Source organism: Oncorhynchus nerka, linkage group LG6 (assembly GCF_034236695.1).
Source record: "Oncorhynchus nerka isolate Pitt River linkage group LG6, Oner_Uvic_2.0, whole genome shotgun sequence".
Lineage (NCBI taxonomy): Eukaryota > Metazoa > Chordata > Actinopteri > Salmoniformes > Salmonidae > Oncorhynchus > Oncorhynchus nerka.
The window spans coordinates 56,851,070-56,992,117 of record NC_088401.1 but is presented as its reverse complement, the minus strand read 5'-3'; the positions used below and the strand labels follow the sequence as shown (position 1 = coordinate 56,992,117).

General features: G+C 44.2%; 10 protein-coding genes and 1 pseudogene across 24 annotated transcripts in view; 8 read left to right on the top strand and 3 right to left on the bottom strand.

Annotated features, from left to right (window-relative positions):
* LOC115130709 (uncharacterized) overlaps window positions 1-3,495 on the bottom strand; it is a 7,048-nt gene extending 3,553 nt beyond the window's left edge. The window contains exons 1-3 of the mRNA XM_029662103.2: window positions 1,859-3,495; window positions 1,566-1,708; window positions 1-345 (exon numbers count right to left, since the gene is read on the bottom strand). The exon at window positions 1-345 is cut by the window's left edge and continues 121 nt beyond it. Of these exons, the coding sequence (XP_029517963.1) occupies window positions 1-345; window positions 1,566-1,708; window positions 1,859-2,767 (1,397 nt within the window). The 5' untranslated portion in view covers window positions 2,768-3,495. The remainder of the gene's footprint in view (window positions 346-1,565; window positions 1,709-1,858) is intronic.
* Window positions 3,496-4,732: 1,237 nt separating this feature from the next.
* rad9a (RAD9 checkpoint clamp component A) lies at window positions 4,733-9,183 on the top strand. Of its 4 annotated transcripts, XM_029662102.2 has the most exons (13): window positions 4,734-4,825; window positions 5,382-5,480; window positions 6,267-6,337; window positions 6,494-6,567; window positions 6,656-6,704; window positions 7,021-7,135; window positions 7,266-7,365; window positions 7,459-7,565; window positions 7,720-7,826; window positions 7,951-8,015; window positions 8,107-8,211; window positions 8,305-8,536; window positions 8,636-9,183. In XM_029662102.2, the coding sequence occupies exons 2-13, from the start codon at window positions 5,447-5,449 to the stop codon at window positions 8,756-8,758; spliced, it is 1,182 nt and encodes a 393-aa protein (XP_029517962.1). In that variant the 5' UTR covers window positions 4,734-4,825; window positions 5,382-5,446; the 3' UTR covers window positions 8,759-9,183. The 4 variants fall into 4 exon arrangements, with proteins under 4 accessions (XP_029517960.1, XP_029517962.1, XP_029517958.1 ...); XM_029662100.2 differs by having other exon boundaries at window positions 4,733-4,825; window positions 7,266-7,565; XM_029662101.2 differs by lacking the exons at window positions 4,734-4,825; window positions 5,382-5,480 and having other exon boundaries at window positions 5,532-6,337.
* tbc1d10c (TBC1 domain family, member 10C) lies at window positions 9,182-19,455 on the bottom strand. Of its 5 annotated transcripts, XM_065019710.1 has the most exons (11): window positions 19,350-19,454; window positions 19,114-19,156; window positions 16,946-17,097; window positions 16,237-16,336; window positions 16,032-16,139; window positions 15,787-15,893; window positions 15,519-15,633; window positions 15,347-15,412; window positions 14,988-15,177; window positions 14,636-14,793; window positions 9,182-12,947 (listed from the first exon to the last, which is right to left on the bottom strand). In XM_065019710.1, the coding sequence occupies exons 3-11, from the start codon at window positions 17,089-17,091 to the stop codon at window positions 9,309-9,311; spliced, it is 4,629 nt and encodes a 1,542-aa protein (XP_064875782.1). In that variant the 5' UTR covers window positions 17,092-17,097; window positions 19,114-19,156; window positions 19,350-19,454; the 3' UTR covers window positions 9,182-9,308. The 5 variants fall into 5 exon arrangements, with proteins under 5 accessions (XP_064875782.1, XP_064875781.1, XP_064875784.1 ...); XM_065019709.1 differs by having other exon boundaries at window positions 19,114-19,455; XM_065019712.1 differs by having other exon boundaries at window positions 9,182-12,920; window positions 19,114-19,455.
* A 13,593-nt stretch (window positions 19,456-33,048) lies between these two features.
* Window positions 33,049-35,708, top strand: LOC115131164 (NADH dehydrogenase [ubiquinone] iron-sulfur protein 8, mitochondrial-like). The gene is made up of 2 exons (XM_029662760.2): window positions 33,049-34,335; window positions 35,237-35,708. The coding sequence occupies exons 1-2, from the start codon at window positions 34,234-34,236 to the stop codon at window positions 35,387-35,389; spliced, it is 255 nt and encodes an 84-aa protein (XP_029518620.1). The 5' UTR covers window positions 33,049-34,233; the 3' UTR covers window positions 35,390-35,708.
* A 281-nt stretch (window positions 35,709-35,989) lies between these two features.
* Window positions 35,990-40,506, top strand: ran (RAN, member RAS oncogene family). Of its 2 annotated transcripts, none has more exons than XM_029662093.2 (7): window positions 35,990-36,069; window positions 36,973-37,036; window positions 37,166-37,250; window positions 37,682-37,807; window positions 39,424-39,611; window positions 39,787-39,957; window positions 40,123-40,506. In XM_029662093.2, exons 2-7 carry the CDS (start codon window positions 37,004-37,006, stop codon window positions 40,165-40,167), a joined length of 648 nt encoding a protein of 215 aa, XP_029517953.1. In that variant the 5' UTR covers window positions 35,990-36,069; window positions 36,973-37,003; the 3' UTR covers window positions 40,168-40,506. The 2 variants fall into 2 exon arrangements, with proteins under 2 accessions (XP_029517953.1, XP_029517954.1); XM_029662094.2 differs by lacking the exon at window positions 35,990-36,069 and adding an exon at window positions 36,599-36,623.
* Window positions 40,507-52,368: 11,862 nt separating this feature from the next.
* Window positions 52,369-78,751, top strand: stx3b (syntaxin 3b). 5 transcript variants are annotated; one of them, XM_029662092.2, is made up of 11 exons: window positions 52,374-52,771; window positions 68,116-68,190; window positions 68,267-68,366; window positions 68,477-68,551; window positions 68,657-68,727; window positions 68,856-68,964; window positions 69,056-69,129; window positions 69,200-69,334; window positions 70,669-70,779; window positions 77,847-77,937; window positions 78,061-78,751. In XM_029662092.2, exons 1-10 carry the CDS (start codon window positions 52,742-52,744, stop codon window positions 77,922-77,924), a joined length of 858 nt encoding a protein of 285 aa, XP_029517952.1. In that variant the 5' UTR covers window positions 52,374-52,741; the 3' UTR covers window positions 77,925-77,937; window positions 78,061-78,751. The 5 variants fall into 5 exon arrangements, with proteins under 5 accessions (XP_029517948.1, XP_029517952.1, XP_029517951.1 ...); XM_029662091.2 differs by lacking the exon at window positions 70,669-70,779 and adding an exon at window positions 70,229-70,339 and having other exon boundaries at window positions 52,376-52,771; XM_029662089.2 differs by lacking the exons at window positions 70,669-70,779; window positions 77,847-77,937; window positions 78,061-78,751 and adding exons at window positions 70,229-70,339; window positions 71,429-71,547; window positions 72,216-72,303 and having other exon boundaries at window positions 52,376-52,771.
* A 1,003-nt stretch (window positions 78,752-79,754) lies between these two features.
* LOC115130050 (lysine-specific demethylase 2A-like) lies at window positions 79,755-91,201 on the top strand. Its single transcript, XM_065019707.1, is given in 24 exon segments — window positions 79,755-79,775; window positions 80,577-80,615; window positions 82,987-83,125; window positions 83,316-83,394; window positions 83,551-83,597; window positions 83,705-83,883; window positions 84,065-84,171; window positions 84,256-84,349; window positions 84,558-84,711; window positions 84,802-84,917; window positions 85,102-85,228; window positions 85,303-85,613; window positions 86,152-86,229; window positions 86,371-86,622; window positions 86,702-86,842; window positions 87,067-87,156; window positions 87,302-87,544; window positions 87,672-87,704; window positions 87,810-88,743; window positions 88,746-88,872; window positions 88,996-89,159; window positions 89,263-89,409; window positions 89,650-89,865; window positions 89,990-91,201. Coding segments are annotated over 23 exon segments (3,996 nt in total). The 5' UTR covers window positions 79,755-79,775; window positions 80,577-80,579; the 3' UTR covers window positions 90,172-91,201.
* A 100-nt stretch (window positions 91,202-91,301) lies between these two features.
* Window positions 91,302-101,261, top strand: LOC115130701 (ankyrin repeat domain-containing protein 13D-like). Its single transcript, XM_029662084.2, has 16 exons — window positions 91,302-92,453; window positions 92,595-92,730; window positions 96,661-96,785; window positions 96,891-96,936; window positions 97,077-97,220; window positions 97,305-97,494; window positions 97,754-97,820; window positions 97,942-98,023; window positions 98,105-98,166; window positions 98,283-98,413; window positions 98,565-98,722; window positions 98,909-99,022; window positions 99,713-99,885; window positions 100,011-100,099; window positions 100,210-100,443; window positions 100,652-101,261. The coding sequence occupies exons 1-16, from the start codon at window positions 92,370-92,372 to the stop codon at window positions 100,713-100,715; spliced, it is 1,899 nt and encodes a 632-aa protein (XP_029517944.1). The 5' UTR covers window positions 91,302-92,369; the 3' UTR covers window positions 100,716-101,261.
* A 62-nt stretch (window positions 101,262-101,323) lies between these two features.
* Window positions 101,324-113,179, bottom strand: LOC115130702 (signal-transducing adaptor protein 1-like). Of its 3 annotated transcripts, XM_029662085.2 has the most exons (10): window positions 112,824-113,179; window positions 103,615-103,686; window positions 103,398-103,514; window positions 103,213-103,269; window positions 102,886-103,058; window positions 102,662-102,793; window positions 102,388-102,457; window positions 102,097-102,199; window positions 101,800-101,970; window positions 101,324-101,687 (listed from the first exon to the last, which is right to left on the bottom strand). In XM_029662085.2, the coding sequence occupies exons 1-10, from the start codon at window positions 112,923-112,925 to the stop codon at window positions 101,662-101,664; spliced, it is 1,023 nt and encodes a 340-aa protein (XP_029517945.1). In that variant the 5' UTR covers window positions 112,926-113,179; the 3' UTR covers window positions 101,324-101,661. The 3 variants fall into 3 exon arrangements, with proteins under 3 accessions (XP_029517945.1, XP_029517947.1, XP_029517946.1); XM_029662087.2 differs by lacking the exon at window positions 101,800-101,970; XM_029662086.2 differs by lacking the exon at window positions 103,615-103,686.
* Window positions 113,180-119,133: 5,954 nt separating this feature from the next.
* LOC115131163 (uncharacterized) lies at window positions 119,134-120,656 on the top strand. The gene is made up of 4 exons (XM_029662759.2): window positions 119,134-119,538; window positions 119,739-119,796; window positions 119,976-120,058; window positions 120,227-120,656. Exons 1-4 carry the CDS (start codon window positions 119,275-119,277, stop codon window positions 120,524-120,526), a joined length of 705 nt encoding a protein of 234 aa, XP_029518619.1. The 5' UTR covers window positions 119,134-119,274; the 3' UTR covers window positions 120,527-120,656.
* Window positions 120,657-135,809: 15,153 nt separating this feature from the next.
* The window catches only part of LOC115130700 (E3 ubiquitin-protein ligase RNF38-like), a 7,733-nt pseudogene continuing 2,494 nt past the window's right edge, over window positions 135,810-141,048 (top strand).

The following is a 141,048-nucleotide window of genomic DNA, read 5'->3' as shown; positions in this document are numbered from 1 at the left end:
TGTTCTTGGACAAGGCTTGGTTCTGTGATATTCATATTGACAGATGAAGAAACATCAGCGCTTCTATCATAACTTTGGTCCAATTCACTTTGTCTGAAGTCCCACTGACTGTTCACATTTCCTGATTGGCTGACACTGTCCAAGGTCATAGTTGATCGGCCGCTCTCATGATCTTGTGGCCGTCTCTGGCTGGTCTCTAATTGATTGGTGACCTCTTCAGCTGGTGTTTGATTGGCTAAGGTGTCTACTTGTGATGGATTTAGAAACCTGGCCCACTCCTGCCCTGTGAGGATCTCCTCCAACAAGCTAAAGGACCCAAGGCCGAACTCAAAGGAACTTGGGGATCTGTCATGACAAATAAGGAATACTAGATTAGATATATCAAACATGTACATACAGTATATAACTATCTAACAAAGCACCACTGTCTAAAACAGGAACTGAGAACTTCCTGTGTGTGTGTGAGTGAGAGAGAGAGCGCGAGCGAGAGTGAGAGCACGATAACAAGCAGGTAATTGACAGTAAATGTCAGTAACTAGGGTGTGTCCGACACCTCAAAGCTGTCAGTGCCCAGTATCACCCTGACTAATGTCTCAGCTATGACAACCTCCCTTTGCATATACCAATATTACACAGAACTTACTCAGATGTGAAAGCAAGGTGTTATTCCTAGTTAGATCGCATAGTCAGAAGAATCTCCTAGCCCTGTATTTGTATTTACTAAGGATCACTTCATGTGTACGTGTGTGTAGAGTGTGTGTCTTATCATGTGTATGTGTGCCTGTACGTGTGTAGTGTGTGTCTTATCATGTGTATGTGTGTCTGTGAATGTATGTGTAGAGTGTGTCTTATCATGTGTCTGTGTGTCTGTAACTGTACGTATGTGTACCGGTATGTGTGTGTAGAGTGTGTGTCTTATCATGTTTCTGTGTGTCTGTAACTGTACGTGTGTGTACCGGTATGTGTGTGTAGAGTGTGTGTCTTATCATGTGTCTGTGTGTCTGTAACTGTACGTATGTGTACCGGTATGTGTGTGTAGAGTGTGTGTCTTATCATGTTTCTGTGTGTCTGTAACTGTATGTGTGTGTAGAGTGTGTGTCTTATCATGTTTCTGTGTGTCTGTAACTGTATGTGTGTGTACCGGTATGTGTGTGTAGAGTGTGTGTCTTATCATGTTTCTGTGTGTCTGTAACTGTACGTGTGTGTAGAGTGTGTGTCTTATCATGTTTCTGTGTGTCTGTGCCTGTCCGAGTGTCTCTTCACAGTCCCTGCTGTTCTATAGTGTATAATTAAGGCAAAAAGGTTTTCATGACCTACTGACCCGACTAGGAAATACTCCATGCCGTATCTATAGGCAAAGTGGTACACATATTACATTTGAACCAATGCAAATCACAAGACAGTAGTTAAAATCTACTTCATTGGGAAATGAGTTAGCCATATGCACAGCCGCTGAACAACCACAAATATATCAGTTAAGCAAACCATGGCTGCTAACACATACAGTACCAACGCTGATCTGCTACACTGACAGCTGTTTGATTGTCTGTTTGTTTTGAACTGACCTGAACTGACCCGCTGTACCGCTGTCTTCAGATAAAGTGGGAGGGGCTTCCCCCTGGCCCTCTCTGATTGGTGACTGGGTGGTCGTATAGCCTTCTTTATTGGACATTTTAGTGACGTTATCATCTCTGGTTAACAGCTGAAACTGTTGAATGAAAAATATATTGAATGTTCGAGTGTAACGCTAGACAGTTAGCTAACAAAGGTTAGCAAATATGTTACTTGTATTTGCTAATGAAACAGTCTGCATCATCAAATAAATAAAATGAGTCAAAGTCAACTCTACTGTACTTACTTTAACTTGTTTTGCATCTTTCCTTTCTTCTCTCACTCCATCCTCCGCTTTCCTTTTCTTCCCTAAACTCTCCTGCCTGTCCCTCCATTTCTCCTTTATCCTCTGTGTCAATCTCTTCATCGACTTAGTTGACGAGGTGTTTTCTGCTACACATTGGCCAGGTGACTTAATCTTCATGACATCTCCATGTCCCGGAACCTCCGACCCCCCAAAGCCCAAAGTCCGCCACCTCACCATTTGAGTCCCCATGTCAAATGGAATAAAGTCAGAGTTTGACGTCATTAGAACCGACTGGTCATGGTTCTGAGCACCCTTGGTCTTGGAGCTTAGAGATGAGTTACTGAGAGGTGATGCGTCAATGTGGCCCTCGTTCCCGGTTTGAGTTCCTGTGAAGGTCATCACTGTTGGCAGAGCCCCCACTGACCCCCCTGGGTCACCTCTTACACTGCCAGCATCCTGTAAGGGGGCGAGGACAGGGGCACCCTGAGCAGCCGAAGGGGATGACACCATCTGTCCTCTGTCCAACTTGGGGAGACTGCCCGTGGGTTGCTTCCTCCCTTCCTCCCCTTTCCGATTGGATCCCCCAAAATTACAGTCCCACACAGGTATCCCAAACTCCTCCCTGGAGTCCAACCTCCACATCTCACTTTTCCTGGCCTTCTCACATCCCCCTTTTCCCTCAGCCGCTCTGACATCATCAGCCGGAGACAGCCCCAGAGCCCCATTGCCAATGGCGTTAGCCCAAGGTCTCCCCCCATCCTCCCCCTGGCCCTGGGCAGCTGTGGTGGGGCCGTGGGGGGCCTGGTCCTGCCTGCCGTGCTGGGTCTCTGAGCCAGGCTGGAGCCTCAGTCTCTGGAGCATGGACTGAAGCAGAGTCTGGGTGTCAACGGAGGAGCTTGGCTGAGACATTCAGGACAGAGAGCACTCTTACATCAGACCCCTTGGGTTAGACCAATGATGGTATATACAAACAAACATACAGTACATACATATGATATGCTGCATATGGATTATGGATTAGACAGACCAGCGGCTATTGAGATTGAGTTACAGAAAACAATCTGGAATATTTTTGTCCTGTGTTTGTCCTCAGTTTTAGTTCAGTTTCAGGCGTGTGCCCTGGCGTCTCTTGTCTTGTTAGGAAGCATGTTAGGATTGTTCTCTTTATCATTCCAGTTGTTCTCCATTGTCATACTTCACCAGTTTTTCCAGATGGATTGTTGACATATTCTTTCCCCTTATTTCCTCTCTCTGTTGCATGGTCACTCCAGTCCTCCTTGGGTTGTCAGAAAAGTTGCGACATCGCTCTGTAGACTCAGCGGTGTCAAAAAACAGCAACGCTAAAAACCCGCTCAAACTCTTCTCTCTCTTACACTCACTCTCTCTCTCTCTCTCTCTCTTCCTTTTCCTCTATCAAATTCTCTCACTCTCCAGTTTGTTTCTCTCTATCTCTAGAAGTCACGCGTGTCTATTTTCGTGGTGGAGAAGTTGCCCGTCTTTCGATCATGTCATCACTAGGAGGAGAAGCATGGGAATGACATTCAACAGGCCTTACAGACAGATAAATGCACCCAGACCAGTGAGACTGGTCTAACTACTCTACAGCACTTTCCTCCACAAGTGACAGTGACTCAATCTTTCTTTCTCTTTCTCTCTCTCATTCTGTCTCTCTGTCACATGTGTACACTGGCACATGCCCTCTTTCTCTGAACGGTGTGGTCAGGAGGTTTTTGGGGGGGCATTTTTGTCTCAGCAAAAGGAGTTGGCCTCAAATCAGGAAAGACATTGCTTCTACTGTTCCACACGAAGATATATCTGTGACACATTTACAAAATCCTTTTTGTTCTTCTAGCAGACATTTGATCATGTTGAAGCTGATTTTGAACATCTTTGAGATCTCTGCAAACAAGTGTTTTTATATGTTATTAATTCATCTACACTGAACAAAAATATAAATGCAACATGTAAAGTGTTGGTCCCACGTTTCATGAGCTGATATAAAAGATCCCAGAAATGTTCCATACGCAAAAAAAAATAGTATTTCTCTCAGATTTTTGGGCAGAAATGTTTTTACATCCCTGTTAGTGAGCATTTCTCCTTTGCCAAGATAATCCATCCACCTGATAGGTGTGGCATATCAAGAAGCTGGTTAAAGAGCATGATCATTGCACAGGTGCACCTTGTGCTGGGTATAACGAAAGGCCACTCTAAAATGTGTAGTTTTGTTACACAACACAATGCCACAGATGTCTCAAGTTTTGTAGGAGCGTACAATTGGTATTCTGAATGCAGGAATGTCACCCAGAGGTGTTGCCAGATAATTTTATGTTAATTTCTCTACCATAAGCCGCCTCCAACGTCATTTTAGAAAATATGGCAGCACACCCAAATGGACTCACAGACCACGTGTAACCACACCAGCCCAGGACCTCCACATCTGGCTTCCTCACCTGCGGGATCGTCTGAGACCAGCCACCCAGACAGCTGATGAAACTGAGAGGTATTTATGTCTGTAATCAAGCCCTTAAGTGGGGAAAAACGTCTTCTGAATTGCTGGGAAAGCTTGTGAGTGGGTGGGCCTATGCCCTCCCAGGCCCACCCATGGCTGCGCCCCTGACCAGTCATGTGAAATCCATAATTAGGGACTAATACCTTTTTTCAGTTGATTGATTTAATTATATGAACTGTAACTCAGTAAAAATCCTTGACATTTTTTGCGTTTATATTTTTGTTTAGTATAGTTACAACCCACAGTTGAAAGCTGTGGAGTGTGTGAATTGATAGAACCAGTTTCTCTAATGAAGGATTGACCGATTAGACTTGATACTCAGCATTGTTTGGAAGCTGTCTGAAGATCCAGACAGATCACGACATGGGCAGGCGCTGAATCACCAAGAACACGCCCATTCGTTTCTCTCATTGGTCGGTCAAAAAGACGCGCGTTATGGCGGCTTTGAAGTAAATAAAGTGAGTATTTACAACACTTTGCTGTGTATATTTATAGCTAGCTATGGAGGTTAGTGAATAGTATTAATGGCCAATATAATGCACAAGCCTTCTGAATACAGCCAATCAAGCAGGAATGATAGTTTCTGACTAAAATGCTGGCTAGCTAAACAGATGACACTTTACTCAACTAGCTAACTAACGTTAGCTGGTCTTGTTAGCTGGTTAGCTAACAAGCTTTCCAGACAGCAAGTACCCGTAGCTAGCTACATTGTGAACTGGTGTTAGTTATAACGTCGCTAGCAATCTTTGGTCAGTAAATCACTTTGCTAATTTGCCAGTAATATAACGTTACTCCTTTGGAATTAAATGTGTAGCTGGCTAGCTTCCTTCTGCAATCATGTTGACAAGTGCTACCCATTTCAAAAGTGACTGGAACAACTTTTGCTCACTGATCATTTGCTATCAAACAGAGAGTCACGTTGATATTTGTCTGCTTTCTGTGAGGGATGAGTAGCCAGGAAAACCATTGTAACTGTAGCTATATGTCTCTGACTGACACGCCCTTATTGTCCAGGCGCTATGAAAGTGTGATCTGTACACCTGCATTGTAACTCAAACAAGTACCGTCATCTCCCTGACATGGACTGTGTTGTGACAGGGGGCAACGTGAAAGGTACGTATCCCATCAGACATTGAAGAAGACATTTTATACCATCACCTACAATACCAGTCAAACGTTTGTACACACCTACTCATTCCAGGGTTTTGGACATTGTAGAATAATAGTGAAGGCATTTTAGATTATTTAAAGTAGCCACCCTTTGCCTTAATGACAGCTATGCACACTCATTGGCATTCTCTCAACCAGCTTCACCTGGAATGCTTTTCCAACAGTCTTGAAGGAGTTCCCACATATGTATTTATTCGTTATTTTACCAGGTAAGTTGACTGAGAACACATTCTCATTTGCAGCAACGACCTGGGGAACAGTTACAGGGGAGAGGAGGGGGATGAATGCTGAGGACTTCTTGGCTGCTATTGCTTCACTCTGCGGTCCAACTTATCCCAAACCATCTAAATTGGGTTGGGGTCAGGTGATTGTGGAGGCCAGGTCATCTGATGCAGCACTCCATCACTCTCCTTCTTGGTCAAATAGCCCATACACAAGCCTGGAGGTGTGTTTTTGGTCATTGTCCTGTTGAAAAACAAATGATAGTCCCAGTAAGCGCAAGCGTTGCAGGATGCTGTGGTAGCCATGCTGGTTAAGTGTACCTTGAATTCTAAATAAATCACTGGCTGATGTCTTCACTATTAGTTTACAATGTAGAAAATAGTAAAAATGAAGAAAAACCCTTGAATGAGTAGGTGTGTCCAAACTTTTGACTGGTACTGTAGCTAGCTAGCTACATGCCTTTTTATTGAATGAATTTGGGAGGATTTGTGTGTCTGTGTTTTACAGTGCTGGCCAAGGCCATCCACTCTCTGTCCAGGATAGGTGATGAGTTGTACCTGGAGCCACAGGAGAATGGGGTGAGTTACCGAGAAACACACACAAGCACACTTTAATATGCATACCAAAATACATTGACACTCATTCTCACTAAATTCTACAATATTGTTGCCAAGACATCATTGAGGCCCAGGGATTGGGTTGCAGTTGTAAAGTTACTCTTTCCTGTCTCACAGCTGGCTCTGCGTTCAGTGAACTCATCCCGCTCAGCCTACGCGTGCTTCCTTTTCTCCCCACTCTTCTTCAGCAGGTATGGGGCGTGTGTGTGTGTGTGTGTGAGAGAGAATGCGAAATAAAGAAAGGGTACACTACCTATGGCTGCTTCCATTCTTTTACAGGTACACCATTCCCTTAGGACATGCTTTTCGCTGCAAGATGGCTATCAAGGTACAGAAACACATTGCTTTGACCCCAGGGTTGGGCGCAATTTAAATTGAAGGCAGTCAATCCAGTTCATTCAATCATAAAAAAATGTGTTTATTTTTAATTACTTTCACAATAAACTGAAAAGTATAAGCTATTTATAAAAAAATTATATAATTTGAATCTTCAATTTTCATTCTAACCACTTCCTGAATTGACTGCCTTCAATTTGAATTGAGCCAACCCTGTTTGACACATTTCTGTTATCTACAGTTTAATACTCTTCTGTTATATCTGTAATGTCTACTTATTCTCGTCCCTCTCTGCCTCTCTCTCTCAGTGTGTGCAGGCCGTGTTCAGGTCCCTGTCGTCTCTGGAGAAGACAGTAGAGAAGTGTCACATTGAACTGGATGGAGAGAAGAGTCGTCTCACCTTCACCCTGCACTGCAAACATGGTACAGGCCGTTAAAGTGCCATAAAATAACCACAGAACAGTTTTATCTGGAGTTTTAACCACTTTAAACCTCACACCCTTAACTTTCCCCTAATCAAGGCATATCAAGTGTGTGTGTTTGCGTTCTGTAGGTCTGCTGAAGACACACAACCTGTCATTCCAGGACAGTGAGAGTCTGCAGGCCGTGTTTGATAAAGAGAGCTGTGCCAACATGCTTCGAGCCCAGCCCAGGTCAGCACATTCTCTCTCTCTCTTTCAGTGTTCCTCTCCTGTCATCTTACCTCCTATGCATCACTTTGATTTTTCCTTCTTTCTTTCCTCCAGGTTGCTGGTTGACACGGTGCTGCACTTCCCTCCCTCTCTGGAAGAGGTGAGTGTGTCAGTGAGTGGAGAACGAGTGTGCTTCAGGAACCATGTAGACGACGAGGCAGGTGAGGAGAAACCCGTTTTGTTTTTCTATACTATTGAAGGTTTGGCGGTGTAGTGTTTATTTGCTATTTTTCAATAAGTCAATAACCCTGTATAGCAAAATGATAGTAATATCTTTAATCCCCCCTTCTCATTTTCGCTCTCTCTCTCTCGTAGAGCAATCCAAAGCCATGCTGACTGAACTGTGTTTGAGTTCTGATGAGTTTGACCACTTTGCTGTCGGAGCTCAGACCAGCATCACATTCTGTCTAAAGGAGCTGAGGGTATGTAGGGTTCTGTTACTTGACAAATAGGTTATTACTGTTGTTATAATCTGACGTGGTATGTCATAAGTGATTTGAAGGCATCATAGCAGGCCACTTAATGAAGCGTTGCGTTGTCTTTCAGGGCTTGCTGGTGTTTGCAGAATCCACAGGTCTCCCAGTCTCAATGTATTTTGATGAGCCAGGCAGGTAAGGATACATATTCACCACCCACACATACCAATATGAAGGTATAAGGATATTTTGTTTCCCGTGTAGCATTCATTTCTGTTTTTGTCAGTCCTGTGGTGTTAAGTGTAACAGACAGTGTTCTGGAGGTGAACTTCGTGCTTGCCACTCTGTCTGATGACTCCAACCTCTGTAACCATAACAACAACACAAAACGGTAATTGAACATTAACTGTCAAACATTCAGAACAGTCATGCCTCTTTGTACAGGACCCTGTTCTTTACCCAGAATCCTCTCCGTTCTCCCCAGAGCTCGCTCGCCGCCACCTCCTGACGACTTTATGACTGACGACATTGACTCTTATCTCATCGCCATGGAGACCAGTGAATTAGCGGGTCCCTCCAATGCCCTTGCGCCCCGGTCCCCCTCGCCCAATCACACACTTACAACTCCGCCATCTGTAGCCATGCACAGGCTAGAGAGAGGAGAGGAAGAGGAGGAGGAAGATACCGAGGACACTGAAAGACCTCCAAATAAAAAGGTGAGCTTTGTTGTCAAAGGGCTTGCTGTTACTTACACAACTCCTGGGATCAATGTAAAACTAACCCCTCTCCCCCTCTCTTTCTTCATTCCCGCTCAGTTCCGCTCGCTCTTTTTCGGGTCAGTCTGTCCCTCTGATTCTCAACTGACCAATCAGACGATCAAGAGCCAGGAAGTGCTGGCCAGTGACAGCGAGGACGACACCCAAGCATCATTGCCGTGACCTGGGGTGGTGGAGTTGAAGCCACGTGTGTTTGTGTGTGTGTGTGTGTTTTGGAGAAACCCACTTATAGAATCCCTGCTAAGAGATATTTAAAAAGATGAAAAAAGGTTTGCATCTAATCTGAAGACTAATCACATTAGATGCAGAGTCTTACCCGTGGGATCATTTTTTTAGAATATGGATTTGAACAAATCCAGACCTTTCTAGTTCTAATGACCGTTGCAGCCTTGAGAAGAAAGTCTGCACTCAGTAGGTCCTCTGAGGGACAGTGATGGGACATTCAGACTTTTTATTGGACCATATCATCACACTGGGGGACTCTGGAATTATGAGGAAATGGACAAGTACTTCCTGTTTATGATGGCATGTCAATGATCAATGTACACAAGCTCTAGAATAAAAAAACACTTTTTTTTCTCCCCGGAGTTTGAAAATATAAATTGTTTTATTTACATTTTTTTTTTTCAAGTCTACACTTGGATGAGATGTTTTATGGGTCATTTTTGTTGTTTGTAAAAACTTTTAGAATGTCGATTTCTTTCCTTGCTTGTTAAAAGTATGTCTCCATAGATGGAGTTGAGTTTCTTTTGGAACCAAATGTCTGTGAGCCACTGTTTCCAGGGAGGGGAACACTGCTGTGTAGCACCTGAAAACTCTTCCCCCTTGTCTGAGGCTTCCTCCTCTCCCTCTTTCTCTCTTTCTCTAACTCCTTCTCCCTCTTCTTCTGTAACTTCTCCTCCTCTTTCTCCCTCCTCTCCTGCTCCCTCCGTCTCCTCCTCCTCTCTCTGGAGCTCAGGTTCTCCTCTTCCTCCCCCCTGACTGTGCTCCCCTCACCTGTCCCATCACTGAAGTCCTGGATCAGGATTTGGGGAATGGGGACTTTGTGCTCCCCTTTCTCCCTGTCCTGCCTTGGTTGCTCCCCTTTGAGCCTACGGAAGAGACCAAATAGCCTGGGGGTGTCGGTCGGCCCTTTGTCAGATTTAGGCCCAGTCTGAGATGGGACAGTGTCCGGGTTGCTCCCTGTCACCCGTTTGGGTGATTCTGGGCGCTTTGGTACCTGAATGGGAGATGTGGGTTGTGGTTGATTGGACTGAATGAAGCCTATATTTGATTGATTGGATTGTGTGAAGGTGGGTTGTGATTGGTTGGGCTTAGTGAAGAGATCCTCAGAGAGCCTGCGGGTGAGCCTCCGGGAGCTGGAGGATTTGCAGAGCCGGAAGTCTCCGGAAGGGGTTGCCCACGGTCCATCACAGGGCGTAGTCCTTTGGGACGAGACATCAATTTGTGTGGACACCGAGTTGCCAGAGTCAGCCTTTGAGTCTGCAGGAGGGGGAGACTCACTCTGACTTTGTGACTTTGGGTTGTCAGGTATGTGAGGGAATTCACCTGTCAGTGATTCCCCCTGATGTAATGGTGGAAGGATGTCAGTTGAGGCTTTCTTTTCTTTCTCTCCTTCACTCTCCCTGACTTTCTGGGTCTCCTGATCTGGACGGATGGTGACTGGACTCTGGAGTTTTTCAGGAAGCTTCTGTTCTGATGAGTTCCTCTCCTCCGCAGGCTCAGTAGTGGATGTCAACTCTGGAGAAACCTGGCTCTGATTGGCTGGTATTGTGCTAGAGGGCTCTGTGTACTGTACCGCCGTCTTTGCGGTCTCTGTGCGTCTCTGAATGTCATGTGGAGACTCCATGGTCGTCTCTGTCCCTGTGTTTGTGTCAGTGGCTTTCTCCGTGTGCGTCTCAATCCCTATGTATACAGCTACACGTATCTCTGATTCTTTGTCCGTCTGTGTTTCTGCCTCAATCTGTGACCCCAACTCTGCCTCTACTCTTGTGTCTGCCTCTATGTGCATCGCTGACTCATTTTCTTCCTGCGTCTCTGGTTCTGTATGTGCCTCTAACGCCGTTTCTCTCTCTGCCTCAGATTTTTCATCTGTGTGTGTCTCCGTCCCTTTGTGTGACTGGATCTCTGTACGAGCCTGTATCTCCTTGTCGGTGTGTGTCTCTGTGCCAGTGCCTTTGTCTCTCTCGGTCAGTGAGCCCGTGTCTGTTTCTGCCTCCAAGTTTACATCTGCCTCTTGTTGTGTGTCTGTCTCCGTGTCTGTATTCACATCTGTTTGAGTCGCTGTCTCTTTTGACCCCATGTCCGTCTCGGTCTCTACACTTTTATCTGTGTGTAGTCCTTTCTGTACCTCTGCCTCCATTTCCTCCTCTGTCTTGGCTTCTGCTCGTATCTGAATCTCTACATCTGTGTGGGTCTCTGTCACTCTTTCCTTCTCTGTCTTTGCTTCAATGTATGTCTTCAGGTCTGTATCTGGAGCAGTTTCCTCCTCTGTGTATGTCTTCAGGTCTGTGTCTGGAGCAGTTTCCTCCTCTGTGTATGTCTTCAGGTCTGTGTCTGGAGCAGTTTCCTCCTCTGTGTATGTCTTCAGGTCTGTGTCTGGAGCAGTTTCCTCCTCTGTGTATGTCTTCAGGTCTGTGTCTGGAGCAGTTTCCTCCTCTGTGTATGTCTTCAGGTCTGTGTCTGGAGCAGTTTCCTCCTCTGTGTATGTCTTCAGGTCTGTGTCTGGAGCAGTTTCCTCCTCTGTGTATGTCTTCAGGTCTGTGTCTGGAGCAGTTTCCTCCTCTGTGTATGTCTTCAGGTCTGTGTCTGGAGCAGTTTCCTCCTCTGTGTATGTCTTCAGGTCTGTGTCTGGAGCAGTTTCCTCCTCTGTGTATGTCTTCAGGTCTGTGTCTGGAGCAGTTTCCTCCTCTGTGTATGTCTTCAGGTCTGTGTCTGGAGCAGTTTCCTCCTCTGTGTATGTCTTCAGGTCTGTGTCTGGAGCAGTTTCCTCCTCTGTGTATGTCTTCAGGTCTGTGTCTGGAGCAGTTTCCTCCTCTGTGTATGTCTTCAGGTCTGTGTCTGGAGCAGTTTCCTCCTCTGTGTATGTCTTCAGGTCTGTGTCTGGAGCAGTTTCCTCCTCTGTGTATGTCTTCAGGTCTGTGTCTGGAGCAGTTTCCTCCTCTGTGTATGTCTTCAGGTCTGTGTCTGGAGCAGTTTCCTCCTCTGTGTATGTCTTCAGGTCTGTGTCTGGAGCAGTTTCCTCCTCTGTGTATGTCTTCAGGTCTGTGTCTGGAGCAGTTTCCTCCTCTGTGTATGTCTTCAGGTCTGTGTCTGGAGCAGTTTCCTCCTCTGTGTATGTCTTCAGGTCTGTGTCTGGAGCAGTTTCCTCCTCTGTGTATGTCTTCAGGTCTGTGTCTGGAGCAGTTTCCTCCTCTGTGTATGTCTTCAGGTCTGTGTCTGGAGCAGTTTCCTCCTCTGTGTATGTCTTCAGGTCTGTGTCTGGAGCAGTTTCCTCCTCTGTGTATGTCTTCAGGTCTGTGTGTGGAGCAGTTTCCTCCTCTGTCATTGCTGCTGCACATGTCTCTGTCTCCTTGCTTGTCTCTGCCTCATCCTTCGTCTCTGTCACTATATGCACTGTGATGAAATTTGCACTCGCTGTTGACTGTTTGTTCAGTACTTCCTGTGTTTGCATGGTGTCTTTACTGTGGTCAGTTTCCTGTGTCTGGCTGTCGCTATGCTGCTCAGAGACCGGTGTCTGGCTGAGACCCCCCTGCTCCTCTCCCTGGCCCTGTGAGGTGACGCTGTGGTCCGAGGTGAGCTGATGCTGCTGGGAAGGTTCTCTGTCTAAATCTGGGGTCAGCTGGGTTTTCTGCCTTCTGTCCTCCTGTTCTATGGGTTCTTTGTGTTCTAACGGTTCTCTCGTTTCCACTGGGGCCCTGTCCTCTGTAGCTGGACATGGAACACCCGGAGCCCTCACTGGACTACCATCCATCTCACTTCTTCTCCTCAGATTCCCTCCCTCGCTTCTCTCCTCCCACACCTCCTCTGAAACCTTCCTCACCCCTCTGCCTTCTCCCTCCCACTCCCCAATGTCTGTCCTACTCCCTCTTATCCACTTCTTGCGGAGGAGCGAGGGAGAGAGAGAGAGGAGGGAGGGCGAGCGAATCAGAGGGAGGGACAGGTTCCCTTTCTCCCTCTCCTTCCTGTTCCTCTCCTCCTCCCTCTCTCGAACCCTCGCCCACGCCATCCGATATCCGTGGCAACGACCCCGGGGATCAAAGGTGGAGGCGGGCCGTTCCATTCTCCACTTCTCCAGCTCTCTCTCCGTCTGCCTCTCCAGATCCTTACTCGACAGGGGAACAGAACAAACCTACAGTGGGGAGAACAAGTATTTGATACACTGCCGATTTTGCAGGTTTTCCTACTTACAAAGCATGTAGAAGTCTGTAATTTTTATCACAGGGACACTTCAACTGTGAGAGACGGAATCTAAAACAAAATCCAGAAAATCACATTGTATGATTTTTAAGTAATTCATTTGCATTTTATTGCATGACATAAGTATTTGATACATCAGAAAAGCAGACCTTAATATTTGGTACAGAAACCTTTGTTTGCAATTACAGAGATCATACGTTTCCTGTAGTTCTTGAACAGGTTTGCACACACTGCAGCAGGGATTTTGGCCCACTCCTCCATACAGACCTTCTCCAGATCCTTCAGGTTTCGGGGCTGTTGCTGGGCAATACGGACTTTCAGCTCCCTCCAAAGATTTTCTATTGGGTTCAGGTCTGGAGACTGGCTAGGCAACTCCAGGACCTTGAGATGCTTCTTACGGAGCCACTCATTAGTTGCCCTGGCTGTGTGTTTCGGGTCGTTGTCATGCTGGAAGACCCAGCCACGACCCATCTTCAATGCTCTTACTGAGGGAAGGAGGTTGTTGGCCAAGATCTCGCGATACATGGCCCCATCCATCGTCCCCTCAATACGGTGCAGTCGTCCTGTCCCCTTTGCAGAAAAGCATCTCCAAAGAATGATGTTTCCACCTCCATGCTTGACGGTTGGGATGGTGTTCTTGGGGTTGTACTCATCCTTCTTCTTCCTCCAAACACGGCGAGTGGAGTTTAAACCAAAAAGCTCTATTTTTGTCTCATCAGACCACATGTCTGGATCATCCAGATGGTCATTGGCAAACTTCAGACGGGCCTGGACATGCGCTGGCTTGAGCAGGGGGACCTTGCGTGCGCTGCAGGATTTTAATCCATGATGGCGTAGTGTGTTACTAATGGTTTTCTTTGAGACTGTGGTCCCAGCTCTCTTCAGGTCATTGACCATGTCCTGCCATGTAGTTATTGGCTGATCCCTCACCTTCCTCATGATCATTGATGCCCCACGAGGTGAGATCTTGCATGGAGCCCCAGACCGAGGGTGATTGACCGTCATCTTGAACTTCTTCCATTTTCTAATAATTGCGCCAACAGTTGTTGCCTTCTCACCAAGCTGCTTGCTTATTGTCCTGTAGCCCATCCCAGCCTTGTGCAGGTCTACAATTATAACCCTGATGTCCTTACACAGCTCTCTGGTCTTGGCCATTGTGAAGAGGTTGGAGTCTGTTTGATTGTGTGTGGACAGGTGTCTTTTATACAGGTAATGAGTGAAGAACAGGAGGGCTTCTTAAAGAAAAACGAACAGGTCTGTGAGAGCTGGAATTCTTACTGGTTGATAGGTGATCAAATACTTATGTCATGCAAAAAAATGCAAATTAATTACTTAAAAATCATACAATGTGATTTTCTGGATTTTTGTTTTAGATTCCATCTCTCACAATTGAAGTGTACCTAAGATTTTTTTAAATTACAGACCTATACATGCTTTGTAAGTAGGAAACACTGCCGATTTAGCAGGTTATCAAATACTTGTTCTCCCCACTGTAGGGGGTGAAAGGGAGATACGGGGGTGAAAGGGAGATACGAGGGGAGGTGGTAAAAGTGGGGGTTTATCTGCTATGACACAGGTGTGTGTATTTATATACATGGTAAGATGGTTCAAGTGTCTGACCTCTGCAATGAAGTTATCGTCCTCCTGCTGCACCTGCTCCCTCACACCCCTCAGCCTCTCCAGAGTCTCCATCTGGCCCTCGCACGCCTCCCTCTGCTCCACCCGGCCCAGAGCCCTGCGCACCAACACCACCGCCACCTGGAACAACACACGCACTCCTGATGGAGGGGGGATAAAAACAACACAAGGAGGGAAACAGAGGAATCAAATCTCCTCTTAGAGAGATTCTTTCAATCTTGTGTGGACGGAAGGGCCAAGAAATAAGAATAGGTAGATTAGATAGAGGATTGACAGAATGCATAAATATGACCATAGATGATGGATTGACGAAGTCCCTTATTCAGGTACAGACCGTAGCAGAAGAACAGGTCCCAGACCCTGAGCAGGGTGTTAAAGGGTAGGTGGCGTGTGAACAGGCACATCAACCAATCGGTGGCGAACATCAGAGGCTCCACGCCGTGTCTCTGCAGGTGCTTGTGAGCCGCGGGACACGTCCTCTTCAGCACCCTGGTCAGCATGGCTGCGTCAAAGAGAACCCCCTCCTAACGACAACATTAGAGGGACAAGTGTCCGGAGTGCTGCTATTCAGCTATGTTACAACATCCAAACCCTTTACTGATGACAAATATATGCACGTTACACTGTTGAGCACGCTGTATCACAAATTGATCATGTGTAGTAAAGTAACTGTATGTAGAGCCATCATCTTACCAGAAGGGGACTGTAGTAGCCAGGGAGGTACTGTTCACTGATCTGCACCAGACACCAGAATGCCTGCTATAGGAGGGGAAAGCAAAGGTATTAAGAGAGATGGAAGGTCCAGTCCTTTCAACGTGGTGATGAGGAAGGATCACTGGTGATAAGATGGTGATTGTAACAGTACCTCAGTAGGCATGTTCATCAGCAGTACAGCTGCTACAGGTCCCTGGGCCTGGCAGTAGCCCTCCTCAGGCTTCAGCTGAGTGAAGGCCTTCAGCACCCGGAACAGACCACGCTGTCTGCACACACAAACAGCACAACACTCTGGTGCATCGAACATTGACAGGGTAACACTCTAGATAATATGTATACAAAACTACAAGAAGGAGAGATGGAGAAAGATGTGTTTAGTATGTCATCATTGAACATGTAGTATTATGAGGCTCTGTTACCCATGGCCGTCTCTGGAGAGGAACATCTCATGGAAGGGGAACTGGCGGTCTAAGTCTCTCTCTATAACGTCCACCCAGCTCTGTAGTGCGGGTCTGGAGTCCAGAGTCTGATAGAGGGGGAGAGATTTACCTGATGACTAGGTTTTACTCTGCTATATTTGTAGATTTACAGTAAGTATATCATGCAAATGGAACAGTAAGGTTCTAATTGTTGGTTCTATCTGTAGAGGTGGTTGCTCTCTTACCTGATAGAGGTCCTTGTTGTGGCGCATTCTGTCTGTGGCGCCACACAGCAGTGGCCAACATTTAGCCCTGAGGGATGCTGGGATGCCTTTCTGACACTGCTCTTTGACCTGAGAGACGGGTGGAGGGTGTGTAACGGTCATGCCAGAGTAAACACCTGGGTCTGGTGTTCCAGAAAAGGTTACATTTAAAAGGCAGAGTACACACCTTGCTGGAATTTTTTTGTAAGACACGATCCCATTGGCTTATGATGTTGATCCACTTGGCCTCTCTCTGTCTAACGAGCTCAGGGGACGGGCCTTCACTCCTAACCAACATATCATCAGCAGAATACGGTGAACACTTTAAACAAAACTGTCATAACATTTCCAAGGCAGTATATTTCTCGGGTAGGTAACAAACTCCTCACTATGGCACGCTCTATTCTGTTTCTGTGGACAAAATTATCTGCACATTTCCTGAGATGAGTCAACTGCACCTTCAGTTCTTGTCACAGAGAACGAAAACACCATAAACACCCACAGGAAACAGGAAAACCACAAGGTGGCGGTGCGACTGTCTCCATGGCAACGGGTCAGGATGTTCAACGACACAGAGTGAGTGAGAGTGTGTAGGAGGTGATTGTTATATTGGTGTTCTGATTCTACCTGGGTCAAGACCCATTTGTACTTGCATCTACTGAAAAACAATTCTGTCTGATGCTGAATGGTCATCTTTCCTGCCATAACTGTGTTTTTTTGCATTCAGTTGCAAGCTATAGGATGTCTTTAGTGGATTTTATTCACCAGAAATGCATTCTCTCTGTTTGTTTCTCTTATCGTAACTAATCAATATTTTTTTTTCAACAGAGAGAGAGAATGGTAAAAAAAAAGAAGTTTTCAGTGCTGCTGAGCCAGAAGCTCTGTGTAGTACTGACCCAGCAGTGGATCCATTCCCCAGGATGAAGCCGAAGCGGTCTGTCTCTGTGGCTGGAGCTCCAACACTGACCTCTGACCCCCTGTCAGAACCAGAACTGTCCTCTCCGCTGGGGGGCGTTTGGGTCGGGGTGGACACACTCAGCATCTTACCCTACAGAACAAAGAGAGGAGAGACAATGGTCTCCGTTACAATATAGTGCACACGTGTGTGTATGTCTGTACTGTTTGTGTTCAGAATGAAAGCAAGTACAAGTGTGACACAGAATACTCATCCTGTATATTAGAAATTAGGATGCTTAAAACCTTTTACAATCTAGGCTACATACATGCATACATACATATAGTTGAAGTCGGAAGTTTACATACACCTTAGCCAAATACATTTGAACTCAGTTTTTCACAATTCTTGTTATTTAATCCTCATAAAAATGCCCCGTCTTTGGTCAGTTAGGATCACCACTTTATTTTAAGAATGTGAAATGTCAGAATAATAGTAGAGAGAATGATTTATGTCAGCTTTTATTTCTTCCATCACATTCCCAGAGGGTCAGAAGTTTACATACATTCAATTAGTATTTGGTAGCATTGACTTTAAATTGTTTAACTTGGGTCAAATGTTTCAGGTAGCCTTCCACAAGCTTCCCACAATAAGTTGGGTGAATTTTGGCCCATTCCTCCAGACAGAGCTGGTTTAACTGAGTCATGTTTGTAGGCCTCCTTGCTCGTACATGCTTTTTCAGTTCTGCCCACACATTTTCTATAGGATTGAGGTCAGGGCTTAGTGATGGCCACTCTAATACCTTTGTTGACCTTAAGCCATTTTGCCACAACTTTGGAAGTATGCTTGGGGTCATTGTCCATTTGGAAGACCCATTTGCGACCAAGCTTTGACTGATGTCTTGAGATGTTGCTTCAACATATCCACATCATTTACTGTCCTCATGATGCCATTTATTTTGTGAAGTGCACCAGTCCCTCCGACAGCAAAGCACCACCACAACATGATGCTGTCACCCCCGTGCTTCACGGTTGGGATGGTGTTCTTCGGCTTGCAAGCCTCCCCCTTTTTCCTCCAAACATAACGATGGTCATTATGGCCAAACAGTTCTATTTTTGTTTCATCAGACCAGAGGACATTACTCCAAAATGTACGATCTTTGTCCCCATGTACAGTTGCAAACCATAGTCTGGCTTTTTATGACGGTTTTGGAGCAGTGGCTTCTTCCTTGCTGAGTGGCCTTTCGGGTTATGTTGATATAGGACTCGTTTTACTGTGCATATAGATACTTTTGTACCTGTTTCCTCCAGCATCTTCACAAGGTCCTTCGCTGTTGTTCTGAGATTGATTTGCACTTTTCGCACCAAAGTACGTTCATCTCTAGGAGACAGAACGCGTCTCCTTCCTGAGCGGTATGACGGCTGCGTGGTCCCATGGTGTTTATACATGCATACTATTGTTTGTACAGATGAACGTGGTATCTTCAGGCATTTGGAAATTGCTCCCAAGGATGAACCAGACTTGTGGAGGTTTACAAAAAGAAATTCTGAGGTCTTGGCTTATTTCTTTTGATTTTCCCATGATGTCAAGCAAAGAGGCACTGAGTTTGAAGGTAGGCCTTGAAATACATCCACAGGTACACCTCCAATTGACTCAAATGATGTCGATTAGCCTATCAGAAGCTTCTAAAGCCATGACATAATGTTCTGGAATTTCCAAGCTGTTTAAAGGCAGTCAACTTAGTGTATTTAAACTTTTGACCCATTGGAATTGTGATACAGTGAATAATAAGTGAAATAATCTGTCTACAAACAATTGTTGGAAAACTTATTTGTGCCATCCACAAAGTAGATGTCCTAACTGACTTGCCAAACTGTAGTTTGTTATTAACAAGACATTTGTGAAGTGGTTGAAAAACGAGTTTAAATGACTCCAACCTAAGTGTATGTAAACTACCGACTTCAACTGTACATACATACATACATACATACATACATACATACATAGTGTAGTGCTACAGAATCTAGCCACAGCATCAGCAGATGAAGTTGTTTCATTTGAAGCAGAAGTGATACCCTATCTGCTCCCTGCCATGCCATCAACCGTGACTGTAACCACACCTGGTAGTTATAAAGTAGTAATGATGTAAAACGATGTAAAATCAAATACCTTTGAGTTCTCTCTCCTCTTTGATCACTGGATGGGATGCTTGCTGGAGAGAAGTGTTTGGTTAGAACGAGATTGGAGAGGACGCGAGAAACTTCCGCTATTAATGCTGTCACTTGCTCTCTCTATCACACACACATAGGAAGTCGTTACAATAATGCGCGTGTGCGAATTACGGTGTAATAGCATTTTATAGGAGGGTGATGTTGTGTAAGGAATAAGAAATGAAGTAAGTGAACCTTTGCCTATGCTGCTGTTTCCCACCAGTTCTCTATGTTCCTCTGGGAGCGACAGTGCCAGAGCATAGTAATAGGAAGCCGAGGATTTCCGAATGCTTCGGAGCTTTCACCAAAGTGTGCCAAAAAACTGTTCAATCTTCAGAGCTTTATCATTATCTGTTCAAAATGCACATGAGTGACATCTGCTGGCCAGCAATACATAGACGCATGTGATTATTAGATTAACATTTTTCCTCCGTTGTTTTCTTCAAACCCCCGTGGCGCAGCGGTAAATCGTTGGCTTTAGTAGCCTATAATCAGTTGGAATACCAGATTTGCATTTTACATCATTCTCCCTTCTTTTGCCTTCAAGTTGACTCTTTTTCAAAAACGATATCTAATGCATGATTTAGGGTGCTTAAACAGACGCGTATACTATACTAAATACAACGAATTATTTGAACAACAGTGCAGAAAGTGTGGTTTCACATAAAACTAAAACAAATGTACCTTCAATGGATTTCGACGTCCTACCCTCATGTCCCTGAATATGCCATTATTCCCTACTCAACCTGCTAAGCCAGGGGTTCCCAAACCTTTTCACTCAGGCCACACTTCCAGCATTGGGGAACATTCTGCACGCCACACTTTTTGTATGGTTACTTCTACACATTTTGTCATGGGGTGCAGAGAAAATGTTGCAGTTTTACAGCAAATTTTCTTGCAATTGTATATATTTTGCCATGTCTAATGTGATATAAGTGACTCAAACATTATAACAATCTTTGGGCTTAAAAACCTAGCTAAAATACATTACCAGCCATGGGCTAGTTGATCTGGACATTTCTGGCAAGTTATAAATAGCTCTAAGGTATGCAATGACTGACATGACAAGAGGAAAACGGATTATTCACTACCCAATTTCAAAATTGCGCCTTGTGCATTCTACTATTACAACTTTCAAGAGTAAGTTGAAAGCCGGACTGAGTTCCTAAAAAATAAAATGTTCTTTAAAAAAAATCATGGGCTGGCGTGGTTACACGTGGTCTGTGGTTTTGAGGCTAGTTGGGCATACTGCCAAATTGTCAAAAACTGTTGGAGGTGGCTCATGGTAGAGAAATTAATATTCATTCTCTGGCAACAGCTCTGGTGGACATTCCTGCAGTCAGCATGCCAATTGTGGTGTAACATTTTGTTGAGTGACATTTAAGAGTTACCTTTTATTGTCCCCACAACGAATTCAGTGGGATTTTGCGACACCCTGTTTGAAAAAGCACGTGATCAAACGAAGCTTTGGACGGGTGACAGAGATGATCTCGCGAATGAGAGAAAGATGGCGGAAGTGGATGCTGAGTTCGAATTAAGCAGCGCGTTGAGCAAATTTGGTGAAGATGAATGTTCTGATTGGACAACAGTAGTATCGAAAACTGGAACAAAAAGGAAATTGTCTAAAATTGGAGTGGAGGATACGTGTGTAAATGATAATGAATTTATTTTTGTTGGGATGCGTTTGTTGAGTAAGGATCCATATGTGGGAAACCCGTTTGAGGTGTCAAAAATGGTGAAGTATGCGCTTGGAAAAGTGTCTGTCACAGTGGCCAGGAGTGGTCTTATTTTGATTAATTGTATTTCTGAAGAGAAATACAAGATTGCAGTGGGCCTTAAAAGAATGCAGAGAACAAAAGTTTTGTGTTCTGAACTTCGGAGTAGAGTACCCGTCAAAGGAGTCATCACAGGGGTGACGACAGATGTTCAAGTTGAATTCCTGAAGATAATTCCTGGTGTGGTTGGTGCCCGGCATCTGACCCACTGGGTGAATGGAGTAAAAGAAGAAAGTCTGTCAGTCCTGTTGTTTTTTGATAAAGAGCAAATACCTACGCAGCTTGGTTATGTAAGATACGTTGTAAGAGCTTTCGTCCCCAGACCACTGCAGTGTAAGAATTGTAAAGGATTTTGCCATGTTTCAAGTGTGTGCAGACGAACAGAGTATATTGAAGAACAGTGGGTAGAAAGGATGACTGTGTTGCAATCGTGGTTTGGATCAGGATCCCGAGTTCCTGGAGTGCCCTGTAAGGGTGAAGGAAATTGAGGTGGCAAAAGTTTGAGCGGTAAATCGAATGACCTATGTGGAGGCGATTATAAGAACTGAGAAAACAAGTGATGCTAGTGAAGAGATGCTAGTGGATACACCCCAGCCTGTAGTAAAGGTTTGCTGCCAGACAAAAGTGTGTTAAAAAGATGGATTTTTGTTGCATTCATTGCCACAGTTATAAACTGTAGAGCACAAGTCTTAAAGAAGTCAAAGAAACGGGACATTATTGTGGCTGCGGCAGAAAAGTTTTTGATTTTACATCTGAAGACTTGCAAGGGGTACTGACACCGAAAGACCCGCCCTCCTAGTTTCCCCTTGAGCCTGTGTAGGGATCTGATCTGTTTTATTTATTTATTTTTAACTGAAAAGTTATCTGATTTAGTACATTTTTTGGTTGTTTTTTGGTAGTTCCGTTTTTTGGGGGGAATCCTGTTTCCATCACCGCATAGTAGATGGCGGGATGTACATTACATTGTGTGATTGCCAATATACCATAGAAGAAGAAGCAGCAGCTTTGCAAGTCACTTCTGATAAAGTGACATGTCTCAGCACAATGCTTCGCTGCTTACGAATTTGATGCATGCATGGCAACTCCGGTATCAAATGTAATGCCTTGACCACACCTACAGTGCTTTTGCACAAAATGGTAAGCAGAATCCTCTGGATATACAGTACCAGTCAAAAGTTTGGACACACCTACTCATTCAAGGGATTTTCTTTATTTTTACTATTTTCTACATTGTAGAATAATAATGAAGACATCAAAACTAGGAAAAAAAACATATGGAATCATGTAGTAACCCCCAAAAAAGTGTTAAATAAAAAAAATAAAAAAATATATTTGAGATTCTTCAAAGTAGCCACCCTTTGCCTTAATGACAGCATTGCACACTCTTGGCATTCTCTCAACCAGCATCACCTGGAATGCTTTCCCAACATTCTTGAAGGAGTTCCCACATATGCTGAGCACTTGTTGGCTGCTTTTCCTTCCCTCTGTGGTCCAATTCTTCACAAACCATCTCAATTGGGTTGAGGTCGGTGATTGTGGAGGCCAGGTTATCTGCTGCAGCACTCCATCACTTTCCTTCTTTGTCAAATAGCCTTTACACAGCCTGAAGGTGTGTTGGGTCATTGTCCTGTTGAATAACAAATGATAGAGGGACTAAGTGCAAATCAGATGGGATGGTGTAATGCTGCAGAATGCTGTGGTAGCCATGCTGGTTAAGTGTACCTTCAATTCTAAATAAATCACTGGCTGTGTCACCAGCAAAGCACCCCCACACCATCACACCTCCTCCTCCATTCTTCACTGTGGGAACCACACATGCGGAGATCATCCTTTAACCTACTGTGCGTCTCACAAAGACACATGCGGTTGAAACCAAAAATCTCAAATTTAGACTCATTCGACTAAAAGGACAAATATCCACCGATCTAATGTCCATTGCTCGTGTTTCTTGGCCCAAGCAAGTCTCTTCTTATTGGTGTCCTTTAGTAGTGGTTTCTTTGCAGCAATTCGACAATGAAGGCCTGATTCACGCAGTCTCCTCTGAACAGTTGATGTTGAGATGTGTCTGTTACTTGAACTCTGTGAAGCATTTATTTGGGGAACAATCTGAGGTGCAGCTAACTCTAATGAACTTATCCACTGCAGCAGAGGTAACTCTGGGAATTTCTAACCTGTGTTGGTCCTCATGAGAGCCAGTTTTATAATAGCGCTTGATGGTTTTTGTGATTGCACTTGAAGAAACTTTTGAAGTTCTTGAAATTATCCGCATTGACCGACCTTCATGTCTTAGTGTATTGATGGACTGTCATCAAAACGAACCAAGGCACTCTTCATATAATTAATTAAAATGCCTTTATATGTATGGCATGTTCAATGGAAACAAAGTTTAAAAACTCAGACGTGTTTCGGCTGCATGGTCTTCGTTAAGTAGTACAAAGAAATTATAATACAATGTCCTCTTTTGAGCAGCTTTTTCCAATCAGCCCTGATTTGAAGAGGGAGTGGTTACAGAATATAATGTATCTTCACTTATTTGAGCTGTTCTTGCCATAATATGAACTTTGTCTTTTAACAAATAGGGCTAACTTATGTATACCACCCCTACCTTGTCGCAACACACCTGATTGGCTCAAACGCATTAAGAATGAAAGAAATTCCACAATGTAACTTTTAGCAAGGTTAATTTAAATGCATTCCAGGTGAATACCTCATGAAGCTGGTTGAGAGAATGCCAAGAGTGTGCAAAGCTGTCATCAAGGCAAAGGGTGGCTAAATATAAAATATGTTTTTATTTGTTTAACACTTTTTTTGTTTCTACATGATTCCACATGTGTTATTTCTATGTGTTATTTTACATGTAAATCTAGGTGGGGCAAACCCCCCCAAAAATGGGATGCATGCCAGCAAATCCACTACATAACAAAACACTAAACAATACATGAATTGCACTATAACGGTGACAAACGGTGCCCACAAACTGTTAGGGCCTACATAAAGCTGTCCCAACACCTTACCAATGTTACACCTGCTATCAGCGGAGCCTTGTCTGGCAGCGAAAAAAGTTAATTCGGCCTCATCTACTGCCTTTTAAAAAAACATAGCTGATGTGGCTGACTTGCTTAAACAAATGTGGTTGCTACTGACAATTGAGATGTACAAACTATGGCATAAGAGGACAACAAGTGGATGAGAGGCAATCCGTAATTTCGATTAAGACATTAATGAGCGAGCGACGACTGACGTAGTCAATATAACTATTTGTTCAGCACTTTTGAAATGTACAGCGAAAGAATTCAGAACATGGGCCGATCTTACAGTGTACTCCCTGTACACCAAGTCAGAACCATAGGATAAGTAAAGGGGGCATATAAGCAGACAATGAAAGCTCTTACAATATTCAATGATTACATTTCTCTAAAACAGGTTATAGGCTACATGTGCACCACCAAGTTAGAACAGCAGGCAAAATTATGAGGTGAAAATAGACCAAATGATTAGGGTCAGGCACATTGAACACTATTTCGGTCTTTGTGTGTCAAAAAAGATACAAAAGAAATACCACTATTTGACTTGTTAAATAAGATTCTAATTTGACTGGTCAAATAACACAGTTCTATTATAGAATGTCGTGTGTGCTGAATTTGCACGTGCAAACCAAGTGTCACCACTACTATCAGTAGCACTGTCAAAGCTGTACAAAAAAAAGTCTGCAAACAAGCAAACACCGGCCACAAACGATGTGTTTACAATACAGCGTTGGTGAAAATAGACCAAATTATGAGAGTGAGGCACATGGGCTACTAACAGCTTACTACACAACATACACTTAGTATTACTTTCTTAGCTACAGTATACATATCTCCCTGGCATATTACATATGCAGCAGCATACAAGACATTTTTGGACTCACCTTGCTCACTTAAACAGGAAGGTGGCACAATGGTCCTGTGTTGGCATATTTTGTCATCAAACTTTGTCATCAAAGTCTCGCATTCTCTAGATTTATGGTGGGAACTCGAAAAAAACACACGGTCATTCACCGAGGTAAAGACAGTTTAAAGTTGGATATTCGAAGGATACTCGCGCTTTCAAACCTTAATAGCTTTCAAACCACTTGAGCCACAGACTCCAAATAAGTGTCATGATGTTGGAAAACTTCCCACAACATTGCACAGGTCTTATTTTCACGATTTGGACGTTAATTTGCTTTCCAAAGCTAATAAACATGTGGAAATGTGAGCAGTTTTTTGTGTTCCTAGTTTAATTAGTTAGGGAGCGTAAACAAAGTACACACTTATCTTACATTCAAATTTCAATAGCTCCTTGGTCATGTGACCTAGTGACTTCAAACAAGGTTCAGAATGTCCACTGACTACCTTTCTATATTGCACACCCTGTAGTTTGTCAATATTCATGTCACAAGATTTGACATAAATTTTTCAAAATGTAAAGACTAAATAGCTCCTTGGTCGTGAGACCTAGTGACATCAAACAAGGTTCAGAATGTCCACTGAGTGGGCTTACATATTGCACACCCTTTAGTTTGTCCATTTTCATCTCACACGTATTTACATGAATTTTTCCAAATGTAAAACTTCAATAGCACCTTGGTCATGTGACCTAATGACTTCAAACAAGGTTCAGAATGTCCACTGACTACCCTTCTATATTGCACACCCTTTAGTTTGTCCATTTTCATCTCACATGGTTTTACATTAATTTTTCAAAATTTTGAATTTCAATAGCTCCTTGGTCATGTGACTTCAAACAATGTTCAGAATGTCCACTCTGTGGGCCTACACATTTCACACCCTTTAGTTTATCCATTTTCATCTCACAAGATAAAAAATAAAAATGTGGAATTTCAATAGCTCCTTGGTCATGTGACCTAATGACTTCAAATAAGGTTCAGAATGTCCACTGACTATACCTTCATATCGCACACTCTGATGTTTGTCTACTTTCATCTCATGCTATTAGACTTAAATCTGTAAGCTTTGCAGGCCTTCATTTTACATGGGTGTTAAAAATGTCCACAAATGTTCCATCCTCACAATAACTATCTTTCACATGGACACTGAAAAGATCCACAAATGGCTGTATGTGGTATGGATCAAGGACAGGAGAGGTGTTCATACAGGGGTACTTAAAGGAAGGTGCACAGGTAGGCTTCATGAAAAACAATGTTTCATATGCTCTTTTTAATCACAGTAATAGGCAGTGATTTGTCAGTCACAGTGAGCTTGATAATGTGAAAGAATCCTTTTCATAGCATCACTTTCATATAAGACAAATCCTTCTATGTTGAGTATTAGAACGTAGTTTACGTAACCTGATAATGACTTGATATTTGAGTGCATTCACAACAAGCCACCTGCAGACAACTTACAAAATGCAATATTGCATTTGAGGGTTAGTTTTTCTGATGAAAATAGTTATTTGATGCATGGCCTACTATTTCTAACTGGGAAAATAAATTTGTATGTCTTTTGTGGGTAAAATACTTTTTCCAAAATTGATTTAGGTACATATTTGTGAAGAGGTATGAGGGTTGTGATATGGGTCATTTAATAGTAATATAATTTAAGGGATCAATACATTTCTATATTGCTTCCCCAGTATCTGCATGAACCATCAGGCCAAGTGTTTTTGGTTGACCCTGCTGGACAGAAAGAGAAGGAGGAATCGGAACACGCTGCATTCAAATTCAGGTCTTAGTTATTCCATTGTACTGGATCTAATACATATTATCATTTTACATACATTCATAAGTGTAATACTCTTTTATGACATACTGTGAAAAACACTCCTGGCTGCTGGCTCTGTCACTTTCAGACACGTGCAGAGCAGACTTGAACCACAGGGGTTCTCTGGAAAGAGATAGTAATCCAAAAGGCACAGACACACCCCTTGACTTTCAATTGGCACCGTTGACCTATACGTATTCTCTCCTGATTGGCTCTGTGGTGCACAGTCTGGCAGTCTGACTAAAGTCTGGCAGTCTGACAAATATTTCCTAAAACTTTGGATCCTATTCTTGGACAGTTAGAAGACACAATGCATCAATGCAACAACAAAAAATGTATTACTAATTACTGTCCATGAGTAACCTCAACCTTGTGGGTCTATGGGTGTTTGTGCCAATAAAGTGCCAACTCAATTCTACCACTGACTAGTCTCTCATGCCCCTATGAATGGGGACACAGGGCAATAGTTTTTAATCTAATCAGACCTTTTTTACTGTAGTACACCAACCCCTAATTGGGGCTCTTTTCTTGACACATAGTAGCAGTTTACCAGATAAGAAGTCAAGAAGATCAAAAAGTAGATTGTTGTAAGGGTGTATTACATCCTGTGATGGCCCCATTGTCATATCCATTCTGGATTCTGAGTGGTAAAATCATAGCTGAAAAATGTCTGTATGTATGTGTATACATTTTCCGCCAAGACAGAACTGCCAAAGGGGGTGGAGTTGCAATCTACTGCAGAGACAGCCTGCAGAGTTCTGTCATGCTATCCAGGTTTGTGCAAAAACAGTTAGAGCTTCGACTTTTAAAAATCCACCTTTCCAGAAATAAGTCTCTCACTGTTGCCGCTTGTTACAGACCCCCCTCAGCCCCCAGCTGTGCCCTGGACACCATATGTGAATTAATTGTCCCCCATTTATCTTCAGAGTTTGTACTGTTAGGTGACCTAAACTGGGATATGCTTAACACCCCTGCCGTCCTACAATCTCAGCTACATGCCCTCAATCTCACACAAATGATCATGGAACCTACCAGGTACAACCTCAAATCTGTAAACTCGGGCACCCTCATAGATATCATCCTGACCAACCTGTCCTCTAAATACACCTCTGCTGTCTTCAACCAGGATCTCAGCGATCACTGCCTCATTTCCTGCGTTTGTAATGGGTCCGCGGTCAAACGACCACACCTCATCAGAGTCAAACGCTCCCTAAAACACTTTAGCGAGCAGGCCTTTCTTATCAACCTGGCCCGGGTATCCTGGAAAGATATTGACCTCATTCCGTCAGTAGAGGATGCCTGGTTATTCTTTAAAAGTGCTTTCCTCACCATCTTAAATAAGCATGCCCATTTCAAAAAATGTAGAACCAGGAACAGATATAGCCCTTGGTTCACTCCAGACCTGACTGCCCTCAACCAACACAAAAACATCCGGTGGCGTACTGCATTAGCATCGAATAGCCCCCGCGATATGCAACTTTTCAGGGAAGTTAGGAACCAATATACACAGGCAGTTAGGAAAGCAAAGACTAGCTTTTTCAAACAGAATTTTGCATCCTGTAGCACAAACTCCCAAAAGTTCTGGGACAGTATAAAGTCCATGGAGCATAAGAGCACCTCCTCCCAGCTGCCCACTGCACTGAGGCTATGAAACACTGTCACCAACGATAAATCTACAATTATCGTGAATATCAATAAGCATTTTTCTACGGCTGGCCTTGCTTTCCTGGCTACCCCTACCTCGGTCAACAGCTCTGAACCCCTCACAGCAACTTGCCCAAGCCTCCACCATTTCTCCTTCACCCAAATCCAGGTAGCTGATGTTCTGAAAGAGCTGCAAAATCTGGACCCCTACAAATCAGCCAGGCTAGACAATCTGGACCCTCTCTTTCTAAAATTATCCGCCGCAATTGTTGCAACCCCTATTACTAGCCTGTTCAACCTCTCTTTCGTATCGTCTGAGATCCCCAAAGACTGGAAAGCTGCTCCGGTCATCCCCCTCTTCAAAGGGGGAGAAACTTTAGACCCAAATTGTTACAGACCTATATCTATCCTACCCTGCCTTTCTAAGGTCTTCGAAAGCCAAGTTAACAAAAAGATCACAGACCATTTCGAATCCCACCGTACCCTCTCCGCTATGCAATTCTCAGATAGAGTTCAGTGTGTCAAATGGGAGGGCCTGTTGTCCGGACCTCTGCCAGTCTCTATGGGGGTGCCACAGGGTTCAATTCTCGGGCCGACTCTTTTCTCTCTATACATCAATGATGTCGCTCTTGCGGCTGGTGATTCTCTGATCCACCTCTACGCAGACGACACCATTCTGTATACGTCTGGCCCTTCTTTGGACACTTTGTTAACTAACCTCCAGAAGAGCTTCAATGCCATTACAACTCTCCTTCCGTGGCCTCCAACTGCTCTTAAATGCAAGTAAAACTAAATGCATGTTCTTCAACCGATCACTGCCCGCATCTGCTCACCCGCCTAGCATCACTACTCTGGACGGTTCTGACTTAGAATATGTGGACAACTACAAATATCTAGGTGTCTTGGCTAGACTGTAAACTCTCCTTCTAGACTCATATTAAGCATCTCCAATCCAAAATGAAATCTAGATTCGGCTTCCTATTTCGCAACAAAGCATCCTTCACTCATGCTGCCAAACATACCCTCGTAAAACTGACTATCCTACCAATTCTTGACTTTGGCGATATAATTTACAAAATAGCCTCCAACACTCTACTCAGCAAATTGGATGCAGTCTATCACAGTGCCATCCGTTTCGTCACCAAAACCCATATACTACCCACCACTGCGACCTGTATGCTCTCGTTGGCTGGCCCCCGCTTCATATTCATCGCAAAACTCATTGGTCCAGGTCATCTGTAAGTCCTTGCTAGGTAAAGCCCCGCCTTATCTCAGCTCACTGGTCACCATAGCAGCACCCACCCGTAGAACGCGCTCCAGCAGGTATATTTCACTGGTCACTCCCAAAGCCAATTCCTCGTTTGGCCGCCTTTCCTTACAGTTCTCTGCTGCCAATGACTGGAACGAATAGCAAAAATCACTGAAGCTGGAGATCTCCCTCACTTTCTTTAAGCATCAGCTATCAGAGCAGCTCATTGCACCTGTACGTAGCCCATCTGTAAATAGCCGATCCAACTACCTCATCCCCATATTGTTATTTATATATATATTTTATTTTTCTTCTCCTTTGCACCATAGTATCTCTACTTGCACATTCATCTTCTGCAAATCTCACTCCAGTGTTTATTTGCGAAGTTGTAATTATTTCGCCACTACGGCCTATTTATTGCCTTACCTCCCTAATCTTACATGCTGACCAGACCGGAAACGTCGCGTGCGCAAGCGTCGCAAAATACATTTAGAAATCCATGTTATTCAATTATTGCACCCACACTGCTCGCTCTCGCCAACGAGCGTCTGAGATGCCAAGGGCTAAAATAGAACTTCTTCCTATTTCTGACGCATATCGCGCTGAAAGTCCTGCTTCTCCCATGTCCTCATTGGTTTATAGAACGAGGTACCCATGTGCCATCTCCTCATTGGTTATACCCACGTGGGTGATTGAAAGACCAACTGTTTTGCCGGTAGTCGTGGTAATACTATGAAAGTTTAGATGCCGATCACCATATAAATTCAACGATGAAAAAGCCTGGAAGGAGGAGAGATGACTAGAAACAATTCGGTTGGCCATTTTATGTGTAGATTATTTTGTCGGAGTAGAGGACCTTGTGCAGTTCAGGTAAAATAACAACTCAATGTTTATATCCCAGGACAAATTAGCTAGCAACTGCAAGGTAACTAGCTACATTGCCATACACGTTTAATGCTTTTCGACCAGTCCCCAAATTAATGTCATTGGTTCAGAGTTTGTTTTGATATTTTAACCTGCGTGTCGTGATCGCGTTTGGTGTAGGTGGACAAAATAAATGTATGCACTCTCGCAGCCCCCGTGTTACTTCATTTGCACACACTGACTTTTGTATTGTGTTATTGACTGTACTTTTGTTTATTCCATATGTAACTCTGTGTTGTTGTTTGTGTCACATTGCTATGCTTTATCTTGGCCAGGTCACAGTTGTAAATGAGAGCTTGTTCTCAACTGGCTTACCTGGTTGAATAAAGGTGAAATAAAAAAATACTGTATGTGGGAATGTCTTATGTCCGTCCTACATGTAGTGTTGGTACATGGAATATTCCTCCACTGCATATATCATGAATTGCTATTGCAAATAGAAGTATTATGTTCAACAACTGACATTTTCAGATATTATTTTGACAAACACACTTTGGTGCTTACAATTCATTCTCTATTGTCATAGATTTGCTGGGCACTGTCATCTGTGATCTTTGTGATATAACTTTCTTTAAGCACGCACTGATGAAACGGTCACTTCATATTTTTTTCTTAAGGTCTACAAACGCTCTACATTTATTCGCTCTGTAATAGGGTTGGATCCTATATGCTACTTTTATTAATGTCCTGTAAATGGTTCAGTGCCTATAATTTAGGCTGTGTGGATGGGGCATAAAGGAAATTACCTCTACTAATAAATTACTACTAGATTGTAGTGATATGGAAACGGCATACAAATTTGGCTTGTGTATTCATTTGCCTATAACTAATCAGAATTCCATAATGTTTACATAAAAAAAAGAGAATACTTCTAAATGAGAAGATCCTGCCATGAAAAAGACGACTGGGCGGACGGACATAAAGTAGAAAGGAGGGGAAATAACTCACACCATGCAGCAGGACCCCTTCAGCTGTGGGGTCTTTGTAATGCAGGTTTGATAGTTATATTTTCAATAATGAATGGTTAGCTGTTATGTGACAATTAGGTCAAAACTCTATTTTTTATTTGGCCAAGGAAGTTGCACAGAACTTCCCCAACATCCCCTCCCAAATTGATATGGAATCTTCAAAAACACATGGAGCAACTGAAAAGAAATGGCTGAGGATATACTAAATATGTCTGGTATGTAATGACATTTAATTCAAAGTAAATGTAAATTATTTATTTTTATGTAGTTGTGTTGGACAGCCATATGTTCAGTTCATGGTCTACAATTTCTGTTTAATTTGTCAATATTACATTTTTATTCATTGATTTATTGGCCACCATTACTGTGGTTACATGTTCAGTATATGTATTGACCAGCAGCCCCACTGCAGCCTACCTTACTAGCTCACTCTCCATCCCTGCTTTGGACAATTAATAGCATGACTCTCGTACTTTGCCCTTTTCCTTTATGTTTGATATTAACGACGAAAGGAGATAGTATCTGTCTCTCTCCTATCTGTCTCTCTCCTCACAAGGTTGAGGTTACTCATGGACAGTAATTAGTAATACATTTTTTGTTGTTGCATTGATGCATTGTGTCTTATAACTGTCCAAGAATAGGATCCGAAGTGTTAGGAAATATTTGTAAAATAAAATGATAATCTGTATTAGATCCAGTACAATGGAATAACTAAGACATGAATTTGAATGCAGCGTGTTCCGATTCCTCCTTCTCTTTCTGTCCAGCAGGGTCTTCACAAAAATGTACCTAAATCAATTTTGGAAAAAGGATTTTACTCACAAAAGACGTAGGATACGTTTTATCTATAAATTCTCTTCATTATTTCTCTTCATATGACAAAGAATAAAAATAATTTGCCAATAGATCGTAGACTTGATTCATGATGATGAATGCTAGCTAAGATTTTGAAAGTAAGATGTTGACATGATCAGTCCAATCAAAGCTACTGTACATATAACGTGATTTGATGTCATTTTATCTGTGGCCAATGACATTGAGCCTTATTTTGGAAGGGCACTTATAATATAACTCTATGGCAGGACTCAAAGGGCTGACATTTTCGGATGTCTGCTCTTACTCAGCACTAAGACTTGGCCTGTGAGGTAGTGTCCCCATGAGTGACAGAACGCTGAGCCAATCAGGAGCAATGCTTCTATTTTCTGCTGGCTCGCCCCACCACAACAGAAAGCACTGAGCTAGGCTGAAACACCTGCATTTTGGAGCTGACTTACTCAAGAAAACCAAAAAGAGACCATGTTCATATGCGGCTTTATTAATTAAATTATATACTTTTTTCTACATAGTTTGCAAACTGATATATGCGACACATATTAATGCCAGAATAACATGCAAAAAAAGTGCTCTGCCCTAATTGCCCTGAATGATGGGTTGCCAATGTTTATTTAATCGTGTTTATGTCTTCACTATTATTCTACAATGTAGAAAATAGTAAAAATAAAGAAAAACCCTTGAATTAGTAGGTGTGTCCAAACTTTTGACTGGTACTGTGTGTGCAACAAAAGTTCAACATTCACCTTTTGCTACCCTTTATGTCAAACCGTCTACGCATACAGTTTGATGCATATACCACACCGACAGGGTCATTTCATTTTGGTACACCAGCATTACATTCATTTCCAATGAAAAGCTGCGTTTGCCTTGCAGCGTTGCAGAGGCAGTTGCAGTGGATATGTTGGATTTATCGAACGTATGCGTCAAACTGTATAAGTAGACAGCTTGAAGGTGAATGTTGAACTTTTGTTGCATACAGAACCAGATGATGCTGCATAATATTTCGCGTAAAACAATGTCTGTGTGATCGAGTTGTGACTGCTGCCCCTCGAGTCTGCACAGCCCAGGCAGGTTGTCGGAGCAGGTGGGTTTATTTATATATATTTACAATGATTGATGCTGTTTGCAGTTATATATTACAAAGTAGTAATTTGTCTTGTTTATTTCGTTTTTTAATCTGTATTCCTGCATTTCCTGATATGAACTATCATTGCTCAGAAAATATAAGGATATACTGAGCGCCGCCTGTCGGATACTTGGGAAGTTATCTGTCCGGTTTGAACAGAGATATTCAAGTGCACAGCATGTCATTTTTATTGACCTGACCCGCTTCCCCTGTCATAGGCTACAGACCGCTCATATAGACAACCGTGCCTTATTATTCAACGTTTGTTTTCTTCTATAACCGTTTTCCTTAAGGTTTATTCATCAATTCATAGCCAGTTAATGTTATATCCACTGTGCGTGATTTACGAGGATCCGCACGCTTTTTCTTTCAACTTTGTTTACCAGTGACATTAACCATATTTAATGCGACAGTAGTAACCTATGCTGCAGGCCTGAATGTTCGTGCGGCTACAATTTTATGCCATTTATTTGTAAATTCAGTAGGATGTAAGGGCCAGATTGGGGACGGGAGATTAGGAAAGTGCAGGGTAAATCAGCTGCCTGGCAGTCTGTTCACTGCTTTACACACTCACAAATAGCGTCTGTGTTTAGGATGTGCTCACTGGAGGTCACATAGAAGGGGGTTTTCCTGCTGCTGGACATTTGCGGTCAGAATACAATATTTGGTCTATTTGACTCATTTATTTTTCAACAAATGCACTTTCTCTCTCTCTTTCACTCTCTCTCTCCCTCTCTCTCCCACCTTGGGGATGACTATGAGTTACCTTTTCCGCGAGCCCGCTACCATCAACTACCCGTTTGAGAAGGGTCATGTCTCCTTGTTTCTGTGGTGAACATGCTCTGCGCCGGTACCCCAACAAAGAGGAGCGTTGTATCGCCTGCAAGCTGTGTGAGGCTGTCTGCCATGCCCAGGTGACCATATACACACCTACTGTACCCTATACACATACTGCCTTCAATGCCCTGGTCACTATACACACTGGTACTACAAACTACTGTATATAGGCCTATATAAGCATTTCGCTACACTACAAGCATTTTGCTACACTCGCATTAACATCTGCTAACCATGTGTATGTGACAAATCAAATTTGATTTGATTTGAACAGGACAGGCCTCCTGGCAGAAGCCACAGTAGATGCACTTGGTCATGTCGATGTCGTAGCGGGAGGAGGGAATGTAAACTCTATGGGGCTCTATTGAGCTGTGCAGGAGGGTAGGAAATTACCTGGGGAGGGGGGGGGGGGGGGGGGGCTTATAGGGGTTACCTGGTTGGGGTAGCATTCCATAGTAAAAGTATATGAAGTTATCTATACCCTGGGTAATGTTGTGGACTGCAGGTACATACAATCAAGTATTACTGATATCGAATCAAATTTGATTTGTCACATACACATGGTTAGCAGATGTTAATGCGAGTGTAGCGAAATGCTTGTGCTTCTAGTTCCGACAATGCAGTAATAACCAACAAGTAATCTAGCTAACAATTCCAAAATTACTACCTTATAGACACAAGTGTAAGGGGATAAGAATATGTACATAAAGATATATGAGTGAGTGTTCTTGTGGCAACAGGTCACAAATCTTGCTGCTGTGATGGCACACTGTGATATTTCACCTAATAGATATGGGAGTTTATCGAAATTGGATTTGTTTTCAAATTCTTTATGGGTCTCTGTAATCTGAGGGAAATATCACTCTCTCTCAGTTTGTCAAATTCTAGAACAGAAAATTCAGCAGCCTATTCCAGAACTTCTGGATTATTCTAGGGCTAAGGGTTTTTGGACTTATTTCTCTCTTTCATGTCCCTCAGGGTCCAAACTTTGAGTTTGCCACAGAGACCTATGAGGAGTTTCTGTACAACAAAGAGAAGCTACTGAACAACAAAGAGAAGCTACTGAACAATGGAGATCAGTGGAAGTTGGAGATTGCTGCCAACATACAGGCAGACTACCTCTATAGATAGACCATCGTACTGGCAAACCAACCTAACTACATATACTATGCATACCGTAAACACTAAGACAATCTAATGTCAATGAATATTACACAAACAAAGCCTTAGATCATACTTTTAACATGGAGAGCCAGTAGGCCTATTGTCAGAGGGAAAAAAAAACACAAGCGTGAAAGTGCACACACAAATTGTACATTAATCATTATTTGATGACCGTGTAATACCTCATGCACATTTTGTCATTAACAAAAACTTTTAAGTATTATAACTGTAGATGAAATTCTAGGTTATGTATTTGTATGAAGAAAATAAATGTTTTTTGACGGCCTCTTTTTGTGTATCTTTTCATCCACTTTTGGAAGAAGTTTAAAAGTGATATCTTGGCACTGTAGATACTGTAGCTTGATTTGAACTAATGAAAAATGTATCAACCCCTACAAAAATATCCATTAATTATAATCGACATACTAATATTCATTTCCTGTTGCTGCAGGATTATTTTTCTGTTCTAGCATACTGGCTCAAATTAAGATCCTACATCTGTACCTGTATGATATCATCGGGAGTTGTAACAAAAAGCATTGTATTGCTGGCATTGGTCACATGACATGGGCGGAAACTGACTCAATTCCACGCTGAATCTCCCGCGAACGCAGCCATTTACTCTTTTTCTCTTCGTTTCAACGCTGGTGAGTCTGAACATTTTTCCTGATGTGATGCTTGTCTACATTCACACTTTAATCATTGTGAATAAAAATTGGTTTAATCGGAGACACTAAAGTACGTTGTTTGTGTACTTATACACTCAGTTTCGTTGTTATGTTAATAGTATACGAAGTTATTAGACAATTTTATTGATTTCCAAGCCCATGCTAGCGAACGTTAGCTACCATGTTAGTAGCTAACGTTAGCTTTGTGATAAGTGGTTCTGTTGGCGAAATGATAGCTAACTGGATTGCGAGACTTTCCTTAATTTGTTTCTGCAATTGAAACGAACTATTGTTATTGTCAATCCAAATAACATTTGTATAGTTGTTTGCTTTGAGACGGAGTTTGTTGTCTAACAAACTGACGTTAGTCTTTTAGCTAAACGGGGGACAGATTTTAGCGCTGCACAGACATTGATTGTTCCAGTCGAAACTAGAAAAGTGCGGCAGCCTCAGCCTGCTGAATCAATGGCGTACTCTTCAAATGCTAACTGTTAGCTAGCCATTCTCTGCGTTGAGGATGCATGCTGTGTTAGGTACAAATAAAACTATTTTATTTAGAAAGCATATATTCCTGCAATGAGGTTGTAATATTTCTGATTGTTTACGTTTAAATATCATGTTGTCAGATGTCTGAAAATATGCAATATATTTGGAAGAAGTTGATTAAAACCGCCCAAAAACAAGCGTTAGCTAGCGAGGTTACTTGTTGGTTAGCTAGCAGCTAGTTCCTGGGCGCGTGCTGTTGTCTCGATATGTCGAAAGTTAGGTTGTTGTAGTTTAGCGATCCCATCATAAGAAAATAGTTAGCAAACCAGTTGACCCATCTACACGGGTTATGTAACTAGTTAACGTAACCATTCCGGCGACTTGTCCTGTTTTTAGGAGAACAACATCCACGACACATTTATTAACAATGGCAGAAGGCGAGCCACAGGTCCAGTTCAAGGTGAGGGCTATTACTTATATCTCAGACGTCAACGGTTTTAGAGCGTGAAATTGGATTATATGTTTGGTCATGAGTAGTTAGCTGCTGTTTTCACCTATGTTTCAACTTCTATCCCTCTTCCCCTCTCAGCTTGTGTTGGTTGGCGATGGAGGAACGGGAAAGACTACTTTCGTCAAAAGACATTTGACGGGAGAGTTTGAGAAGAAATATGTTGGTAAGTCACTCCCATCTGCATGTAATTACTTAAACAACAACAAACCGTTTTTAAAGCGAGAACACAGCCACATGGGATGATAAATGGGTGTTAGACCTCTGCACACAGCCTGTAATAGTAGAATGCTTAATCAGAATTTGTCATTGGGAGGGGGCCGTGTTGGCAGATTCAACTGTCAGAATGCAGAGGCCTCCAATATGAGAGGATACATGGAGGCACCAGATGGCAATGTGCAGCAAAGGGTGTGACACTGAATGAAACAAACAGCCACCATTCTAGCATCTTCTAATCTCGCCAGTTTTACTAAACTGTCTTTCTCCTCTCACCATTTCTCCTTTGCACCCCACCTTTCTCTCCCTTATTCCTTGCTATCTCTCCCGTCTTTTCTCCTTTTGGGTTTCCCCTCTATTCTCCCCTTTCCTTCCTTCTAGCCACTCTGGGAGTGGAGGTGCACCCGCTGGTCTTCCACACTAACAGAGGGGCCATCAAATACAACGTGTGGGACACAGCCGGGCAGGAGAAATTTGGAGGGCTCCGAGACGGCTACTACATCCAAGGTATGGTATAAAACAGTACTTATTAGCTTATCCTAGAGTTTTTCATGACCAGGAGGAAGAACTCTAACTCTAGTTACTAAAAATATCTACCCGCTCAACAACAAATACTTGGATACAGAGCTTTGTATGGAAGGTCACTGGCCAGTTCTTACAACCAGGAACTAATGAATGACAAAAGTTCATCATGGGTAACCACTAGAGGTCGACCGAATATGATTTTTCGATACCGATTATTGGAGGAATAAAAAAAAAGCATATACCGACTAATCAGTCTTTTTAAATATTATTTATTATTATTTTTTTGTGTGTAATGATAGTGTTATATATGCCATGTAAAAAAGCTAAAGTTTAAGTTCCTCGCTCAGAACATATGAAAGCTGGTGGTTCCTTTTAACATAAGTCTTCAATATTCCCAGTTAAGAAGTTTTAGGTTGTAGTTATTGGACTATTTCTCTCTACCATTTGTATTTCATAGACTATTGGATGTTCTTATAGGCACTTAAGTATTGCCAGCCTAATCTTGGGAGTTAATGGACTTGAGCTGCTGGCAAACGCAGGAAAGTGCTGATTGAATGAATGCTAACGATCCTGCTGCCTACCACCGCTCAGACTGCTCTATCAAATCAGACTTAATTATAATAAACACAGAAATACAAGCCGTAAGTCATTAATATGGTCAAACCCGGAAATGTATAATAATAATTGTAAAAGTTTATTATTTTGGTGAAATACGGAACCGTTCCATATTTTATTGAACTGGTGGCAACCCAAAGTCTAAATATTTCTGTTACATTGCACATCCTTCAATGTTATGTCATAATTATGTAACAGTATAGCTTTAATCCGTACCCCCGCCCATACCCGGGCGCGAATCAGGGACCCTCTGCACACATCAACAGTCACCCTCGAAGCGTTGTTACCCATCGCTCCACAAATGCCGCGGCCCTTGCAGAGTAAGGGGAACCAAGGTCTCAAAGCGAGTGACGTCACCGAATGAAATGCGATTAGCGCGCACCACCGTTAACTAGCTAGCCATTTCACATACGTTACAATTATGTAAAATTCTGGCAAATTAATTAGTCTTTGTTAGGAAGAAATGGTCTTCACACAGTTCGAAACGAGCCAGGCGACACAAACTGCTGCATATACCCCGACTGCTTAGACTGAACACAAGAGAAGTGACACAATTTCAGGCACCGCATTGATTATATGCAACGCAGGACAAGCTAGTTAAACAAGTAATATCACCAACATGTGTAGTTTGATTGTTTTTCATATAAGCTTAATGCTAGCAAGCAACTTACCATGGCTCCTCGCTGCCTGCACTTGCGTCGCAGGTGGTCAGCCTGCCTCGCAGTCTCCTCGTGGACTGCAATATAATCGGCGTCCAAACATGCTGATTACCGATTTGAGAACTTGACATCGGCCCTAATTAATTGGCCATTCCGATTAATCGGTTGATCTCTAGTAACCACTTCCCCCTCTAACGATGCTGTGTTGAGAAGATCCATGTTGTGACTCTCCCTCTCTACATCCTTCTCTCGCTTTCTTTGACTCTTCACTCCATCCGCTTTTCTCTCCACTCCTACTTTGTACTCTCACTTTCCACTCTACAGCCCAGTGTGCGATCATCATGTTTGACGTCACGTCTCGAGTCACCTACAAGAACGTACCCAACTGGCATCGTGACCTGGTGCGTGTCTGTGAGAACATTCCCATAGTCCTCTGCGGCAACAAGGTGGACATCAAAGACCGTAAAGTCAAAGCCAAGAGCATCGTATTCCATCGCAAGAAGAACCTCCAGGTAATTATTACACACTTTATTACAGTAGACTGTTCTTATGCAGTGTCTTTCTGTGCAAACTGAAAGACTGGCCCTGATGGAAATAATGGGTAAACAAGCAACATTTGTGACTGTGTGCACCACAGCAAGGTGATGATAATCCTCTCTTCTCATTCTCTCACCCCTTCTCTCTCAGTACTATGACATCTCTGCTAAGAGTAATTACAACTTTGAGAAGCCCTTCCTGTGGCTAGCGCGGAAGCTGATTGGAGACCCCAACCTGGAGTTTGTGGCCATGCCCGCCCTCGCCCCCCCAGAGATCCTCATGGACCCCTCCCTCGCCGCGCAGTACGAGCACGACCTCAAAGTGAGTAGAACCATAGTGGCCCAGCACGGGTATATGGACTGCATAGAGACCAAACTAAAATGTTATCAGATGAAATTGGATCAGATTTGCTGTCAATGTCTTTTGTTATGTTGCTGATTGTAAATGGTGTATCGTCATAAGTTATTCACTTTCTCCGCCCTCCAGGTTGCATCAGAAACAGCGCTCCCAGATGAAGATGATGACCTTTAACCTGTTACCTATGACCCCCCCCCCCCCCTACCCCCGCGTGGCAGGAAGTTGTCTGAGTTTGGCCCCTTTACTGTAAAATCCCGTTGCAGATTTATTTTTGAACTCTATTTTTTTGTTTTGCTTGTGTTTTAAAACGGAAAGAAATACAAACATGGTGAAGTCGTGTGGTTCTCTAGTTTCACTGTAAGACACACCGCCCTAGTGTTGGCATGGCAATGTTACTCACCATCATCAAGCACCACCCTCTGCCCTTCCCCGGCACACACGCTGGGCTAAGGCCGACTGACCGGAAGCACTTGGGGGGGGGGTAAACTTTGAATAAAAACATTCTCAATATAACATGCAGTTCTGATTCATTATTTTGCTAAATGTTTTAACGTGTGGCTAGGGGGTAGACATTAGGCACAGTAGGCGCAAATCTTAAGTAGCTGATAAGAGGCCAGGGTTGGGGTCAATTTCATTTTAAAGTCCGTGAGTAAATTACTGCATGTTCCTTCATAAATGACTTACCAATTAGACTGGAGAATTAAGCGATTTGATGCAAGACCGGTCTAAATCCTTTTCTTTCACGGGGACCCCCTCGTGTTGGAAAAATGTTTATTTCCCTGGTCTTGTCTTAATCATCCGGTGAATGATAATAGCAAGGACTAGTAACCAACATTTTAAAATGGATATACACTTTTCATTATTTTGACCTCCCCACATAATTGGAAGAAGTGTAAACGGTGCCTAAACTGGGGCTGTGAAGATTATATGGAATTATGGGTAACTGGTCATTGTCATCCAAATAACAAGTTGTCATAAATGCCTTTTTAAATTTTTTTTAAAGTGCTTGTATTCATTAGGCGCCGTCTTTCCAAGATGCATTGCAACTACGACATACCTAATTAATACAGTGCATTCTGAAAGTATTCAGACCCATTGACTAATAGAATTTTGTTAAAGCCTAATTCTAAAATGAATAAAAGTTTTCCACTCAATCTAGACAATACCCCATAATGACAGAACAAAAACAGGTTTTTAGAAATGTTAAATGTATATCACATTTTAGTATTCAGACCCTTTACTCAGTAATTTGTTGAAGCAGCTATTACATCCTCAGGTCTTGGGTATGACGCTACAAGCTTGGCGCAATTTGGGGAGTTGATCCCATTCTCTTCAGGTCCTCTCAAGCTCTGTCAGGTTGGATAGGGAGTGTCGCTGCACAGCTATTTTTAGGTCTCCAGAGATGTTCGATTGGGTTCAAGTCCGGGCTCTGGCTGGGCCACGAACACTTGTTCCAATGCCACTCCTGCGTTGTCTTGGCTGTGTGCTTAGAGTCGTTGTCCTGTTGAAAGGTGAACTTTCGCCCCAGTCTGAGGTCCTGGCGACTCGAGCAGGTTTTCATCAAGGATCTTTCTACTTTGCTCTGTTCATCTTTCTCTTGATCCTGACTAGTCTCCCAGTGTGCCGCTGAAAAAAAATCCCCACAACATGATGCTGCCACCATGAGAATAAACCCTCAAAGCTACCCATGTCCCTTAATGTTGTGGTTGTTACTGAAAAGGAGCACATGGCTGAGCTCTAATCACCACTTCATAAAGTCAGGATTCCTATTTGACTGCCATGCCTCCTTGCCCATCCAGTATTTCCTCATCTCCCCAGTCTTCTAATATGACTATCCCCGATGCTCCTCCCTCTCCCCCCTACCCCTCTACAAAGGTTCTCCCTGCAGGTGGTCACTGAGTCCAAGGTGCTAAAGGAGCTCAAACTTGACACCAAAAAACATCTGGTTTAGATCCTTTATTCTTTAAGGTTGCTGTCCCTCATCGCCAAGCCTGTCTCTCCTCTCTGGGGAGGTTCCCATTGCTTAGAAGGCAGCCTCGGTGTGTCCTTTATTTTAAAGGGGAAGATCAAGCTGATCCTAACTGTTATAGGCCTATTTCTATTTTGCCCTGTTTATCAAAAGTGTTGGAAAACTTGTCAATAATTATCTGACTGACTTTCTTGATGTCTATAGTATTCTCTCGGGTATGCTATCTGGTTTCCACTCAGGTTATGGATGTGTCACTGCAACCTTAAAGGTGCTCAATGATGTCACCATCGCCCTTGATTCTAAGCAGTGTTGTGCTGCAATTTTTGACTTGGCCGAAGCTTTTGATACGGTAGAACATTCCATTCTTGTGAGCCGGCTAAGGAGTATTGGTGGCTGAGGGGTCTTTGGCCCTGTACAACACAGCTTTGGTGACATCCCAGTCTCAACCTATTATTGGGTATTATCAAGTTTTTAGGGAATGTGCAATTGGAATGCTGACTGCAGGAAGGTCCAGCAGAGCTGCTTTTTAAATTTAAACTTTATTTAATTAGACAAGTTAAGAACTAATTCTTATATACAATGACGGCCTACACCAGCCAGAACAAGGAAGACGCTGGGACAATTGTACGCTGCCCTATGGGAATCCCAATCACGGCCGGTTGTGATACAGCCTGGCACACTGTTGCCAGAGATTTTTATGTTTATTTCTCTACCATAAGCCGTTGTTTTAGAGAATTTGGCAGTATGTCCAACCGGCCTCACAACTGTAGACCACGCGTTACCACACCAGCCCAAGACCTCACCATCCAGCTTCTACACCTGCGAGATCACCTGAGACCAGCCACACGGACAGCTGATGAAACTGTGGGCTTGCACAAGCAAAGAACTGTCAGAAATGTCTCAGGGAAGCTCCTCTGTGTTCTCGCCGTACTCACCAGGGTCTTGACCTGACTGCAGTTCGGCGTCATAACTGACTTCAGTGGGCATATGCTCACCTTCGATGGCTACTGGCACACTGGAGAAGTGTGCTCTTCACGGATGAATCCTGGTTTCAGCTGTACCGGGCAGATGGCATTGTGTGGGTGAGCGGTTTGCTGATGTAAACGTTGTGAACAGAGTGCCCCATGGTGGCGGTGGGGGTATGGTATGGGCAGGCATAAACTATGGACAATGAAGACAATTGTATTTTATCGATGACAATTTGAATGCACAAAGATAAAGTGACATGATCCTGAGGTCCATTGTCGTGCCACCATCACCTCATGTTTCAACATGATAATGCATGACCCCATGTTGCAAGGATCTGTACGCAATTCCTGGAAGCTGAAAATGTCCCATTTCTTCCATGGCCTGCATACTCACCAGACATTTCACCCATTGAGCATTTTTGGGATGCTCTGGATCAGTGTGTAGGACAGCATGTTCCAGTTCCTGCAAATATCCTGCAACTTCGCAAAGCCACTGAAGAGGAGTGGGACAACATTCCACAGGCCACAATCCACGCTGCATGAGGCAAATGGTGGTCACACCAGATACTGACTGGTTTTCTGATCCACGCCCCTACCTTTATTTTAAGTTATCTGTGACCAACAGATGTATATCTGTATTCACAGTCATGTGATATCGATAGATTAGGGCCTAATGAATATATTTCAATTGACTGATTTCCTTATGTGAACTGTAACTAAAATCTATGAAATTGTTGCCTGTATGATAATGGCGCCGGAGGGGACGGCTGCCGTTTTACGGGCTCCTAACCAATTGTGCTATTTTGTGTGTATTTTCACATTGTTTTAACATATTTTGCACGTAATGTTGACGCTACCGTCTCTTATGACCAAAAAGAGCTCATGGATATCAGAACAGTGATTACTCATCTCGGACTGGACAAATATTTTATCTTTAATGAGTCTGACGCGAAGGATATAATGTTGCTCCCAGACAAGGCCCAAATCCCCGTCATTCGCATGAAGAAAATGCAGGGGGCAGAGATCAGGGTGCCTTGTGAGAATCACTAGAGAATAAACTGGATGAGATCCATTCGAGACTATTCAACTAACGGGATATTAAAAACTGTAATATCTTATGTTCTACTGTGTCGTGGCTGAACGACAACACGGATAATAAACAGTTAGCTGGATTTTCCGTGCATCGGCTGGACAGAACAGCTACACCCGGTAAGACGAGGGGTGGGGGTGTGTGTCTATTTGTCAATAACAGCTGGTATACGACGTCTAATATTAAGGTAGTCTCAAGGTATTGCGGTAGAGTAAATCATGATAAGCTGTAGACCACACTATCTATCAAGAGAGTTCTCATCTAGATTTTTCGTGGCCGTCTATTTACCACCACAAACCGACGCTGGCACTAAGATCGCACCCAACGAGCTATATAAGGCCATAAGCGTGCTTAGTCCGCTGTTCACCCACGACTGTGTGGACAAGCACGACTCCAACACCATCATTAAGTTTGCTGACGACACAATGGTGGTAGGCCTGATCACCGACAACGATGAGACAGCCTATAGGGAGGAGATCAGAGACCTGGCAGTGTGGTGCCAGGACGACAAACTCTCCCTCAACGTGAGCAAGACAAAGGAGATTATAATGGACTACAGGAAAAGGAGGGCCGAACACGCCCCCATTCACATCGACAGGGAAGTAGTGGATAGGGTTAAGGGTTTCAAGTTCCTTGGTGTCCACATCACCAACAAACTATCATGGTCCAAACACACCAAGAAAGTTGTGAAGAGGGCACGACAATGCCTTTTCCCCCTCAGGAGACGGAAAACATTTGGCATGGGTCCCGAGATCCTAAAATATTTCAACAGCTGCATCATTGAGAGCACCCTGACCGGTAATGGCATCCGACCGTATGGCGCTACAGAGGGTAGTGCGTACAGCCCAGTACATCACTGGGGCCAAGCTTCCTGCCATCTAGGACCTATATACTAGATGGTGTCAGAGAAAGGCCTAAAAAATTGGCAATGAGTCCAGTCACCCAAGTCATAGACTTTTCTCTCTGCTACCGCACGGCAAGCGGGAACCAGTGTCAATTCTAGGTCCAAAAGGCTACTTAACAGCTTCTACCCCCAAGCCATAAGACTGCTGAACAATTAATCAAATGGCCATCCGGACTATTTGCAATGACACCCCCCATTGTTTTTTCACTGCTGCTACTCTCTGTTTATTATCTATGCATAGTCACTTTACCCCTACGTACATGTACAAATTACCTTGACTAACATGTATCCCCGCACATTGACTCGGTACCAGTGCCCCTGTATATAGGCTTGTTATTGTTATTCTATTGTGTTATTTTTGTATATATTATTATTTTAATTTTTAAAACATTTTAAAAAAAACTTTAGTTTATTTAGTAAATGTTTTCTTAACTCTATTTTCTTAAAACTGCATTGTTGGTTAAGGGCTTATAAGTAAGCATTTCATGGTAAGGTTTCACACCACTCTCCTATTCTCGCTATACACCAAGTCACTTGGCTCTGTCATAACCTCACATGGTCTCTCCTATCATTGCTATGCAGACGACATCACGGTTGACAACTCCATTGTGTCCTCCTCCCAGAGCGCTAAGAACCTTGGCGTGATCCTGGACAACACCCTGTCGTTCTCAACTAACATCAAGGCGGTGGCCCGTTCTTGTAGGTTCATGCTCTACAACATCCGCAGAGTACGACCCTGCCTCACACAGGAAGCGGCGCAGGTCCTAATCCAGGCACTTGTCATCTCCCGTCTGGATTACTGCAACTCGCTGTTGGCTGGGCTCCCTGCCTGTGCCATTAAACCCCTACAACTCATCCAGAACGCCGCAGCCCGTCTGGTGTTCAACCTTCCCAAGTTCTCTCACGTCACCCCGCTCCTCCGCTCTCTCCACTGGCTTCCAGTTGAAGCTCGCATCCGCTACAAGACCATGGTGCTTGCCTACGGAGCTGTGAGGGGAACGGCACCTCAGTACCTCCAGGCTCTGATCAGGCCCTACACCCAAACAAGGGCACTGCGTTCATCCACCTCTGGCCTGCTCGCCTCCCTACCACTGAGGAAGTACAGTTCCCGCGCAGCCCAGTCAAAACTGTTCGCTGCTCTGGCCCCCCAATGGTGGAACAAACTCCCTCACGACGCCAGGACAGCGGAGTCAATCACCACCTTCCGGAGACACCTGAAACCCCACCTCTTTCAGGAATACCTAGGATAGGATAAAGTAATCCTTCTCACCCCCCTTAAAAGATTTAGATGCACTATTGTAAAGTGGCTGTTCCACTGGATGTCTTAAGGTGAACGCACCAATTTGTAAGTCGCTCTGGATAAGAGCGTCTGCTAAATGACTTAAATGTCAAATGTAAATGTTGTATTCAGCATTCGGCGCATGTGACAAATAACATTTGATTTGATGTTGCGTTTATATTTTTGTTCAGTGTAAATATATATATATTTCTTTCCCATGCAGTGCCACCACGGACCCCTAGGGACCCCTAGACCGTGGCCCCTCGGTTGAATATCCCTGATCTAAGAAATACTGTATACTGATGTACAAGTCCTAGTGGGAATATCTACCATCTGGTAAGATAAAGCTAAGGATAAAAGCAGGTGAACTAAAACATTTTACTAAGAATGTCAGTTAAGAACAAATTCTTATTTTCAATGATGACCTAGGAACAGTGGGTTAACTGCCTTGTTCAGGGGCAGAAAGACATATGTTTACCTTGTCAGCTCAGGGATTTGATCTAGCAACATTTTGGTTACTAGTCCAACGCTCTAACCACTAGGCTACCTGCCTGATTGTATTAAATGGTGCTACTCAAATATGTGAGGACATTTAGCACATCCAGTTTGCGGAGGATGGCTGCATTGCAGACTCCTGGCAGGTCTTTCTTGAGACACCCTGTATGACGTGCTAGTGCCACTACCAACACAGGCCTGAAGCTGTGTTGTCGCCACACAACTATATTAGGTTGCAGTTTGTCTCAAAGACCACCTAGTGTCAGCCTTGTTGCGTCTCAGAGTAATCAACATATGTAACTATCCCCACAAGGCTCTGAGTGTGGATATATGAACAAAAATATAAATGCAACATGTAACAATTTCAAAGATGTTACTGAGTTACAGTTCATATAAGGAAATCAGTCAATTGAAATATATTCATTAGGCCCTAATCTATGGCTTTCACGACTGGGAATACAGATATTAATCTGTTGGTCACAGAAATCTGATGCATGACCCTACAGAAAGGTAGGGGTGTGCATCAGATAACCAGTCAGTTTCTGGTGGGACCACCATTTGCTTCATGGAGCGTGACACATCTCCTTCGCATAGAGTTGATCAGGCTGTTGATTGTGGCCTGTAGAATGCTGTCCCGCTCTTCTTCTGCTGTGTGAAGTTGCTGGATATTGGCGGGAACTGGAACATGCTGTTGCACACATAGATCCAGAGCATTCCAAACATGCTCAAGGGTATGCAGGCCATGGAAGCACTAAGACATTTTCAGCTTCCATGAATTGTGTACAGATCCTGACGACATGGGGCTGTGCATTATCATGCTGAAAAATTAGATGATGGCGGCAGAAATGGCACGACAATGGGCCTCAGGATCTCGTCACGTTATCTCTGTGCATTCAAGTTGCCCATACCATAACCCCACTGCACTAGGGGCACGCTCTTTGCAACGTTGACATCAGCAAACCACTCGCCCACTCAACGCAATACATGAAGTCTGCCACCTGCACGGTACAGTTGATACCTGACTTAATCTGTGAAGAGCACACTTCTCCAGCGTGCCAGTGGCCATTGAAGGTGACTCTTTGCCCACTGAAGTCAGTTTTGAGGCCGAACTGCAGTCAGGTTAAGACCCTGGTGAGGACAATGAGCACACAGACGGTTTCTGACAGTTTGTGCCAAAATTCTTAGGTTGTGCAAACCCACCGATTCATCAGCTGTCTGGGTGACTCGTCTCAGACCATCCCGCAGGTGAAGAAGCTGAATATAGAGGGCCTGGGCTGGCGTGGTTATCAAGGTCTGCGATTGTGAGGACGGTTGAACGTACTGCCAAATTGGAGGCGGCTTATGATAGAGAAATTCAAATTAAATTCTCTGGCAACACCTCTGGTGGACATTCCTGCAGTCAGCATGCCAATTGCAAACTTTCTCAAAACTTGAGACATCTGTGGCATTGTGTTGTGTGACAACATTTGACAGTGGCCTGTTATTGTCCCCAGAAGAAGGTGCACCTGTGTAATGCTGTTTAATCAGCTTCTTGATATGCCACACCTGTCAGGTGGATGAATTTTCTTGGCAAAGAAAAAATGCTCACCTAACTGGGATGTAAATTATCTTGTGCACCAAATTTGAGAGAAATGTGCGTATGGAACATTTCTGGGACCTTTTATTTCAGCTCATGAAACATGGGACCAACACTTTAAATGTTACGTTTATATTTTTGTTCAGTATATATACACTGCTCAAAAAAATAAAGGGAACACTTAAACAACACAATGTAACTCCAAGTCAATCACACTTCTGTGATATCAAACTGTCCACTTAGGAAGCAACACTGATTGACAATAAATTTCACATGCTGTTGTGCAAATGGAATAGACAACAGGTGGAAATTATAGGCAATTAGCAAGACACCCCCAATAAAGGAGTGGTTCTGCAGGTGGTGACCACAGACCACTTCTCAGTTCCTATGCTTCCTGGCTGATGTTTTGGTTACTTTTGAATGCTGGTGGTGCTTTCACTCTAGTGTTAGCATGATACGGAGTCTACAACCAACACAAGTGGCTCAGGTAGTGCAGCTCATCCAGGATGGGACATCAATGCGAGCTGTGGCAAGAAGGTTTGCTGTGTCTGTCAGCGTAGTGTCCAGAGCATGGAGGCGCTACCAGGAGACAGGCCAGTACATCAGGAGATGTGGAGGAGGCCGTAGGAGGGCAACAACCCAGCAGCAGGACCGCTACCTCCACCTTTGTGCAAGGAGGAGCAGGAGGAGCACTGCCAGAGCCTTGCAAAATGACCTCCAGCAGGCCACAAATGTGCATGTGTCTGCTGAAACGGTCAGAAACAGACTCCATGAGGGTGGTATGAGGGCCCGACGTCCACAGGTGGGGGTTGTGCTTACAGCCCAACACCGTGCAGGACGTTTGGCATTTGCCAGAGAACACCAAGATTGGCAAATTCACCACTGGCGCCCTGTGCTCTTCACAGATGAAAGCAGGTTCACACTGAGCACATGTGACAGACGTGACAGTCTGGAGACGCCGTGGAGAACGTTCTGCTGCCTGCAACATCCTCCAGTATGACCGGTTTGGCGATGGGTCAGTCATTGTGTGGGGTGGCATTTCTTTGGGGGGCCACACAGCCCTCCATGTGCTCGCCAGAGGTAGCCTGACTGCCATTAGGTACCGAGATGAGATCCTCAGACCCCTTGTGAGACCATATGCTGGTGCGGTTGGCCCTGGGTTCCTCCTAATGCAAGACAATGCTAGACCTTATGTGGCTGGAGTGTGTCAGCAGTTCCTGCAAGAGGAAGGCATTGATGCTATGGACTGGCCCGTCCGTTCCCCAGACCTGAATCCAATTGAGCACATCTTGGACATCATGTCTCGCTCCATCCACCAACGCCATGTTGCACCACAGACTGTCCAGGAGTTGGCGGATTCTTTAGTCCAGGTCTGGGAAGAGATCCCTCAGGAGATCATCCGCCACCTCATCAGGAGCATGCCCAGGCGTTGTAGGGAGGTCATACTGGCACGTGGAGGCCACACACACTACTGAGCCTCATTTTGACTGGTTTTAAGGACATTACATCAAAGTTGGATCAGCCTGTAGTGTGGTTTTCCACTTTAATTTTGAGTGTGACTCCAAATCCAGACCTCCATGGGTTGATAAATGTAATTTCCATTGATAATTTTTGTGTGATTTTGTTGTCAGCACATTCAACTAGACATCAAAACTATGTAATAACACATATGGAATAATGTAGTAACTCAAAAAGTGTTAAACAAACCAAAATATATTTTATATTTGAGATTCTTCAAAGTAGCAACCCTTTGCCTTGATGACAGCTTTGCACACTCTTGGCATTCTCTCAACCAGCTTCATGGGATAGTCACCTGGAATGCATTTTAATTAACAGGTGTGCCTTGTTAAAAGTTCATTTGTGGAATTTCTTTCCTTCTTAATGTGTTTGAGCATTAGTTGTGTTGAGACAAGGTGGCGGGGGGTATACAGTAGATAGCCCCATTTGGTAAAATATTATGGCAAGAACAGCTCAAATAAGCAAAGAGAAATGACAGTCCATCATTACTTTAAGACAATGTCAGTCAATACGGAAAATGTCAATGAAACTTTGAAAGTTTCTTCAAGTGCAGTTGCAAAAACCATCAAGCACCATGATGAAGCTGGCTCTCATGAGGACCGCCACAGGAGAGGAAGACCCAGAGTTACCTCTTCTGCAGAAAATAAGTTCATTAGAGTTACCAACCTCAGAAATTGCAGCCCAAATAAATGCTTCAGAGTTCTAGAAACAGACACATCTCAACATCATGTGAATCAGGCCTTCATGTTCAAATTGCAGCAAAGAAACCACTACTAAAGGACACCAATAAGAAGAGACTTGCTTGGGCCAAGAAACACGGGAAATAGACATTAGACAGGTGTAAATCTGTCCTTTGGTCTGACAATTCCAAATTAGAGAGTTTTGGTTCCAACCACCGTGTTTTTGAGAGACGCAGAGTAGGTGAATGGATGATCTCCGCATGTATGATTCCCAACATGAAGCATGGGGCAGAAGGTGTGGGGATGCGTTGCTGGTGACACTGTCAGTGATTTATTTAGAAGGCACACTTAACCAGCATGGCTACCACAGCATTCTGCAGCGATACCGCCATCCTTTCTGGTTTGCACTTAGTGGGACTATCATTTGTCTTTCAACAGGACAATGACCCAACACACCTTCAGGCTTGTGTAAGGGCTATTTTACCAAGAAGGAGAGTGATAGAGTGCTGCATCAGATGACCTGGCCTCCACAATCACCCGACCCCATTCGCCTGCATGGCCTTCATCAGGGAGTACAAAGAAATTATAATACAATGTCCTCTTATGAACAGCTTTTTTCAATCAGCCCTGATATGGAGAGGGAGTGGTTACATAATGTCGTTTCTCTTTGCTTATTTGAGTTGTTCTTGCCATAATATGGACTTTGTCTTTTAACAAATAGGGCTAACTTATGTATTCCACCCCTACCTTGTCACAACGCAACGCATTAAGAATGAATGAAATTCCACAATTTAACTTTTAACCAGGCACACCTGGTAATTAAAATGCATTCCAGGTGAATAACTCATGAAGCTGGTTGAGAGAATGCCAAAAGTGTGCAAAGCTGTCACAAAGGCAAAGGGTGGATAAATATAAAATATATTTCTATTAGTTTAACACTTTTGGTTACTACATGATTCCATATTTATTATTTCATAGTCTGATGTCTTCACTATTATGCTACAATGTAGAAAATTGTCTAAATAAAGAAAAACCCTTGAATGAGTAAGTGTGTCCAAACTTTTGACTGGTACTGTATATAGTCTATGGCACGTGCCAAACTCATTCCACCGAGGGCCGAGTGTCTGCGGCGTTTCACTCCTCCCTTGTACGTGATGATGAATTATGGTCATGAATTAGAAAGGAACTTCCCTCACCTGGTTGTCTTCGTTTAAATGAAAAAAACAAAAACCAGAAGACACTCGGCCCTCCATGGAATGAGTTTGACACCCCTGGTCTATAGTGTGGACTCATGACAGTCAATGGTCAACATAAACGAATGTTCCACAGTTCCTCAAATTCACTTGAATAGGATTTGTGTTGATTGGCTATGCATGCGTGCGTGCGTGTCTGTCTATGACCGAGACTTGCTTATTTTTTTTGCCTACTCTCATTCGTAGGGGTGCCAAACAACAACAGCTGTCAAACTATCGGTCAAGGTTCGCCGTAATAAACCGTTTCCTATTAGAGCGAGAGATGACAGATGATCTGTGTGAGACTGTGAATGAATGTGTGAGAGAGGAGGGCGATGGAGAGGGGGATTTGTTAATGAATGTTAAATCCCTCTGGATTGGAGGGTAGGCAGAATAGGCTAGAAACATAGATCATGTGTATTTACCAAACAAATACACGCACATACCCGTGCGTAAATACGCGGAGACTGGTGCGCATTCTCATACTGGTCGGTTGTTTATTCGAGAATAATGTAGGCTTCATCATATTGACCCTGTCAACATGAATTCATGAACTTCACAGCGACTGTGCGTCCCCTTTAAATGGCATGGCAGGTCGGCCAACACACACAGGTATCACACTGGCCAGGGCGTGGCCCCGTATACGAGAAGGCGTTTACGCATGCGTGAGCGAGAAAGTGCGTTTTAGGATGATTACTGGGGGCGAGCGAGCGAAAGAGATTATGTGGGCTGTACACAACTGTTGTTTTAATCCGCAGAGCGAAGAGATTTAGCAAAAAAAAAAAACACGGGTTTCTCCCCTAGCAGCCATATTGTATGGACATTTGGTGGAAAAAGCAGAAGGAAAAAAAACACTTTCAAGAAGAACCTTGCCAAGACTTTGAGATAGTTGATTTTCAACTCACTGGCGGTGGGATTCCGTTCATTAGCCAGCAGTCCAGCTGGTTGACGAATTTCACAGATTGGGGATCGTATATTTTTTTTAAATTAGAGAATACTATATTTACTTTTAGCTTGTTTTATTAACAGTCGGCAAGATGAAGGACCGATTGGAACAACTCAAAGCTGTAAGTGGGGTCTGGGATATGTTACACAGAGGCACCTTTCACAGAGCTAGACAGATGTTATTACCTCCGGTGCAGCATGCAAATTACAAATGGTCTGCAAAAAAAAAAAAACGAGTGACTATAATTCGACACAACTATGTTTTACCTCATTATTGGTCTTATTTGGTAGTGTACAAACTAGTCAACATCCTATCCGAAGGCCTGTGGTCGACTGACGCTATTTGATTACACAATTAGTCGCCTTAATTTACAAATCAAGAGATTGCCTAAATGAGAGGCGATGCAAAGAGAATAGTGTAAGGTTGTATGAACTGGATCAATTTGGATATGTTTTTGCGGTGTGTCTCTTGGGGACATGTTTGTGTTCTCTGCGGCAGTCAGACAGTGGGGGTTGGGTTTGAGGACACGGTAACGGGACCACAGGTGTCATACAGTGTGTCCTTGCACGCTCAGGGGATTGGAACATGTGGGAGAAAGGTGCAACTGCATCCCGCAATTCGGGGCGTTCTTGCATGTGGGCATTCCTGCACCTACAGGAACCCCTCTTTATACGTCTATTGGCACATTTTTAAGCTATGACTCCAGTACATAGGCAGGGGCACTACAGAACAGTAGGTGGCAATGCACAATAACGTTGGATGCCAACTGCCCATAAACCCCACAGAAGAAGAGGTGAGGGTGACAATGGTAGCTAGCTATAGGTAGTACACACCAGTAGTGACCTTTGCCCCCGCCTGTCAGACACTATATTCCCGCAGTTCTGGTAACGATGGTGAGGGCAGGTATTTGGCGGGAGGGAGCGAAGGACACTGTGCTAGCTTAGCCAGCTAGTGCTAAGGAGGACTCCGATACACAGAAGGTGCAATGTGTGGGTGACACGTGTGCTACCTAGCAAACACACAGTGTCGCTAGGACATGGTGTCGTTCCCGCCTCTCGCCTGCTGTGTACCGGAGTAGCTAGCATTTTTCTCCAGTACACAGCAGGCGGGAGGCTGGGGAGACCGTGTGATAGCTAGCTCGTTAGCACCTGGTGTCGCTCCCGCCTGCTGTGCTAGGAGGAGGTGGGGGCGAACGGTACAGTGTCCTTAGCCCTGCTTGTTAGTCACTGTTTTCCCACAGTTCTGTTAACAATGCTGAGGGCAGGTGACTACACCGCTCGCATCGCAAAATTCATTTAGAAATCTATATTCAATTATTGCACCCACACTGCTCACGTGCGCCAACGAGCGTCTGCGTTGCCAAGTGCTAACACGGAACCCAAACCGGGTTCACAAATAGAACTGACTTCTATTTCAGCCCTTGGCAACGCAGATGCTCGCTGGCATGCGCAATAATTGAATAATATATATTTATACATTTATTTTGTGACGCGAGTGGTGTAGTCAGCCTGTAAAATAGAAGTAAGTTCTATTTCTGAAGCAGACCGCGCTGCAAGTCCTGCCTCTCCCATCTCATCATAGGTTTATAGAAGCAGGTACCCACGTGCCATCTCCTCATTGGTTATACAAACGTGGGTGACTGAAAGATGAATGAGGTCAGTGGCGGTAATGCACCTAATTTATGAAAGTTGCCAATCTCAATATAAAGTCAAGAGAAGAAAAAGCCTAGGAGGAGAGATGACTAGAAACGATTTGGTTGACCATTTTATGTGTGGATTAATTGTCGGAGTAGAGGACCTTGTGCATTTCAGGTAAAATAACAACTCAATGTTTATATCCCAGGACAAATTAGCTAGCAACAGCTAGCTAAATAGGACACATTAGCTAGCAAGTGTAAGCTAGCTAGCTAAATTGTCAAAGGTTTAATGCTTTTCGACCTGTCCCCAAATGAATGTAATTTGTTCAGAGTTTGTTTTGATATTTTAACCTGCGTGTCGTGATCGCGTTTGGTGTGGGGGTACAAAAGAAATGTATGCACTATGGTGCACACGTGCAGCCGGTTTGGGTTCTGTGTTAGACAGGCAGGAGCGAATGACGCCAGCTAGCAAAGAGGACATGGATACGCAGTGGCGCTCAAGCAGGAACCAATGGGATGTTCAACGGTGGGATGTGCTGTCAAGTGACCTAGCTGCTTTTAGCAACACAACTGTTTACAAACTAGTGTTGCTGGGAATTAGCTTGCATAAAAACACAATAGTCCGCTGGAAGCCAGAAGTTAAATCAACTTCAATTTCATCTTACTCTGTCGATTGTTTGTAGGCTTGGTCCTTATGCAGGAGGGCTTTGAGAAGAAAACATCTAATGGAATTAAACAGAATGTCCTAGCAACACTATTTACATGCACTAATACTGCTTTCAATGGTTTTGGGTTGTACAGTGGGAATCCAGAAGTTAAAAACAATTCCATTTTAACTTATTGTGCTGGTGGGCAGGACTGTTGGTTATTATGACAAAGGGAATTTGAGACAATATCTAAAGGATTGTATTATTAACAGACTTTCCAAACGTAGGTCTGCCATAAACCCATTTTCTCTCTGCTTACCTCATTCCAAAATAAAAGTCCTGCAAGTGCGCCATATATGGACACCAAAAAAAAGAGTAACTTTTATTTTGACATGAGGTAAGCAGACAGGAAGTTGGTCTACAACAGACCCATGTTTGGAAAGTCTTTTTAATCATACAATCCTTTAGATATTTTGTTTAAAATCCCCCCCCCCCCCCCCCCCCCCCCCCCGTTAACTTCTGTTTTCCCACAGACTACCTCAATTAGCCTGACTAACCGGTGCCTGTATATAGCCTCGCTACTGTTAGTGAAAAATATATTTTTTACGGTTGTTTTTTATTTCTTTACTTATCTATTGTTCACCTAATACCTATTTCTTTACTTAAAAATCGCAATGTTGGTTATGGCCGTCAAGTAAGCATTTCACTAAGGTCTACACCTGTTCTATTCGGCGCACATGACAAACTTTGATTTGATTGGAGAAATCAACGCTAGTAATGTAAATACACCTTTGTTGCTAGAAGCACCTAGGCAGACATGGTTGTAGGCTATTTAATTCCCACATCTATTTATACATCTGTTTCCTGTAATTAAACTGCAGGTGTAACTGACACCTATACTAATTAAGTCAGTAGCGTAATGCAAGGCCTATGATTGTGAGATTGTTCTCCATCGCCGATCTCTTTCCACTATGTCTTTGGTCTTTCTACTCCTCTTGGAGTGGACCTACTAGCCTAAAACCCTTTATTGGGTATTTTAAGATATTATCTCTCTTAATAGCTTAGTTTCTAACACTAGAGAACCAGGATGTTCTGTCCTGTTGAAGAATGTAAGGTTCCCCTTTGGGTGAGGCGCTGCTGATCCAATCCAGCCGCGTCAGGATCTGTTACCATGGCCACCCCTTACTGTTGGCCAAATATTTGCCATGTTTAGTTTACCAATGCCTCAGCGCAGCAATTGACAATCTTGCAGGTACAATGGGTTTCTACTGGGAAGGGAAGTAAAGTCAAAATGGTGTGGCAGTTTTTTTATGGGATGGCTATTTACATAAAACAAGACTGGAGGCCGTAGTAGACCTCTGCATGGTTTTCTATCTCTCTCTGCTGTTTTCCTTAATGTTAAATTGGTGGGGCTGTATTGTTGTTCATGCTCAGTGCATAATCAGACCACCTGACTGGTGCAGTAGACAGGAGAACAGACTACAACAGGAAACCGAGGATAATGTCTCTTGAGAACACCATATTATATTCAGTCTGGTTTCTGTAGTAACTAGCTTGATCTCTCCATAGATTGGCTTTTTTTGTTGTTGTACAGCATTCTGTACTGAACTGTAAAGACCAGAGAGGGTTCAGACACGCATCCTTTGGGTACTCTGCGACACTCAAAGTACTAGGCTGTCTCCCATAGTATTGGGGAAATCCATTTGAATTCAATCACTTTTTTGAAAGCATCCCTTTTAACCTAAACAACTTTCCGTACATGTTTGGCCATTGAAGAAGCGGTCAGAAAGTGGACTTTTTGGAACTGAATGACAAAACATTCAGGAGATAGAGGTGTTCAAAGCTGACCCATTTTGCATACCCCAACATACCATGAGATGTATGTCTTCATCACTGGAAAATATGAACTAGAGTTTTTATTTGATAACGTCTTGATTATTTTACATTTCTAAAGATTGACTTTTAGAAATGTCTTTAACATCAATTATCTAAAAATGGCCCCATCCTGCCTCGCGTCAACAGTACAGGCTGGTGGGGGAATGTTTTCTTGGGACACATAAACATGCCACTGAGTGTATGAGGTGTTCGTGTTGTGCTGCCATCGGTTGAGACGCATGCTCTTGAATACAGGGTGGGTGTCATTTCAATCATAGAAATATAAAAATATATATAAACGCAACATGCAATAATTTACAGTTCATATAAGGAAATCAGTCAATTGAAATATTCATTAGGCCCTAATCTATGGATTTCATATGACTGGGAATACAGATATGCATCAGTTGGTCACAGGTACCCTTTTAAAATAAAAATGTAAGGGTGTGGATCAGAAAACTAGTCAGTATCTGGTGTGACCACCATTTGCCTCATGCAGCGATGTCCTTCACATAGTTGATCAGGCTGATGATTGTGGAATGTTGTTCCACTCCTCTTCAATGGCTGTGCGAAGTTGCTGGATATTTGGGGGGAACTGGAACACGCTGTCGTACAAGTCAATCCAGAGCACCCCCAAACAGCTTTAATGGGTGATATGTCTGAGTATGGAAGAACTGTGACATTTTTAAGCTTCCTTGTGACATGGGGCCATGCATGATCATGCTGAAACATGAGGTGATGGTGGCGGATGAATAGTACGACAATGGCCCTCAGGATCTTGCCACGGTATCTCTGTGCATTCAAATTGCCATCGATAAAATGCAATTCTCTTTGTTGTCCGTTGCTTATGCATGCACATACCATAACCCCACTGCCACCATGGGGCACTCTCTTCACAACGTTGATATCAGCCAATCGCTCGCCCACACAACGCCACACAAGCTGTCCTACATCTGCCCGGTACAGTTGAAACCAGGATTCATCTGTGAAGAGCACACTTCTCCGGTGTGCCAGTGGCCATTGAAGGTGAGCATTTGCCCACTGAAGTCGGTTACAAAGCCAAACTGCAGTCAGGTCAATACCCCGGTGAGGACAGTGAGCATGCAGATGATATTCCCTGAGAAGTTTCTGACAGTTTGCAGAAATGTTTGGGTTGTGCAAACCCACAGTTTCATAAGCTGTCTGGGTGGCTGGTCTCAGACCATCCTGCAGGTGAAGACTGTTTTGGAGGACCTTAGTGTGGTTACACATGGTCTGGGGTTATGAAGCCAGGTAAAAGTACTGCCAAATTCTCTAAAACAATGTTGGAAGCCGCTTATGGTAGAGAAATTAACAGTAAATTCCCTTGTAACAGGTGTGGACATTCCTGCAGTCAGCATGCCAATTGCATGCTCCCTCTGTGGCATTGTGTTGTGACAAAACTGCACATTATAGTGGCCTTTTAAAGTCCCCAGCACAAGGTGCACCTGTGTAATGATCATGCTGTTTAATCAGCTTCTTGATATGCTACATCTGTCATGTGGATGGGTTATCTTGACAAAGGAGAAATGCTCACTAACAGCGATGGAAACAAACGTGTGCACAGAATTTGAGAGAACATTTTGTGCATATGGAACATTTCTGGGATCTTTTATTTCAGCTCAGGAAACATGGGACCAACACTTTACATGTTGCATTTTTATATTTCTGTTCAGTTTAATTCATAGAATTAGCCTCTCCCTTCAGACCACTGCAATTTTGAATTGAAATACCATAAATATGGCCACCGGTTCAACCACCTTTTCAAATGTGAACTTAAATGGTTGTCTAACCGTTTATCTCTATGATTTCAATAGGTTTCCTATGGAGGCTTGGCAGTATCATTTCCCATTCAATTCAACATTTTTCTGATGTGTGGACCCTCCATCCATCTTTGTGATACCATTTGAAAGTTGAAATGTCAATTTTAATAAATGGATCTGCCAAAACATGACACCCACCCTTAGGCGATATATACAATTTATACTGTATTAACGCACAGGAGGCTGCTGAGGGAAGAACGGCTCAGAATAATGGCTGAAATGTAGTGAATGGAATGTCACCAAACACATGGAAACCATGTCTTTTATGTATTTGATAACAATCCACCTATTCCTCTCCAGCCATTACTATAGCCCATCCTCCCCAATTAAGGTACCACCAGCCTCCTGTGGTATACCGGGGTATTTTGAAAATACTGATGGGAGGTGTTTGTGGGTACGTTCTACACCACTGCTTATAACTAACTGCATGTTAAGTGTGTCAAATAAATTATATCCTGCTCAGGGCTCCAGCTATGCAATTGGTTTGCTAACTTGCTATCGAAGGAACTAGATGTCAGAATCAAGCTTCTAGGTTACAGCAGAGACATTGAATTGCCTCCTGGATCAAGATTCCTGTTGCCTAAATTGTTTTGTACCTATAACATAAAAGATTGTGTGTGTGTGTGTACAGTGGGGCAAAAAAAGCATTTAGTCAGCCACCAATTGTGCAAGTTCTCCCACTTAAAAAGATGAGGCCTGTAATTTTCATCATAGGTACACTTCAACTATGACAGACAAAATGAGAAAAAAAATCCAGAAAATCACATTGTAGGGACCTATTTGCAAATTATGGTGGAAAATAAGTATTTGGTCAATAACAAAAAAGTTTACTCAATACTTTGTTATATAGCCTTTGTTGGCAATGACAGAGGTCAAACATTTTCTGTAAGTCTTCACAAGGTTTTCACACACTGTTGCTGGTATTTTGGCCCATTCCTCCATGCAGATCTCCTCTAGAGCAGTGAAGTTTTGGGGCTGTTGCTGGGTTACACGGACTTTCAACTCCCTCCAAAGATTTTCTATGGGGTTGAGATCTGGAGACTGGCTAGGCCACTCCAGGACCTTGAAATGCTTCTTATCAAGCCAATCCTTCGTTGCCCGGGCAGTGTGTTTGGGATCATTGTCATGCTGAAAGACCCAGCCATGTTTCATCTTCAATGCCCTTGATGATGGAAGGAGGTTTTCACTCAAAATCTCATGATGCATGGCCCCATTCATGCTTTACTTTACACAGATCAGTCGTCCTGGTCCCTTTGCAGAAAAACAGCCCCAAAGCATGATTTTTCCACCCCCATGCTTCACAGTAGGTATGATGTTCTTTGGATGCAACTCAGTATTATTTGTCCTCCAAACACGACGAGTTGAGTTTTTACCAAAAAGGTCTATTTTGGTTTCATCTGACCATATGACATTCTCCCAATCTTCTTCTGGATCATCCAAATGCTCTCTAGCAAACTTCAGATGGGCCTGGACATGTACTGGCTTAAGCAGGGGGACACATCTGGCACTGCAGGATTTGAGTCCCTGGCGCCGTAGTGTGTTACTGATGGTAGACTTTGTTCCTTTGGTCCCAGCTCTCTGCAGGTCATTCACTAGGTCCCCCCGTGTGGTTCTGGGATTTTTGCTCACTGTTCTTGTTATCATTTTGACCCCATGGGGTGAGATCTTGCGTGGAGCCCCAGATCGAGGGAGATTATCAGTGGTCTTGTATGTCTTCCATTTCCTAATAATTGCTCCCACAGGTGATTTCTTCAAACCAAGCTGCTTACCTATTGCAGATTCAGTCTTCCCAGCCTGGTGCAGGTCTACAATTTTGTTTCTGGTGTCCTTTGACAGCTCTTTGGTCTTAGCCATAGTGGAGTTTGGAGTGTGACTGTTTGAGGTTGTGGACAGGTGTTTTTTATACTGATAAGTTCAAACAGGTGCCATTAATTCAGGTAACGAGTGGAGGACAGAGGAGCCTCTTAAAGAAGAGGTCTGTGAGAGCCAGAAATCTTGTTTGTAGGTGACCAAATACTTATCATCCACCATAATTTGCAAATCCTACAATGTGATTTTTCTTCTCATTTTGTCTGTCATAGTTGAAGTGTACCTATGATGAAAATTACAGGCCTCTCTCATCTTTTTAAATTGGAGAACTTTCACAATTGGTGGCTGACTAAATACTTTTTTGCCCCACTATATTAGTAGGGCCCCTTGTGTGTGGTACAGTAACTGTATAAAAATCTGGCTCCCACATTTTGGATATCGCCCAACCCAACCCACCATGTCTGTATTCAAGACCATGTTGTGTCTCAGCTGATGGCAGGCACAACGCACACCTCGACATAATGTAAAATAAGGTCTAAGCTATGAAAATGATATCAACATTATGCGTTTTTTAAAATAATTGCTGAATAAGATGGGGGAAAAAAATAGAATACAGAATATATTATACTTATTTTATTCCTGAAATGATAAAAGTTTGATAACCCTGTTTCTAAGCTTTAAAATGATATCTCAACTGTTTATCTTTTCCAATGATAAAGACATGGATGTCTCATGGTGAGGTATGAAAAAACTTTGAGCATCTTTAACTCTTGAATATTAAAAGTTTTATTTACAGATTTACTGCAATATATTAATTGCTATGCCGCAATGTTTGTTCTTCAAATGATGTGTTTTATTCAAACTGAAACATGAAGTAAATAGCCCAGATTATCATTTTTTTTCAGGTATTTGCTCTCAAAATCATAGTAAAAAAAAATTAAAAAAAATTGAACATCCTATTTTGTTGTTTTCCTAAATCCACAATGCTTAAACCACATCAGGAAACGATCTGAGATAAATCTGAGATATTTTGTGCACACCTAGCAAGAGGCTTCTCTTTAGCTGTGTTTTTGTATCGTACCTGTGATGGTAGAGTTTGCAAAACAAATACCCACTGGATTGATGAATAATCGTGATCTCATTCTGCCAGGTAAACAGGCTACTTTGTCGTTAACATGCTGGGTTTTGGGGACTCCTTTCCATCTACCAGAAGAATAAGCATCATCGCTAACGGCCACACAAAGTGCTAGACGTGCGCACCCCACACACACACAGATGGGTATTCTCATTGCCTCCACAGAACGTTGCTGGAAATATGATAAACATGGGCAAATTCGTTGGTTTAAAAAAAATATATATATATTTGATTCCCAGCTAAGGTCAATACGTTTCTGAATATTGTTGAATTTTGTTTTAATGCCTGGTTTTCTTGAGGGCCCTGATTTTTCATATTTGGACCAGAATGAGGCTCTCCTCTACCTATTCGTCCTGCAGTGATTATTCACCATCTTCATCAAATGTTTTCATAATTTATCTGCAGGTAATCACCAAAGAATGTGGGAGCCAAATGAACAGCTTTCTCACGGATGTGTTTCGGTGGACTACACTGACTGACAAGCGGTATTACCAATTTCAGTGGCTTTGGTGACATTCTATTCACTACATTTCACCCATGATTATGAGCCATTCGCCCCTCAGCAGCCTCCCGTGTGGTAATACGGTATAAAAGGTATGTCACCTAAGGGTGGGTGTCATATTTTGGCAGATAAATGTACAGTGCCTTGGAAAAGTATTCATCCCCTTGGCGGTTTCCTATTTTGTTTTCTTACAACCTGTAATTTTAAATCGATTTTTATTTGGATTTCATGTAATGGACATACACAAAATAGTCCAAATTTGTGAGGTGAAATGAAAAAAAATGACATGTAAAAAAAGAAAGTAAAACGGAAAAGTGGTGTGTGCATATGTATTCACCCCCTTTTGTATGAAACCCCTAAATAATATCTGGTGCAACCAATTACCTTCAGAAGTCACATAATTAGGTAAAGTCCACCTGTGTGTAATCTAAGTGTCACAAGACCTGTCACAAGACCTGTCACATGATCTCAGTTTATATACACCTGTTCTGAAAGGCCCCAGATTCTGCAACACCACTAAGCAAGGGGCACCATGAAGACCAAGGAGCTCTCCAAACAGGTCAGCTACAAAGTCGTGGAGAAGTACAGATCAGGGTTGGGTTATTAAAAAAAAAAAAAAACTTTGAACATCCCACGGCGCACCATTTTTAAATCCATTATTAAAAAACGTAAAGAATTATGGCACCACAACAAACTTGCCAAGAGAGGGCCGCCCACCAAAACTCACGGACCAGGCAAGGAGGGCATTAATCAGAGCTGCAACAAAGAGACCAAAGATAACCATGAAGAAGCTCCACAGCGGAGATTGGAGTGTCTGTCCATAGGACCACCTTGCCGTACACTCCACAGAGCTGGGCTTTACAGAAGAGTGGCCAGAAAAAAAGTCATTGCTTAAAGAAAAAATAAGCAAACATGTTTGGTGTTTGCCAAAAGGCATGTGGGAGACTCCCCAAACATATGGAAGAATGTACTCTGGTCAGATGAGACTAAAATTGAACTTTTTGGCCATCAATGAAAACGCTATGTCTGGCACAAACCCAACACCTCTCAACACCCTAGAACAGCATCCCTATAATGAAACATGGTGGAGGCAGCATCATGCTGTCGGGATGTGTTTCATTGGCAGGGACTGGAAAACTGGTCAGAATTGAAGGAATGATTGAAGGCTCTAAATACAGGGATATTCTTGAGGGAAACCTGTTTGTCTTCCAGAGATTTGAGACTGGGACGGAGGTTCACCTTCCAGCGGGACAATGACCCTAAGCATACTGCTAAAGCAACACTTGAGTGGTTTAAGGGGAAACATTTGTCTTGAAATGGCCTAGTCAAAGCCTAGACCTCAATCCAATTGAGAATCTGTGGTGTGACTTAAAGATAGCTGTACACCAGCAGAACCCATCCAACTTGAAGGAGCTGGAACAGTTTTGCCTTGAAGAATGGGCAAAACATTCCAGTGGCTAGATGTGCCAAGTTTATAGAGGCATGCCCCAAGAGACTCACAGCTGTAATTCCTGCAAAAGGTGTCTCCACAAAGTATTGACTTTGGGGGTCTGAATAGTTAAGCACACAATTAAAAAAAAAACACACAAAAAAAGGTTGTCTTGTTTGTTGCAATATGTTTTATTGTGAATCTTCAAAGTGGTAGGCATGTTGTGTAAATCAAATGATACAACCCTCCCTCCAAATCTATTTTCATTTAATGTTGTAAGGCAACAAATGAGGAAAAATGCCAAGGGGGTGAATACTTTCGCAAGCCATTGTACTAATACGGATATTTCAACGTTCAAATGGTATCACAAAGATAGTTGGGAGGTCCACATTTCAGAACAATGTTGACTTGAATGGGAATATCTGTTTTTAAATGATACTATTAATCATCCATAGGAAACCTATTGGAATCCTAGAAGTATAGGGTTAGACAACCCTATATCCTCTGCAGCAGAGGTAACTCTGGGTCTTCCTTTCCCGTGGGGGTCCTCATGACAGCCAATTTCATCATAGCACTTGATGGTTTTTGCGACCTCACTTAACTTTCAAAGTTCTTGAAATTTACCGCATTGACTGACCATGTCTTAAAGTAGTGAACTGTAATTTCCCTTTGCTTATTTGAGCTGTTCTTGTCATAACATGGACTTGGTCTTTTACCAAATAGAGCTATCTTCTGTACACCACCCCTACCTTGTCACAACACAACTGATTGGCTCAAACTAATTAAGAAGGAAAGAAATTCCACAAATTAACTTTTAAGAAGGCACACCTGTTAATTAAAATTCATTACAGGTGACTACCTCATGAAGCTGGTTGAGAGAATGCCAAGCGTGCACAAAGCTGTCAAGGCAACGGGTGGCTACTTTGAAGAATCTCAAATATGAAATATATTTTGATTTGTTTAACACTTTTTTTTGGTTACTACATTACATGTGTTATTTCATAGTTTTGATGTCTTCACTATTATTCTACAATGTAGAAAATAGTAAAAAATAAAGAAAAACCCTTGAATGAGTAGGTGTGTCCGAACCTTTGACTGGTATTGTATGTCTCGAGTTGCATGTTCAGAATCCTTTCAAGGGCAGTGGAGTCATAAATCACAAGATGAGTTAGCTACATTTGTGAGCCTGGTTGAGAAGGTTCTCTAACCGACAGATGACTAAAGAGCGAGATTGAGCCACCCTTGTAACCGAGTGGTATCCGTGTTAAATTGACACACTTAATCACAAACCCAACTCTTTCACATATTTTATTCTCCCTCCCTCGTTTTTGTTGAGAGACTGAGTACACAGGAAGGACAAGAGCGTATAGTCTTATCTCACTGCCGCAGCATTACCACTGTAAGAGAGTGAGACTGTTTGTGCGTCTGTGTCTAACTAGGCATGTGAGTGTCCATAAGTATGTCTTTACATGTATAGAGCTTTTGCTAGTGTAAATCATGAGTGAATCTTTATACCCCCCTTTGTCTCATGATAAAAAATATATCCTGGTGAATTGAATTCCCCACCAAAAATCCTTATCTTGGAAGCGCTCTCCTTTCCAGTTTTATGATTTAAAAAGTACTGTATTTGGTGTGTGTCCAACCTGTATGCAGTGTGACTGACAGGGGAATCAGCTGACTCCGAGACCTTGAACTCAGCTGATGCATTTGTGGATTGAAGGGGGAGGGAGGGACTGGGAATGAGGAGAAAAACAAGAGGTGCCACATCTTTGTCTCGACTTCGATCTTGCTTTTTGACAAGGAACGTAAAGCACTCGGACTTTGGACTCTCGTCATACAGTAGCACTCTAAGACCAACACTGACGTTCAGTTTGACATTTTAGCTGTTAGCTGAGGGGGAAAAAAGACAACATGCAGAGAGGTGTAGATTGAATTCTGCAGTGGCATAGTGTACTCTTTTTAAAGGTAAAGAGGAGATGAGACTTGAGTCAAATTTGAAGTAAAAAGAGCTTCCAGGCTACAGGTAGCTAATCATGTCAAAATGAAAAGGCTAATAGCACCAGAGGCTAAACATGCTGGTGTTTTAACCCTAGTGGCTAACAGCGGCTGAAAGCATGGTGGCTAAAGAGCAAATGCCTAAAAGGCATGTTGGATTAAAGGCAAAGGCCTATAGAGCAAAAGCTAATAGCAAGTGATGCTTCCTGAATCACAACACTAAATAGTCATTCTGAATTACATTTACATGCATCATAACAGATGTTGGTTGACATGAAATGGATAACCCTTTTAAATTGAACACTAAATAAGTGGACTAAAGACTAATGCTACTTAGTAATAATGTCCGGTACAGAGTAGTGTTGCACAGTGTACTGGTACCAAAACGTCTCATACGATACTACCAACATCAGTTAAAAAAAATATATAATTTAGCCGTGATGGCGAGCGGGGATGCAGACCCTGACCCTGATGAATCTTCTGTTCTGTTAAATGTGTATATTGGAGCAGCGAGCAATGTTGATGCATTTCATGGCCTGTTGTCATCGAGAGCACAGAATGGAGCAGGCATGCTCACAACAGTACCCGCAAAACACCAGTCTCAATGTCAACAGTGACGAGGCAACTCTGGGATGCTTGCCTTCTAGGCAGAGTTCCTCTGTCCAGTGTCTGTGTTTTGTCCATCTTAATCTCTTATTTTTATTGGCCAGTCTGAGATATGGATTTTTCTTTGCAACTCTGCCTAGAAGGCCAGCATCCTGAAGTTACCTGTTGACGTTGACGCTGGTGTTTTGCGGGTACTATTTAATGAAGCTGCCAGTTGAGGACTTGTCTGTTTCTCATACTAGACACTCTAATGTACTTGTCCTCTTGTTCAGTTGTGCACCAGGGCCTCCCACTCCTCTTTCTATTGTGGTTAGAGACAGTTTGCGCTGTTCTGTGAAGGGAGTAGTACACAGCGTTGTACGAGATCTTCAGTTTCTTGGCAATTTGTCGCATGGAATAGCCTTCATTACTCAGAACAAGAATAGACTGACGAGTTTCAGAAGAAAGTGCTTTTTTTCCCAGGCCATTTTGAGCCTGTAATCGAACTCACAAATGCTGATGCTCCAGATACTCAACTAGTCTAAAGAAGGCCAGTTTTATTGCTTATTTAATAATTAAATCAAATCAAATCAAATTGTATTTGTCACATACACATGGTTAGCAGATGTTAATGCGAGTGTAGCGAAATGCTTGTGCTTCTAGTTCCGACAATGCAGTAATAACCAACAAGTAATCTAGCTAACAATTCCAAAACTACTACCTTATAGACACAAGTGTAAGGGGATAAGAATATGTACATAAAGATATATGAGTGAGTGATGGTACAGAGCGGCATAGGCAAGATACAGTAGATGGTATTGAGTGCAGTATATGAGATGTGTATGTAAACAAAGTGGCATAGTTAGTGGCTAGTGATACATGTATTACATAAAGATGCAGTAGATGATATAGAGTACAGTATATACATATGAGATGAATAATGTAGGGTATGTAAACATTATATTAGGTAGCATTGTTTAAAGTGGCTAGTGATATATTTTACATAATTTCCCATCAATTCCCATTATTAAAGTGGCTGGAGTTGAGTCAGTGTGTTGGCAGCAGCTTTTAGCTGTGCTAACAATTGCAAAATGGTTTTCTAATGATCAATTAGCCTTTTAAAATGATAAACTTGGATTAGTAACACAACATGCCATTGGAACACAGGAGTGATGGTTGCTGATAATGGGCCTCTGTACCCCTATGTAGATATTGATTGAAAATCAGCCGTTTCCAGCTACAATAGTCATTTACAACATTAACAATGTCTACACTCTTTCTGATAAATTTGAATGGTATTTTAATTGACAAGTGTTTTTTCTTTCAAAAACAAAGACATTTCTAAGTGACCCCAAACTTTTGAGTGTGTATGTATGAAATAAGTGTGTGTACATACTCTGCATGTACAAAACACCTTCCTAATATTGAATTGCACCCCCTTTTGCCCTCAGAAAAGACTCAATTGGTTGGGGCATGGACTCCACAAGGTGTCGAAAGCGTTCCACAGGGACGCTGGCCCGTGTTGACTCCAATGCTTCCCACTTTTGTGTCAAGTTGACTGGATGACCCTTTGGGTGATGGGCACAGGGATAGATAGACACAGGGAATTGTTGAGCGTAAAAAAAACCAGCAGTGTTGCAGTTCTTGACACACTCAAACCAGTACTGGCACCTACTACCACACCCTGTTCAAAGGCACTGAAATATTATGTCTTGCCCCCCCCCCCCCCCCCCTTTCAGGTCAGCTGACAATACAGACATGGTGGTGTCTGTTTTACTCGTTTTGTCTGATGTTTATTCATGCAGGAGTGGTCAGCTAAAAACTGGTTCTGTTTCCTCCTCAGCCCTCCTCGCCCTTCTCAGTGTTGGTATCACCAAGCCTTGTGGTCTCTGTACTTATGCTCTCTATGCTCTCAATTACAGTTATGACGTCAGTGTACATATGCGGTTGATCCACTGTGTTTGAATACATTACGTAATCTACTCATGCTGCCTTCTGCTTTTCCTCATAGACATGCGACAATGACGATGAGGAAGTGGAAATTGCTATTGACAATGCAGCTTTTATGGATGAGTTCTTCTCTCAGGTGAGTGTTTTTGAAATGGGGTGTGTGTGTGTGTGTGTGTGTGTGTGTGTGTAACAATTTTTTCACTCTGTTTCAGATCGAGGACATCAGGAACAGTATTGATAAGATTGATGAGAATGTCTCTGAAGTCAAGAAGCTCTACTCAGTCATACTGTCTGCCCCCACATCAGACCAGAGTAAAACATACTGCCTCTGCTACTCTCTATGAACCCCCCCCCCCCCATCTTTTCTACCTTTTGCCTGTTACTGTCAGTGTGTCTGTTTTCATTTGTGTTTTTTCCTCCAGAAACGCAGGATGACTTGGAGGCTGTCACCAATGACATCAAGAAGATGGCTAACAACGCCCGCAACAAACTCAAAAGTAAGACCCTCACACATGATACGAATCACAGACAGACTAAATGCTGATTGGTTAATTGGGGTATGGGTGAATACTGATTGGTGAATCATGTTGATTGGTTCTCAGCCATCGAGAGGAATCTGGAGTCTGAGGAAGAGGAGAGGATTTCAGCCGACATGCGGATACGCAAATCACAGGTCAGTTTCCGAAAATTCTCCCCTAACCCTTTATGTAACCCGGTGCCTAACCGTCAATGTTACCATAGAAATGAATAACTATTGGATTGTTATAGCTTGTGGCCCCTGTCTGTTTCATGTCCTCCCAGCATGCAGTGCTGTCCAGGAAGTTTGTAGACGTGATGACCAAGTACAACGAGGCCCAGCTGGACTTCAGGGAGAGGAGTAAAGGACGCATCCAGAGACAACTAGAGATCAGTGAGTTACCCACAGCCTTACACACTGTTTTATATACACACAAGTGGACAATAACCTCATGTATGTACTAAAATTATCCTCTGTTTCTCAGCTGGCAAAGCTACGACAGACGAGGAGCTTGAAGAGATGTTAGAGGGTGGAAACTCGGCCGTTTTCACTTCAGGGGTAAGAAATTGTGTGTGTGTGTGTGTGTGTGCGCGTGCGAGTGCGTGTACTAAGGGTCTCCTTTCTTTAGATCATGGACTCTGGGATCTCGAAGCAGGCTCTCAGTGAGATCGAGGCGCGACACAAAGACATTGTGCGTCTGGAGAGCAGCATCAAAGAGCTACATGACATGTTCGTGGACATCGCCATGCTAGTGGAGAGCCAGGTACACTCCTCCTCTGTCTCAGCCATCTATTCAGTCATCCATCCATCATTATCTCAGATCTCTACCCTACATTTTAACCCCACTGTGTCTAACGTTGTTTTCTCCTGTTCGCTCCCTCTTTGTCTGTCAACCGTGCTGTTTTTACCTTCTCTTTCCCAGTGACCTCTCCCTTTCTCCTGTTCGCTCCCTCTGTCTGTCAACCGTGCTGTTTTTACCTTCTCTTTCCCAGTGACCTCTCCCTTTCTCCTGTTCGCTCCCTCTTTGTCTGTCAACCGTGCTGATTTTACCTTCTCTTTCCCAGTAACCTCTCCCTTTCTCCTGTTCGCTCCCTCTTTGTCTGTCAACCGTGCTGTTTTTACCTTCTCTTTCCCAGTGACCTCTCCCTTTCTCCTGTTCGCTCCCTCTTTGTCTGTCAACCGTGCTGTTTTTACCTTCTCTTTCCCAGTAACCTCTCCCTTTCTCCTGGTCGTTCTCTGTTCCTTCCCCCACTTCTTCTGCTGTGCTTTCCTTTCCCCATGTTTTGGGACAGAGTTCCCCTTGTTTCTGTGTCCATCTCTCTCCCCCCCATAACTCATTCATCTTCAGTGCGAGTCTCCATTCTTAGTAAGAGTCACATTTAACGTAGCCACATTGGAATCGACACAACCCCATACTGTATAGTCACCACAGCTACATATACTCTATGTAACCACATGTATCTTGTTGGTTATCCTATGCTGTCTGAGGGGAAGTCGTGTGCAAGGTAAGCATCTTACCACTTCCTAACATATTCCTCTTTGTGACGTTGTTTTTTGTCTGATTCTCTCTGTTACCATGGAGTTGAATAGATACTCCTGCTTTCTTATTGTTTTTTCTATGTCTGTATACTCACTGTGTGGGTTTTGTTTGTTTCAGGGTGACATTGTAAACAATATAGAAGCTCAAGTGTGTAAAGCGCAGGACCACATAGCAGTGGCTAAGACTGAGACCAAAAAAGCCATCAGGTACCAGAGCAAAGCACGCAAGGTACTGCAACACCCTGATATGAATCATCAAGTACACCCGTCTACTAACTACCTTAACCTGAATCTACTGGGGTAACTGTCCCTGTTTCTAGGAAGCTTCTGTACAGTATGCAGCAATTTCTGAAGCACATCAACATTTTCACACACCTTCACATTAGTAAACCACGTGCACTCTAAGGACCGTATACACTCCCCTCACACACTGTTGATCACACACACACCACCGTAAAACAATCTACGTTTGTCGTCTTTTCTGCTTTTCTCTGCGCCCGTCTCTCTCTGTCACTTCCTCTGCACATCTCTTTCCTACAATGTCCTGCCCTCTGCCAGGGTGGAATGATTGAAAGGATTGAGAGCAACATGGACCAATCGGTGGGCTTCGTGGAGCGGGCGGTAGCTGACACTAAGAAAGCCGCCAAGTTTCAGCAGGAGGCCCGTCGTGTGAGTGGCAATAAAAAGGCCCAAGTCCCACCCCCTGGCCTTTCCTCCTGCTCCGTTAACCAGCATCTATTGGGCTGGCACCCTGGTACCCAACGATCCCCATCCCAAACCTTGAACCCTCCTTCTCCAGATCTGGACCAATATCCCTCAACAGAGGACACACACACACCTCTTTCTCCTTCTCTCTCTTCATTTTCCACTTCCTTTCTAGCTTTCTAGTTTTATTTAACTAGTTAAGTCAGTTAAGAACACTCTTATTTACAATGACGGCCTACCCTGGCCAAACCCTAATGATGCTGGGTCAATTGTGCGCTTACCTACCTTACCTAATCACGGCCGGTTGTGTGATACAGCCTAGAATCGAGCCAGGGTCTGTAGTGACGCCTCTAGCACTGAGATGCAGTCCCTCAAATTGCTGCGCCACTCGGGAGCCCTTGATTTGGTGGTTGACTGTAGATTTGCGTGTTTTAGAGTGATTTATGGTCACTTTATGTAACATTTTGCTCTGAGTCATGCATGCATGTATGTTTTAGGATGTTAAAAAATGTTTAAAGAGATGTTTGTTGTTGCTTTGTCCTTTTCAATTGTTATTAAGGTTGTTGCCCACAATAAATGGTCTTCATAGCAGACACTTAATTGTTCCCCACAGAAAATGGTGATAATAGTGGCAGTTCTGGTTATCGTGCTGGCCATAGTGGCTCTGATTATTGGGTTGTCGGTGGGATTGAAGGAGAAATGAGACTTGTGCGAATAAGAGTTGTGTAAAGGGTGAGTAAAGTTGGAGGGACTCTGGAGTGTTAGTGGGTGTAGTGGGATCTGGAACTTTGGCAACGTTTTACATTTTCCTTGCCTTCGGCTGTGTGTGTGTGAAGGTGGTAAAATGTGTATGTGTTCATGCTCCTTGGTCTGTTTATGGGGTGCGTTTGGACTATCTCTGGGTACTGCATGTCTTATCAGGAGTTCCTGCTAAGCATAACACAAGTGCTCTTGTTGCCTATGTTAAGGGCTGGGTCCATAGAAATTACATTATTTAGCTCTATGGCCTGGTCACTGATTGGCACGGTGTGTGTCCGTATCAATGGTGTCTTTGGGCTGTGTGGGATTGTATATGTGGGTTTCAGTTTCTCATTGGGGTCTTTGGGCTGTGTAGTGTGTCCTGTTTGACTATACATGTGATGATGATTCACTGTTATGATGGGCGGGATCTTCATTTGCTGTCAATCACTGACCCGTATCGGACAATAAAAGCTCTGCATACTCTGCATCAAAGAGCCTCCATTGGTCAGAATGACCTGATGATGGCTGGCAGTGCATGATATTCCCGCCCATCATGTTAAGAGCTTCATTTCCCTCAGTACCTCTGTCTAACACCATCTCATTTGTTACCGTAAATACTGATGTATTTGTTCTCCCCTTTTTTTTCTCCCCCTCTGTAGAAGACAATCATTATAGCAGTGGTCTGTGCTGTACTCGCTCTCATCATCCTCGCCATCATCCTATCACAGACAGTAGGGTAATAGAGGGACCACGCCCCCTAACCTCACCCTCTTCATTCATTTTCATCACTCAATCTTGCCCTCCTCCAGCTGTGAAGCCAAAGAGGGGGATGAAGACGTAACCTATCCCTTCCCTTGCCCTTGGACACTCCCCCTCTCTTACTGTAACTATAGAAAAAGGCCCAGCCAGTGGGACTTCCTAGTTGGAGCAGGCTGGTGTTCCCCTTGGGGTGGCTGAGAGGATGAGCACCAGGTGGGAAAGAAACAAGGGGACCAAAGCTGAGACTGGTTATTAGCCCCTGATAAAGCTCAACAAAAAAAGGGAATCTGAAGAAGTGGAAATCTTCACCCTCACACACAACTAAATGGACACCGTGCAACATTTAATTTAAATTCTCTGAACTACTTTCTATTTTTCCAATAATGTTAATAATTTGATTGATCTTGATCCGCACTTAAGGGAACCTGACACTCCTTTCCCCATTACAAAAACCTAATGACCCCCGCCACCACCCTTGCCTTGTTGTCTTGCCATTCTGAACCTCCAAGCTGAAAAGTAGCAGCCTCCAGCCCATAGAGGAATGGTGCATTGTTTAACTCTCCTATGATTCTTGTATTGAGGGACACGAGTGGATTTCACTTCAGTCTATGTGAAATCAATGACTCTGTCCATGTTTGATGCCACTTGAATAGTTAAAAAAAAAATCCTAAAGCAGAGAGATCTTCGTCGAACATCTGATTTGCTTCTTATGCCTTCCTTTACAATCTGTCCAATCAAATTCATTTCATGCACCCCACACCTCAGATGCGGTAGCCACTGACGAGGCTCTAAGTGGGACATTGAGGGTCTGGAAATTTCAAGCTGAACATTTTAAATGTAATCTTCACTGTAGTATTATGATGGATTCCAGAGATTTTAATGAAGGAATAAAATATTTCGTTTTTTAATGGTTTGGTTGAGACTGCTTTGTTTTTCTATGTTTTGTGAATTATGCTGCTGAAATTTGCGCTGTGCAATACTGAGTTAGCAGACATGGCGTGTGTGAGGGAATCTTGTTTGACTAAGTGCATGTGTTTCTCTGAAGAAATGTGTATTTATGGTGATAGGTAATTATCAATCTGCTGTATTGTAATACAGCAAGTGGCGAATGAGATCTCTTACGGCAATGGCTGCACCTAGAACAGGGATCATCAACTAGAATTAGCTGTGGGCTGTTTTTCTTGAGTGGATGGTCATGGAGCAGTAACATCATTTGTAGACTGCAAATGGAATGCAAGAAGCCCAAACAGGTTATTTTTTCTCTGAACATTGGGGGCCAAATAAAATCACTCGCAGGCCAAATTTGGCCAGGGAGCTGCTAGTTGGGGAACCCTAACCTAGAGTCTGGGTTAAAGGTACCGTGAAGTCAAATTACATTTGATTTGTCACATACACATGGTTAGCAGATGTTAATACGAGTGTAGCGAAATGCTTGTGCTTCTAGTTCTGACAATGCAGTAATAACCAACGAGTAATCTAACCTAACAATTTCACAACAATTACCTTATACACACACAAGTGTAAAGGAATGAAGAATATGTACATAAAAAATATATGAATGAGTGATGGTACAGAACGGCATAGGCAAGATGCAGTAGATGGTATCGGGTACAGTATATACATATGAAATGAGTCATGTAGGGTATGTAAACCTATGAAGTGGCATTGTTTAAAGTGGCTAGTGATACATTTTTCATCCATTTTTACATTATTAAAGTGGCTGGAGTTGAGTCAGTATGTTGGCAGCAGCCACTCAATGTTAGTGGTGGCTGTTAAACAGTCTGATGGCCTTGAGATAGAAGCTGTTTTTCAGTCTCTCGGTCCCTGCTTTGATGCACCTGACCTCTCCTTCTGGATGATGGCGGGGTGAACAGGCAGTGGCTCGGGTGGTTGATCTTTATGGCCTTCCTGTGACATTGGTGGTGTAGGTGTCCTGGAGGGCAGGTAGTTTGCCCCCGGTGATGCGTTGTGCAGACCTCACTACCCTCTGGAGAGCCTTACGGTTGTGGGCGGAGCAGTTGCCGTACCAGGCGGTGATACAGCCTGACAGGATGCTCTCGATTGTACATCTGTAAAAGTTTGAGTGCTTTTGGTGACAAGCTTAAGTGTGACTTTTGGTGACAGCCTCCTGAGGTTGAAGAGGCGCTGCTGCGCCTTCTTCACCACGCTGTCTGTGTGGGTGGACCAATTCAGTTTGTCCGTGATGTGTACGCCGAGGAACTTAACTTACTACCCTCTACTGTCCCGTCGATGTGGATAGGGGGGTGCTCCCTCTGCTGTTTCCTGAAGTCCACAATCATCTCCTTTGTTCTGTTGTGAGGTTATTTTCCTGACACCACACTCCGAGGGCCCTCACCTCCTCCCTGTAGGCCGTCTCCTCGTTGTTGGTAATCAAGCCTACCATTGTAGTGTCGTCTGAACTTCATGATTGAGTTGGAGGTGTGCATGGCCATGCAGTCGTGGGTGAACAGGGAGTGCAGGAGAGGGCTCAGAACGCACCCTTGTGATGCCCCAGTGTTGAGGATCAGCGGGGTGGAGATGTTGTTACCTACCCTCAACACCTGGGGGCGGCCCGTCAGGAAGTCCAGTACCCAGTTGCACAAGGCGAGGTCGAGACCCAGGGTCTTGAGCTTGATGATGACTTTGGAGGGTACTATGGTGTTAAATGCTGAGCTGTAGTCGATGAACAGCATTCTCACATAGGTATTCCTCTTGTCCAGATGGGTTAGGGCAGTGCGGTTGCGATTGCGTCGTCTGTGGACCTATTGGGGGCGGTAAGCAAATTGTAGTGGGTCTAGGGTGTCAGGTAGGGTGGAGGTGATATGGTCCTTGACTAGTCTCTCAAAGCACTTCATGATTACGGAAGTGAGTGCTACGGGGCGGTAGTCGTTTAGCTCAGTTAGCTTTCTTGGGAACAGGAACAATGGTGGCCTTCTTGAAGCATGTGGGAACAGCAGACTGGGATAAGGATTGATTGAATATGTCCGTAAACACCAGCTGGTCTGCGCATGCTCTGAGGAAGCGGCTGGGGATGCCGTCTGGGCCTGCAGCCTTGCGAGGGTTAACACGTTTAAATGTTTTACTCACGTCGGCTGCAGTAAAGGAGAGTCCGCAGGTTTTGGTAGCGGGCCGTGTCAGTGGCACTGTATCGTCCTCAAACCGAGCAAAGAAGTTTAGTCTGCCTGGGAGCAAGACATCCTGGTCTGCGACGGGGCTGGTTTTCTTTTTGTAATCCGTGATTGACTGTAGATCCTGCCACATACCTCTTGTGTCTGAGCCGTTGAATTGCGACTCTACTTTGTCTCTATACTGACGCTTAGCTGGTTTGATTGCCTTGCAGAGGGAATAGCTACACTGTTTGTATTCGGTCATGTTTCCGGTCACCTTGCTCAGATTAAAACCAGTGGTTCGCGCTTTCAGTTTCGTGCGAATGCTGCCATCAATCCACGGTTTCTGGTTTGGGAATGTTTTAATAGTTGCTGTGGGTACGACATGGCCGATGCACTTGCTAATGAACTCGCTCACCGACTATTATTTGTCAATGTTTGACGCAATGCGGAACATATCCCAGTCCACGTGATCGAAGCAATCAAGAGCAGGTATGTGTGTGTCTCTCTCTCTGTCACACACACACACACATACACACACACACACACACACACACACAAACAGGCCATACTGACCCAGACACACACCCTCCCCCCTGCTCTCCCATGTTAACATGGTCCTTCGTATGTCATCCTCCTATGGGTTACTGTATCCTTCCATTGGAGTTTTGATGAGATGTGTACAGTCCTATCTACCTTGTTTTGCACAGAATGTCTATTACTGATGATAAAATTTCACATTTTCAAAATGATACACTACCGGTCAAAAGTTTTAGAACACCTACTCATTTAAGGGTTTTACTTTATTTTTGTGTTGTAGAATAATAGTGAAGACATGTATTAACCAAAGAAGTGTTAAACAAACCTAAATATATTTTATATTTGAGAATCTTATAATAGCCAGCCTTTGCCTTGACAGCTTTGCACACTCTTGGCATTCTCTCAACCAGCTTCACCTGGAATGCTTTTCCAACAGTCTTGAAGGAGTTCCCACATATGCTGAGCACTTGTTGGCTGCTTTTCCTTCACTCTGTGGTCAGACTCATCCCAAACCATCTCAATTTGGTTGAGGTCGGGTGATTGTGGAGGTCTGGTCATCTGATACAGCACTCCATCACTCCTTCTTGGTAAAATATCCCTTACACAGCCTGGAGGTGTGTTGGGTCATTGTCCTGTTGAAAAACAAATTATAGTCCCGCTAAGCCAAACCAGATGGGATGGCGTATTGCTGCAGAATGCTGTGGTAGCCATGCTGGTTAAGTGTCCTTGAATTCTAAATAAATCGCAGACCGTGTCACCAGCAAAGCACCCCCACACCATAACACCTCCTCCATGCTTAACGGTGGGAAATACACATGCGGAGATCATCCGTTCACCCACACCGCGTCTCACAAAGACACGGCGATGGAGCCAAAAATTTGGACTCCAGACCAAAGGACAAATTTCCACCAGTCTAATGTCCATTGCTTGTGTTTCTTGGCCCAAGCAAGTCTCTTCTTATTAGTATCCTGTAGTAGTGGTTTCTTTGCAGCAATTTGACCACAAAAGCCTGATTCACACAGTCTCCTCTGAACAGTTGATGTTGAGATGTGTCTGTTAATTGAACTCGGTGAAGCATTTATTTGGGCTGCAATTTGAGGCTTGTAACTCTAATGAACTTATCCTCTGCAGCAGAGGTAACTCTGGGTCTTCCATTCCTGTGGCGGTCCTCATGAGAGCCAGTTTAATCATAGTGCTTGATGGTTTTTAGACTGCACTTGAAGAAACTTTCAAAGTTCCAGAAATGTTCCACATTGACTGACCTTTATGTGTTAGTAATGATGGACTGTCGTTTCTCTTTGCTTATTTGAGAAAACGGGGAGTATACAGAAGGTACCAAGTATGGCTACCTTCTGTATACCCCCCTAACTTGTCACAACACAACTGATTGGCTCAAACGAATTAAGGAAAGAAATTCCACAAATGAACTTTTAAGAAGGCACACCTGTTAATTGAAATGCATTCCAGGTGACTACCTCGTGAAGCTGGTTGAGAATGCCAAGAGTGTGCAAAACTGTCAAGGCAAAGTGGCTATTTGAAGAATCTCAAATATAAAATATATTTGTTTAACACTTTTTTTGGTTACTACATGATTCCATAAGTGTTATTTCACAGTTTTGATGTCTTCACTATTATTCTACAATGTAGAAAATAGTAAAAATAAAGATAAACCCTTGAATGAGTAGGTATTCTCAAACTTTTGACCGGTAGTGCATACTGTAGGTTGTACATAACTAATTTGTTAAATACTTTAAGTGTTTTTGATTAAGTCCAATAGGGACCAGCAATCCGTTCTGTTATATTTTAACTGTGCTATGATGGGTTCCTATCCTCTTTTTTTTGTTTCCCACTTCTTTTGCTCTGTTGTTTTTTTTTAATCTACAGAAGAAGATGATGATCACATTGTGCTGTGCCATTATCGGGATCGTTGGGTTTTCCTATTTGTATAGTTTCTTCTCATAGAGGTTTACAACAGGTAAAGGACACACATGGTTATTATCCATCTAGCATCATTTAGATTATGGTCCACATGACTATCAATGGAAAACTCTGTTTCCACTTTTTTTTCATTTATATTTCTCCTTTCCCTTGCTTTCAGATGAATAGAAGAATGGCCTGCGTTTCCCATAGAACCTTTTTGACTGGTGTCCGTTTCTTCCTTATTACTCGAAATCGAAAAATAAATGTAAAAATAACCTTTACTTAACTCCGCCTCCCATGCTCCCTGACCTGGTTCTCTCTGTCCTCTTGCTGTAGTAAAATGTCTTATTGTTTTTTAAATGTGTATTTATTTAGCTCACTGCTTCAATTTCTCATTCAGATGACATAGGGTCAGTGTGATATTCCATCCTAGGACTCAAATGAAAATCCCTAGACCTATGAACTGAGATGTCCGCCCCTGGCCATGACAGTAGGACGTTGTAGGAGTATCATCTGTATGCAAAATATGTTGGCGGTATATTTGGTTAAAGGTATCAATGAAATATGTGCATAATAAAATATAGATTATATTATATTTTAGCACCAAATTCCAAGTTATAAATACAGTTATAGCCGTGATTCATCGTCAAAATCCTTAATTTCCCCAGGCATGTCTTTTATTGAATGTGTATTTGTTTCGTAAGGTTGTATGTTGTTGTCAGTCATACAATTTTTCACGGTATGCTGTGTCATGTATTGTGCTGAATTGTTAGTGATGGTATTTTCGGTGATGAGGGGTTTCAGTCAGTGTGGTTGTGGGTCAGCCTAGTAAAATCTGTTACGTAATAAAATATTGTGTGTGCATCGTATTAGTGCGCCTCTTGTCTTTGTCTTTGATTCTCTCTTTGTACTCATCTGAAATAATATGGCTTTTTTCCGTTGGCAGGTGCTATTCAGACGAGTTGAATGGGACAACTATTGTCCCCTTGTCCTTGAATCAGTCGGTCTTTACTGGGAGTCTTCAGTCTCAATATAGTCCGAGTCCGATATGATTGGTTTATGTACGTAAATTGTTCCCCATACTGGTCTGATGATAGGCTCCTTTGTTGACCCAATTTGGACACTCCAGCGAATAGATGTTTTGCCTACGTCAGTGGTCTCTACGGCCATAGGTTTACACACCACGTGGTCTCCTCCTGCTTCACGGAATTACATAACGTTTGCCCAATTACAACATTCGTATGTTGATTTATCAATTTACTATTGGAGGTCAGTGTAAATTGGAGGCGGATCGTTCTCGATCGGGAAGGGGGTGTGCGTGTGAGGGGATTCGATTAATTTGTCCCGGGCGTCAGGGTAGACGTTTTGAATGGATGAACGTTGATTCCATTCGTTTTGGAACCGGGCATGAGCCAGGAGCCCCGTTCAAAACCGTCTCAAAACAAACGTCACGTAATTAGGACGTGGAGTAATGAGTAGGATTTAATGGAAAGGAGATGTGGTATGTTTCTGAACGAAGCACCATGCTGCCTGGTTGACAACATGACCGAGTAGCTCAGATTACTGTTCGAGTTGAGTTGCGCTCCTCCCTCACCGCTTTTGCCCGTTGACGTCACCGGCCATAGACGGTGCCCAGCCGCTCAGATTAATAGAATCCGCCCTGTGTGTTTTGTGCTCAGATGAAAATGGCGTCCCGAAGCGATCGCTTTAACTTATCGCACAATAACACGGATAACAAACTACACAGCTAAAATGATATAAAATGGATACCAACTTCAAGGATAACCCATAAAAGCAGTTCTACAGGACAACGTATAGATCACAACAACCCCAGGAGTTATTTCAGTGGTACAGTGAAAATAATAGCATTTTCCCAATAGTAAGCTAGATAATGTAAGTTACATGGCTAGCTAACGGTAGCTAGCTAGGGCTAACGTTCCGTGAATGAAGTCGCTAGTTATTGTACATATTTTAAAGAAATGCCCCACATAAATGTAACCTAACATGGCTATTGCGTTCGAACAGGAGACAACCACACACACACACATGTATTCGCGAAAGTTAGCTAGTTAACGTTAGCTGCCAGAACGTTGCTGGCTAAGATTCACTCTAGCTAGCCAGCCAGCTAACAACAGCGTCTGCTGCAAGTCAGTCAGTTGTGTACCATAAGCCAAGCACAACCATCGAACTCACTGGTTTTGTTGCAAGTAAAATTCGAATTTGTTGCTAAATATTTTTGCTGTTTTAGGTAAAAGAATAACGTTAGTTGGCTATCAACGTTATCGATTGTTCCTAGGGTTAGGTAGTTTAGTGCTTTGGGCCAGTTACCTAAAGTTTGCTGGATCGAATCCCTGAGCTGACAAGGTAAACATATGTCGTTCTGCCCTTGAACAAGGCAGTTAACCCACTGGTCCCCAGTAGGCCGTCATTGTAAATAAGAATTTGTTTTTAACTGACTTGCCTAGTGAAATTCAAAAACCCTAGTTAGCCTATATTAGCAATGTAGCCAAATGAACGTTAGTAGCTGATAACCAGCTAGTTAGAAGTTACGCTATTCATCGATAATTTTGTCGCCAACTATAGAACTATATCATTATTGGTCCTATATTATCTGGGAAACTGTCAATCCAAGTGACAGAACTCTTACCGGTATTTTATCTTCATATTCCTAAACCTGTCTCATTGCATACCTAGGTTATGGAAGACCAAAACCCTCGTTACAGCAAGCGGTTGGTAAGTAGTTAACGTTCGTTTTACCAGATATGTTTAGGCATACTAACTTAACCAATATACTTCTGGAGTTGGCCAAGTTGCACTATTTTGCAAGTGTACAATAAGACAATTATAGTTTCCTTAATCAAAACCACATTTGCATCGTTAACGAGCTCAATCAATAGATAGTGTTGCTTATTTGTTGGCATGACGAAATACTGAATGTGTGTCGGTAGGTTCAAGTTCACTAGTGTTGTCCTACTTGAAAATGCTTACTCGTGTACCTTACATTTAACTTTTTTGTCCTCGTGCAGTGACTAATTTAGAGCAGAGGACATCATTCAGTAAAATGTATTTTATAAATCCTTTTTACGTCCGCAGTTGTCACAAAGTGCTTATCCAGATGCCCAGCATAAAACCCCAAGGGCCAAGGACATGTATTCAATTGTGACAACCCACAGACACAGCTATCCTTTGTAGAACCATTAGGCCATTCTAAGGGGTGTGATTTTGTTTTATCTGCTGTCATTAAAAACAATCCATAGAATTATAGATAATAATGGGAAGTTGTCTCGTGTCTTTCAAACTGTGGTTAAATCAATATATGAGAATGGATCAGTCCAGCTGAGTAGGAAACAGCATGCTTGGTGTTTTGAGTAGAGATATGGTTGGTTGGGGGGGTGGGGGGGGGTGAAGTGAATAGGGTTGTTGTGTTGGACCCATCTGTCAAGCCAAACTATGAGAGGATAGGGGGAATGGGGTCGTAGTAGGATAAGCCCCTCCTGTGATGCCGACACGGACCATTAAGTGACTGAATGACTCATCTGCAAATCTTTCTGTTATGAATCTATATAGGGCTGGGCGATATGGGCAAAAAATATCACAATGTTACACTTTTTTTATTTTTTATGTTTTTGAATAATTAAAGTTCAAACTTTGCTTGGAGTTGTGCATCCTACTTAGGTTGGCAACACATGCATTGTAAGTGATTTCAATGGGGCTTTCACCATTCTGATTGGGTTATGCTGTTCAATCAAACTTCAACCAAAAGTTGATCTCATTTGAGTTAATTTCCACACTGCCATGTTGGGCTGCATGATATGGGCAAAAAATAAATGAGGCCTTATTTTGAACCAAATATTGCAATTGCTCTTTACATCAAAACACTTGGGTGAACTGTTGAAATCATGGAAATAGGATTGTTCTAATTCTATAGTTAGAATGTAATAGTGGGCACTTCGAATACAGTGTTTGACAAAAAATGAAAAAGCCAGGGAGGCGTTTGTATGATTAAGAATTATAATACTATCAGGATCTCTATGGAGGTGTAATTGTGACAGGGTAGGAACCGAAGTGTTTACCAGAGGGGTGGCACACTAATCTTTGGCTACATTAAATGTTTTCTCTTCACTTATTCGTATCAGATTTAGAAGATACTGTTGTACAAACAACATGCTGATATAGGCCTACACCAGCATCGGCTGTATTAGCTAGCTATGTTTGCTCTGACTGACTCTAAATTTATTAGCTAGCTAACACATTTTATTTTAGTCACAACTTGCTAAAAAAGGTCAACTAGCTGCTTGGAGACCGAAAGATACACAAACTAATAGTGTAATTATAGAACGTTTGTGGATTTATATTACGTACAGAGTGGAAAGCAGCATCGATGTTGTCGTCATATCAGGGATTTTATATTTTTAAATAATATCATCTTTGAGAAATGAACAATCAGCTAAATAAAAGCTAGGAAAGTCGGGGAGAATTAGTTTAGCGGTATGTTTGTTATTATGTTTTAACAAAATAACATCTGCTGTCATTAAAAACAATCCATAGAATTATAGATAATAATGGAATGTTGTCTCGTTTGAATAATGTTTGAACATTATAACACAGCATTAGCCATGGCCACATGCATAGAATTGCCCGAAATTAGCTTAAAAACAGCTATGTTCTCTCAGCTTCAATGACATATTTACAATTGCAGAATATTAGCTTAAAAACTGCAAGATTTTCTCTCAGCTCTATGGCAAAATGTGTAGAATACAGGAAATTCGCTTTCAAACTGAAACAATTTCTCTGTTACATGGAGAAATTTGTACAATTGAAGGACATTTGCATAAGTATTACAAATGTCTCTACACCGCCAAGATGGGGACCTCTAAAATTGTCTCTAAAGTCCAGCTGGACTGATTGGGCCCATTGCTCGCCCACCACCTAAGCCCCTTTTTGATCCAGAAAAAAACCCTGCATATTGTTGCATCTGCTGCATTGACCATGCAGACCGAAGAGTGAACGGTCAAAAAACGGCCAGATTTTACACATGCATGGTCTCAGGAGAAAACTCATTCAAAATGATACAACAAGTTGAGTTTCTGCCTTGTGTCACTAGCGTACAGGGACGCGGCGGCGCTACCAGGATGACGGGATCTCGGACGATGAGATTGAGGGGAAGAGGACGTTTGACCTGGATGAGAAGCTGCAGAGTGACAGATTCAACTCTTACCTGGTTAAACACATGGATGGAAAAGGTCGGGTCAAACCACGCTGTAATATCCCTTAGAGGCATTAACCATGTTTCTCTTATGTTGTGATGATCTTGATCTGGAAAAACGTTTTTTTATCTGGCAAAAAATCATGTCCCTAATTATGGTGTATTCTATTTTTTTGATTACTCTTGGTGTGCCTACCCTGCATTGTCTATAACTTGTTTCTCTGCAGACTTCACATTCGAGTACATCCAGAGGGAGGGGCTGAGAGACCCTATCGTCTTTGAGAAAAAAGATGGCCTCGGCTTAGAGTAGGTCACGCTTCTTTCTAATTATCTAACCGACCTTCCTCACTGCATATCTGTGCCTGGATAGAAATATAACAGTTGGTTCACTCTGATTTTCCAGAAGTATTTAATAACCTCTCTCTTTCGCTCTCTCACGCCCTCTCGCTCTCATTCTTTCAGGATGCCAGACTCTGATTTCAGTGTGAGTGATGTCAAGCTGTTTGTAGGTAAGGTCCAAACTATGAACTCACAGTTGCTGATTTCAACTGATTTAACAGTGCTGCAGCCCTGTGAACAATATTCCCTGCCCCTTGCCTGTCTCCCTCTCTCATAGGCAGTCGGAGGATGGTTGACGTTATGGATGTGACCACTCAGAAGGGCATCGAGATGTCCATGGCCCAATGGCGGCGGTACTACGAGACCCCGCCCTCGGAGCGAGATAAGCTCTATAACGTCATCAGCCTGGAGTTCAGTCACACCAAGCTGGAGAACCTGGTGAAACGACCCGCCTCGGTAAGAGACACACGCAAGCCAGAAGACCTTGTCAGACACCTCAGCTTGAAAGATATACACACATAACACCAAACTATCACATGGCAAGCTTGGGAGTCTGACCATTGTAAACGCTGGGCTATCACTTCCACAGAGCCCTGGACAGTCAGTGATGTATGTCTTTATTGACCTTTCTCCCCAGGTGGATTTGATAGACTGGGTGGACAACATGTGGCCAAGGCACCTAAAGGAGAGACAGAGAGACTCAACCAACTCCATAATAGAAATGCAGTATCCCAAAGTGCAGAAGTGAGTCCCGTGCCTTTACATGGCCTTCCTTCCTCATGTACTCAACCACACTGATTAATTCTACCCTCTATCTCTCTCTTTCAGGTACTGTCTGATGAGTGTTCAGGGCTGCTTCACAGACTTCCACGTTGACTTTGGCGGTACGTCGGTCTGGTACCACATCCTGCGGGGGGGAAAGGTGAGACAACACCCAGGAGAAGCAGAGCCTTGATGTGTCACATTTGAATCACCACAGAATTTAATAGAACATAATTTATCCCTGACCAAGATGGCTGCCATTATCAGCACATTCTAGAGTTATGAAGGTTTAAAACATATGCCAATTTAGACAGAGATACAATAAAATACTATCTCACTCTTCAACCCTGACCTCTGACCTCCTGTAGGTGTTTTGGCTTATCCCGCCCACACCCCAGAACTTGGAGCTGTATGAGAACTGGGTGTTGTCAGGGAAACAGGGAGACATTTTCCTCGGGGACAAGGCCCAGGACTGTCAGAGGATAGAACTGAAGCAGGGATACACCTTCATGATCCCCTCCGGTACGTACACACACACTGAGACGTACCTTCAGACACACCCGGACACAGACATTCCAACACAAAAATAATATAACCTACCCAACTGCCTAGGCTGGATCCATGCTGTGTACACCCCCGAGGACACACTGGTGTTTGGAGGAAACTTCCTCCACAGCTTCAACATCCCCATGCAGCTCAACATCTACAACATTGAGGACCGCACACGAGTGAGTACTGTAACACTACCGTACTGTAACACACTACTGTACCGTATGGTAACGCACTACCGTACGGAAATGCACTACTGTATTGCAGATCCATGAGTTTGGATGAGTATTACTTGATTAGGGGGAAAATGAATTGTCGACTTCCAATATCTCATGTGTACTGCTGTCCTTGTCCCCTCTCCAGGTCCCGGCTAAGTTCCGATACCCCTTCTACTATGAGATGTGCTGGTACGTGTTGGAAAGATACCTCTACTGCCTGACCAACACCTCCCACCTCACCCCCGACTTCCAGAAGCACTCACTTGGTGTTGGTGAGTACACCATTTGTTTCCCCTCCTTATCTTTTCTCTCAATATTAATTCCTCTGAGTTTATCCTTCTGTCAGGTCTGACCCGTGAAGACTCGGAGAACAAACTCAACGGCCATGTGAAAAATGGCACAGAGGAAAAGAAAGAGGGAGACAATGATAAGGAAGAAAAGGAGGAGGAAAGTGAGACCAAGGTCAAAATGGAAGAGTCTGATGACGATTCCTTCCCCCTTCCTGGTGCCACTAAGCCGGGGGTGAGAGTAAACCTGACTCCCCTGGAGCTGGAGGGGCTGTGGAACCTGCTGGGGAAGCTGGAGGAGCTGCCGACCCACAAAAAGTGTGTCCCCGCAGGCATCCGTAATGCCCCCGCACTGCTCCATGACATACGGGTGGGTACAATACACCCGTCTACAATATAATAATATATTATTTAGCAGTTGCTTTCATCTATAGCCACTTTCAGTAGTGCATGCATACATTGTATGGTTAGCCCCAGCAGGAATCAAACCCATGATCCTGAGGTTGCAACTGAGCTACACAGGATGTGTCTATGGCTGCACTAGCTATTTACATCAGTCTCTGGCTACGTTTCAATATCCACACTAGCATACAACTTCCCGTGCATGGCCAATAGCTTAATTCTAAATGGTATGCTACTGTAGATTTTGGAATGGTACCTATTAGTATCCAGCTGTCTGCATCCATTTGTAATCTGCTCAGTCAAGTCTTGCATGATTTTTTATTTAACTAGGCATGTCAGTTAAGAATAAATTCTTATTTTACAATGACGGCCTACCCCGGCCAAACCCTCCCCTAACCCGGACGACACTGGGCCAATTGTGCGCCATCCTATGGGACTCCCGATCATGGCTGGTTGTGATACAGTGAGACATGATCCTGACATGGCTAATGTTCTGCTGTTTTCAGGCTCTTCTGGAGGAACACTGCAACGATGACCCCAAGCTGTCTTATACCGGAAAGCCCATTGTCAAGTGGCCCAAGAGGGTGAGCCAGAGAGCACATGCCTCTCATACACACATTCAAATATCCACCTAACATACAGGTGTCATACATTTACTCACCAGAGTCAAGGTCTCAACAACACAGAGACAGACTAACTTTCCAGTCTCCTCTCCCCCTCCACAGCCCTCGTGGTACCAGCCCCCTCCCCCCTCAGTGGTATACCGTCCTCGTCTCGCCATGCCCCACAAGGCCGTGGTCCCGCGCCCTGCCAAGCCCACCTCTATCTCGGCTCTGAGACGTAGGCGCGTGCGCTGCAAACACTGTGCAGCCTGCCAGAGGAAGGAGTGCGGCGAATGCAACTTCTGCAAAGATATGAGGAGGTTCGGAGGACCCGGGCGTATGAAGAAGGGCTGCATGATGAGGCAGTGTCTCGCTGTGAGTAGCCAGTGCAGTGCCTTCCTACTCAGAGAGAGGTGTGTGTAGTATATTGACCCTGGTCTCTCCCCGTCTCCAGCCTGGCCTGCCTAACTCAGCGGTGTGTGCTCTGTGTGGAGCGGGTCAGGGGAAACAGGAGTGTTCAGACGAAAGCCCCTCCTCCACAACCCTCATGGAATGCTCCAACTGTGCTCAGATCGCCCACCCCAGCTGCATCAAGGTGACCAGGCCTCGCACTAGCAGATAAATGTATAGCTGTACTACAATCCACATGTAAAATCCTTCTTGTGCAACATACTTCCATTACACATTTTCTTAACAATGTATGTATCCCACAAAACTCAAATGGCCCTTACTGATGTGATGATTTGAGGTGTTATGGCTGTATATAATAGTCGTCTGTGTGTATGGCAGGTGTTATAACTGTTGTTAATTCTCTCTCAGGTTCCTGGGGAGGGCAGGATCAACAAGGACCTGCCCAGCTGCTGGGAGTGTCCCAAATGTTACCAGGGCAAAGAAGGCTCTTCATCGGAGGTACCCCAACTCTTACTCTTCCTCTCCATTTCTCAGTCTGTGTCTCTCTTCCTCTATGTCCCTATAAGACAATATCCATCTACTCTATTGATACCCATTTAGTGATCATGATGATGCCCCGTCTCACTCTCCCTCTCGGTCTCAGTCATCCAGCAGTGAGGACAGCACGGCGTCTACAGGTTCTCTCTCTACATCAAATCATGCCCACCGAGAGGGGATAGGAGATGGGGAGGCAGGCAGTGGGGTGAGGAAGAGCCGACGTGGCAGACCCCCCCTGACATCCTCTCTGTCCCAGCGGAGAGTGCCCCCTCCCTCTCAGAGGCTGTTACTGCAGCAACAACAAAACAGGAAGAGAGCCGGAGCGCTGGAGCTTCGACTCAGGAAGAGGGTGAGGGGGTGGGGGGTTTGCTAGAGTGCTTTTTGGTTAGAGGTCTGTGTTAAAGCTCTACATCTATTCTACAATCATTCCTCACCACAAAGTAATCTCTTAAATCTCTTTCTACTCTTTGTTGCAGATCAAACTGGAGCGCAGCAAAATCTTACAATCGGTAAGCACATGCAGTCCTATTTTAAAGCACAGTAATTCTCCAAACCAGTGCATGATTATTCAAACCAAAGCACTGTTTAATCCATTTACCCATTATCCTCTACAGAAGCAGACGTTGTCTCTGGAGCGTTCTCCTAAGCTCCTGTGCTCCCAGGGTCTAGCCCACCTCCAGAGAGGGGTGTCCTCTCGCCTCCGCTCCCCTGTTGGCAGACTGTCCCGGGGCCGTGGGTCCTTCAGAGGCTCCCCTTACCGCTCCCCTACAGGGGCTCGCCTCCATCCCCACCAACTCTCCCTCAGCCTGGCCCCTGCAGGCAGGGGAGAGGGGAACAGGGAGCGAGGGAATGGGAGAGGAGTACGGCTCAGAGGAGGAGCAGCAGGGAGAGGAAGAAGAGGACAGAGACACGGAGGAGCAGAGGAAGAGAGTGATAGCAGCAGTAGTAGCAGCAGCAGCAGCAGCACCAGCAGCAGTAGTAGTAGTAGTAGTAGTGGTAGTGATGAGGAGAGGGAGAACGGCGTGCGAGCCAGACGGAACAAAGAGAACCGACCACAGAGACGAGGAAGAGGAGCAGCCAAAGAAGATGAGGAAGAGGAACAGAGTGAGGAGTCCAACCAAAACGGAGAAGAAGAGATGGATGAAGACGGGGGGGAAGGAGGACAGGCACAGACGGAGCCACCAGTCCTCGTAGTGTCGGACCTTAGCGACGAGCTCATGAAGGGCTCGTATCTCACAGTAACCCTACAGCCGTCGAGGGCCAAACGTGATCCGGGGGCCATTGTCCCGAAACTGGAGGCTGCAGTCGCCCCCCGCCCTGCCCCTCCCGGCCAGAGTTGCATCCAACGCAAGAACCTGGCCCGACCACCCCTCAGGAACCACGCCCCAGACCCCTACGCTGCACCCTCACACTCAGACACACACACACGGGGCTCCCATCCAGACGAGAGGAGAATGAGGCCAGGCAGACTAGAGAGAACAGACAGCAGCGCTTCCTCCTCCTCTCCTGTTCCTCCTCTACGCCTCCCTCTGTCGGCTTTACAGGATGGGGGAGGGAAGTGGCGAATGGAGGGAGCGAGCCGGGCTGTGAGAGGGAGGTGTGGGTATCTGTCTTCCGTTATCTGACTCGTGCCGAACTCTGTGTCTGCATGGCCGTCTGCAAGAACTGGCACAAATGGTAAGAGACAAAAACTATTTAGAATGCATTTTATACACACACACACTATGAATGTGTCTGCATGCACAAGAGTGTATAGTAGCTCGATAACCAATTAAAACGTGTGTGTGTGTTCTCGTGTAGGAGCTTGGATAAGAGGCTGTGGATGCGGGTCGATCTGAGCGTGTCTAAATCCATCAGTCCTCAAGCTCTGTCAGGTATCATCAAACGCCAACCAGTCACCCTGGACCTCTCCTGGACCTCCATCTCCAAGAAACAACTCACCTGGCTCATCAACCGCCTGCCTGGTACACACAATACACACACACACAGTCATGCCACCAAACATGTCCTCACACACTTGGACAACTACTCACTCTGGAGATGTAACTTATTCTCTCTCTGACTCAGGGTTGAAGGATCTCATGTTGTCTGGCTGTTCCTGGTCTTCAATTTCGGCTCTTAGCTCGCCCGGTTGCCCCCTCCTGCGCACGCTGGACCTTCGATGGGCCGACGGGATCAAAGACGGACAGATCAGGGACCTGCTCAACCCACCAGGTGAGACAACACATCCTGCCCCTTTCCTCCACCGTTTTCTGTTTTGAGTTAAATACTGTTTGGATAAATCCCTTGTCATACCAAATGAATTAGCTGCGTCCCGCTGGAGTCCACAGCAGACAGATATTTTCTATTTTTTTCCCCTTCCACCGCCTTCCTCCTGTCACCTCTCTTTCTCCTCTGCCCCCCCCCTCCCTTCTCGCCCTAATTCCTGTTTACCCCTACCCCATCTCTCTCTAGGTTGTGATAACCGCAGTCAGCTGAGGAACATGCAGTCTTTCCGTCTGGCGGGGCTGGAGATCAGTGACTCTACTCTGAGGCTGGTGATCAGACACATGCCCCTGCTGACCCGTCTGGACCTGTCCCACTGTGGAGCCCTCACTGACCAGTCCATCAACCTGCTCACTGCTGTGGGCTCCTCCACACGCAACACACTCACCGAGCTCAACCTGGGGGGTAAGACTTTGACTCACGCATACACAGCCATAGCTGAGACTTGGAGCAGTGTGCACACACACGATTGTGACTAGTACTTGATATTGAGTTGTTAGTGTTGAGCCCCGGTCTCTCTATCTCCCAGGCTGCAGTAAGCTGACAGACTCGTGTCTGCGGTACCTCCGCCGGCTTTCCTGCCTCTCCCTGCTGGACCTGCGGGAATGCAAGAGTGTGTCCCGCAAAGCCTGTGAGGCCTTCATCTCTGAGCTGTCTGTCAACACCCTCTACTGCCTATCTGAAGACAAACTGATCCAGAGGATATCCTAGAGCCCGCCTCCTCTGTCTGGGACAGGGTATACAGGGAGAGGTTGGGGACATCTGTGTGACAAGAGAAAAGACTGTAGGACAGGGAGGCTTAAAAGCACCTGCTGCCTCTGAAGGGAGCAGGAATGGAAAGCACTTAGTTACTGCGCACTTAGTGGGAGCAGGATTTCTTTCCAGTTGCGTGTGTGTGTATGTATATATATATATATATATATATTTTACTAAACCAGACAAGAGACTCAGGAGTTTGAGTTTAGGCGCCTACGCTGCATGATTTAGTTGGGGTGGGAAGTGGATTCCATGATATGTGGAGGGGAGAGGTTAGACGGGTTCTTGTGAGGGTGGCAGGAGATTGTGGGGTGGGTTCTTCTCTTCACCCTGGGAGTTCTAAGGCTGTCTTTAACCAAAGGTGTTGGCTGTGGACTAACTAACTCCTCCAGGAGTACTCTGGTCAGGTCACCCCAACCTGAGACAGAGGGGCGCAGACAAGGGATTCGGGGAAGGTGCGAGGGCAATCGACATGGTGACCAGACCACTCCTAAATAAGGACGGGGTATGAATGAAATGGGGTGGAAGGGGCGGAGACAGGGTAAATGGCGCGATCTCAAACAACCGTTAGAATTCAGGTGCTATCACTCCCAAAACTCCCTGTTTTGTACAAATATCAATCTATGACAACCGTCTCTATTCTAGGAAATACCCTTCAGCCTACTTTGATGCATTTTCTGTTTCCCATGGATAAAATGTGAGTTCCCTTTACAGTTTATTTTTACTTGATAAGACTCAGTGTATAAATGTAATATTTGCTGTCATTATTCTGTCCTGTTACCCTTCGGTCTAGTGCTTCTGAGGGATCCTTCTTTTCCTTCCCACCTTGCCACATCTAAAAAATAATATAAATATATACTTTTGTGTAAATGTGTTTCCCTCTGTTAGATGACAAAAAAAAATCCTGTAGCATTGTAATTATTTTCAGAAGCTTTTTCACTTAATTTGTTATTAAATAAATTAAAAAGAGAAAATTAAAGGTTAACTGTTCCAGATGTATGTGTTGTTTGAGTGCTGAGATTGTGAGAACGGGACCACAAATGTGCACTCTGCAGAACCTAATTTCACAATTGGTTAATTGATAAAGAATACTTGAGTAATATGGTACTCGGCTTCTTGTCTTAGCCCAGTGTTTTACAAATCTGATCCTTGGGATCTTATCTACAGGTTGTGCAGGCTTTTGTTACGGTGTCAGGTGATTCGCTGTGTACATGTAATACCACATTTTTTTTATTGGGCGCAAAGAGCCCGTGGTCATCAGCTGGAGATTCTCACCATTGCCCCACAACTCTACTTGACATCTGGCATTAGAAGTGGGGATAGAACAGTTGTTTACCCATCAATGATTGTATGGCAACATGCATTACGCGCCATTCCTTCCTCACCCACTCCAGCTGCTAGCAATAACCTGGAACTAAAGCGACGCTGAAAATGACGTGAAATATAAATAAATAATGCAAACTGGGGTGTGTATATTGTCTCAGTTGCTGCAGTCTGTTATTTTTAAGAATACCGGACTGTGCAATAGTGGTTTGTTGTTTCCAGAATGTTTGTGATTGGAATATGAACACCGACAAGGTATATTGACAGCATCCGAATTGACATCGCTATCATCGGACGTATTATATACTCGAGTGACCTGGATGTGTATTCGAAATAGGCCGTATCTCGGTCTATTATTTTGACTGCACAGGATCTGAAAAAAACCCATCGCGAAAGCGAGTGGGTGATGATACGGAGTTGTTTGCTTGTTAGCACATCAGCAGGACATGATACCGTCGTTTGTTACAAACAAACGGCATTGCTAGACTAGAAATGGACATGGTTAGACGTTCAATGTTAGCCAGCTAGCTAACAAGCAAGATGGAATGGAAAATAAGTGCTGTCATATGTTCTTAGCCAGTTAGCCGCTTTCCTGGCTAATGGGTAGACGAGGGCTAGCTAGCTATGTATTTTAATCGGCACCTACTCCTATCCTATTGCTAATTACTTTGCTAAATATTTACCCGTTTAATAAAGTAGAATATTGCTACCTTGCGGGATTTTTTTGTGCACGCGTCCTCACACGTCTCTTGAGAGAGAACATTTTTGCTGCTGCTGGAAGAGAAACGGTGAAAGCTGTATAGCAAGTTGCTAGCTACATTTGATAAACAATGGCTCAAGAGGCGTTTCCTTTTCATTTTCTGGTTTGGAATAACCAATACCTTGAGCTTGAACGGCAACTACAAAAAAACGAGGTAGGTCAACCTGGGGTAGCAACATACGTTTCTCTCTTTTCAACAGTTCACGTTTTGAGTTTGACAGCTTTGCGTCCTATACCGCACCGGTCAGAAGGCGCGCCCCAGCTTTCATGACACACCAGTGCTGTTCTTCCACAGGAGAATGTGGATCGCTTGGACCCACGGGGGCGCACCCCGCTAGAGCTGGCTGTGTGTCTGGGCCACCTGGAATCAACCCGTGTGCTGCTCAGACACTCCGCAGACCCAACGCACTGCAACGCTCAGAGCTGGACTGGTGAGTGGATACACAGAGGAATGTATGAGAAGAATACAAATCACCTGTTTCCTAAAACATATTTCTGTACAGTTTTTGAAGGATATAGTGCCTGTAGAAAGTCCACACCCCCTTGAACATTTTCATAAGTTACAAAGTGGAATTCAAATGCATTTTTCATTTGTTTTGTCAAGGATCTACCTACACACAACTCAGTGGATTTTTTTATTTATTTTTTATGTTAAGATTAATGAAGAATAAAACTCTAATACGGAGCATTCGGAAAGTATTCAGACCCCTTGACCTTTTCTACATTTTGTTATGTTACAGCCTTATTCTAAAATTGATTAAATAGTTTCCCCCTCATCAATCTACACACAATACCCAGCTTTATCGTTATGGTGGAGTTTCTCCCACTCTTCTCTGCAAATCCTCTTAAACTCTGTCAGCTATTTCCAGGTCTTTCCTGAGATGTTCGATCAGATTCAAGCTCTGGCTGGGCCACTCAAGGACATTCAGAGACTTGTCCCGAAGCCACTTCTGTGTTGTCTTGGCTGTGAGCTTAAGGTCTTTGTCCTGTTGAAAGGTGAACCTTCGCCCCAGTCTGAGGTCCATGTGCGCTCTGGAGCAGGTTTTCATCAAGGATCTCTTTTTACTTTCCTCTGTTTCTCTTTCCCTCGATCCTGACGAGTCTCCCAATCCCTGCTGCTGAAAAACATTGCCACAGCATGATGCTAACACTACCATGGCTCAACGTAGGGATGGTGCCAGGTTTCCTCCAGACGTGATGCTTGGCATTCAGTTTAAGAGTTCAATCTCATGGTCAGAGTCCTTTAGGTGCCTTTCGGAAAACTCCAAGCTAGCTGTCATGTGTTTTTTACTGAGCAGTGGCTTCAGTCTTGCCACTACTTTAGAGGTCTGATTGGTGGAGTGCTGCATGATTTTTGTCCTTCTGGAAGGTTTTCCCATCTCCACAGAGGAACTCTGGAGTTCTGTCAGAGTGACCATCGGGTTCTTGGTCACCTCCCTGACCTAGGCCCTTGTCCCCTGATTGCTCAGTTTGGCCAGGCTGCCAGCTCTAGGAAGAGTGTTGGTGGTTCCAAAAGTTCCTCCATTTAAGAATGATGGAGGCCACTGTTTTCTTGGGGACCTTCAATGCTGCAGATCTGTGCCTCAACACAATCCTGTCTCGGAGCTCTACGAACAATTCCTTCGACCTCATGGCTTGGTTTTTGAGCTGACATGAACTGTCAACTGAGTAAAGAGTCTGAATACTTATGTAAATGTTATTTATTTATATACATTTGCAAAAATTTTAACCTGTTTTTACTACGTCATTATGAGGTATTGTGTGTAGATTGATGAGGAAACATTTTTAATTGATCCGTTTTAGAATAAGGCTGTAACGTAACAAAATGTGGTAAAAGGTCTGAAAACTGTCCAAATGCATTGTAAACCTTGATTAGATTAGTATTCACCCCACCCGAGTCAATACATGTTAGAAACACCTTTGGTGTCTTCTTGGGTACATCTCATAAGTGCTTTGCACAACTGTATTGTGCAATATTTGCACATTATTCTTTAAAAATTCTTCAAGCTATGTCAAGTTGGTTGTTGTTCAATACCATTTTCAAGTCTTGCCATCGATTTTAAGGCAATTAAGGTCAAAACTGTAATGAGCCCACTAAAGGAACATTCAATGTCGTCTTGGTAAGAAACTCTAATGTATATAAGGGAAAGGGGGATACTTAGTCAGCTGTACAACTGAATGTCTTCAATTGAAATGTGTCTTCCACATTTAACCCAACCCCTCTGAATTAGAGAGGTGCGGGGGGCTGCCTTAATCGACATCCGCGTCTTCGGCTCCCAGAGAACAGTGAGTTAACTGCCTTGCTCGGGCAGAACGACAGATTTTTTTTTCGATCCAGCAACTTTCGGTTACCGACCCAACGCTCTAACCACTATTTGGCCTTGTTTTAGCTTATTTTCCTGCTGAAAGGTGACTTTGTTTCTGTGTCTATTGGAAAGCAGACTGCAGTTGAACCAGGTTTTCCTCTAGGATTTTGACTGTGCTAAGCTCTTCTGTTTCTTTCTATCCTAAAAAACTCCCTAGTCCATGCTGATGACAAGCATACCCATAACATGATGCAGCCACCACCATGCTTGAAAATGTGAAGAGTGGTACTCAGTAACGTTGTGTTGGATTTGCCCCAAACATATCACCTTTGTATTCAGGACATAAAGTTAATTTCCTTGCTACATAATTTGCAGTTTTACTTTAGTGCCTTATTGCAAACAGGATGCATGTTTTGGAATATTTGTTATTCTGTACAGGCTTCCTTGCTTTCATGCCGTCATTTAGCTTAGTATTGTGGAGTAACTACAATGTTGATCCATCCTCAATTTTCTCCTGTCACAGCCATTCAGCTCTAACTGTTTTAAAGTCGCCATTGGCCTCATGGTGAAATCCCTGAGCGATTTCCTTCCTCTCCGGCAACTGAGTTAGGAAGGACCCCTGTAGCTTTGTAGTGACTGGGTGTAATGATACACCAAAGTGTAATTAATAACTACACCATGCTCAAAGGGATATTCAATGTCTGTTTTTTTACCCATTTATCAATAGGCGCCCTTTGCGAGGCATTGGAAAACCTCCCTGGTCTTTGGTTGAATTTGTGTTTGAAATTCACTGTTCGACTGAAGGAACTTAAAGATCATTTTACTTGTGGGGTAAAGAGATGAGGTAGTCATTCAAAAATCATGTTAAACACTATTATTGCACTGAGTGAGTCCATGTAACTTATGTGGCTTTTTAAGCACATTTTTACTCCTGAACTTATTTAGGCGTACCGTAACAAACGGATTGAATACTTATTGATTCAAGACATTTTGCCTTTTCAAGATATTACTAAAAACATAATTCCACTGTTATTATAGGTTATTGTGTGTAGGCCATTGACACACAATATAAATGTAATCAATTTTAAATTCAGTCTGACAACAAAATGTGGATAAAGTCTAGGGGTGTGACAACTTTCTGAAGGCACTGTATGTATGGACGACAGAGGAAGGGGGTAGTCATTGAAAATTCATGCCAACTCTTATTATTTCCATATAATTTATCTGATTTGTTATGCCAAATTTGACTTCTGTGTTCAATCTGGAGGCGGTTAAAACTCACACCTGGTTTGTCAAGGTGCTGGCTAGCGGAGTAGAACACTTGAAAATGAAAAGGAGAGCCTCACACTCTCGGAGCTCAGACGTAATTTAATAATGTTTCGACAGACAAGCTGTCTTCATTGTGGTATAATGACAAACATTGCGGGTCACTAATTGATATAGAGTTTGAAAGTACACAGGTGTCTGTAATCATGGCCAGCTGTGGCTTGACTTCATTGGTCGATTTACAGATATATATATATATATATATATATATATAGAACGGGGGAAAAAGCATGAATGTATCTATGATCCTATCCAATGTGGCTACGTAGGCCTACAAACATTATTTACAATGGATAGCGAAAGAAGGACTTCAGATCAAACTCTACGTTGAGACCAAAGGGAGCAAGGGCTTTCAAACTCGATATAAACGAGTGACCCACTGTTTGTCATTATACCCGGATGAAGACCGCTTGGCTGTCGAAATGTTGTTAGATTATTGCGTCTGAGTGTGCGGCTCTCATTTTTTTATTTTTCAAATTTGACTTCTCAACTTCCCAAAACAAAGCGGGTGAATACTTGTGCAACTAATTATTTTACAACATTTTTATTATTTTGTAAAATGTATTTTCACTTTGTTATTATGGAGTATTTTGTCTAGGTCAATGACAAAACATGACAATTAAAATATTTCACTCCCACATTGTAATGTAACAAAATGTGAGAGAATTTCAATTGAGTGCAGACTTTCTATAGGCACTGTGTGTGGGTTGATGGCATGTCGATGTCCAGTTTTGCAGGAGGCAGTGAGCACAGGGGACCCTGAGCTTTGTCAGCTGGTGCTACAGTATAGAGACTTCAAGCGAGCCACAGAGAGACTGGCCGGCATCCCAGAACTGCTCAGCAAGCTAAGACGGGTAAGGTAACGCTTTGCAGCCTTCGCTTCAGCCATATAACAAACACCGGTAGCACACTTGTCAATCACATATCTGAAACTCACGATGCTGTGTCACCTCTTTCAGGCCCGGGATTTTTACGTGGAGATGAAATGGGAGTTCACCAGTTGGGGTGAGTGTGTGTGATCGTGAAGGGCTCATATCTGCTCACTGTGGTCGGTTTCAGCACCAGATGAACAGCTCCCAGTTATACTGTCACTGTGATGCACTGAAGTGTTTATGGTGGTTAACCCCCCTCCCCCAAACTCTCAGTCCCCCTGGTCTCCAAGGTGTGTCCCAGTGATGTGTACCGCGTGTGGAAGAGTGGCTCGTGTCTGCGGGTGGACACCACTCTACTGGGATTTGAGCACATGACCTGGCTCAAGGGCCGTCGCAGCTACATCTTTAAGGGCGAAGGTATAACACTGGTGGTATGGTTTCCATAGAGTGGTTGAATGGTGAATGTGTGTTGTCTCCATGGTAATGTGTGTGTTTCTATAGAGAATGGCGCTGTGGTGATGGAGGTGGACCATGACAAGCAGGTGGTGTACACAGAGCCTCTGTCTCTCTCCCTGCGGGACGCTCCGTCTCTCCTGGCTGCCATGCTGCCCACCCAGGAGAACACCGCCCAGAGACTCACCTCCCCTATCGTCTCCACACACCTCAACACACGCAACATCGCCTTCGAGAGGTAACCCACACACGCATCGTCTTCAAACACCTCAACACACTCAACTTCGCCTTCGAGAGGTAACCCACACACACACACGCATCGTCTTCAAACACCTCAACACACTCAACTTCGCCTTCGAGAGGTAACCCACACACGCATCGTCTTCACACACCTCAACACACTCAACTTCGCCTTTGAAAGGTAGCTACTTCACACACAACATACTCACCTACCTGGTCTGTCTTCTAATTATTCTCTCCTGCTCTTTGCTGCACAGGAACAAGTCTGGCATTTGGGGCTGGCGTTCTGAGAAGAGTGAGGCAGTCAGTGGCTATGAAGCAAAGGTGAGCCCAGAGGCACCATTGGACTTGAAAAATGTTTCTAATAGAAAGTGTTTCTTGGCGTTTAAAAAAAAAACACATTTTTTTATTGAATCCTGTTTTTTTCCCTTTGGTTTGTTTTCAGGTGTACAGCGCCACTAATGTGGAGCTGGTGACTCGATCAAGAACAGAGCACCTGTCGGACCAGGACAAGTCAAAGAGCAAAGGTACACACAGAACACTTATGTTTTATTTGGTCATAGTGTACGTACAGGCACAGCATGGTTCAATCCCTCCTGTCCTCCCAGGCACCAAGACTCCTCTTCAGTCCTTCCTGGGGATAGCTGAGCAGCATACTGCTCCTAATGGGGTGAGTTTCAGAAAGACACCTCCACCTCATATTATATGTGGTGGATAGATGCTTTGATGGACTGACTGACTGACTGGATGTGGTCAATGATGTGTCTCTCTTCCCATGTCTCTCAGAGTAATGTTTCTCAGTGTGCCAGCCCCCATAACCCCACAGCCATCACCGCTGAGGAATACTTTGACCCAGAGTTCCAACTCCATGAGCGAGACATCGGACGCCCCGTGGAGCTCACCAGCAAAGTCCAGAGGTACCGCTGTTGCCATGGCAACGGATAGCCGGGATCACCGTAGCAACGCACAGTCAAGCTTGGAGAAGCACAAGATCACTGCCATGTTTAATGCAAGTGTCTTTATTTTTCTCTCTTGCTCTCTCTGTCTCTCTCTCTCTCTCTCTTTTAGGTTTAAGGCCCATCTGTGGTTGAGTGAGGCTCACCCTCTGTCATTGGCTGAGCAGGTCACGCCCATCATTGACCTCATGGCCATCTCCAACGCCCATTTTGCCAAACTACGTGACTTCATCACTCTGAGCCTGCCCCCCGGCTTCCCGGTCAAAATAGGTGAGGCTTAATCCCAAACTGACCCCTAGTCCCTACCTTCTAGGCAGGATCTGAAACAGAGACCCAAAGAGAAGACATGGAGAGGAGCAGGTGCTATCAGAAGAAAAAGGACACTCTTTACAATTTAAGCTTAAACAAAGTGACGAGTTTGAAGATCTCCCCTTTCTCTCTCTCTCTCTTTCTCAGAGATCCCTCTGTTCCATGTGTTGAATGCCAGAGTGACCTTCAGTAACCTGTGTGGCTGTGATGAGCCTGTCAGCTCGGTTACTGTACACACACCCGAGGAGGCACCCGAGGCTGGTAACCACACGCAACACATACTAAAGGGCTATTTATACCCTACGGAGACGGACCCTACGGAGTGTAGTGCAGTGTCAAAGTGACGTTTTTCGTCCCCAAAAGGGGCAGCTCCTTGTAGTGCACGCCGATATTCTACGTAGTCCTGTGCCCCATGAATGCTTTTAACGTGCCGTATCATTCCTTGCGTAGCCATGGGGGAAGTGTTGTGTATATAATCTCAGCAACTGTTCAGACAATTAACCAAACAACATTGTAGCCTTAATTAGAATGTATTTTGTTTAGAAGTAATAACTGTTTTCTCTGTGACCAAAACATGACATTCTATTTTTAGCTGAGTGAATACATAGGAGCAGCATATGACATTTCGATAATGTTGTAGGTTACACCGGCAAGTTTTGAGAGTATTTGCCAGGTCAATCAGATTTATTATTAAATCAAATGCCATGTGAAACAATGTGGGAAGCTAAAAGGCTAGCTATCTTGCAGTGTTTAGCCAACTTGCTAGCTAGGGAAGACAAGACTCTTCTTTTGCTTTCACAACAAATGAGAAGACAACAAGAACTTCTGTTGCCCCCTTGTGAATGTTGCTATTTGGGAGTCTGGATGGGTGAGGTATCGTGTTACCAAAAGGTGCACGTTGCTCGAACAAAGAAGGCGTGGAAACGTATCTCCCTGTCCCTCTGCTCCCAGGGCAGGCCCTGCATCCATTTAACTGCGAGGTGGACCCCTCTGTATTTGAACCACCCCCAGACTACACCACGCTTGGTCCGGGCCGCAGCGAGCCAATGAGAGATGAGGATGATAACTTGCTGCAGTTTGCCATCCAGCAGAGCCTATTGGACGCAGGGACAGAGAGCGACCAGGTGAGACATGAAATGATCATGGTTTACTCTTAATAGAAGTCATTGATCCACAAATTAAATATTTATCAGCTTTAAGTTTTCATGACGATTGCCACGGAAATTCAGTAAAATCTATCTCTCTGTAGGTGACTATATGGGAGGCTCTGACTAACAGTCGTCCTGTTTCTGGGCAAATACAGTCACCCCTGTATGAGGACGACTCTCAGCTGGAGAGGTGAGAAGTGTCTATCCTTTTCACCTTGTTTATGTCGGATAATATATTATAAGGCTTTCACTCTCTGGCATTAGCTTTTAAACTGTCATCCCGCTACCTCTCTCTGATAGGGCCATCCAGGAGTCCCTGTCGATCTCATTGGCTGGTGGTAAGGAAGGAGAGCCTGCAGATCCTGCCCCTCCCCTGTCAGTCTCGCCGTCGCACCCCGGAGCCTACTCCCCTCCCTCCTACAGCTCAGTGGCTGAGCCGCGGTTGCCGGGGCCATTTCCTGGGGGAAACAGCTTTGACGAGCAGCTACGCATCGCCATGGACCTCTCGTGCAGGGAACAGGAAGAGATGGACAGGTGTGAGAGGGATGAGTGCTTGTAGGGTTTCTTTCTCTGATCGTCCATTGATTTCTGACCAGGGAAAGGGATGAGGAGAGGAACCCGTTCTAGAGTATTTGAACACAGCCATGCAGAGTGGGATTATAAGGATGGATGAGGAAAGGATTTGGGGAGCTTGATTGCCAGTTTCTGGGATCTAATGACTTAATTCTGTTTCCTGTTACAGGGCGAGGCAGGAGGAAGAGGATGAGCTGGAAAGGATCCTTCAGCTGTCACTTTTAGAGAAGTAGCCACGTGTCTTGATTGGGGAACAAACATGTTAACTTATTGTTTTAGTTTTTTTATCCTGCAATGTTAAATTATTATTATTTAGTTTTAATTTGTGATGTCTTAATAATGGGGCATTAGAGTATGGGACCAGACTCCAGGGAGGGAGGTAGAGATGGTACTGGCCTCAAGGTGGGTAAAAGCAATATGGTGGAAACTACTTTCCATTCACCAGTGGGCACCTGCTGTATTTGCTGTCACCTGTCCAGTGGGAAGGGTTGTTTTGAGAGATGAGGGGTATTGGGAGGGAAAGATGGTCAAACTAGCAGTGCTGCTGAAAGAGCGCTCTTCAGGCCCTGAATGGATGGAGAGAACACTTTTATTTTGCTTTATTTTTCACAACCCAGCTGTCATTGAGTGATAAGTTCATTAACCTTTCACCTATGATACAAACTGATAATAGTGATGTGATTTATAAAATACTCATATATAAGATAATTATTGATAAAAAATATATTATGCTGGTTGACTCCTGCGTGTGACTTGGAAAATAAATGTATCCTGAAGCATTTGTGTGGTAGTTTATTTCCGTGTGTGTGTGTGCAAAGGTCAGAAGCGGACAATTCAGATATCTAGGCCAGTAGTAATCTTTATGCACCATTGTATTATTTCAAATCTACATCTCATTAGCAAATTTTTAACTGGAGCCAAGCATGAGCTCAAAAAAAAAATTTTGCATTTACTATAGTGTACACATCTTTACAAGGATGATTGACAGGATGGTTCCTCGCCAACGTGACATTTGGGTACAAAACCACAGAGAAACAAAAACTTGCTAGATGCTATAGATCAAGTGTGTTCATTTGTGACATTGTTGCTCTGTGTGTGTGTGATTTTTGTGTAGTGTGTGAAAACTGTTCCCCTGTGTAGGTCTGTTTCATCCCATTTCGGTACTGCTGTGCGGAGCTCCTAATTCAGGTCTTCAGGTCTGGGGTCTGGAGAGACGAAAACAGAGTAGACGGACTGAAGAGAACTTACATGCCTGAGACTGCACCCACGTCTATTGTAAACACACTGATGCTCTGAAGTTGATTGTGACCCACACACCTGGGTTTAATACTTCATCTGGGTCTTGATATTCTTTTCCTGTATCTGTATCTGTGTCTTTGATTGGGAGTTTGGGAAAGGAGGGAGGGGTGCTCCCTTTCGGGATCATCGGTGCCACTCTCGCCCGGGGGACCGTTTTGGGTGGAAAACAGGGCAATGCGAGTGGCAAATCTGATTGGCACAGGTCACAAGTTACACACCTTGTACGATACAGGAGTAATGATATGATTGTTATGGGGATAAGCTTAGCCTTCAGTGGTGAGTCAACTTATTTGTGGTGTTGTGACGCTCTCTCACCAATGCAGGTGTCGTAGGTCTGGGGAACCAGGTATGGGTGCAGACGGAACTCTGTTGCCTTCAGGAAGTGATCTAGCACTGCCCCCAGGGAAGGGACAGTCACCTGATGAAACAGACAGACATTAGGATGTTACCTACTATCCAAAGCAGATATCGGACAAACTTGAAGGGCTGTCAAGACACTAAGCATATAGAGTATAGTCTCATATCAGTGCTGTGTTTTGAGCCCATTCTGATGGGATGAGAGTCAGACATTCAGTACAGGAATCAGGCTGCAGGAGCAGGACTCACCGGGGCATCTAGTTCAATGACGAAGCCTGTGTCTATGGAAAGCACTTTGTAGTTCTTCATCACTGGGCCACTGAAAGATAGAGTCTGGTAAATCTCAAGAGTACTTGGTCTCCTCTCTACTCCCTCAGCCAGAGACAGTGTTGTAGGATAGGGCTAGGGTGCTGTTGTCAATAAAGGCTTGTTTAGTGAGGGGGGGAGAAACTTGAGGCCTGTACGTTACAGGGTGTTGGAGTTCAGGGTTAAAGGTCAGGGGTGAGATGTTTAAGGTCAAGACCTGGAGTAGTCCTGTCTCAAGGTGATGGCGTAGTTAGTGTTGTCAGTCGAGGGGCGGAGAATGATGCTGCCGTACTCTGTGTTCTCCTTCAACATCTTCTCTGCCTTCTGTCGAGACACAGGAAAGAAACAGCTGGAGAGAGGAGAAGAAAAGGAGGGTGAGAGGAGACGAGATAGAAATACATTTTCTATCAAAATAATGAATAGAAACATGGCAATTCTCACAGGGGGGTTCCAGAGAGGGCATCGTCATATGTGTCGTCTGAGGAGGGATGGATATGGTAGGTGGTGTAAGGCAGGGGAGGACGTGGGGCCTGTCTCTTCTTCTCCTCAGACAGAACCTCTTCCAGCCTCAGCATCTGACCTGGGAGCAGCTGCAGTTTACTGGGGATCTCCTTCTACAGGGCACATCGTCAAATAAATTGCAAGCTTATATTTACTTTGCTCTTTAGTTTAATCTAGAAGTTCTCTGTTCTTACTTAACTCTCAGGAAAATGAGTCAGAATGAGTATTTAACCCTGACAGCCCAATGTGTATGTGTGTGTTACATACAGTGGCCACAGTCATGATGAAGCCTCTCCACTCCTCTCCTGTGTTGGGGTTATCCACCTAGATCAGATATCAACAGATACCTGTCTCGTAAATCTGCAGGATTGTGCAACCACTTTATGGCTATTTGCCAGTAACACGTTCTGATTAGGAGTGGCAATAACTTGACTGAATGTAACATAAATGACCTTTAGCTGCACTTCCTCATTGGTCAGGGTGAGAGTGTAGATGGTTGACCTGTTGTTTTGATAAGGAGAATCCATCGACATCGACTTCCACATCTGAAGGTCCAGTTTCTCTGAGTACTGATAGGGAATTACGTATCTGATTAGTCAAGCCATAGATAGATTAAAAAACTTGATACAATACAACCAAGAGATTAGATGAGTGCACCTATTCTCTTACTGTGTCATGCATCTCGTCTGTGTACAGAAAGAGTGTTGATCCACGGAGCTCTGCATAAAAGTTCTTAAATTCCTGGAAAAGGCCAAACCAGATTCAACATGAAGTCCATTGCTCTACACTTGCAGAAACATGCCCAAATGAATTGATTTACTTTGATAAGTATACTTTACCAGTCAAAAGGTTCTACATTGTAGAATAATACTGAAGACATCAATACTGTGAAATTGTAACCAAAAGAAGTGTTAAACAAATCAAAATATATTTTATCTTTGAGATTCTTCAAAGTAGCCACCCTTTGTGTTTATGACAGCTTTGTACGCTCTTGGCAATCTCTCAACCAGGTTCAGAAGGTAGTCACCTTGAATGCATTTCAATTAACAGGTGTGTCTTGTTAAACACTTCTTATGGCTGGGGGGCAGTATGACTGAGGTCACCAGAGTAAACTGCCTTATTTGTATATATGGATAGAAAACACTCTGAAGTTTCTTCAACTGTTTGAATTATGTCTGTGAGTATAACAGAACTCATATATATGGCAGGCAAAAACCTGAGAAAAAGTCCAACCAGGAAGTGGGAAATCTGAGGTTGGTCGATTTTCAACTTAGCCCCTATAGAAGATACAGTGGGCTATTGGTCATTTTGCACTTCTTAAGGCTTCCACTAGATGTCAACCGTCTTTAGAAACTTGATTGATGCTTCTACTATGAAGGGGGGCTGAATGAGTCAGAGGTCTGCCAGCAGTCACATGCTGGTCACACACATTTCACATGAGAAGTATCTCTCGTTCCTTTGCTTTTCTGAAGATTTTTGAAATTTTGTCTGCAACTAGTGAACGCGCTTCATGAGTTTTGATTTGTTTACCAAACGCGCTAACAAAAGTAGTTATTTGGACATAAATGATGGACATTATCGAACAAATCAAAAATGTATTGTGGAACTGGGTTTCCTGGGAGTGCATTCTGATGAAGATCATCAAAGGTAACTGAATATTTATAATGTTATAATGTTATTCTGTTGACTCCAACATGACGGATATATGTACTCAGCGCCGTACTCAGATAATTGCATGGTTTGCTTTTTCCGTAAAGCTTTTTTGAAATCTGACACAGAGGTTACATTAAGGAGAAGTATATCTTTAATTCCATGCAGAACACTTGTATTTTCACTCAACATTTATAATGAGTATTTCTGTAAATTTATGTGGTTCTGCAAAATCACTGGATGTTTTTGGAACTACTGAACATAAAGCGCCCAATGTATACTGATATTTTTTTATATATGAACTTTATCAAACAAAACATACATGTATTGTGTAACATGAAGTCCTCTGAGTGTCATCTGATGAAGATCATCAAAGGTTAGCGATTCATTTTATCTCTATTTTGCTTTTTGTGACTCCTATCTTTGGCTGGAAAAATGGCTGTGTTTTTCTGTGGCTTGGCTCTGACCTAACAATTGTTTGTGGTGCTTTCGCTGTAAAGCCTATTTGAAATCAGACACTGTGGTGGAATTAACAACAAGATTACCTTTAAAATGGTATAAGGTACTTGTATGTTTGAGGAATTTTAATTATGAGAGTTATGTTGTTTTGAATTGGATGCCCTTGCACTCTCACTGGCTGTTGTCATATCGATCCCGTTAACGGGATTTCAGCCCTAAGAAGTTTAAAAGTTCATTTGTGGAATTGATTTCCTTCTTTTATGCATTTGAGCTAATCAGCTATGTTGTGACAAGGTAGGGGTGGTGTACAGAAGATAGCATTATTTGGTGAAAGACCAAGTCCATATTATGGCAAGAACAGCTCAAATAATCAAAGAGAAAGGATAGTCCATCATTACTTTAAGACATGAAGGTCAGTCAATCAGGAACATTTCAAGAACTTTCAAGAAGTTTCTTCAAGTGCAGTCGCAAAAACCATCAAGCGCTATGATGAAACTGGCTCTCACGGGGACTGCCACAGGAAAGACCCAGAGTTACCTCTGCTACAGAGGATACGTTCATTAGAGTTAACTGCAACTCAGATTGCAGTCCAAATAAATGCTTTTATTTATTTTTATTCATTTTTTATTTCACCTTTATTTAACAAGGTAAGATAGTTGAGAACAAGCTCTCATTTACAACTGCGACCTGGCCAAGATAAAGCAAAGCAGTGCGACACAAACAACAACACAGAGTTACACATGGAATAAACAAACATACAGTTAATAACACAGTAGAAACAAAAGTCTATATACAGCTTCACAGTGTTCAAGTAACAGACCCATCTCAACATCAACTGTTCAGAAGAGTGAGTGAATCAGGCCTTCATGGTCGAATTGCTGAAAAGAAACCACTACTAAAGGACACCAATAATAAGAAGAGACTTGCTTGGGTCAAGAAACACAAGCAATGGACATTAGACCGGTGGAAATCTGTCATTTGGTCTGATGAGTCCAAATTTGAGATGTTTTGGTTCCAACCACTGTGTCTTTGTGAGATGCAGAGTAGGTGAATGGATGATCTCCGCATGTGTGGTTCACACCGGGAAGCATGGAGGAGGAGGTGTGATGGTGTGGGGGTGCTTTGCTGGTGACACTGTCTGTGATTTATTTAGAATTCAAGGCACACTTAACCAGCATGGCTACCACAGCATTCTGCAGCGATACGCCATCCCATCTGGTTTGCGCTTAGTGGGATTACCATTTGTTTTTCAACAGGACAATGACCCAACACATCTCCAGGCTGTGTAAGGGCTATTTGACCAAGAAGGAGAGTGATGGTGCTGCATCAGATGACCTGCCTTCCACAATCACCCAACCTCAACCCAATTGAGATGGTTTGGGATGAGCTAGACCGCAGAGTAAAGGAAAAGCAGGCAACAAGTGCTCAGCACTGCCAAACGCCTGGTTATTCTTTAAAAGTGCCTTCCTCACCATCTTAAATAAGCATGCCCCATTCAAAAAATGTAGAACCAGGAACAGGAACCGATATAGCCCTTGGTTCACTCCAGACCTGACTGCCCTTGACCAGCACAAAAACATCCTGTGGCGTACTTCATTAGCATTATCTTTTCAGAGAAGTTAGGAACCAATATACAGTACACAGGCAGTTAGGAAAGCTAAGACCATATTTTGCAAACAGACATTTGCATCCTCTAGCACAAACTCAAAAAGGTTCTGGGACATTAATGTCCATGAAGAATAACACCTCCTCCCAGCTGCCCACTGCACTGAGGCTAGGCAACACTGTCACCACTGATAAATCCATTATAATTGAGAATTTCCAATAAGCATTTTTCAACGGCTGGCCATGCTTTCCACCTGGTTACCCCTACCCCGGTCAACAGACCTGCACCCCCCACAGCATCTCGCCCAAGCCTCCCCCATTTTTCCTTCACCCAAATCCAGATAGCTGATGTTCTGAAAGAGCTGCAAAATCTGGATCCCTACAAATTAGCCGGGCTAGACAATCTGGACCTTCTCTTTCTAAAATTATCTGACAAAATTGTTGCAACCCCTATTACTAAGCTGTTCAACCTCTCTTTCGTATCGTCTGAGATTGGAAAGCTGTTGCGGTCATCCCCCTCTTCAAAGGGGGAGACACTCTAGACCCAAACTGCTACAGACCTGTATCTATCCTACCCTGCCTTCTAAGGTCTTCGAAAGCCAAGTTAACAAACAGATTACCGACCATTTCGAATCCCACCGTACCTTCTCCACTATGCAATCTGGTTTCAGAGCTGGTCATGGGTGTACCTCAGCCACGCTCAAGGTCCTAAACGATATCATAACCACCATTAATAAGAGACAGTACTGTGCAACCGTATTCATCGACCTGGCCAAGGCCTTCGACTCTGTCAATCCCCACATTCTTATCGGCAGGCTCAACAGCCTTGGTTTCTCAGATGACTGCCTCGCCTGGTTTACCAACTACTTCTCTGATAGAGTTCAGTGTGTCAAATCGGAGGGCCTGTTGTCCGGACCTCTGGCAGTCTTTATGGGGGTGCCACAGGGTTCAATTCTTGGGCCGACACTTTTCTCTGTATACATCAATGATGTCGCTCTTGCTGCTGGTGATTCTCTGATCCACCTCTATGCAAACGACACCATTCTGTATACATCTGGCCCTTCTTTGGACACTGTGTTAACTGACCTCCAGATGAGCTTCAATGCCATACAGCTCTCCTTCCGTGGCCTCCAACTGCTCTTAATTGCAAGTTAAACGAAATGCATGCTCTTCAACTGATCGCTGCCCACACCTGCCCGCACGTCCAGCATCACTACTTTGGACAGTTCTGACATAGAATATGTGGACAACTACAAATACCTAGGTGTCTGGTTAGACTGTAAACTCTCCTTCCAGACTCACATTAAGCATCTCCAATCCAAAATTACATCTAGAATCGGCTTCCTAATTCGCAACAAAGCATCCTTCACTCATGCTGCCAAACATACCATCGTAAAACTGACCATCCTACCGATCCTCGATTTCGGTGATGTCATTTACAAAATAGCCTCCGATACTCTACTCAACAAACTGGATGCAGTCTATCACAGTGCCATCCGTTTTGTCACCAAAGCCCCAGAACACTAATCACCACTGCGACCTGTACGCTCTCGTTGGCTGGCCCTTGCTTCTTACTCGTCGCCAAACCCACTGGCTCCAGGTCATCTACAGGTCTCTGCTAGGTAAAGCCCCACCTTTTCTCAGCTCACTGGTCACCATAGCAGCACCCACCCGTAGCACGCGCTCCAGCAGATATATTTCACTGGTCACCCCCAAAGCCGATTCTTCCTTTGGCCACCAGTCCTTCCAGTTCTCCACTGCAAATGACTGAAACAAACTGCAAAAATCACTGAAGCTGGAGACTCGTATCTCCCTCACTAGCTTTAAGCACCAGCTGTCAGAGCAGCTCACAGATCACTGCACCTGTACATAGCCCATCTGTAAATAGCCCATCCAACTACCGCATCCCCATACTGTATTTCTATTTATTTATCTAGCTCCTTTACACCCCAGTATCTCTTCTTGCACATTCATCTTTTGCACATCTATCACTCCAGTGTTTAATTGCTATATTGTAATTACTTTGCCTCCATGGCCTATTTATTGCCTTAACTCCCTTATCTTACCTTATTTGCACACACTGTATATAGACTTTTTCTACTGTATTATTGTCTGCATGTTTGTTTATTCCATGTGTAAATCTGTGTTGTTGTATGTGTCGAACTGCTTTGCTTTATCTTGGCCAGGTTGCAGTTGTAAATGAGAACTTGTTCTCAACTAGCCTACCTTGTTAAATAAAGGTGAAAAAAGCATACGTGGGAACTCCTTCAAAACTGTTTCAGAGAATGCCAAGAATGTGTAACGTTGTCATCAGGGCAAAGGGTGGCTACTTTGATGAGTCTCAAAGATAAAAATCTATTTTAATTTGTTTAACACATTTTTGGTTACTACATGATTCCATGTGCGTTATTTCATAGTATCGATGTAGTCACAATGTAGAAAATAGTAAGAATAAAGAAAAACCATTGAATGAATATGTGTGTCCAAGTTTTCACCATCACTGTAAAACCCTAGTTATTTTGTTGCTTTGACAAAGTTATTTATGAAAGGTTATGTGATTAATGATTAATTTACTTCTGTCCCTCATTTGAAGGTCAACCCTGTTATGTTATGTGAACTGAACTCTCATTTTAATATGGTGAAACTATTCCTTTTTAAACATTTATTTTAAAAGAAACATTGAACATCTAATAGTGAAATCATAGTATAAAACCAACCTTTTAGGCCATTTTCTGGTGTTTTGTGTGGAAAAACTGAGCAGGTACAGCATAACACTCAGGATGTGTGACCTGTCACGCATAGATAGGCAGGCTAGAAATGTTAATTTTTTTTTGTGAAACTTTCAATTCAATTGCCCCTCCCTGTAAATCACCACAACCTTCCATTCTCCCTGTCATGAGGACTCATGACTGATTTATCTAGTAATTACCACCTGGAGGGCCGCCCAAGTGGATTTTTCCCAGATGTGGTAAATTCCCACTTCTCACTTGGTTACTAACGCACCATAACACTGCTAACCCAACACTGTAGAGCCGTATCATACCGCTCATTGGATGCACAAAACCTAGACCTACACTTTGAAATACAGTGCCTTCAGAAAGTATTCGCACCCCTTATCTTTTTCCACACTTTGTTGTGTTACAGCCTGATTTTAAATTTATATTTTTTGTCGTTGAAATTTATACACATTTAAAGCTGAAATATCTTGAGTCTATTTTAATTTTTTTTTAACTAGGCAATTCAGTTAAGAACAAATTCTTGTTTACAATGACAGCCTAGGAACAGTGGGTTAACTGCCTTGTTCAGGGGCAGAAAGACAGATTTATACCTTGTCAGCTCAGGGATTTGATCTTGCAACTCTTTCGGTTACTGGCCCAACGCTCTAACCACTAGGCTACCTGCCACAATAACTATTTAACTCCTTCGCTATGGCAAGACTAAATACATCCAAAAGTAAACATTTTCTTAACAAGTCACATAAGTTGCATGGACTCACTCTGTGTGCAATAATATCGATTCATATATATTTTTAAATCATTGCCGCATCTCTGTACCCCACACATCAGCCGAGTAGTGAATTTCAAGCACAGATTCACCAGAAAGACCAGGGAGGTTTTCCAATGCTTCGCAAAGAAGAAGGCACCTATTGGTAAATGGGTATAAAAAAAACAGACACTGAATATCCAGTTGAGCATGGTGAAGTTATTAATTACACTTTGGATGGTGTATCAATACACCCAGTCACTACAAAGATACAGGTGTCCTTCCTAACTCAGTTGCCGGAGAGGAAGGAAACCGCTCAGTGATTTCACCATGAGGCCAATGGTGACTTTAAAACAGTTACAGAGTTTAATGGCTGTGATAAGAGAAAACTGAGGATGGCTCAACCATATTGTAGCTACTCAACAATACCAACCTAATTAACAGAGTGAAAAGGAGGAAGTCTGTACAGAATAAAAATGTTCCAAAACATGCATCCTGTTTGCAATAAGGCACTAAAGTAATACTGCCAAAAAATTGTCAAAGAAACTTTTTGTCCTGACTAGAAAGTGTTGTTTAGGGCAAAACCAACAGAACACATCACTGAGTATCAGTCTTCATATTTTCAAGGATGGTGGTGGCTGCATCATGTTATGGATATGCTCGTCATCGGCAAGGACTAGGGAGTTTTTTGTTGTTGATGAAAAGAAACGGAATAGAGCTAAGCACATGCAAAATTCTAGAGGAAAACCTGGTTCAGTATGCTTTCCAGCACTGGGAGACCAATTCACCTTTCAGCAGGACAAGAAGTTCAATTCAGGGCCAAATATACACTGGAGTTGCTTACCAAGACGACATTAAATGTTCCTGTGTGGCCTAGTTACAGTTCGGACTTAAATCGGCTTGAAAATGATGGAAAGACTTGAAAATGGCTGTCTAGTAATGATCAACAATCATCTTGATAGTGCTTGAAGAGTGTAAAAAATGATAATTGGCAAGTATTGTACAATCCAGGTGTGCAAAGCTCTGGAGACTTACTCAAAAAGACTCTCTTTTTTCTGTAATCGCTGGCAAAAGGTGATCTTGCATGTATTGACCGAGGGGGTTGAATAGTTATCTAATCAGCATATATTTGTGTTTTATTTTTCATTCATCTTTTTCAAAATATTCATTTTTTCTTCCACTTTGACAGAGTACTTTGTGTATATCGTTGAAAAAACAAACAATCAAATCCATTTTAATCCCAATTCGTAACAAAGAAAAATTTGGAAAAAGTCAACTGGTGTGAATACTTTCTGAAGGCACTTTATTGTGAAGTGTTGTACAATGTATAGTTCATGTTTAAATCCATAAAAATATATTTTTATCTATATTTTTTAAACAGCCTAAAATTAGTTGAAATCTCCCCCCCAAAATTGACAATTTAAATTATATCACTGCCAAAGTTTTGTTTGGCGGGCAAAACAATTATCTCCACTGGTTGATGCTTATTTATAAAATACTCTTAGGCCTCATTCCCCCCTATCTAAGATACCTACTGCAGCCCTCATCCTCCACATACAACATCCGTTCTGCCAGTCACATTCTGTTAAAGGTCCCTAAAGCACACACATCCCTGGGTCGCTCCTCTTTTCAGTTCGCTGCAGCTAGCGCAGGAACGAGCTGCAACAAACACTCAAACTGGACAGTTTTATCTCAATCTCTTCATTCAACGACTTAATCATGGACACTCTTACTGACAGTTGTGGCTGCTTTGTGTGATGTATAGTTGTCTGTGCCCAAAAATGTTTGTACGTTATTTTTGTGCTGCTACCATGTTGTGCTGCTGACATGTTGTGTTGCTACCATGTTGTTGTCGTGTTGTGTTGCTACCATGCTGTGTTTTCATGTGTTGCTGCCATGCTATGTTGTTGTCTTAGGTCTCTTTTTATGTAGTGTTGTAGAGTCTTTCTTGTCGTGATGTGTGTTTTGTCCTATATTTTTAATTTATTTTAAATTTTTAATCCAAGCCCCCGTTGTCACGATCATCAAGGGAAGAAGTGAACCAAAAAGCGTAGCGTGGTACGTGTTCATTCTATTTATTTTATAATGAACGCCGACAACAACAAAACAAAATACGAACGTGACGTTCTGCAAGGCAAAATAACAACCAATGCAAAAATAAGATCCTACAAATGAAAAAGGGAAAAAGGACTGCATAAGTATGATTCCCAATCCGAGACAACGATGGACAGCTGCCTCTGATTGGGAACCACACTCGGCCAAAAACAAAGAAACAGATAACATAGAATGCCCACCCCAAATTACACCCTGACCTAACCAAATAGAGAAATAAAACGGCTCTCTAAGGTCAGGGCGTGACACCCGTACCCGCAGGAGGCCTTTTGCTTTCTGGTAGCCTCATGTAAATAAGATTCTTGTTCTTAACTGAATTGCATAGTTAAATAAAGGTTAAATAAAACGTTTAAATTAATATCTCCATTGATCAATACGTAAAGAGTAATTGAAGAAGCTGCATTAGGAACCACTTTGGCCACCAGGTAGACTAGATGCCATAGCCATGCATTTCAGGAATATTGTCAGGCATTACAAAAATGCTAATTGCATTTACATGTATTACGTGATGTTAAATATATTGATTTTTAAACTTTATTTTCCCCCATTCTCTGTTTCCTGTTCGTTACCTTCTCTCCAGTGTATTTCTTCAGCAGCTGTCCTGAGTAATACAGAGGAAGGGCTGTGATGGTCTCCCTCCTCATGTAAACCCGTCTAGTGGTTGCTGTCATGTTTCCACTTTGTCCTGGTCCTGCTTAGCTCAACTCTGTGTTGTTTAGCCCAGCTCAATTCACATAAACTTTAAGTTCGACTTAAGTTTAAACCACTATACATATAGATCCAGATCCCTGTGGCTCTGTCCACCACTTGATCTAATTACCTCAGAACTTTTAGTGTTGTTTTATCTGTCTGTGCGAGTCATTGACTTAGCTTATCGTCTTCTCTCTCCCTCAGTCCTTGGTCAGTATAAGGCTGGTTGAACTTAGGGAATGAGGAAGCAGTGCAGTGATTTACAGAGTGTAAAGTAGAACCTCGAGGTACTAGGGCGTCCTTTAGCACTTTAGACCTGGAACTGGCACAACTGCCACCTTCACATGACTAGGTACTGTGCCCAACCTCCGAAGTGACTCTCATCAACTGTATGGAAGGTTTTCCTTTGTGTTGTCTCAGGAGTGCTGCATTATCTCTCCAACATCCATTTTTGTCACACGTCTGGGTAGCAGAGGCCCTGTTGTCTTTACATCCTGTAGGTCTGATACTGTATCTGATTGAAAGTTAACCCCGAAAAGTCTAAGCCTTTTTATTTATTTTTTATTTTCTTAAACCTTAATTTAACCGGGTAGGCCAGTTGAGAACAAGTTCTCATTTACAACTGCGACCTGGCCAAGATAAAGCAAAGCAGTGCGACAAAAACAACAGCACAGAGTTACACATAAACAAACGTCGAGTCAATAACACAAGAGAAATGAAAAATAGAAAAACCTATGTACAGTGTGTACATCACACAAAGCAGACACAACTGTCAGTAAGAGTGTCCATGATTGAGTCTTTGAATGAAGAGATGGAAATAAAACTGTCCAGTTTGAGTGCTTGTTGCAGCTCATTCCAGTCGCTAGCTGCAGCGAACTAAAAAGAAGAGCGACCCAAGGATGTGTATGCTTTGGGGACCTTTAGCAGAATGTGACTGGCAGAATGGGGGTTGTATGTTGAGGATGAGGGCTGCAGTAGATATCTCAGACAGGTAGGACTGAGTCCTTAGAGGGTTTAATAAATAAGCATCAACCAGAGGGTCTTGCGACGGGTATACAGAGATGACCAGTTTACAGAGGAGTGTAGAGTGCAGTGATGTGTACTCTAAGGAGCATTGGTGGCAAATCTGATGGCCGAATGGTAAAGAACGTCTAGGCATTCTGAGAGCACCCTTACCTGCCGATCTATAAATTATGTCTCCGTAATCTAGCACGGGTAGGATAGTCATCTGAATCAGGGTTAGCTTGGCAGCTGGGGTGAAAGAGTAGCGATTACGATAGAGGAAACCAAGATAGATTAGATTTAACTTTAGCCTGCAGCTTTGATATGTGCTGAGAGAGGGACAGTGTACCGTCTAGCCATACCGTCTAGCCACACTGTCTAGCCTTTGCAAGGGGGGTTCTACTAAACTAACATTTGGAATTGTTTTTAAATGGCCATACCGTGTATCATTTAGTGATTTGATTTGTAATTTTAGGACACCTGTAGGTATAAAATATATAAAACATGTAATTGAATAACACGTTCATTAATGGCAAAACCGCAAGTTAAAAAATTGTAATCATAAAGAATAAGGTTTTGAAGTGTCTCTCATATCAAGGGGAGACACTATATATACAAAAGTATATGGACACCCCTTCCAATGAGTGGATTTGGCTATTTGAGCCACACCCATTGCTGACAGGTGTATAACATCGAGCACACAGCCATGTAATCTCCATACACAAACATTGGCAGTAGAATGGCATTATTGAAGAGCTCAGTGACTTTCAATATAGCACCGTCATTCGTACAATTTTTCGTACAATTTTCGCCCTGCTAGAGCTGCCCTCGTCAACTGTAAGTGCTGTTATTGTGAAGTGGAAACATCTAGGAGCAACAACGGCTTGGCCGCAATGTGGTAGGCCACACAAGATCACAGAACGGGACCGGCGAGTGCTGAAGCTAGTAGCTTCATGAAATGGGTTTCCATGGCCGAGCAGCCACGCAAAAGCCTAAGATCACCATGCGCAATGCCAAGCGTCAGGCTTGGCAGTCCGACAGACAAATCTGGGTTTGACGAATGCCAGCAGAACGCTACCTGCCTCAATGCATGGTGCCAACTGTAATGTTTGGTGGAGGAGGAATAATGGTCTGGGGCTGTTTTTCATGGTTCGGGCTAGGCCCTTTAGTTCCAGTGCAGGGAAATCTTAACGCTGCCGCATACAATGACATTCTAGACAATTCTGTGCTTCCAACTTTGTGACAACAGTTTGGGGAAGGCCCTATCCTGTTTCAGCATGACAATTCCCCCGTACACAAAGCGAGGTCCAAACAGAAATGGTTTGTCGAGATCGGTGTGAAAGAACTTGGGCTAGGCCCCTTAGTCAGGGCTCTGTGGCTTGCACAGAGCCCTGACCTCAACCCCAACGAACACCTTTGGGATGAATTGGAACGTCGACTGCGAGCCAAGCCTATTCGCCCAACATCCGCGCCCAACCTCACTAATGCTCTTGTGGCTGAATGGATGCAAGTCCCGGCAGCAATGTTCCAACATCTGGTGGTAAGCCTTCCCAGAAGAGTGGAGGTTGTTATAGCAGCAAAGGGGGGACCAACTCCATATTAATGCATATGACTTTGGAATGAGATGATCGACGAGCAGGTGTCCATATAATTTTGGTCATATAAATATATAGGAAGGGAAAAAAATGAAACGCCCCAAACATGCTCTATCCGTGACATGTCTGGTGAGTATGCAGGCCATGGAGGAATTGGGACATTTTTAGCTTCCAGGAGTTGTGTACATTTCCTTGTGACATGTATTATCATGCTGAAACATGAGATGGTGGCGGCGGCGGATGAATGGTACGACAATGGGCCTCAGGGGCTCATCCCTGTATTTCTGTGCATTCAAATTGCCATTGATAAAATGCAATTGTGTTTGTTGTTCGTAGCTTAAGCCTGTCCATACCATAACCCCACCGCCACCATGGGGCACTCTGTTCACAACGTTGATATCAGCAAACCTCTCGCCCACACGCCATCTGTCTGGTACAGTTGCCAGTGGCCATGGAAGGTGAACTTTTGCCTACTGAAGTAGATTATGACGCCGAACTGCAGTCAGGTCAAGACCCAGGTGAGGACGACGAGCACGCAGATGAGCTCCCATGAGACGGTTTCTGACAGTTTGTGCAGAAATGTTTTGGTAGAGCAATCCTACGGCTTCATCAGCTGTCCGGGTGGCTGATCTCAGACCATTCCCCAGATGAAGAAGCTGGATGTGGAGGTCCTTGGCTGGAGTGGTTACACGTGGTCTGCGATTGTGAGTCCGGTTGGTCGTACTGCCAAATTCTCTAAAACGATGGTAGAGATATTAACATTCAATTCTCTGGCAACAGCTCTGGTGGACATTCTTGCAGTTAGCATGACAATTGCACGCTCCCTCAACCTGAGACATCTGTGGTATTGTGTTGTGTGACAAAACTGCACATTTTAGACTGGCCCTTTATTGTCCCCAGCACAAGGTGCACCTTTGCAACAAGGATGTAAACAAATTTGTGCACAAATTTGACATAAATAAGCTTTTTGTGCGTGTAAAACATTTCTGAGATTTCATTTCAGCTCATGAAACATGGGACCAACACTTTCCATGTTGTGTTTATATTTTAGTTCAGTGTAGTTGGTAGCCCAAACGGTTCAGACGCTACAGACAGAAGTTGGCACATTGGCGGTACCGACAAGTCCCGTGGGGCTTGTGGGGGACTTGGAGCAAAACGGAGAAGATCATCTTGTTCGTGAGAGTCTCATCTTTCCATAGAATTATATTAGTTTTGTAGGCCAAACCGGTCAGATGCTACATACTTTTTCACGAGAAGACCGATTTTTGTGATGTCTCCTAGTCTGACAAGCAGTGCTGTAGCTCTGCCACTTTCCATCGATTGAGATGCAGCCCATGCAAAACGGATTAACTCAGTAGTAATGCCGTTAGTCAACAAGTCAGATTTTGAATCCAAACAGGTCAGATGCCTACAGTGCCTTGCGAAAGTATTCGGCCCCCTTGAACTTTGCGACCTTTTGCCACATTTCAGGCTTCAAACATAAAGATATAAAACTGTATTTTTTTGTGAAGAATCAACAACAAGTGGGACACAATCATGAAGTGGAACGACATTTATTGGATATTTCAAACTTTTTTAACAAATCAAAAACTGAAAAATTGGGCGTGCAAAATTATTCAGCCTCCTTAATTAAGTTAATACTTTGTAGCGCCACCTTTTGCTGCGATTACAGCTGTAAGTCGCTTGGGGTATGTCTCTATCAGTTTTGCACATCGAGAGACTGAAATTTTTTCCCATTCCTCCTTGCAAAACAGCTCGAGCTCAGTGAGGTTGGATGGAGAGCATTTGTGAACAGCAGTTTTCAGTTCTTTCCACAGATTCTCGATTGGATTCAGGTCTGGACTTTGACTTGGCCATTCTAACACCTGGATATGTTTATTTTTGAACCATTCCATTGTAGATTTTGCTTTATGTTTTGGATCATTTTCTTGTTGGAAGACAAATCTCCGTCCCAGTCTCAGGTCTTTTGCAGACTCCATCAGGTTTTCTTCCAGAATGGTCCTGTATTTGGCTCCATCCATCTTCCCATCAATTTGAACCATCTTCCCTGTCCCTGCTGAAGAAAAGCAGGCCCAAACCATGATGCTGCCACCACCATGTTTGACAGTGGGGATGGTGTGTTCAGGGTGATGAGCTGTGTTGCTTTTACGCCAAACATAACGTTTTGCATTGTTGCCAAAAAGTTCAATTTTGGTTTCATCTGACCAGAGCACCTTCTTCCACATGTTTGGTGTGTCTCCCAGGTGGCTTGTGGCAAACTTTAAATGACACTTTTTATGGATATCTTTAAGAAATGGCTTTCTTCTTGCCACTCTTCCATAAAGGCCAGATTTATGCAATATAAGACTGATTGTTGTCCTTTGGACAGAGTCTCCCACCTCAGCTGTAGATCTCTGCAGTTCATCCAGAGTGATCATGGGCCTCTTGGCTGCATCTCTGATCAGTCTTCTCCTTGTATGAGCTGAAAGTGACGGGACGGCCAGGTCTTGGTAGATTTGCAGTGGTCTGATACTCCTTCCATTTCAATATTATCGCTTGCACAGTGCTCTTTGGGATGTTTAAAGCTTGGGAAATATTTTTGTATCCAAATCCGGCTTTAAACTTCTTCACAACAGTATCTCGGACCTGCCTGGCGTGTTCCTTGTTCTTCATGATGCTCTCTGCGCTTTTAACGGACCTCTGAGACTATCACAGTGCAGGTGCATTTATACGGAGACTTGATTACACACAGGTGGATTGTATTTATCATCATTAGTCATTTAGGTCAACATTGGATCATTCAGAGATCCTCACTGAACTTCTGGAGAGAGTTTGCTGCACTGAAAGTAAAGGGGCTGAATAATTTTGCACGCCCAATTTTTCAGTTTTTGATTTGTTAAAAAAGTTTGAAATATCCAATAAATGTCGTTCCACTTCATGATTGTGTCCCACTTGTTGTTGATTCTTCACAAAAAGTTTTATACAGTTTTATATCTTTATGTTTGAAGCCTGAAATATGGCAAAAGGTCGCAAAGTTCAAGGGGGCCGAATACTTTCGCAAGGCCCTGTATAAAATGCTCGTAGATTAATTGTCTCTTTCTATTTGGCTCATGACACTGGTGAGATATACTCTCTCTCTTTCTGTCTCTCTCCTCCCCAGGGACTCTTGGGGCGTGGCCTTTGAAGCTATGCTTTCTCTCTCCCTCTGATCGTGTCTAGAATAATACATTGTAATGCTTGTTGAACATTTGTAACTTAAGCATTGCAGCGTTCATTGGACAAAGTTATTAAATAATTATTGCGTTTTGCATTCCCTTCTCATGAAAATTACATGATTGTACATGGTTTTACCATAATGGTTTTACTATAATGGTTTAACTATAATGGTTTAACTATAATGGTTTTTAATATAGTGGTTTTACTATAATGGTTTTACGCAGACCCACGAGCCACTGCGGCCCCTCATAATGAATTCTGTTTTTTTTTGTTGCCCCCACCCTCATAAAAGTTGCCCGTCCCTGTATTAGGTTGACTTGGAATCTGCTTAAATCCTAAACACACACACACACACATACACACAGGCACACACAGGCCACTCCCACACAGGAAATAACTCAATAACTTTCCTTTTGCTTTCGTTTTTTAAGACTGCTTGCAGTAGTTGCTCTTGCTTCTTTATGTGCATCTTTTCTCTGTCAAATTGCTGTGTGAAGTGTTAAAGTCGGTGTTGGATTAGATACTTGACTCTGTCAAAATGGACAGTGTTCTGCCGGAGTTGACTTGTCTTATCTGCTATGAGATACTAAATGATCCCCACCAGTTCCCATGTGGACACAGCTACTGCCTGCCCTGCATCCACAGCATGAGGCGCCACAACAATTACAGCTGTCCTGAATGTCGAAGAGAATTCACAGACAACAGTGATATCGTCAGAAACTATAGGCTGGCTAACATTGCCAACACATTCCGCAAACATCAACAGAGGACTGAGGGTAAAACTGTTACAGGGGCCTCTGAGGTGAGTCCGGGTCTGAGGTGACACCAAACTTTTGGTTGCTCTTTCTTTACATATGGGACTCAAGAATATCTGGTGTGATGTGACAGAGAGAGTTGCCTTGAAAGTCAGGTTGATTTTATTTGTATGAAAATTCCAATGAATAATTCTTAAATGTTGGTATCCAACAGTAGTTTGCTGAACTTCTCCCTCTTTCCTATCAGACGTCTGGTGTGAGCTGGTTACAGCTGATGATCATACTCCTAACAATTGTTGCCCTCTGTGAGTACACAATAACCAATACCAAAGATATGATGGTTTCCAATACTCCCCACAGCAAAGAATAGTATTTAAACAGTTGGGGGAAATATACAAATGGAAAGATAGATCAATTATTATGTAGATGTAAGAGCACAGTACTGACTGTGCTCTTCACTCTGTTCTTCGTACTCTTTCCCCAGTAAAAGTGTACTCCCTTTGGAAGATCGCAGACGAAGATTATCAGATGCATCTGGAAGTCCACCCTTCAGACCTCCCAAACCAGGTTTGGTCCCCTCTCCAGCCACATACCACATTCAGTCCAGAGCAGTATAAAACACCTTTTTTGTTGTTGTGTTACACTGTGTGTGTTGGGTTCAGAGAGAACGAAAATAACAAAATAATGGAAGTATGTCTTGGTTGTTCCATAATCCTATCTTTGTTTCTCTTCAAGGTTACCCAGCGTGATGGTCTCTTTCTGCCAAGAGTGATCTGGACACTCGTGTCGCTACTCTCCCTGCTCCTCCAGATCCTTTGGCTCCCCCTATGGGTGTTGTGGTGGTTTGCCTCCACACTATTGTGGCTGATATGTTTGAGTGTGGAGTTTATCATGTCTTGCCTCTTACAGGTTTTTGCTTGGTTAGGCAATGCTACATATTTTACATTCAATGTCCTTGTGTATGTTTGTGGTATTGTTTACATTCTGAATTTGATTGCTGACACCAGGCATGGTAGGGAGAGTAGGCCTACGTGAAGTATCCTAACATGAAAAGTAGCCTACAGAATGCTTTAATCCAGCGATACTCCACTACTGAACAAAATGTTTTGGTCAAGGAAGATTTTGAAAGATGTAAATAAATAAATATATACAGTACCAGTCAAAAGTTTGGACACCTACTCATTCACAGGTTTTTCTTTATATTTACTATTTTTACTATTTTCTACACTACAAAAACTGAAATACCTTATTTACACAAGTATTCAGACTGTTTACTATGAGATTCGAAATTGAGCTCAGGTGCATCCTGTTTCCATTGATCATCCTTGAGATGTTTCTATGACTTGGTTTGAGTCCACCTGTGGTAAATTAATTTGAGTGGACATGATTTGGAAAGGCACACACCTGTCTATGTAAGGTCCCACAGCTGACAGTGCATGTCAGTGCAAAAACCAAGCCATGAGGTCAAAGGAATTGTCCGTAGAGTTCCGAGACAGTATTGTGTCAAGGCACAGATCTGGGGAAGGGTACCAAAAAATGTCGGCGGCATTGCAGGTCCCCAAGAACACAGTGGCCTCCATCATTCTTAAATGGAAGAAGTTTGAACCACTCATCCTAGAGCTGGCCGCTCGGCCAAACTGATCAATCGGGGGAGAAGGGCCTTGGTCAGGGAGGTGACTAAGAACCCGATGGTCACTCTGACAAAGCTCCAGAGTTCCTCTATGGAGATTGGAGAACCTTCCAAATGGACAACCATCTCTGCAACACAACACCAATCAGGCCTTTATGGTAGAGTGGCCAGACAGAAGCCACTCCTCAGTAAAAGGCACATGACAGCTCACTTGGAGTTTGCCAAAAGGCACCTAAAGGACTCGGACCATGAGAAACAAGATTCTCTGGTCTGATGAAACCAAGATTGAACTCACTGGTCTGAATGCCAAGTGTCACATCTGGAGGAAACCTGGCACCATGCTTACGGTGAAGCATGGTGTTGGCAGCATCATGTGGTGAGGAAGGGACTGGGAGACTAGTCAGGATCGAGGGAAAGATGAACGGAGCAAAGTACAGAGAGATCCTTGATGAAAACCTGCTCTAGAGCTCTTAGGACCTCAGACTGGGACGAAGGTTCACCTTCCAACAGGACAACGACCTTAAGCACACAGCCAAGACAACACAGGATTGGCTTCAGGACAAGTCTCTGAATATCCTTGAGTGGTCCAGCCAGAGCCCAGACTTGATCGAACATCTCTGGAGAGACCTGAAAAGAATGGGAGAACTTCCCAAATACAGGTGTGCCAAGCTTGGTTTTTTAAAATATTAATAGGCAGATTTTGAAAAACCTGTTTTTGCTTTGTCATTATGGGGTATTGTGTGTAGATTGATGAAGAAAAAAACAATTTAATCAATTTTAGAATAAGACTGTAACATAATGTGGAAAAGGTCACGGGTTCTGAATAAACTCAGCAAAAAAACAAACGTCCCTTTTTCAGTACCCTGTTTTTCAAAGATAATTAGTAAAAATCCAAATAACTTCACAGATCTTCATTGTTAAGGGTTTAAACATTTCCCATGCTTGTTCAATGATCCTGTTACGCCCTGACCCTAGATTGCTTTGTATGTTTTGATTTTTCGGTTGGTCAGGGTGTGATGTGGGTGGGCATTCTATGTTGTATGTCTAGGTGTTGGCTTTCTATGTTTAGGCCTGGTATGGTTCCCAATCAAAGGCAGCTGTCAGTCGTTGTTTCTGATTGAGAACCATACTTAGGCAGCCTGTTTTCCCACTATGGGTGTGGGTAGTTGTTTTCTGTCTCTGTGTCTGCACCAGACAGAATTGTTTTGTGTTGGCCTATTTTTTGTTATTTTGGTCTTAGTGTTCTGAGTTTAATGAATACCAAGCTGCATATTGGTCTGATCCTTCCTACTCCTCCTCAGATGAAGAGGACAGCCGTTACAGATCCATAAACAATTAATGAACATGCACCTGTGGAACGGTCGTTAAGACACTAACAGCTTACAGACGGTATGCAATTGAGGTCACAGTTATGAAAACTTAGGACACTAAAGAGGCCTTTCTACTGACTCTGAAAAACACCAAAAGAAAGATGCCCAGGGTCCCTGCTCATCTGCGTGAACGTGCCTTAGGCATGCTGCAAGGAGGCATGAGGACTGCAAATATGGCCAGGGCAATAAATTGCAATGTCCGTACTGTGAGATGCCTAAGACAGCGCTACAGGGAGACAGGACAGACAGCTGATTGTCCTCACAGTGGCAGACCACTAGTAACAACACCTGCACAGGATCGGTACATCCGAACATCACACCTACGGGACAGGTACAAGATGGCAACAACAACTGCCCGAGTTTCACCAGGAACGCACAATCCCTCCATCAGTGCTCAGACTGTCCGCAGTAGGCTGAGAGAGGCTGGACTGAGGGCTTGTAGGCCTGTTGTAAGGCAGGTCCTCACCAGACATCACCGGCAACAACGTCGCCTATGGGCACAAACCCACCGTCGCTGGACCAGACAGGACAGGCAACAACGTCGCCTATGGGCACAAACCCACCGTCGCTGGACCAGACAGGACAGGCAACAACGTCGCCTATGGGCACAAACCCACCGTCCTGGACCAGACAGGATAGGCAAAAACGTCGCCTATGGGCACAAACCCACCGTCCTGGACCAGACAGGACAGGCAACAACGTCGCCTATGGGCACAAACCCACCGTCCTGGACCAGACAGGACAGGCAACAACGTCGCCTATGGGCACAAACCCACGTCCTGGACCAGACAGGACAGGCAACAACGTCGCCTATGGGCACAAACCCACTGTCGCTGGACCAGACAGGACAGGCAACATCGTAGCCTATGGGCACAAACCCACCGTCCTGGACCAGACAGGACAGGCAACAACGTCGCCTATGGGCACAAACCCACCATCGCTGGACCAGACAGGACAGGCAACAACGTCGCCTATGGGCACAAACCCACCGTCCTGGACCAGACAGGACAGGCAACAACGTCGCCTATGGGCACAAACCCACTGTCGCTGGACCAGACAGGACAGGCAACATCGTCGCCTATGGGCACAAACCCACCGTCCTGGACCAGACAGGACAGGCAACAACGTCGCCTATGGGCACAAACCCACCATCGCTGGACCAGACAGGACAGGCAACAACGTCGCCTATGGGCACAAACCCACCGTCCTGGACCAGACAGGACAGGCAACAACGTCGCCTATGGGCACAAACCCACCGTCCTGGACCAGACAGGACTGGCAACAACGTCGCCTATGGGCACAAACCCACCATCGCTGGACCAGACAGGACAGGCAACAACGTCGCCTATGGGCACAAACCCACCGTCCTGGACCAGACAGGACAGGCAACAACGTCGCCTATGGGCACAAACCCACCGTCCTGGACCAGACAGGACTGGCAACAACGTCGCCTATGGGCACAAACCCACCGTCCTGGACCAGACAGGACAGGCAACAACGTCGCCTATGGGCACAAACCCACCGTCCTGGACCAGACAGGACTGGCAACAACGTCGCCTATGGGCACAAACCCACCGTCCTGGACCAGACAGGACAGGCAACAACGTCGCCTATGGGCACAAACCCAACGTCCTGGACCAGACAGGACTGGCAACAACGTCGCCTATGGGCACAAACCCACCGTCCTGGACCAGACAGGACAGGCAACAACGTCGCCTATGGGCACAAACCCACCGTCCTGGACCAGACAGGACTGGCAACAACGTCGCCTATGGGCACAAACCCACCGTCCTGGACCAGACAGGACTGGCAACAACGTCGCCTATGGGCACAAACCCACCGTCCTGGACCAGACAGGACAGGCAACAACGTCGTCTATGGGCACAAACCCACCGTCGCTGGACCAGACAGGACAGGCAACAACGTCGCCTATGGGCACAAACCCACCGTCCTGGACCAGACAGGACAGGCAACAACGTCGCCTATGGGCACAAACCCACCGTCCTGGACCAGACAGGACTGGCAACAACGTCGCCTATGGGCACAAACCCACCGTCGCTGGACCAGACAGGACAGGCAACAACGTCGCCTATGGGCACAAACCCACCGTCCTGGACCAGACAGGACAGGCAACAACGTCGCCTATGGGCACAAACCCACCGTCCTGGACCAGACAGGACAGGCAACAACGTCGCCTATGGGCACAAACCCACCGTCCTGGACCAGACAGGACTGGCAACAACGTCGCCTATGGGCACAAACCCACCGTCCTGGACCAGACAGGACAGGCAACAACGTCGCCTATGGGCACAAACCCACCGTCCTGGACCAGACAGGACTGGCAACAACGTCGCCTATGGGCACAAACCCACCGTCCTGGACCAGACAGGACAGGCAACAACGTCGCCTATGGGCACAAACCCAACGTCCTGGACCAGACAGGACTGGCAACAACGTCGCCTATGGGCACAAACCCACCGTCCTGGACCAGACAGGACAGGCAACAACGTCGCCTATGGGCACAAACCCACCGTCCTGGACCAGACAGGACTGGCAACAACGTCGCCTATGGGCACAAACCCACCGTCCTGGACCAGACAGGACTGGCAACAACGTCGCCTATGGGCACAAACCCACCGTCCTGGACCAGACAGGACAGGCAACAACGTCGTCTATGGGCACAAACCCACCGTCGCTGGACCAGACAGGACAGGCAACAACGTCGCCTATGGGCACAAACCCACCGTCCTGGACCAGACAGGACAGGCAACAACGTCGCCTATGGGCACAAACCCACCGTCCTGGACCAGACAGGACTGGCAACAACGTCGCCTATGGGCACAAACCCACCGTCGCTGGACCAGACAGGACAGGCAACAACGTCGCCTATGGGCACAAACCCACCGTCCTGGACCAGACAGGACAGGCAACAACGTCGCCTATGGGCACAAACCCACCGTCCTGGACCAGACAGGACTGGCAACAACGTTGCCTATGGGCACAAACCCACCGTCGCTGGACCAGACAGGACTGGCAACAACGTCGCCTATGGGCACAAACCCACCGTCGCTGGACCAGACAGGACAGGCAACAACGTCGCCTATGGGCACAAACCCACCGTCCTGGACCAGACAGGACAGGCAACAACGTCGCCTATGGGCACAAACCCACCGTCGCTGGACCAGACAGGACTGGCAACAACGTCGCCTATGGGCACAAACCCACCGTCCTGGACCAGACAGGACAGGCAACAACGTCGCCTATGGGCACAAACCCACCGTCGCTGGACCAGACAGGACTGGCAACAACGTCGCCTATGGGCACAAACCCACCGTCGCTGGACCAGACAGGACAGGCAACAACGTCGCCTATGGGCACAAACCCACCGTCCTGGACCAGACAGGACAGGCAACAACGTCGCCTATGGGCACAAACCCACCGTCCTGGACCAGACAGGACAGGCAACAACGTCGCCTATGGGCACAAACCCACCGTCGCTGGACCAGACAGGACTGGCAACAACGTCGCCTATGGGCACAAACCCACCGTCGCTGGACCAGACAGGACAGGCAACAACGTCGCCTATGGGCACAAACCCACCGTCGCTGAACCAGACAGGACAGCCAACAACGTCGCCTATGGGCACAAACCCACCGTCGCTGGACCAGACAGGACAGGCAACAACGTCGCCTATGGGCACAAACCCACCGTCCTGGACCAGACAGGACAGGCAACAACGTCGCCTATGGGCACAAACCCACCGTCCTGGACCAGACAGGACAGGCAACAACGTCGCCTATGGGCACAAACCCACCGTCCTGGACCAGACAGGACAGGCAACAATGTCGCCTATGGGCACAAACCCACCGTCCTGGACCAGACAGGACTGGCAACAACGTTGCCTATGGGCACAAACCCACCGTCCTGGACCAGACAGGACTGGCAACAACGTCGCCTATGGGCACAAACCCACCGTCCTGGACCAAACAGGACTGGCAACAACGTCGCCTATGGGCACAAACCCACCGTCCTGGACCAGACAGGACAGGCAACAACGTTGCCTATGGGCACAAACCCACCGTCCTGGACCAGACAGGACTGGCAACAACGTCGCCTATGGGCACAAACCCACCGTCCTGGACCAAACAGGACTGGCAACAACGTCGCCTATGGGCACAAACCCACCGTCCTGGACCAGACAGGACAGGCAACAACGTTGCCTATGGGCACAAACCCACCGTCCTGGACCAGACAGGACTGGCAAAAAGTGCTCTTTGCTGACAAGTTGTGGTTTTGTCTCTGGTCGGATTCGTGTTTATTGTCGAAGGAATGAGCGTTACACCGAGGCCTGTACTCTGGAGCAGGATCGATTTGGTGGTGGAGGGTCCGTCATGGTCTGGGGCGGTGTGTCACAGCATCATCAGACTGAGCTTGTTGTCATTGCAGGCAATCTATCAATCAATCAATCGCTGTGAGTTACAGGGAAGACATCCTCCTCCCTCATGTGGTACCCTTCCTGCAGGCTCATCCTGACATGACACTCCAGCATGACAATGCCACCAGCCATATTGCTCTTTCTGTGCGTGATTTCCTGCAAGACAGGAATGTCAGTGTTCTGCCATGGCCAGCGAAGAGCCTGGATCTTACTCCCATTGAGCATGTCTGGGACCTGTTGGATCAGAGGGAGAGGGCTATTACTTTTGACCCCCCCTTTGTTCAGGGACACATTATTCCATTTCTGTTAGTCACATGTCTGTGGAACTTGTTCAGTTTATATCTCAGTTGTTGAATCTTGTGATGTTCATACAAATATTTACACATGTTAAGTTTGTTGAAATTAAACGCAGTTGACAGTGAGAGGACGTTTCTTTTTTTGCTGAGTTTCTTTAAAAAATAAAATATGGCAACAAAAATGATCCACTTCTAGTAGCCATGTAATCATCCAACAGTAAATGTAATGTCCTAAAAAAACAAACTTGCAGTTGTAGGCTACTACACATGGAAACAAATATGTCTCGCAATGGCCAGTAAGCATTTTGCACGTGCGTCGCTCCATATCTCACAGCCTTATCAAATATATTGATTGTAAAATAGTTGCTATTGAGCTGAAAATTGAGAGTTGAGAAATACACTGAGAAATATAAACGCAACATGCAATTTCAAAGATTTTGCTGAGTCACAGTTCAGATGAAGAAATCAGTCAATTGAAATAAATAATTTAGGCCATAATTTATGGATTTCACATGACTGGGCATGGGTGAAGCCTTGGGTGTGCCTGGGAGGGCATAGGCCCACCCACTTGGCAGCCAGGCCTACTCACTGTGGAGCCAGTTTTTCCCCACATAAGGGCTTTATTACAGACACAAATACTCCTCAGCACCCAGACGATCCCACAGGTGAAGAAGCCGGTTGTTGAGGTCCTGGGCTGGCGTGGTTACTCCTGTGGTCTGTGGTTGTGAGGCCGGTTGGACATACTGCCAAATTCTCTAAAACAACGTTGGAGGCAGCTTATAGTAGAGAAATTAACATTCAATTCTCGGGCAACAACTCTAGTGGACATTCCTGCAGTCAGCATGCCAATTGCATGCTCCCTCAAAACTTGAGACATCTGTGGCATGGTGTTGTTGTGTGACAAAACTGCACATTTTAGAGTGTGCTTTAATTGTCCCCAGCACAAGGTGCACCTGTGTAAGGATCATGCTGTTTAATGAGCTTCTTGATATTCCACACCTATCAGGTGGATGATTATCTTGGCAAAGGAGAAATGCTCACTAACAGGGATGTAAACAAATGTGTGCACAATTTGAGAGAAATTATATTTTTGTGCATATGGACATTTCTGGGATTTGTCATTTCAGCTCATGAAATATGAGACCAACACTTTACATATTCTGTTTATATTTTTGTTCAGTGTAATACCTACATGAAGCTAAGTTCCTCCTCTTCAACAGCGACAAGTGGACGATGCCTCCAAAGCTGTGTTTTTTCCCACAATTGCATATTTACATTTACATTTAAGTCATTTAGCAGACGCTCTTATCCAGAGCGACTTACAAATTGGTGCATTCACCTTATGACCTCCAGTGGAACAGTAGTGCATCTAAATCTTTTCAGGGGGAGGGGGGGGTGAGAGGGATTACTTTATCCTATCCTAGGTATTCCTTAAAGAGGTGGGGTTTCAGGTGTCTCCGGAAGGTGGTGATTGACTCCGCTGTCCTGGCGTCGTGAGGGAGTTTGTTCCACCATTGGGGGGCCAGAGCAGCGAACAGTTTTGACTGGGCTGAGCGGGAACTGTACTTCCTCAGTGGTAGGGAGGCGAGCAGGCCAGAGGTGGATGAACGCAGTGCCCTTGTTTGGGTGTAGGGCCTGATCAGAGCCTGGAGGTACTGAGGTGCCGTTCCCCTCACAGCTCCGTAGGCAAGCACCATGGTCTTGTAGCGGATGCGAGCTTCAACTGGAAGCCAGTGGAGGGAGCGGAGGAGCGGGGTGACGTGAGAGAACTTGGGAAGGTTGAACACCAGACGGGCTGCGGCGTTCTGGATGAGTTGTAGGGGTTTAATGGCACAGGCAGGGAGCCCAGCCAACAGCGAGTTGCAGTAATCCAGACGGGAGATGACAAGTGCCTGGATTAGGACCTGCACCGCTTCCTGTGTGAGGCAGGGTCGTACTCTGCGGATGTTGTAGAGCATGAACCTACAGGAACGGGCCACCGCCTTGATGTTAGTTGAGAACGACAGGGTGTTGTCCAGGATCACGCCAAGGTTCTTAGCGCTCTGGGAGGAGGACACAATGGAGTTGTCAACCGTGATGGCGAGATCATGGAACGGGCAGTCCTTCCCCGGGAGGAAGAGCAGCTCCGTCTTGCCGAGGTTCAGCTTGAGGTGGTGATCCGTCATCCACACGGATATGTCTGCCAGACATGCAGAGATGCGATTCGCCACCTGGTCATCAGAAGGGGGAAAGGAGAAGATTAATTGTGTGTCGTCTGCATAGCAATGATAGGAGAGACCATGTGAGGTTATGACAGAGCCAAGTGACTTGGTGTATAGCGAGAATAGGAGAGGGCCTAGAACAGAGCCCTGGGGACACCAGTGGTGAGAGCACGTGGTGTGGAGACGGATTCTCGCCACGCCACCTGGTAGGAGCGACCTGTCAGGTAGGACGCAATCCAAGCGTGGGCCGCGCCGGAGATGCCCAACTCGGAGAGGGTGGAGAGGAGGATCTGATGGTTCACAGTATCGAAGGCAGCCGATAGGTCTAGAAGGATGAGAGCAGAGGAGAGAGAGTTAGCTTTAGCAGTGCGGAGCGCCTCCGCGATACAGAGAAGAGCAGTCTCAGTTGAATGACTAGTCTTGAAACCTGACTGATTTGGATCAAGAAGGTCATTCTGAGAGAAATAGCGGGAGAGCTGGCCAAGGACGGCACGTTCAAGAGTTTTGGAGAAAAGAAAGAAGGGATACTGGTCTGTAGTTGTTGACATCGGAGGGATCGAGTGTAGGTTTTTTCAGAAGGGTGCAACTCTCGCTCTCTTGAAGACGGAAGGGACGTAGCCAGCGGTCAGGGATGAGTTGATGAGCGAGGTGAGGTAAGGGAGGAGGTCTCCGGAAATGGTCTGGAGAAGAGAGGAGGGGATAGGGTCAAGCGGGCAGGTTGTAGGGCGGCCGGCCGTCACAAGACGCGAGATTTCATCTGGAGAGAGAGGGGAGAAGAGGTCAGAGCACAGGGTAGGGCAGTGTGAGCAGAACCAGCGGTGTCGTTTGACTTAGCAAACGAGGATCGGATGTCGTCGACCTTCTTTTCAAAATGGTTGACGAAGTCATCTGCAGAGAGGGAGGAGGGGGAGGGGGAGGAGGATTCAGGAGGGAGGAGAAGGTTGCAAAGAGCTTCCTAGGGTTAGAGGCAGATGCTTGGAATTTAGAGTGGTAGAAAGTGGCTTTAGCAGCAGAGAGAGAAGAGGAAAATGTAGAGAGGAGGGAGTGAAAGGATGTCAGGTCCGCAGGGAGGCGAGTTTTCCTCCATTTCCGCTCGGCTGCCCGGAGCCCTGTTCTGTGAGCTCGCAATGAGTCGTCGAGCCACGGAGCGGGAGGGAGGACCGAGCCGGCCTGGAGGATAGGGGACATAGAGAGTCAAAGGATGCAGAAAGGGAGGAGAGGAGGGTTGAGGAGGCAGAATCAGGAGATAGGTTGGAGAAGGTTTGAGCAGAGGGAAGAGATGATAGGATGGAAGAGGAGAGAGTAGCGGGGAGAGAGAGCGAAGGTTGGGACGGCGCGATACCATCCGAGTAGGGGCAGTGTGGGAAGTGTTGGATGAGAGCGAGAGGGAAAAGGATACAAGGTAGTGGTCGGAGACTTGGAGGGGAGTTGCAACGAGGTTAGTGGAAGAACAGCATCTAGTAAAGATGAGGTCGAGCGTATTTCCTGCCTTGTGAGTAGGGGGGGAAGGTGAGAGGGTGAGGTCAAAAGAGGAGAGGAGTGGAAAGAAGGAGGCAGAGAGGAATGAGTCAAAGGTAGGCGTGGGGAGGTTAAAGTCGCCCAGAACTGTGAGAGGTGAGCCGTCCTCAGGAAAGGAGCTTATCAAGGCATCAAGCTCATTGATGAATTCTCCGAGGGAACCTGGAGGGCGATAAATGATAAGGATGTTAAGCTTGAAAGGGCTGGTAACTGTGACAGCATGGAATTCAAAGGAGGCGATAGACAGATGGGATCGTTATATACGATCAGAACACATTTTTCTCTTGAGCGCATGGGGGAGAGGAGAGTGGCTCGCTCATTACAGCAGCAGGCACACACTTTCATTACAGGAATCATGAGAATAATGCACTTACTGGTTTACCAATTCATGGTTTTAGCTGCCCAATGTTGTACACTTTTGATTGAGGTAACAATATAGAATGTGTTATTTCTATGTTTATAGACACGCTTTACGTTTTTTAAGATCCATGATCTTGGCTGCGTAACTGATGACAGTCGGAGCAGGTCTCTTTGCTGATGCCGCGTTTGATTTTGAACGTGAGTTTACATGACTATAGCTCAGCCCATCATAAAATCGGGCTGCCCCATCTTGGTGGAGGGGGCGGCCGTTGCCCACTGATCAGCCAAGGCTCATTATAGATTAGTATAACATATATTATGTTTTATTTCACAGGCCTATGGCCTATCATAATATAATATAATATATTATGATATATATACAGTATCAATTAAAAGTTTGGACACACCTACTCATTCAAGGGTTTTTCTTCATTTGTGTTGTTTTCTACATTGTATAATAAAAGTGAACACATCAAAACTATTAAATAACACATTGAATCATGTAGTAAGCAAAAAAGTGTTAAACAAATCAAAATATATTTTATATTTGAGATTCTTCCAAGTAGCCACCCTTTGCCTTAATGACAACTTTGCACACTCTTGGCATTCTCTCAACCAGCTTCATGGGGATTCTGGAATACATTTCAATTAACAGGTGTGCCTTGTTAAAAGTCAATTTTGTGGAATTTCTTTCCTTCTTAATGTGTTTGAGCCAATCAGTTGTGTTGTGACAAGGTAGGGGTGGTATACAGAAGATAGCCCTGTTTGGTAAAAGACCAAGATCATATTATGGCAAGAACAGCTCAAATAAGGAAAGAGGAATGACATTCCATCATTACTTTAAGGCATGAAGGTCAGTCAATGCAGAACATTTCAAGAACTTTGAAAGTTTCTTCAAGTGCAGTCGCAAAAACCATCAAGCACTATGATGAAACTGGCTCTCATGAGGACACCCACAAGAAAGGAAGACCCAGAGTTACCTCTGCTGCAGAGGATAAGTTCATTAGAGTTACCAGTCTCAGAAATTGCAGCCCAAATAAATGCTTCACAGAGTTCAAGTAACAGACACATTTAACATCAACTGTTCAAGAAGAGACTTTTGCAGCAAAGAAACCACTACTAAAGGACTCTAATAAGAAGAAGATACTTGCTTGGGCCTAGAAACATGAACAATGGACATTAAACCGGTGGAAATCTGTCCTTTGGTCTAATGAGTCCTAACCGCCATGTTTTTGTGAGATATCACAGAATAGGTGAACGGATGATCTCTGCATATGTGGTTCCCACTGTGAAGCATGGAGGAGGAGGTGTGATGGTGCTTTACTGGTGACACTGTCTGTGATTTATTTAGAATTCAAGGCACACTTAACCAGAATTCTGAAGGAATACACCATCCCATCTGGTTAGCTCTTAGTGGGACTATCATTTGTTTTTCAACAGGACAATGACCCAACACACCTCCAGGCTGTGTAAGGGATATTTTACCAATAAGGAGAGTGATGTAGTGCTGTATCAGATGACCAGACCTCTACAATCATCAGAGCTCAACCCAATTGAGATGGTTTGGGATGAGATGGACCTTAGAGTGAAGGAAAAGCAGCCAACAAGCGCTCAACACAGACTTTCAGCACACATATAGGGAATGACACTCAACAAGCATGGCACTTACACAAATGACTGATGTTTGGCTGAGAGAAATTGATGATACAATGATTGCGGGGGCTGTCTTGTTAGACTTCAGTGCAGGTTTTGACATTATCAGTCATAGTCTGCAGCTGTAAAAACGTATGTGTTATGGCTTTACACCCCCCTGCTATAATGTGGATAAAGAGTTACTTGTCTAACAGAACACAGAGGGTGTTCTTTAATGGAAACCTCTCAAACATAATCCAGGTAGAAGCAGGAATTCCCCAGGGTAGCTGTTTAGGCCCCTTGCTTTTTTCAATCTTTAATGACATGCCACTGGCTTTGAGTAAGGCCAGTGTGTCTATGTATGCTGATGACTCAACACTATACATGTCAGCTACTAAAGCAGTTGAAATGACGAAAACACTTAACAAAGAGCTGCAGTTAGTTCCGGAATGGGTAGCAAGGAATAAGTTAGTCCTAAATATTTCCAAAAGTAAAAGCATTGTATTTGGGACAAATTATTCACTAAACCTCAACTACATATCATAATGAATAATGTAGACATTGAGCAAATTGAGGTGACTAAACTGTTTAGAGTAACCCTGGATTGTAAACTGTCATGGTCAAAACATATTGATACAACAGTAGCTAAGATGGGGAGAAGTATGTCCATAATAAAGCACTGTCTGCCTTCTTAATAACACTATCAACAAGGCAGGTCCTACAGGCCCTGGTTTTGTCGCACCTGGATTACTGTTCAGTCGGGTGGTCAGGTGCAAAGAGGGACTTAGGAAAATTGCGGTTGGCTCAGAACATGGCAGAACTGCTGGCCCTTAAAAGTACACAGAGAGCTAACATTAATGACATGCATGTCAATCTCTCATTGCTCAAAGTGGAAGAGAGATTGACTTCCTCATTACTTGTTTTCGTAAGAGGTATTGACAAGCTGAAGGTACCAAGTTATCTGTTTAAAATACTAGCACGCAGCTCGGACACCCATGCATACCCCACAAGACATTCCAACAGAGGTCTCTTCACAGTCCCCAAGTCCAGAACAGACTATGGGAGGTGCACAGTTCTTCATTGAGCCATGACTACATGGAACACTATTCTACATCAGGTAACTGACGCAAGCAGTAGAATCAGATGTAAAAACCACAGAACAGCGGGACTGTGAAGTAACACAAACATAGGCACAGACACATGCATACAAACACATGATAACTGTTACGTTTCACAGTTTCTGTGTTGTGGTTTGTGTATTTGTATGTATGTATTTCAGGAAATGGCTTCCTGAAATCCCCCAAGCAACTGATTTGTCGACTCCATGGCAAATTGGAGCTGACCCTGCCCTCTCATCAGAGGATGCAGCTGTCTTCAATTACCAACTCTTTCTGAAGCTATATAAGCCAGTGTTCTGTTGCTCAGAAAGGAGATGAGTGTGCCCTGAGTTGGTTGTTGTTGAGAGAGCTGATTTGTATGTCCTATGTTGGTTGTTGCAAAGAGAGAGAGGTTAGTATGTCCTGTGTGTAAATAGGACACAGTGTTTTGATTATTTAAATTCTTGTTATTCTGTTTTTGGTCCCAGGGGGAAAAGGGAAGGCACCTAGGGAGTGCTTAGGCAAGAGGCCTGTGGGCATACATAACCCGTAGTATTTACTGTCTATACACACTAGGTAAGACCTGGGCGGACCACCCCCTGTATTTTGGTTAGCGCACCAGGTGGTGCTAAGATAGGTAAGTAGTGGGTAGGCAGGTAAGGTAGGAGAGAGGGCTTTGACACTTCCGTCCAGCCCCCTTTCCCCAAAATTACTGTGTGACGGAATAAATTCCCTGTAAAGGGTATCATTGTCTGCCTTTGTCATCCTTACTCGCACCTACAGTCCCATACCTCTTTCACTCCAGGGGGAGTTGAGTTGTAGCAGAGTGTTGCGTTCCCTCTTCCTAGAGGTGTACGTAACAATAACATACATACACATGGATTTTGCGTTGTAGATGTGGAGTATGGGCCTGAGGGTATACACTTAGTGTGTTGTGAATTCTGTAATGAATGTATTGTAATTGTATAACTGCCTTAATTTAGCCGGACCCCAGGAAGAGCTAATGGGGATCCATAATAAATATACATATCTGGGAACTCCTACAAGAATGTTGAAAATAATTCCAGGTGAAGCTGGTTGAGAGAATGTGAAGAGTGTGCAAAGCTTGCCATAATATGGTATTTTACCAAATAGGTATATTTTCTGTATACCACCCCTACATTATCACAACACAACTGATTGGCTCAAACGCATTAAGAAGGAAAGAAATTCCACACATTGACTTAACAAGGCACACCTGTTAATTGAAATGCATTCCAGGTGACTACCTCATGAAGCTGGTTGGGAGAATGCCAAGAGTGCGCAAATCTGTCAAGGCAAAGGGTGGCTACTTTGAAGAAGCTCAAATATAAAATATATTTTGATTTGTTTAACACTTTTTTTCTTTCTACATGATTCCATATGTGTTATTTCATAGTTTTGATGTTTTCACTATTCTACAATGTAGAAAATAGCAAAAATAAAGAAAAAGCCTTAAAGTAGGTGTGTCCAAACTTTTGACTGGCTGATACCAAACCCAATTCCTTAGTACTGAAACAAGACTACTGAATTATTAATTAGGTTGATTCTTCCCAGTCGTTTACCAGACAAAGCGAATCAATGCAGTGATCTTTTGTTATCTGGATAATCAACAATATGTCCTGAAAAAGACACCACTGGTTTGAAGTAAAACATATGCACTAATAAATATATTCTAGGTGTGGTATGTCTTTGAGGATTTTTGCACAATGTAACGAATGTGTCGTCAGAGATTTATGTACTCGATTAGATCGGTCTGACCAGAGATCTGAAAATCCCAATGATTGATCTCCGTTTACGCTCCGCACTGACATCTCCAGAGAAAACACCACTAGCTTCAGCCGTGAATGTACATTTCGTGGTGGGGATTTAAATCGTATGAAGAACAACATTATTTGAAGATCGGGCAGGCATTCGACCGCGCCTATCTCGGATCAACCAACATCGTCTAAAAAGGTTAGCAAGCATGCATGCCAATGAGCAGACATTCTTGCTAACTCTCTGTAAGGCTTGGTAATGTCGGCAGAGAAATTGTTTTCCTCCTGCTAGCCAAGATAGCTTTCATGTTAGCAATAAATTCGTTAACGACGGGTTGAGTTAAAATGTTAGTAGTAACAAAGCGTAGTTAGTAATGTACAATCAGATAAATATTACAGGAAGGTTTTATGTAGGAATTTAGCACTTCTGAACCGTGGTTTTGTTAGCTTACGTAAACTAGCCCGCGATCCAGCTAGCTATAATATGCTAAACAGCAGCAATCTAAGTTTGTTAGCTAGCTAGCGACAGTTAATATTATTACAACGCCAGCTGTGTGTTAACGTTATCAAACTAGCAAATACTCGAACTAGCTAACTGAATGTGAACTCTGGCTAGCTTGCGTGCCATTTCACCAGGAAAAGTAGAAAGCCAGTAACGTTAGTCGCTAACCAAGCTTCATAGCTGATGAGACAATAGAAAAAACCCGAAGGGGTACAGCCCAGATACATTAACTAAAGTTTTTGTTAAAATGTACCTATCTGTATTGTTTTTGTTTGCACACTGTGTATTGCAATGACAGAACAAACTAACATACCAAATCGACCTCTAGGGATACAAATAAAGCCGTTTTTGGAGTGTTGACTGACAGTGACGCGCAACACCGGCAGAGGGGAGAGCTGACAGGAAATACCAATCGCTGCTGATGGTGTACGAACGACAGTAGAGGACTACTCGTACACCCGCCGTTTTACCTACGCCCCAAACCAAGCGGTTCATGCGAAGGAAGATACTCTCTAGAACAGGCCGATTAGGAAGATAGCAAGGAGTGGCGGCCAGGCGAGAGGGAGGCTACGGCAAACCATCTCTCCCAGATATACCTCCATTACGCCCACCTACCACCGCCTCCTTCAGCCATGGATCCGCCGAGGACTCGGTCACGTTCAGGTTTCTTTCATTATGGCATGAACGGTGGTGGCAACGGCAATAACACCATCAATAATGGGAACATGATGAATGCCAGCGGAGGGATCGGGGTGAATTACCCTCAACAGAACAACCCTGGCTGGGTTCCGCACGGAGCGCGCGGTAGCTATTCGGAGAACCAGCACACCCAGGGGAACTACCTGTCCGGTGGGGCGCAACGCCACCCTTCCCACGGAGCACACAGACACCCCGGCACCGGTAAGCTTCAAGGCTCCCTTTCCATACGAATCTAGATGTAGCACACCCCGTGCATACATTAGTGTACCTTTTGTGATTTAGCATGTGCCAGGCTTGACATGTAAACAGTGCAGTCTTCCTCCTCGTCAGTGCAATGTTCTAGCTTTTTGTCTAAAAAGACAAGATGCCAACAACCATATTTGAACCTCCAGTGTTGTCTGTAGTCAGGTGGCTATGCAAGGAATGGGCTGTGACTCAGTTAGTAGTTTCCTCACTGCTTATGCGAATGGCCCATCCATCCAGTCTGCCTGACCTAAAAATTGCTTAGATTTACAAACAACATGAACACATTTCAGTTATTGAAAGATTGCTCATGCCACCTTCTCAGAGCATTTAAGGGAGCTTTGAACAAATGGTGAGTGAGGGAGCTGGACAGGACAGTTGTGGACAAGGTAAATTATCATATGGAGGTGTGCAGAATGTGTGTTATGGCTTGATGACCTAAATGGTTTTCCAGAAAAGAATATACTCATGTTTTGTGCTACACAATTTCTATGTTGTAGTAATCTACGTCTGAGGCAGTAGGCCTGGGAGATATACTGTACACCAGGGTATTTCATAATACTGCTTATGTTGCGTTTTTATATTTTTGTTCAATGTAAAGTGTTGGTCCCATGTTTTACCCCCAGTGGGTGGGCCTATGTCCTCCCAGGCCCACCCACGCCTGCACCCCTGCCCAGGCATGTGAAATCCATACATTAGAGCCTAATTAATATATTTCAAGTCTTTGAAATTGTTACTTGTTGCGTTTTATATTTTCAGTAATTATATAAGAAATCTAAGACGTGTCAGATGATATCCAGCTCAGGGGTTCCAGCTATGCATTTAGTTTGCTAGCGAAGTGGCTAGATGTCTAGATCAAGCTTCTTGGTTACAGCAGAGACATTCAACCACCACCTGGATCAACATCCCTGTTGCCTAAATTCTTTTGTGCCTGCATTTGCATTTCATTTTATTTTTAAATGGCGCCCCTTGTGTGCACATTTGGTAATACCATATACACTGGTGTGGTACAGAAATGGTATGACTATGAACATCTGGATATCGCCAACCACTGAGGCAGATGTCAATGAGCTATGAGAATACTGCCACCTATGGTGGGATGGAACACACACTGAGTTTCCCATGTGAGCCATAATGGCATGTTCAAACAGTAACGGTTACTCGGTCATGCTTTCAACAGTGACGTCCGTCTGTGTTTACCCAGTAGTCTATCGTGGCTTCCACTAACCTCTGAAGAAACCGGTTACAGTTATAACAGAGTGGATTCCCTAGAGGCAGAAAGGCCTATGAATGCAAGCTTTTAATGGAGAGCTTTTGTAATAGCATGTTTGCCATCCAGACCGAAAATAAGACTTGCGCATACGCACACTTTTGAACATGCTTGTGTGGCACACACACTCCCTGCTCTAAGCAGCTGCAGAGGCCTCTACTTGAATAACCTGTGTGTGATTTTCAGTCTGTGTGTTCTGTGAGCAGAGCTCAGCATGTCACGCCTCTGAACATCACTTTCAGGGGAATGTGTTAGGACTGGATTTGGAGGTGTTGAAAATATGTCTGTGCATTTGTCCACGGTTTCTCTCCCTCTCTGAGCTCAAACAGATAAACTGTGTGTTTTGGTCTCGTGGATGAGCAGCTTAGACTAGTGGCTCAATCCTGGAACCAGGGTTGTATGCAGCTGCTGGCTCTGTGCTGAGGCCCAGATACTAGGACTACGCCTTATAACCTGGCAATCCTCACCCAGCCCAATGTCTGGATCTCTGTCCCTCCCTGTCGGAGCTGAGCGCCAGTCGCCTGGCTGCTCTGTTCTGTTCTGCTGGCGGGGCGTCTTTGAGCTGTCACTCTCCCCTGACTTCACAGAGCAGAAGAGAGGAGCGATGGGATTGCTCTCAGATCTGTTGTTTCTGAAGCGACGGAGGGAGGGGGGGGGGGCTAGTTTGGAGATGGGAGGCTGGGGAGGGAGGTGTTTTCAGAGGACTGTTTTAAAGCAAACTCCATCCGCACAGTTCAAGGGCATCTCTGCCTGTTGGCGATTGGAGGGGATTGTGTCTGTGTAAGATTGAGGCAGCAGAGGGGGTAGTTTTTATATTTGAGAACAGCAAGATTATTGTTACATCTTAGAGTGGTTCTCCCTCTTGTCAGTGGCAGACACCGAACCAGGCAATTTGAAGCCCTACACCAGTTTCCCATACTCATCCTCGGGTCCCCAAGGGGTGCACTTTTAGTTTTTTCCCCTAGCACTACGCAGCTGATTCAAATGATCAAAACGTGTAGATTTGAAGCATCTGTGTAGTGCTAGAGAAAAAACACGAGTTTGGGGAAACCCTGCCCTAGACCAAGCAGACTTTATCCAGCTATAATACGTGCATATTTGTAGACACAATTTGGGCTGCTACTTTCTAAACAAATGGTACTTGCAGACATGGTTTAAAGGAGCATGACTACTGGTGTGTACCTGTTAGCCAGGCCCATCCAAGTCTGAGCTTTGAGGTTTTGTGGGGCCTATAGCCTGGCTTGACCCTCCTGTTATTCTCTGTGGCCTGTAGGTGTCCTGCACTTCCACCCTGATAACATCTGCAGTGATGAGCGGGACAAGGTGAGGATATTAACCTCTCCCTGTTGTACCAACACAGCAGTAGGAATGCTGTAGCCTTATTTAACACCATGCTGTCTTTCTACTCCCTTATCTCTCTCTCTGTCTCATCTATAGATGGAGGACAGTCCTAGCCCAAAGCGACAGCGTCTTTCCCAGCAGTCTATGTTAGATCTGAGCTCTGCCCCTCCCTCCACCCCATCCTCTCCCATTCGTCCCTGGGAGTTACCCCACACCCCCACTACCTGGGCCACACCCCCACCCAGTCGCAGGCCACACCCCCACTACCTGCCAGAGCGATGCCACACTCCTGTTCGCAACCGCCGCAGGTATGTGTGTGTGTCTCAATGACACAGAATCTGTGTGTAGTAATTTTTCCTTGGGGCATTATCTGTTGTGATAGGATGAGGATGTTTGGTATAAATTGTGATGTAGTAATGTCAAGCGTCCTCTCTCCCCAGTCCTCCAATGAGACGCCAGCGTGGCCGCCGTGACCGTCTCACCTCCCACCCTCATCACAACTCTCACCCCCAACAACAACAACAACATCATCATCACCACTACCACCACCATCACCACAACCCGCACCATCATCATTCTCACCCCCACCACGGCCTCTCAGCAGGGCCTCAGGATGAGAACTACCGCCACCCCGTCCCCCCTCAGAGTTACCCCTACAACCAGCAACCCCCGGGGCCAGAGGAGCGCCCTACCACCCCCCAACCTATCCCCACGTCCCCTCCACCACCCTCCTAACCTGTCCCCCAGGCTGATGCACCCTGTTGCCCACCCTCAGCACCCCCCTCAGCAGCAGAGCAGTGTGGTGCTGGACCTTCATGACCAGGTCAGTGGGGAAACAAGATGCCATTTTGTTTCTATAGTTGCCAATCAAACATTATTGAATGTGATTAGAGGCATCTTTATCCTTCTATGTGGGCGTTCGGGTGACGTGGTGGTTTGAATTCTGACCTTTTGACTTCTGCTCCCAGGGTTCTTCTCAGGTGTCGTACCCGGTCTCTCCCCCTGGCGCACCCCCTGGCCTGTCTCCCCGCTCTGCCCCCCCGCAGCTCCCAGCATGCTCTGTGGTCTTCAGTGGACAACACTACCCTGTCTGCAGTGTTCCTCCATCGGTGAGTTCAACTACCCTGTCTGTTTGTCTGATATAGTTCGCACAGTATGCCTACTTCATATGGGTCTAATTCCCTCAGT

Excerpts from the sequence above, each read along its gene's own strand:
- ran (XM_029662093.2), top strand. The coding sequence starts at position 37,004 with ATGGCAGAAGGCGAGCCACAGGTCCAGTTCAAG. Across the intron at positions 37,251-37,681 it reads GTTTGAGAAGAAATATGTTG|CCACTCTGGGAGTGGAGGTG; the intron begins GTAAGTCACTCC and ends CCTTCCTTCTAG. Across the intron at positions 37,808-39,423 it reads AGACGGCTACTACATCCAAG|CCCAGTGTGCGATCATCATG; the intron begins GTATGGTATAAA and ends TCCACTCTACAG.
- LOC115130702 (XM_029662085.2), bottom strand. The coding sequence starts at position 112,925 with ATGACAGCAACCACTAGACGGGTTTACATGAGGAGGGAGACCATCACA. Across the intron at positions 103,687-112,823 it reads AGAAATACACTGGAGAGAAG|GAATTTAAGAACTTTTATGC; the intron begins GTAACGAACAGG and ends GGCCTTTTCCAG. Across the intron at positions 101,971-102,096 it reads GACCTACGACACCTGCATTG|ATTTGCCACTCGCATTGCCC; the intron begins GTGAGAGAGCGT and ends TGTGCCAATCAG.
- LOC115131164 (XM_029662760.2), top strand. The coding sequence starts at position 34,234 with ATGTCTCCTTGTTTCTGTGGTGAACATGCTCTGCGCCGGTACCCCAAC. Across the intron at positions 34,336-35,236 it reads AGGCTGTCTGCCATGCCCAG|GGTCCAAACTTTGAGTTTGC; the intron begins GTGACCATATAC and ends CATGTCCCTCAG.
- tbc1d10c (XM_065019709.1), bottom strand. The coding sequence starts at position 17,091 with ATGCTGAGTGTGTCCACCCCGACCCAAACGCCCCCCAGCGGAGAGGAC. Across the intron at positions 15,894-16,031 it reads ACAACAAGGACCTCTATCAG|ACTCTGGACTCCAGACCCGC; the intron begins GTAAGAGAGCAA and ends CCCCTCTATCAG. Across the intron at positions 15,634-15,786 it reads CTCTCCAGAGACGGCCATGG|ACAGCGTGGTCTGTTCCGGG; the intron begins GTAACAGAGCCT and ends TTGTGTGTGCAG.
- LOC115131163 (XM_029662759.2), top strand. The coding sequence starts at position 119,275 with ATGGACAGTGTTCTGCCGGAGTTGACTTGTCTTATCTGCTATGAGATA. Across the intron at positions 119,797-119,975 it reads CCTAACAATTGTTGCCCTCT|TAAAAGTGTACTCCCTTTGG; the intron begins GTGAGTACACAA and ends CTCTTTCCCCAG. Across the intron at positions 120,059-120,226 it reads CTTCAGACCTCCCAAACCAG|GTTACCCAGCGTGATGGTCT; the intron begins GTTTGGTCCCCT and ends TTTCTCTTCAAG.
- LOC115130701 (XM_029662084.2), top strand. The coding sequence starts at position 92,370 with ATGGCTCAAGAGGCGTTTCCTTTTCATTTTCTGGTTTGGAATAACCAA. Across the intron at positions 92,454-92,594 it reads GGCAACTACAAAAAAACGAG|GAGAATGTGGATCGCTTGGA; the intron begins GTAGGTCAACCT and ends GTTCTTCCACAG. Across the intron at positions 97,221-97,304 it reads CTACATCTTTAAGGGCGAAG|AGAATGGCGCTGTGGTGATG; the intron begins GTATAACACTGG and ends GTGTTTCTATAG.
- rad9a (XM_029662098.2), top strand. The coding sequence starts at position 6,230 with ATGAATTTGGGAGGATTTGTGTGTCTGTGTTTTACAGTGCTGGCCAAG. Across the intron at positions 6,338-6,493 it reads TGGAGCCACAGGAGAATGGG|CTGGCTCTGCGTTCAGTGAA; the intron begins GTGAGTTACCGA and ends CCTGTCTCACAG. Across the intron at positions 8,212-8,304 it reads CATAACAACAACACAAAACG|AGCTCGCTCGCCGCCACCTC; the intron begins GTAATTGAACAT and ends CGTTCTCCCCAG.
- stx3b (XM_029662088.2), top strand. The coding sequence starts at position 52,742 with ATGAAGGACCGATTGGAACAACTCAAAGCT. Across the intron at positions 52,772-68,115 it reads GATTGGAACAACTCAAAGCT|ACATGCGACAATGACGATGA; the intron begins GTAAGTGGGGTC and ends TTTTCCTCATAG. Across the intron at positions 68,728-68,855 it reads TGCGGATACGCAAATCACAG|CATGCAGTGCTGTCCAGGAA; the intron begins GTCAGTTTCCGA and ends ATGTCCTCCCAG.